This window comes from Nomascus leucogenys, chromosome 6 (genome assembly GCF_006542625.1).
Source record: "Nomascus leucogenys isolate Asia chromosome 6, Asia_NLE_v1, whole genome shotgun sequence".
NCBI classification, from domain to species: domain Eukaryota; kingdom Metazoa; phylum Chordata; class Mammalia; order Primates; family Hylobatidae; genus Nomascus; species Nomascus leucogenys.
The window spans coordinates 85988191-86130992 of NC_044386.1; the positions used below are offsets into that span (position 1 = coordinate 85988191).

The window sequence follows — 142802 nt, forward strand, 5'->3', positions numbered from 1 at the left end:
TATTAAGCCAGCTGGGCGCAGTGGCTCACACGCCACTTTTTTTTTTTTTTTTTTGAGACAGAGTCTCCCTCTGTCACCCAGGCTGGAGTGCAGCGGCGCGATCTTGGCTCACTGCAAGCTCCGCCTCCCGGGTTCATGCCATTCTCCTGCCTCAGCCTCCCGAGTAGCTGGGACTACAGGAGCCCGCCACCGCGCCCGGCTAATTTTTTGTATTTTTTTTTAGTAGTGACAGGGTTTCACCATGTTAGCCAGGATGGTCTCGATCTCCTGACCTCGTGATCCGCCCACCTCGGCCTCCCAAAGTGCTGGGATTACAGGCGTGAGCCACTGCGCCCAACCGGCTTAATACCTTTCTAGTACTCAGTGTCAGTTACGATTCATCTTTGGGCTTATGTTGGCTTTTTTTTTTTTTAAGTGAAACTAAGAGGAGAAAGAATTATTTCCTATTCTTATGTCTCTGTTAAAAATCAAAAGAGCAAAGGATATACCAAGACAGTCATATATTTCAGGAAAAGCAAAAAAGGAAGCATATTTCTTTGGGGAAGGGAAACATATTCCTAGCTGTGTATCATACAAACAAGGTGCGTTGAAAATATGCAACTTATCATATTATCACGAAACGGCTGACTTGCTTTACTGACCACTCTGTCCTGGCAGGCACTTTACTGGGTGGGTAGCTCCCTGGAAATACAGGGGGCTTCAGCCTCCCTGGCTCTGCACAGTGCATCCCTCTTCCTGGGAGGAGGACAGCCTTGTTTTGTCTAACCCCTCTTACCCCTCATTTGGAATTATCTCACCCTTCTTTGTATTCAGGGCTTATTTTGAGCAAGTTCAAAACTGCCTTGCAAAGTTCAAGATCATTATGGCAGGCAAAAATGCAGTGAAATAGCACACCACTGTCAGTTAATTACTAAAAATCCTTTAATAGCTGACATTATTATAAATTATATACCCATGATGACAGGGACAATTGGGCTCTCTGTTTTTCTTGCCCTGCATTGGAACCCCAAACAATGCTGTCTTGTTGGGGAGAATGACCTGGATGCACTTGCAGGCAAGTTGGGAGTTTACATGGGCTACCTTTGCTGACCACACAGGCCCTGGTCCTCTGAGGACACCCTGCTCCTGGGTGGGGATGAGGCAGCTGCCTGACAAGGCCTCAGAACCAACCCTCCCTCCATTTCCACCCCCCTTCTCCACTGCTATTGCTACAAGAGTCTCTTCTTCTTGGACCTCCCAACTCCCTCTGTTCTGCTCCCTGCTTTTCTGCCCATCGAGGCCCAGCTCAAAGAGCCCCTCTTCCAGGCAGCCTCCCCTGATTCTCCTTCCCAAAGCTGCAGACTCATGGTAGGTAGATTCTCTTTTGTCTTTTGAGTCAGGTGTGTAAAGCATACATCTTAAGTGTAAACCTTGATGTTTTTTTATGTATGTATATACCATTTAGCCTTTTTCCAGATCAAAATATACATCCTCTCTTAACTAAAAAATGTTACTGTGTGGAGAGGATGTGGAGAAATACGAACACTTTTACACCATTGGTGGGACTGTAAACTAGTTCAACCATTGTGGAAGACAGTGTGGCGATTCCTCAAGGATCTAGAACTAGAAATACCATTTGACCCAGCCATCCCATTACTGGGTATATACCCAAAGGATTATAAATCATGCTGCTATAAAGACACATGCACACGTATGTTTACTGCGGCACTATTCACAATAGCAAAGACTTGGAACCAACCCAAATGTCCATCAATGATAGACTGGATTAAGAAAATGTGGCACAAATACACCATGGAATACTATACAGCCATAAAAAAGGATGAGTTCATGTCCTTTGTAGGGACATGGATGAAGCTGGAAACCATCATTCACAGCAAACTATCACAAGGACAAAAATCCAAACACTGCATGTTCTCACTGATAGGTGGGAATTGAACAATGAGAACACTTGGACACAGGAAGGGGAACATCACACACCAGGGCCTGCCGTGGGGTCGGGGGAGGGGGGAGGGATAAGCATTAGGAGATATACCTAATGTAAATGACGAGTTAATGGGTGCAGCACACCAACATGGCGCGTGTATACATATGCAACAAACCTGCACGTTGTGCACATGTACCCTAGAATTTAAAGTATAAATAACAACAAAAAAAAGTTTAAGAAAATACATAATAAAGGCTCAAGTAAGCAAATAGAAAAAAAAAAAATGTTACTGTGTGTAAGAATCCCCTCAGGAGCAGGTAAAAAATGCAGCCTCTGGCCTAACTCAGAGATGCTGATTCAGTGGGCCTGGGATGGCCTAGGAATCTACAGGTTAGCTACACCCAGGCCTTCAGGTAGAGGGGCCTCTGGTCCACCCTTGCAGAAACCCACCCAATGCTTCCTGGGATAAGTCCTGTGTCTTCTTAGTTACTCCCCTGTTGCGGGGTGGGGCATGCTCTGGTCTCTTTTATCTGGGGTACCAGAAAGGTTTTGGGTTGAAAGCAGCACCCACAGGGGTGGATCCAGGCTGGATGCAGCCTGAAGCTGCAATTTGGGAAGCTGTCTTTAAGAAAAGAATACTTTGTTGGGTACAGGGTCTTGTAAGGGCTTCCTACAACTGATGTTTGCCCACTTTCAATCCACCCAGGCAGCCACCAAGAATTCACGGTCTTAGAAGTTGTTGAGGTGAGAAGTTGTTTGCTAGACAAGACAGATCACTCCCCAGCTGACCCCTTCCATCCACAGGTATAGCCATGGAGATCTTGGGCCCTGCCCCATACTAGAATCACCTCGGGGAGCTAAAAAAGCAAAAATAACCAACACACTTGGGCCCCACACCAAATATTCTGATTAAATTGGTTTGGGGTGGGGATTGGGCTTTGGTGGTTTTTTAAAACTCCCAGGTGATTCTAATACACAGCCAAAGCTGAGACCCGCTGAGCAGAGACTTGATTCTGAATTTTAATCTTTCCTTATCTGCTCCAGACTTATACTAAGAGAATGCCAAGTGAATGCACCTCCCACCACTACCTTCCGCCTCTGCCTCTGAAGGGGCTGGGACTCCTGGCTGTGGTCAGTGTTCTCAATGCCAACCATGTACCTGGCCCACCTCCAGTGCACCCCTTCCATTTTGGGGACAAATCAACCAGTAGTAATGGGCGTTTATTAAGCATCATACATTATTTCTAATCCTCAGGGCAGCCCTGCGTTTTAGCAGGGAGGAAACTGAGCTCAAGAAGCCTTAGTGATTGCTTTACAGTGGTCTAGTGGGTAAGTGCTGGAGCTGGGATCAAATCCAGGTCTTCACGGCTCCAAAGCCAATGTGTCTTTCCCTCAGCTAGGCTGCTCCTAGAAGCATTGCCTGTTTACTGAATAGCAATCATGCCCAAGGTACAGGCCCAGAGCTGACTTATCCATTAGGTATAGCAGGTCCAGGGCCTAGGGCCCATGATATTTTAGGTGGCCTACAAAATGTTTTAATTTTAATTTTCTTTAAAGCGATAATAATAATAGTAATAATAAATATATAATGACAAATCCAGCCTGGATTTCATTTGTCTTGATGCCAATACACTTGTAAAAAATATTTTTTAAAAATGGTATGGGAGAAGGGGACTGTGAAGACAATGTCTAAGACCCTTGGAAGTCATAATACCCTGGAGAGCACTGGTGACTGTGTCCTTCAGCCCCTTCCAGAGCATGGCTCAGGCTAGTAGGAATTAAGCAAGGAATGTTTATTACACACTTTCTGTACGCCTCACTCTGGGAAGTAAATAAGAGCATAAAGCCTGTCCTGGTCTGCCTAGGAAGAGGAGATGTACACACAGGAAACTAAAAGCAAGACAAGACAGGATGCACGCTCTGACTGTCGGCAGTTCTTACTTAGATCTCTTCTTGTTTTTGTCGTTTCATTTGTCATTTAGTCAGTGTTCTGCTTTGCAGGTTACTGAACTGTTTCATGTACTTAATGATTTAATCAACAATTCTTTTGTTGATTTCTTCCTTCCTTCAACAAATATTTACTATTTTAATAATATATTTATTATTTTAACATACTTGAGAGTGTGTGTGTGTGTGTGTGTGTGTGTGTGTTTTGAGACAGAGTCTCACTATATTGCCAGGCTGGAGTGCAGTGGTTATTCACAGGCATGATCAGAGCACATTTTGGCCTCAAACTCCTGGCTTTAAGAAATCCTCATGCCTCAGCCTCCCAAGTAGCAGGGATGACCACTGTACCTGGCCCTGATTTTATAGTTTTTGAATGGGTAATTGAGCTCATGGTGCAAAAATTCAGGAGGTACTGTAGGATATACACAAAGAAGGCTGAGGGCAGGAGAGAGAGAGAGGCCTCTTTTGTACTGAATCTTTGGTACCGCTTATATTTTGTACCAAGTTCAAGTATTACCTATTTATTATAATAAAAATAAGCAAGCAAACAAAAAACCAGATGGGTTTGGGTTGAAGAGTTTATTCACCCAGCTTTCCAGCCTTCTGGTTTCCTTCCCCAGAAGGAACATTTATACCAGCTTATCATGTATCTTTCCAACATTTATGTGTCTACAAGCATATATGCTTTTAAAAATTTCATGCAAATTTTAGCACACTGTACACATCGTTGTTAGTTAATGCCTTGATCTTTTTTTTTTTTTTCAGATGGAGTTTCGCTCGTCACCCAGGATGGAGTGCAATGGTGTGATCTCGGCTCACTGCAACCTCCACCTCCTGGGTTCAAGCAATTCTCCTGCCTTGGCCTCCCGAGTAGCTGGGATTACAGGTATGCGCCACCACGCCCGGCTAATTTTTGTATTTTTGGTAGAGATGGGGTTTCCCCATGTTGGCCAGGCTGGTCTCGAACCCCTGATCTCAGGTGATCTGCCAGCCTCGGCCTCCTGCAGTGCTGGGATTACAGGCGTGAGCCACCGCGCCTGGCCTGTGTTGATCTTTTTATACAGGAAGCCCCCTCCTTCATCTTCAACAGCTAGATGATATACCTTAATTTCTTTAACTACTGCTAATTTCTTTATCTTGTATTGATAAAGTTAAGGTTGTTTCCAATCTCTTTCTTTTTGCTATAAAGTAACCTTATGGAGCCTAACTCCCCCCTTTCAGTTATACAATACATGACCATATACATGTATCGTTTCACTCATATGCAAGTACATCTGTATGGTATATGTATAAACTGGAATTGCAGGGTCAACGTATGGGCATTGCTGCAGGGAGGGAAAATTGGTACAATTTCTCTGGGGTACCCAGTTGGGCTATATCTATCAATAGTTAAGATCTGTCTCCTCTCCCTAAAAGAGAGCACCTCCTGGCTGCTGGGTTAGGAGTGCAGGGATGAGGAGGACTCAGGCTTTGCTCTTGATGGTCTCTCCAATGTGGACAAATCATCTCCAGCCCTAGGAAGTAGGAATGTAAGATGCCAGGGCAGTGCAAGGAAGATAGCCCTGGGCTAGTGGCTGGGGAGAAAGGGGGAAAAATATTTGCCCAGAGGAAAAGGAGGAAGGACATTCCAGGCAGATGGACCAGGAAGTGCAAAATTTGGGATATTAGAGAGCAGGTGGGGCACTTTGGGGTGTTCCAGAGAGCAGCCCTCTCTTGTTCAGGATTCATGTAGTGGAGCAGTGGGGAGATGAAGTGGGACCTGCTCCTAACAGGGCTGGGAGATTACTCTTTAGCTTGTTAGCCACGGGGATCCACTAAAGTGTTCTCAATCAGGAAGTCTGATAGTCAGAGAGGACTACTAGGAGGCTTTCTCTGGCCACGTTATAAAAGATTGATTGAATGCAGACATTTCTTTAAATAAACTCCTAGTACCTGAAGGGCAGGGCTCCCTGCACTAAATGCCTTTGGCCCATAGTAAGTGCCCAGTAGAAATGCTCTGTTGAATTTTAGCCAGGCACCAAAATGTGACATATCTCTGGTTATCATTTCTCAACTGAGGGCTTCTACAATCCCCTAAAGGTTAGAAGAGTGAACCTCCTCCAGGAGGGCCGAGGTCAGATCTGTGATCAGTCTGGGGTCAGGGTCTGATGCTGCTCACAGTGACCGTGACATGCTTTAGAAGTCTCCCATCTCGGTTCAGAACTCATGAGAATTGTGCATTCTATTCCCTGATATATCTGGGTTAGCTTGAATATTAAAGATCAAATATCCACAAATGTAATATAAAAATAAATTTCCGGGTGGGGCCTGGTGGCTCACGCCTGTAACCCCAGCACTTTGGAAGGCCGAGGCCAGTGGTTCACCTGATGTCAGGAGTTCGAGACCAGCCTGGCCAACATGGTAAAACGCCGTATCTACTAAAAATACAAAAAATTAGCTGGGCATGGTGGGGGCACCTGTAATCCCAGCTACTCGAGAGGCTGAGGCAGGAGAATCGCTTGAACCCAGGAGGCGGATGCTGCAGTGAGCCGAGATCACGCCATTGCACTCCAGCCTGGGCGACGAGAGCGAAACTCCGTCTCAAAAATAAAATAATAAAATAAAATAAAATAAGATAAAATAAAACAATAAAATAAAATAAAATAAAATATAAATTTCCCCAACATCTGTGAATGAAATAACCTCTCCAGAAAAATCCCTTGATTCCAAAAGGCCCCACATTAGCCCAGTTTGAGGAGGATGGATTTAGGTAATGCAGGCTCACAGTCCTCACCCTGGCCTCCATACAACTGCCTCCATCCCTTTTAACAACCATGAAACTCACTGCACTTTGCTCATTCATGCTTCCATTCATTCATTCATTCATTCATGCAATATTTTTGAAGGCTGATAATGTCCAGGGCATTGCCCTCCCCTATGGGTACACAAGGGGCAGAATAACAGTGGCAGCTCTAAATGCTTTGCACATTTTATCTCAGTCAACTCTCACAATGACCATATGAGATAGGTACCTATGCTTAGTAACTTTATTAATCAGATTATTGAGCTGCTGAGTCCTACAGTGTGCCAGAACTTTATTCATTTAACTCCCACCTTGGTCAAGTTGGTCCACTTTACAGGCGAGGGAAGTGAGGGTCACAGAGGTTAAATAGTTTGCAGGGTTGCTATTAGTTCAGTGGCTTAACTTGATAATGACTGACTCCAAGCTCATTTCACTAATAAAAACTACTTTTGATTGAGCCCTTACTAGATGCCAGACACTGCGCTAAGCATTTTGATCTTCAAAACAACCTCCTAATATTATTATTACTATTACCAGCAAAAGATTAAGCATCAATGACATGAGTATACTGTTCAGATGTTCTTTTATACTTTCAAAGATGTGACAGCAAATCATGCTGACTCTATCTTTAGAATATATAAAATGTCCAGGATCCAACTTCTGCTCCCCCACGTCCACTGCTCTCACCCTGGTCCAAGCCACCATGGCCTCTGGCCTGGACCACTGCCACAGCCTCCTACCAGGTCCTGCTCCCACCCCACCCTTGCAGTCAGTTCACAAGGCAGTTCAAGGGAGCCTCTTGAAACAGAAGGGAGATCCTGTTCCTTCTCTGCTCAGAACCTCCAGGGGCTCCCAAGTCACTCAAATGACAAGCCAAAGACCCAGCAATAGCCTATATGAACTTACAATCTGCCCCCAATATTACTCTGATCTCATCACTTTTTTGATGGTCCTGGAACGTGCCAGGTCTGCTCCTATTTCAGGGCCCTTGCACTTGCTATTCTCTGTGGCTGTGACATTCTTCCCCCAGATAGCATCATAGCTAATTTCCTCCCCACTCTACCCCCACCAGCAAGACCTAGCTCAAATGTCACCTTCTCAGGGAAGCCTTCCCTGACCACTTCCTTTAAACCACAACTTGCCATCTCCCAACATTCCTTTCTCTTATTCTCTGCTTTATTTTTGACCTTGGCACCTTTACCTTCAATACACTGGCTACCAGGTTATTTTGTTATGATCTTCCCCTTAGACTCCTTGAGCTAGGAATTTTTGTGTTTTGCTTACTGCAGGATGGCTAGCATCTATAGGAGGGCCTGGCACCCAGTAGGAGCTCAGTAATTTGTGCTAAATGAATGAACACAAAGTTCCATTCATTCACATATGCATTTTCCAAGGTAGAGAGGGTCTAGAGCATTCATCAGAGCTTCAAAAGGGTTGTTTACCACTGCCCAAGGGTGCCCAACTCTCCCATTCGGGGCAGTGTTGACCAAGCAGATTTACCCTCCAAAGGGGGAGACAATACCACTTAGCCACTTGGGCCTATAGTTAGTCTAAAAAATTTGGGCCATTAGAGTTAATAAGTGGGACCCTGGTTTATCCATCAGTCTCTTATGAAGTGGGTCATGATGACTCAGTCTCCCTGACAATCCACCTGCCTATAGCGAGAGGTGGCCCAGATCCCCTCTGTGATGTCTCTGTTCATAAGCGGTAGCCCCTAAATACTGCCCCTTTGCCACCACCCAGAAGTAACTTTTCCCTTGCATGATTTCTGCTGTTTCATGCCTTGTGCCTTTCCAGTAGCATGGGACATTTCCCAAGGACAAGGGACTGGTTTTCTTTTCTAGGACTAGGTATTAAGAAGATGCACACACGTCTCAGGCAGCTCTGGGTTCAAGTCTCAACTCTGCTACCTACTCGGTGTGTGATCTGTAACAAATTACTTAACCTCTCTGTTTCCTCCTCTAAAAATATGGGTCTAGGAAGAATAAAACCTTCTTCACTGTCCTGTTGCGGGGATATGATGAAATACTGATGTGCTTGGCACAGGGATAAGTATGGAGTTCAGTTGAGTGGGGGATTTTATTTCAACCCCCCTACAAATATTTATTGAGTGCCCACTACGTGACAGGCATTGAACTAGGGACCAGGAAGAAGAAATGGGGCAAGCGCTGTCTTATGTGATTTAGCTTTTCAATGGCACAGGCAGAATGGCATCAAATGGCCTGTTTCTGACTCCACTGCCTCCACGCTGCTGTGGGTGGCCTGGGCCTGCTACTTTCACCATCTCATCCCTTGTGGAGCTTACATCCCAAAGGTAGAGGAGAACAGATAAAAGATGGTACGGTTTTGAATTGGGACAAGCCCAGTAAAGAGGAAGCATAGAGTGCTTTGGGGAAAATACTGGAATAAGAGAGTGGGGGCACATTTGAATCTGAGGAGGTCAGAGTTACCTGTGAGTTACTTTGTGAGTAACTACTGTGGATAAGCATCAGGGACCCCACCTTCTTCCTTTCCTCTCTTTTCCCTACATCCCTAGGGATTTGGAGCTTGCTCTCCAGTCTGGCAGCCTCGAGGGAGGGTGTTCTTAGGTCGTAGCACAGCCCTGCCCTGCTGGGTCCCGCCATACACACCCTCTAGTGGCCACAACGCATGCCAGGCACTAGGCTGGATGGGCCCTAGGAATCCAAGGATAGCAGGACTGTCACTGCTCTTCCCATCCTGACATTATCTCAACTCAGATGCAGTGGCCCTGTAAGGAGGGCTGCTTCTAGGTCCTCTTGTCACTTAATTTTGTCAACCACCTCCAGCATGATTCTTATTTCCACTGCACAGATGAGAATCCCAAGGCTCATAAAGTTGAGGGAGGTAAGTAGGGTCAGTACTGAATTTAGGCCCACCGGACTCTGGTTTCAGTGAGCTTCAGGTGACATCGTTCCTGAGCACATCAGGAACGATGCCACATCTCCCAGTGAGCAAGAGATGATGCCAGATTTTGCCATTACTACCCAGCAAAGAAGGCAGATCTCCCCAGAAAGGTCACTGCTTCAATCTCTCCTTGGTCTGAGGCTGTTGGGGCATCTCTCAGGGCACTCCCCCAGGAACTCTGCAGATTGGGATGCCATGGTACCTCAGAGAGGCATGGGGGTGGAAGTGGGGAGAAGGGAGCCCCTGGGGGTATGTGCTGAGCATCTGTAGAAGCACACACGTCCCTGCCCTCAGGAGGTCCTGCAGGTTACCTGCTGGTAATCCTTCCTGCTCGGCCCATTTCCTTTGCTTCCCATTACACAAGCATACCCCTTCTTCAGCCAAACTGGCTGGGTTTTAATCCGGCATCGGCCACTAACTACAAGCTTGTGCAAGTTACTTTTGGCAAGCCTTTGTGCCTCAGTGTCTTTATCTATAAAATGGTGGTAATAGGCCGGACATGGTGGCTCATGCCTATAATCCCAACACTTTGGGAGGCCAGGGCCGGCAGATCTCTTCAGGCAGGTCAGGAGTTCGAGACCAGCCTGGCCAACATGGTAGAACCCTGTCTCTACTAAAAATACAAAAATTAGGTGGGCATGGTGGTGCATGCCTACAGTTCCAGCTACTTGGGAGGCTGAGGCATGAGAATCACTTGAGTGCAGAGCTGAGATCCCACCACTGCACTCCAGTCTGGGGACAAAGCAAGGCTCTGTCTCAAAAAAATAAATACATTAAATAAAAAATAAAAATAAAATGGTGGTAACAACTATAGCTATCCCCAAAACGTTGTATTCTGGGGCCTCAACCCCTGCCACTTTGATTCAGTAGGTGGGCCTTTGAACCACATTTTGGAAATCCCTGCCTGAAGAGTATAGTCTGGCAACACAGACCTACACACCACTTCCAGCCAGGGGATGAGCAGGCGTGCTGGTTCATGCCTCTCTTGGTTTAGCATGTTAGCATTGTCAATGCCATCCTCGTTTTAGTGGCAAGTTACATGAGTGAGCTCCTGTGCCTCAGTTTTCCTCATCTGTAACTGGAGATAATAATAGTAACTATGTTAAGTCCTTATATATTAATAATAATAGTACCTATGTTAAGTGTTGTGAGCATTAACTAAGTCCTGGAACATGGTCAATACGCACGAACTATTACTATTGTAATCCACAGTCAAAGATAATCTACCAAGAGCATACACGGGGATAAAAGAAAATACATTGAGTTTCTCTTTGTATTTTAAGATGTATTAATTTCCCCATGGGCGAGAAGTGACTGAAAGGGGCCACAAGACAGGCTTCTGGGGTGCAGGTCACGTTGCTTTTTGGGTGCTGGTGACATCATGTTTGTTCACGTGTGAAAATTCATCCTGCTGTTCGCTTGCGATTTGTGCATTTAACGTGCACTATCTCCAGGGACCTTCGTGGTTCTGTGAAGCACGAAGGGCAAGCATCCTCATCCGCGGTTTCAAACAAGAAACAGGCTAGGACCGCTACTTTAATTTGGCCAAAGTAGTAGGGGATGGGTGTGAGGAAGTGTCTCAGTCCGATCTTTCGTTCGGGGAGCAACCGCCACTCTCAGAGGCGCAGTGCGAACAGTACCTGGTTCCAGGTAAAGCTCAGCAAAGGGTTCTGAATCCTCCTTGCAAATGCCACCCTTCCCCCAGCGCACACCGACTCTGGGCACGGCCGGGGGTTCGCACCGCCGCGCACTCCCCAGGCCAGCCCCACGCGTGGCCACCCTCCATGGAGACCCGCCCGCCGGCGCCCCGCGGCCACCGCGGGGGAATGGCGCCCAGCCCCGGGCCAATGAGAGTAGCGGAATTTCTTTCATTCAGCGCGGGGCCAGGCTCCTGCCCGGAAAGGGGCGGGGCGCCGCGCCGGGGGTGGGGCCGCCGCTCGCGGGGGGAGAGGGCGGGGCCGGCCCCGCTGCCTGGCCAATCGGCGCCGCGCCCGGGGGGGGAGGGGGGCCCAGGCCTTTTTTTCCCCTCCGCGCGGGACCAATCCCGACTTTACAAGCTTGAACTTTTGCCACCCTCGGACGAGCGAGCGCGCCCGAGGAGGTACCCCGCCGCGCCGGCTCCAGGGGCAGGAGCGGCCTTAACCCTTCCCGCGCCGGGCGTCAGGCTGCCGCCGCCGCGCCTGCGATTCCGCCCCCAACCCACCCCCATTTTCGCGTGGAAACCTCGCTAGGGAAAGCGTGATCCCTCACCTACAGCCCTCTCCGAGGTGCGGAGAGTAAACTGGAGAAGGGAGAGGAAGCACCCGTCCTGGAGGGGGCCCGGCCGGCCGGCGGCCCGCCTCGCTCCGAGGGAGGGCCGTGGCGACCGAGAGGAGCCAGCGAGTAGACACTCCCCGCCTCTACCCCACCCTCTCCATCTCCCCACTCCGGGCGAGACTGCAGCCACCGTACGCAAAGCGTCCTGAGCTCCCTGTTTGGCCCAGCAGAGCGACCCCCGACTTTGTGCAAGGAGCGTAAAGTCCCTCGTGCAGTCACGGAAGATCCGCTACCCCAACATATCCGCCGCCCCCTGCTCCTCAGAGGCTCAACCCATGAAGGCACACACGCACACCCATTTTTATTAGCCTGCCCTGGGATGGGGGTTTGGAACAACTTTAAAGTGCAAAGTGTGTTTGTAAGTTTGTGCACAAGCCAGGGAGAGGCAAAGCGCCCCGTTTGCGTCCGAGTCTCATTGGGTCCGCCGAGCCTCGCGCGCCTGGCCGTGGCTCGTGTAACCCTGTGCGTGTGTGTGTGTGTCCGCGCGCGCGTGTGTGTGCTCGCTCGCATCCGTGCTCTGGGCGCAACGCGAGGCAGAAAGCGGGCCGCGGGCGCTGTCAGGCGCCCGGCGGGGGTGCCGGGGTGGTGTGGGGCGGGGGCCCGAGCTCGGCCCGCCCCGGGAGCCGGCCCCTTGGAGCCTCCGGCCCTGCAATGGGACGTGTTCTCCTTTAAGAGTTAAGAAACTTGAAACCTTGTTTGCGCAACAATCAGCGCCGCGGAGCCGCCAAAGTGTCTAGACTGGCATATGATGGGAGGCAGCCAATGACTCCGCGGCGCTCCTCCGGGGGCCCTCAGTGTGCGTTTGAGGAGAACAAAAAAGAGAGAGAGAGCCGAGCGGGGGAGCGATCGAGGGAGCTGAGCCGAGAGAAAGAGCCGCCGGGCGCTGCCTTGCCAGACCTCGCTGGGACCCCGGGGCCACCGGGAGGCACTTTTGTGGAGGGGGGAGGGGGGGCGGCCTCGGCGCACGAAGCGTCCGAGGGCAGCGTGGGGCGGGCTGCGACCTCTGCCTCGGTGGACTGCGTTTTTAATTAAGGATTCCCAGCAGCTCTTTGGGATTTTTACAGCTTCCACTCATGTGTTGACACCCGCGTCCAGGAGAAACTCGCTCCAAGTGCATCTAGCGCCTGGGACCTGAGACGGCGTTGGCCTTTCGTGCATGCAAATCCAGGGATTTAGGTTTTGTTTGGGATTTCCTTTTCTTTCTTTCCTTTTGTTATTTTTTTCCTTTTTGCAGGGAGTAAGTAAGAAGGGAGCTGGGGGTATCAACAAGCCTGCCTTTCGGATCCTGCAGGAAAAGCCCATGTAGTTAAGCGCTTTGGTTTAAAAAAAGGCAGGGTAAAGGCAGGGCTTTCCAGACACGTTTGGGGGTTCGCGCGAGCGCTTTGTGCTCATGGACCAGCCGCGCAACTTTTGAAGGCTCGCCGGCCCATGTGGGGTCTTTCTGGCGGCGCGCCGCCTGCAGCCCCCCTAAAGCGTGGGGGCTGGAGTTGTTGAGCAGCCCCGCCGCTGCGGTCCATGTAGCCGCTGGCCGCGCGCGGACTGCGGCTCGGCGTGCGCGTGTTCCCGGCCGTCCCGCCTCGGCGAGCTCCCTCATGTTGTCGCCCTGCGGCGCCCCTTCGACGACAGGCTGTGCGCGGTCTGCACGGCGCTCCGCGGCGGAGCTTCATGTGGGGCTGCGACCCGCGCAGCCGGCGCCTCGCTGAGGGAACGGACCCCCGGTAACTGGAGACCGTCTCCCCCCCACCCCTGGCGCCAAAGGATATCGTATGTTCAGGTCCAAACGCTCGGGGCTGGTGCGGCGACTTTGGCGAAGTCGTGTGGTCCCCGACCGGGAGGAAGGCGGCAGCGGCGGCGGCGGTGGCGGCGGCGGCGACGAGGATGGGAGCTTGGGCAGCCGAGCTGAGCCGGCCCCGCGGGCAAGAGAGGGCGGAGGCTGCGGCCGCTCCGAAGTCCGCCCGGTAGCCCCGCGGCGGCCCCGGGACGCAGTGGGACAGCGAGGCGCCCAGGGCGCGGGGAGGCGCCGGCGCGCAGGGGGCCCCCCGAGGCCCATGTCGGAGCCAGGGGCCGGCGCTGGGAGCTCCCTGCTGGACGTGGCGGAGCCGGGAGGCCCGGGCTGGCTGCCCGAGAGTGACTGCGAGACGGTGACCTGCTGTCTCTTTTCGGAGCGGGACGCCCCCGGCGCGCCCCGGGACGCCAGCGACCCCCTGGCCGGGGCAGCCCTGGAGCCGGCGGGCGGCGGGCGGAGTCGCGAAGCGCGCTCGCGGCTGCTGCTGCTGGAGCAGGAACTCAAAACGGTCACGTACTCGCTGCTGAAGCGGCTCAAGGAGCGCTCGCTGGACACGCTGCTGGAGGCGGTGGAGTCTCGCGGCGGCGTGCCGGGCGGCTGCGTGCTGGTGCCGCGCGCCGACCTCCGCCTGGGCGGCCAGCCCGCGCCGCCGCAGCTGCTGCTCGGCCGCCTCTTCCGCTGGCCCGACCTGCAGCATGCAGTGGAGCTGAAGCCCCTGTGCGGCTGCCACAGCTTCGCCGCCGCCGCCGACGGCCCCACCGTGTGCTGCAACCCCTACCACTTCAGCCGGCTCTGCGGGCCAGGTGAGCGCGTTGCGCCGGCCGGGGGGGCCCTGGCTCCCCGTCCCCGTCCTCTTCCGTGCCCTTCTCTCTGTGACACTGCGGGTCGGTGCAGCTGCGGGTGCTTCCCCGGGTGCCCTTGGAGCGTGGGAGCCACCAGGGGAGGCGCCTCAGACCGGCCGAGGGGAGTGGGTGTCCCAGCACACACATCAAGTGGCAACTTTATCTCAAGGCTCCGGTAAACTTAAAAGGGGACATGTCGTAGTTTTCTCTGTGCAGTTTCAGGGACATGATGTAGGCTCCAACTTCATAGGCAGTGAAAGGGGAGGGCAGGCCAAGGAGAGACCAAAGAAGTAGGTGCTATTTCCTCCTACCTCAATTCCGGAATCTACCCCAGTCTGTGCCCAGGCTTCTAGCGTTTGTATGCACGTGCCCTTACCCATACTGTGCTTTTCTATGTCCAAGTAGCTGTAAGTTGTGAAATTGGGTGTACACAAATCATAGCTAGAATCAAAAGTGTTCATCAAATGTCCAATTTGTGCCTTTGTATACTTTCGACAAAGCTTTGCAGGGTAACCGCTCTCTGGAGTAAAGAGCACCCTCATAAATTTATTCCCCACATATTATCATTCTCCACATCCCTTGGGTGTCAAGTGCCAGGGTCTTCCATAGTCCTTTTCAAGTTTTGTGTTCAGCTTTTGTATAGAGTTTAGGGTCTTGGAGGCATCGGTGAGTAGGTGAAGAAGCCAGATACTGGATTACCTCTGAGAACTGCCCCCCTTCTTTGTTCTCCTCTTAGGATTTCCTGCACACACCCCACCCTCAGCCTTGCTTACCTGGCCAGGCCGTCGTGCTCAGGTGCAGACAGGCGGAGGCCCCAGCAGGTCAGGAGGCTCCAGCAGGCCAGGAGCTTGCACTTGCCTTGCTCTGACCTCTGTCTTGCGGGGAACACACATTTAAGCCTGTAGCTAGTCTCTGAGGGATGTATGGGAATCCATTAGGTGGCACTGGGGTTTTGCAGGGGTGGGACTGGCAGGGAGTCACAGGCTCTTGAGCCTGGAAGGGCTCTGAATCCCTCTATTCTGGCTTCCATGGGGAGAGTCAGCACCCAGGCTGGGAGCACAGAGAGGGTCAGATTGTAGGTCTCCTGACTCTCTGTGTGGAAGGGGAAAGTGGGCCTAGGACGGTGCATTTGTCCTAGGTGTCTTGTTTGCGTGTGGAATAGTGTCTGGAGAGGAAAAGAAGTTTCCCCTCAGTGATGATTCCTGCATAGAGGGCATTGATGGGGGCGGGTGGGGAGGGGCAGTGTTGATCAGGCACCCTACTCCCCTCATGGTCACTCCAGTCCCAATTTAGGAGCTATGAGCAGTCCCTGATCTGTGGCCCATGCCAGTCTTTCTATATATTCTTTTCCCCTTCCTGACAGCTTTCCCTGGAAGTGACTTTCTCTCCTCTGCCAACTATGTCTCCTCCCTGCCTCTGGGGAAGGAGACCCCTATTTATGGTTGTCTTGCTCCTGGTCTTTTTTTTTTTTTTTTAAGTAGGTCCATTCCACTCTTGGTAGAAGCCCCTGGCAGGTGTATTCTCTCTCGCCACTTCAGTGTGCAGCAAATGTTTGTTAAGCAATTACTCTGGGCCAGGCACTGTGCTGGGTTCTGTGGCTAACAGAGTGGAAATATGAGTAGGATCTGTGCCCTCAAGAAACATAATCTCACGAGGGATTTATGGGGGAGAGATGGGGGAAGAAGGGAAGTGTGCAGGGCCAGGTCATTGGATGTGAACTACCAGAAGGCTATGGGTGTGTATGTAATAGGATGGCATGCAGGAGCTCCACAGCTCCAACCTGGAGCAGGACCTTGGAGGATGGGTCAGAGGAGAGGGAGCCAGCCAGCTCAGAGTCAAGGTGTCAGGCACGTTCAGGTGGGTGGGCAGGGAGGGGGAGGAGTGAAGAAGTTGGAGACGATGGACAGGACCACTCCTGCTACTACTCCTGGGACTAGGAGTTGGCTTGGGTGTTGATTTGCATTTGGTGGTTTTGGAGAGGTACAGGTCAAGAGATATCTGGCAAGCTGCAGTAGAACCGTTCTTGACCTAGTCCTAGGCTCTGCCCAGCTAGTAACCTGCAGCTTGACTTTGAATGAGTTACCTCCCCTCTCAGCCACCGTGCTGGTCAGTGGTGGTGGCTCTAGGAATATTCTCCCCATCTAAATCTGGACTAAGCCTTGGGACTTGATTCCCCTCCTCCTCCCAGAAGGAGGCGCTGTTGTCAGGGCTGCAGCACCCCAAGTCTCCTCCCGTTTCTTTGCTAGCTGCTAGCCTGTGGGGCCCCCATTCAGCCACCCTGGGGACAGCTGGGAGGACCGATGGTCAGGGAAGAGTTTCCAGTATGTGCCAGGTTGACCCTCTTGCCCCTGGCCTGAGAGCTGGGGGAGCCCTGGGCTGCCCACCCCGCCTCCACCGCCTGGCCGCCAGCCTGGCTCCCGTAACTGGGCGGGCGCATAGCTGGGGCTCAGCGGTGCGCGTCCTGATAAGGAGACTGCGCCTTCCAGGGCTCTGGGGAGAGGGCCGGGGCTCCGGGCAGACAGATACGCGCACACACACAGCGCAGGCACACCGCTAGCCAGCAAAGTACACTGGAACACCGGCGCTGAGGGACTCCCACCTGGCAGCAGTCACCTCCGCACCTTCACCGACCACCGCAGGCAGCCCCGGTGACAGGAGACCCCTTCCTGGGCAGTGTGGACCCCTGCTGTTCAGAGCCCACTCTCCATCAACTTGAGTTGTGGCCTTGGGGCTAGTTTCCCCTTTGGGCCTCTTTTCCCATATCTAAAGTAAGGGGTTGGAGGGAATCCCTGAGGGCTGATGTGCGGATTCCAGGCCACACAGGCCTCCGTCCCCTCCCCCACTCTGCCCCAGGCTTGTCTCGGAAACTGGGGTCCTCAGGAGGGGACCCACCTCTGCTGGGCATGGGCTGGGGGCCTCCTGGCCTCCCAACCCGTGGGAGTCAGGCCCAGCTCTGCCTCCCCCTTGGGTGTCTTTCTGTCCCAGGAAAAGCCAGTTCGCTGAGCTCGGTGGGTGCCTATGTGGACGGAAATGTGGAGAAATACTTTAATCACAGCTCTAACCTGTGTTTATAGAGCTCCTTTCTCCTGAAAGTATCCATTAACTTCGGAATAAATCTCCTGCTCTTTGCTTCCCCACTTTTTTTTTCTGTAATTATATTCAGTAAATTACTATTATCCAAATTGCGCCCGGGGAAAAGAGACAGAGCGAGAGAAAGAACTTTTAAACGACTGGAGGAGGCCGCCTAGGAAAACACAGGGTTCCCAGGCCAGGACTATAGGAATTAGAATGGGCTAGAAAGTTTTCCTTTTATTTGGCCTGGCATTATCCCTTTGAAATGAGATCAATTTCAAGTTGGGCTTCCAAGCCCCCGCCCTGCCCGGCTCAGCGGCCCCTAGCCCTGCTTGTCTGCTCCTCCTAGCTCCTCCTGGAGGTGAGGAAGGGGTGATAATGTGCAGTTTGCCTCTTGCTGGCGCCAGCCGGCCGCGCTGTTTATCTGGCTGCCAGGGGAATCTGGGCAATTAGGCTCAGCCGGCCTTAAAGTGCCAGGAGCTCCTTTTCTGCGTCTCCCATCATGGGGCTTAGGGTTGAGTCTTCAGGTTCTGGGGGCAGGAAGGACGGGCACTCAGGAGGCCCCTCCCCACCCACAGCTCCTCTTTGGGAGGGGGGAAACTTGGCAACCCGGGAGGCATGTGGATCTTTTCCTAAGCAAGATGCTGAGCTGCAAAGATGGGGTGGAAGGTAATGTCCCATACTGAAACTTTGCCAGGCACTGGGAGAGGCTGTGAACTCTTTTCTGGCTTTAGAATTTAGGTCTAGATCCCAAAAGGCTAAGTACCCCCTGGGGGCTAACCAGAGGCATGCCTGGGCTGAGCTGAACCTTCTGGTGCACTGGCCCCTGGCTGACTGCTCTTGCTTCTGCAGGAAGTTGGAGGAGATTCCTGAAGTAGATGCCTCAGGCTGGATGTCCAAGGGGGTTGGAGTTTCTGATGTCTTGCTGTCTCCCTCTCTTTTCTTTTTCTCCCTACTAGGTCCATTTTTTTCAGAGGGGCCTGCAGTGCTCTAAAAGTTCTGTTGAAGTTTAGAGCATATTGGTTATTATTTTAAAATCAATACAACTTTTAAGAATACTAAGACAACTTCTAAGAGGGGAGTAGACAGAGGGCCTGGTGGCAGCTCACAGTTTCTTTTCTGACCTTTAGTCTCACCCACCAAGTGTCCCACCTGAGTGCCCACCTTGCCCACCTGAGGTAATGCCCTGGGGCTCCACCAGTCCAGATCCACAGGGTGCAGCCATGTGGGAGTGGCGGCTGATTGTTACCCAGTAGTGTTGATAGCACATTATTCATGACAGCCAAAGAGAGGAAGCAACCCAAATGTCCGTTAGCTGATAAATGGATAAATGAAATATGGTACATCGAAGAATGGAATATCATTCACCCATGAAAAAGAACGAAGTCCAGCACCAAAATGTGCTACAACATGGATGAACCTCGACGACTTTGTGCCACGTGAAAGAAGAAGCCAGCCACAAAAGGCCATATATTGTATGAAATGAAATGTCCAGAATGGGCAAACCCATAGAGACACAAAGTAGGTTAGTGGTTGCCCAGAGTTTTGGGGTTGGGGTCTAGGAAGTGACTGCCAATGGGGATGGTGTTTCTTTTTGTGATGAAAAAAATGTCTTGTGTTTAGATGGTGGTTGATGGTTGCACAACACTATGAATATACTAAAAAACCACTGAATGGTATATTTTAAAAAAGGATGAATCTTAGGTTATGTGAATTATATCTCAATTTTTGGAAAGGGTTACCTGATATTGGTCTCTAGCTGGCCTCCCCGATAACACCTGCAGCTACCTTCATGTGTGGCCTCGGGCAGGTCCTTCAGCAAGCGGAACCTTAGTTTTCATATCAGTGAAAAGAAGGAATTGAGTTGGGTGAACCCCAAGGCCTCTTCTGTCTCTGACACTCTAAATACTTGTGTTGTGGGGTGGAGTCTAAAGCCTTCATACTTTTTTAGTTGCCTACAATGGAATCTAGTGATTAGCTTTCAGTCCCTGCAGTTGTTAAACAGTTGTGTGCATACCATTTTGCCAGAGCTAATGGGAGCCTGGTGAGGTCCCTCCTGAACGCTTTGTAGTGCTCCACTAGCTGGCATGTCTCATGGTTCAGGTTCATAGATTTTCTTTCTATCTCACGACATTGGAACTCCCAGCTCAGCTATGGCCATGTGTAGCAGGTGTCACAACTCAAGGCCCAGGTAGTTCTTCCAGGTGGGACTTCATGAGCCTTTCCTGCCTTCCACCTTTTGAGTCCCAGGTAAGCAGCCCCTGGAAGAGATGCTGGCATTGGTTACAGAGGCTTGACTCCAGCCACTACTGCCCATAGTTGTCAAGATTCACCTTTGGGGACAAATCCTGGGGGCAGATGTCCAGAGCTCCATGCCATGTGTGGCCTAGACCTCAGCCAGTCAGATTTTTGCAAAAGTAACCCTAAGGAATTGCAGGCTTTCTGATAAGCTCATGGGGGTAGTGGAAGGGCATGGAGTTCAGAGACCTGGCTTTGGTTCTGGCTCCATACCTAGGTCCTGAGGGAGTCACTTCCACTCACCAGTCTCCTTCTCTGTACAGTGGAAGCACTGGCCTCAATTCTCTTTTCCTGTGGAACACCAACCCTTCCTATGCCCTGTCTCTTATCCTGAGAGGCTGGTCCTCACTCAAGGCTGGCCTCTAGGCCTGAGAGCCCCCTGGATCCTCTTTTTGCACATCTTTGTCCACAGGTGCATTCAACTTTACCATTATCCTTATCCCAGTTGTCTGTGTCCACATTTAGTGAGCACATTCTGTGCAGGTGGTGTCCCAGACCCAGCGGGGATGAAGGGGTGTAAGTCAGGGCATCTCTTGATTCCACCTCATTGGGTGGCAGAGCAGAGTCAGGCCTGGACTGGAATCCCAGCTCCACCATGACTGGCTCAGGGCACATGCGCAAGTCAGTTTTCTCATCTGTAAAATGGGGATGATGTCATCTCATTTATTTTTTGTATTTTGAGAAAGGATTAAATAAAAATAGGTGCCTGATGAGCATAATTAACTACTCTGTACCTGAGGTCTAAAATAATAAAATTGAAAGTGATTGGCATGGAGTGAGACAAGGTAGACACCGAGCAAATGTTCACGTCTCTCTCAGTGGCTACTCTGATTCACTTTTCCTTCTCCCTAATTTCTGTCCACAGAAAGTCTCTGTTTCTAAACCTCAGAGCTTTGACTTTGTTGGAAGTAACTTTGAGCTGGAAAAGCCAGGGTGGGGAAGAGGTGAGGCCTCATTGGGTGTATGGAGCAAAACAAATGCTCCTATAACTAATTGTGCCTTATTACAATTGTGAAAAACACTTATTACCCCTTGTGTCATTACTGATACCCGCCTAATAATAGTTATTACCACTTTATTACCACTGAGAGTTTGTTTTAGTTTGCGATTTGATTGTGTTTAGTTTCATTTACCGAAAATGAAGGGTCATTTCATTCATGCAAATTGTTACTTAGTTTAGCAAATTGTTACTTCCCATAAAGCAAGAAGCTAAGGAATTCTTCTGAAGGCAAAGTATATGTTTTTAAGGAGGAGTATTTTAGGCAAATGGAAGGAAACCCAAAGAAAAATATCATAGACAATAAGGAATCATAGCGTCTGAGCTGTAGAGAGCTTGTGTTCCTCCCCTGTCCTTTACAAAAGGGGAGACTGAGGCCAACAGCTGGAAGTGACTGGCTTAAGGCCTCCTATTGAGACAGCTGGGTTTGGCCTTTTGGGTCCTAACCCTTTCTACTGTCCTCCCCTGCACCTAGGAATGCTAGCCCTAATGCAGCTTGTTTGGACACGAGTTTCTGCGTCTGGGCCTTTGCACTCACGCTAGGCTTGCCAAATTTAGCAAATAAAATGCAGGATGCCCAGTTAAATTCAAATATCAGATAAATAACGCACCATATTTTAGTATAAGTACACCCCCAATATTGAAAGGAACACACTTATACTACAAAATGGTGCCATGTTTATCCAAAACTCAAATGTAACTGAGCACCCGGTATTTTGTCCAGCAAACCCTGGCTCTGACTTTCCCTGCACTCACGTTTCTCTTGTTAAAGTAGTAACAGTTACTGTTTATGGAGGTGTTTTTCAACAGTTACAAGAGCTGCACTAAGCATTTTACATACATTATCCCAGCAAACCTGGGAGGTCTAGATGATTATTATCCTCATTTTAGAGCTGAGGAAACAGGCTCAGAGAAGTGAAGTAAGTTGCTTGAGGCCACACAGCCAAAGGTGGCAGGGCTGGGATTGAGCCCATATCTGTTTGAGCCCCAAGCCTGTGGCTTTAATTGTTGAGGGGATTTGGGCAGCAGAGGAGGTGGGACAAAGGGAGGGCTTCCTGAAGGCTGAGTTTATTATTTGAGGAAACCAGTAATTAAAAGCATGTAGAACCTGAGGTGTGAGCTCCCCCACCCTGGCAGTGACATGCTGTCTCCTGTCTTCCAGAATCTCCGCCACCTCCCTACTCTCGGCTGTCTCCTCGCGACGAGTACAAGCCACTGGGTAAGTATGCCCTCCTTCCTACCCTTGCAGAGGTGTGTCCCAAACTGGGTACCCCTCAGCCCAGTGTCTGTCCAGCCTCAGGGCTAGAGGGCTGGAGGGGAGGGGTGAAAGCCAGACTGGTTGCTGTGAAATGGGGTGAAGTTGCACAAACACTCCCACAGTTGGGCCAAAGCAGACCCAGCTTCTGCAGCAGGCTATTTACATCTCGAAATTCCACGGCTCATCATTAACCTCTCTGTGACCTTTAAACATGGGCCTGTCGAAGATGAATGGGTTTTGACTTACGCATCTCACTGGAGGTGGGTTGGTATTTCTGTGTCTCTTTCCTCTCTCTTGGGCCCCCCAGCCTTGGGTTATTCTCCTTTAGAGTGTATTAATTAGTAGTATAACAAATAGGTTGGGCATGAAGTCTTTGTTGAGAGGAGCTGTGTATTTTCCCCCTTTTTAAGCCAAGATGTTCACTTGAGCAGAAACAACAATTGGAGTGTTAAAAAGGAATGTATATTGGTACACAAAGTCCCTGGCATGGACTGTCCCCTAGGTGAGCTTAGTGGAGTTGGTAATTTTAGACAACTCCCATTCAGAGGCAGAACATATTTTCTGTAAAATCTTGAGCCTAGATGATCAGCCCATATTCTGGGGTAGATGTAAGTGGTTTCAAAAATAGAGATTGTTGGCTCACGCCTGTAATCCCAGCACTTTGGGAGGCCAAGGAGGGCAGATCACTTGAGGTTAGGAGGTTGAGATCAACCTAGCCAACATGGGGAAACCCCGTCTCTACTAAAAATACAAAAATTAGCCGGGTGTGGTGGTGCACATGCTCCCGAGTAGCTATAATCCCAGCTGCTCGGGAGGCTGAGGCAGGAGAATTGCTTGAACCTGGAAGGTTGCAGTGAGCTGAGGTCACGCCACTGCACTCCAGCCTGGGCGACCGAGTGAGTGAAATTGTGTCTCAAAAAAAAAAAAAAAAAAAAGAGTAGAGATTGTGGCTGGGAACGATGGCTCATGCCTGTAATCCCAGCATTTTAGGAGGCTAAGGTGGGAGGATTGCTTGAAGCCAGAAGTTCCAGACCAGCCTGGGCAACATAGCAAGACCCTATCTCTATAACAAATATGAAAATTAGCTGGGCGTGGTGGCTCAGGCCTGTAATCCTAGCTACTTAGGAGGCTGAGGTGGGAGGATCACTTAAGCCCAGGAGTTAGAGGCTGCAGTGAGGTATGATTGTGCCACTACACTCCAGTCTGGGGGACAGAACAAGACCTCATCTCTAAAATAAAATAAAAATGGAGATTGCTTGGCTCTCTGTTTCCTCTAGTGGGGTTTCAGAGCATGGGTTCTAAGGCAGAGAAGTGATGGAATCTGTAGGATCCTGATTGTGGTGCAAGTTAGTTTGGCCCTGACAGTACCAGGAGAGCAACTTTGTGACCCAAGCAGTTCCCGTGGGACTCAAGCTTTAAAAGTCAGATGGCGTGGCAACAATGCTGCAACATTCCACCAAGTGACCGCAAAAAGTGGGTTTTGTTTGGTTTTCAGTAAAGGCCTCCTCCCAGTAGTGTGTGTCAGCATCATCTGGGAGGTCACTTCTTTTTCTCTTTGTTTGAGTTGGAGTCTCGCTCTGTCACCCAGGCTGGAGTACAGTGGCGTGAACTCGGCCCACTGCAACCTCCGCCTCCCGGGTTCAAGCGATCTTCTGCCTCAGCCTCCCAAGTAGCTGGGACTGAAGGCACGCACCACCACGCCTGGCTAATTTTTCTATTTTTAGTAGAGACGGAGTTTTACCATATTGGCCAGGCTGGTCTCGATCTCCTGACCTTGTGATCTGCCCGCCTTGGCCTCCCAAAGTGCGGGGATTACAGGCATGAGCCACTGCGCCTGGCTGGGGAAGTCACTTCTTAGTGTCGTAGACACTCAGGCATATCCACCCCAGTTTTCCTTCCAGACCCCTCACCTGCTGTGAAGTCAGAAGTGCCCACCAGGTCCCTTCAGGAGTATGACCTTCTCAGGCTGGGTGGGCAGAGGCTGTTCCACGAGGGTGTGGGAGTCAGCCACCAAACCATGGTGGCCACCCTATTGTTCCAGAAGTAGGATTGTCCCATGAATGGGGGAGCCTTAGTTCTCTTGGGAACTGGAGAGATGATCTGGTGGAAGCTTGTCACTTAAGAGATGAAGAATCAAACTGAGTGAGGGGGAGGAGCTGCCCGGCTAATGAGCTGCAGGGTTGAGGCACAAACTCAGAGCAGCCCCCACTCAGGTGGGTGGCTCACTGTCCTTCCCTCGGAGGCCTGTCTCAGCATTTCCTAAGTCAGCATAATTGCACTAGTTGCTTGTACGATCCCCAGTTCCATTAGAGAAAAAAAACCCTCAAAAGTTCTTAGTGAAAGTTCTTAGCACCTCAGTTTGAATGTCAAGGATCATCGCCCTGAGGGTTTGTCAGTTAGCCTGTGATAAAGCAGCAAAAATGAAGACACTGCCCAGCCCTGCAGAGTGACCATGTGGAAACCAACAGTTGTCCCCATGGTTTTACAAATGAGACGACTGAGGCCCAGAAAGAGGAAGTGACACTTGCTGGTGGTCAAATAGCTCAGCCCACCACCTGTTTTTATACGGTTTGCAAGCTAAGAATGGCCTTTATTTTTGAAGTGGTTAAAAAAAATCCAAAGGAGCATCATATTTTGTGGCACCTGAAAATTACGTGAAATTCAGATTTTGGTGTCCGGAAGTGGAGTTTTACTGGAACACAGCCAGGCTTGTCCATTTCCATTTTGTCCATGGCTGAGGCAGAGTTGAGTAGTTACAGCAGAGACTGTATAGTTTACAAAGCTGAAAATATTAACCTCTGGCCCTTTATAGAAAAAGCTGGTGAGCCCTGATGTTGCTTGACTCATAGTGGAGGCGGGACCTGAACCTGGAGCTCCAACTTGCAGATGGAGTTCTTCCCCCTTGAGGCTTGAGCAGTGATAGAGGCTGTGAACATTCTTTTGCACAGCAGCCATTGAGACACTGTCCAGGGCCTCACTAGAAACACTAGATGTGAGGGTTTGGCAAGGGCGTGATAGGGACTTACTAGCTGTGAAAGGTGGAAACCGCTTGTCGTTTCCACTCTTCTGGAAACCTCACAATGCTGTCTGTGTTGGCTGTAAGGCAGTTCACTAAGAAATAGGACTCGGCTTGTGATGTTGCTACTTCAGATGAGAAGTGGCAGCAGGGCTGTGGGCACTGAGCACTTTGGGAACATTAGGTGTTAAAAGCAAAACTCTTTTAAGAACTTCCCACTTGAGCATTGAGCTTTTTTTTTTTTTTTTTTTAAAGATTTTTCTGTGTGTCCTTATTTTTCTCCTAACATATTTTTCCAGCAGATAACTTTTTCGTTCCCTGATAAATAGTCCTGCGTTATTTTTTGGTATTATTTTCTCTTCCTTGCATTGTTGCTTTTTCATAAACAAAAAGCTAGTTCACTTCTAAGCCTCTGTGATCACATGAGACCAAAAAACAAAATAAAACCCAGAACACCCAGTCAGCATCTGGCAAGTGGGAAACGAGAGAGGAAAAAAAAAAAAAAAGGCCAAATTGGTTAATGTTTTATCTTCCCGCTCCCCAAGCCATGTGGTAAAAGGAAAAAAATTCCTGCAGGATCAAATGGAATTCTAGCTAGTGAGGGCCTGGGCAAACAGTTTTATCCCAGGAATCTTTTGCCTGGAGTAGCTGTGCTGGGCCGGTGGGGGCCAGGTGGGACCACCCGAACCAGTCCTGGATTGGGCCAGGTGAGAAGATGTGTGTGCTGCAGGCCTTCCAACTCCTGGACAGGCCTGTCCCTTAACGGGGACAACACCCATTGGTGGTAGCAGAGGCACAGGCCCAGGAAAAATTTTCCAAGTCTGCCTGTCCCAAAAGGCGTCGGCTTGTCAAGCTAGCAGCTCAGTGTTCTATAGAAAATGTGCAAAAGAATTTCTCTTTCTCATCTAACTGCTCTGCAGACAGAGGAAAACCAATAATGTACATATGAAGTACTTAAAACTACTTAAAAAAAAAAAAAAACAACGCCTTAAAAAGAACAGTCCAGACATTAAAAGTTGCTCTTGTGAGCAGGTTTGGATGTTAGGGAGTGGGGGAGGGAAGAGAAAAAACAAAGTTAATCTGGGAGCAAATGCTTGAGCCCTTAATTAGAGGAGTGTAAGCGGGACAGAGCGAGGACGGCTGGTGACTTGTTAAAACAGTTTCCCCAGCTCTAGCGGGAGGGAGGAAGGAAGGAAGGAAGAAAGGAAGGAAGGAAGCAAGAAGGAACAACTTCAAGAATTTTAATGGTTGTAATTAAGTACAGCAACTATGAATTGTTTAGGGGCTTAATTTAACCTTACCCACGGAGGCTCCAAGTTGCTACTTGCTCGGTCCCCTGAACTTGGGTTATTTCCGTGGTCAGGGCAATTGCAACGTTTTCAGGTACCAGCTTCACCACAGTCAGCACTTTCCAGAAGAGTTCCTGGGCAGGCTGGTCTGGTCTGGGGTGATCCTGAGATGGGGTTACACGGTGACAGCAGAAAGTTGGGAGGGACATGCTGCCCTTTGCAAGCACACACATCCACACACGTGCACACATACACAGATGCATGAGAAAGAAGAAAAAAGAGAGTGCTGCCCCACGGCCAACTAAGTCCTCTTTTTCTTTCCTCCCACAGATCTGTCCGATTCCACATTGTCTTACACTGAAACGGAGGCTACCAACTCCCTCATCACTGCTCCGGGTGAATTCTCAGGTCAGCATTTTTTCTCATTGTGCATTGCTGTTGTGTTGAAATTTATCGAAGGGGACAGCTGCGGAGGGGGCTTGGTGGAAGACTTTTTGACTTCCCCTCTTCTTTTTGTTTCCCTTTTCCTCCAATCCTTGGATGGGAAGGTTGCCAATGTTTCAGTCGCTGGTGTTCTTGGGGTTAAGAACAGTCTGTATGAGTGAAACCTGAAGATAACTTTTAAAGCACCTGTCTACCACGTTTTAACCAGTTGTCTCTCTCTTGTCTCGCTTGGAAATGATAAAAGCTCAGCACAGCTCTCCGTCTCTTGTTTAGAAAGAGATCCTCTTCCCCCAGCTGCAAAGTGGATGTGGTACACATTTGTCTTCCTCGTGTCCCCACTCTGGGGGAGGGACCAATGTGAAGGGTCAGAAGATTGGGGGAATTGGAGCCGGCTGAATGAGCTTGCAGGGAGGATCTGGCAAGTGAGGAGTTTGGCAAAGGCCAGTGGTTTCTGTGTTTCTCCCTGAGCAGCAGATGCTGGGATAGGAAGCCGAGGGAACCGTGGTTTGGAGTCCTCTGTCCCCTGCAGTTAGAAGCTGGTCATAGGGACCCCCACATCTGGAAGAATACCCGAATCAAACTTTCCTTGAGAAATGAGAGGTTGGTGTTGGACTGGGGACATCGAGGGCCAGGGGCAAGGTCTGTGGGGCCCTTTGGGAGCATGGCTGGTGGCATGGTGGCCTGTCGGCGTGCTGGCTGGGACTGACAGCCCCCAGGCTGGGGCTGCATACCTAGTGGGCATGGCTGGACGGCTGTGTGTCTCCATCTGAGCCATTCTTCCCTCACCCCACATCCATGCCATGGTAGCAGTCGCCAAAATCATAGCCATTTATTGAGTGTATGCTATGGCCAGCACTCCACTTGGCCGCCTTTATGTGCATTCTCTTGGAACAGCCATGGGCTGTTTGTCTCCAGGGTCTGTGCTCTTCATCACTGTTTTGTCCCCCACTTTTCTGCAAGGGCCAAATGTACCTTCAATAAATATATTTCCCCTAAAGTCCTGTCATTCTTGATGTAGTCTCCCTGCAACTCTAAGGATAATGCAGCACTGGCTGCTCATGGCTGCCTGGCCATTTCCCCAGCCCAGAGCTTTCGCCCATCCATTCCCTTCTCACCAAGGCATGGGAGCTCACAAAAGTATGGCTGTTGCAGAGATGGGGAGGCTGGAAGCAGAAGCAGGAATGTGACTTGCCACACAGGGTCCCACAATGGGCAACCTGGTCCTGGGCTCTAGTGGTCCTGGGGTCCAGGTCTTCTGGGTCCTATTCCTGAGTGCCTTCTGGTCTCTGGTGGCTCCCCTCATTAGGGTACTTCCTTCTCTAATAATTTCTTTCCCTCAAAGGCCCAACCAGATGAACACAAGTTAAAATTTCAATCCTTTCTTTTTCCTCTTCACCAACATGAGTGAAAGCCACATATAATTTTGAAGCAAGGGGCTTAAAAGTATTTCTGAATTTATGATTTTGTGTCATTGCCAGCCCTCAGATGGATTCCACTGGCGTTGGTTGTCTGGACAGATGGGTAATTTTTTGGCATCCTCTTTCTCCCTGTTGTTAATGGTGGAAAGTCCGTGTGTGTGTGTGTGTGTGTGTGTGGTGTGTGTGTGTCTGTGCATGTGCATACCTTACAGTTTTAAGGTGTTTGCAGATATAGTCTCATTAGATCCCAGCCATTCCAGAGGAGGCCTGGTATGGCTCAGGCTGGAAGGACCAGACCCCCAAGCACTGTCAGGAGACCTCTCCCTCAATCCAGAGGCTGGGACGTCTCAGGAGACCCCAAGGCCATTAGTTTTGTTGCCTTTGGGCCTCATTGGGCCTGTGTCTGAGATTTCCGCCCGGATATCCCAGAGCAGTCTTTGGTACCGGGTGGTGAGAAGGTCCCTGCTACTTGTGACTCTGCAAAAGGACTGTGTTGGAAAATGTGTCCAATGCCTTAGAATTCTAAGGAGCCGAAGGATTTGGGGAGGAAATTGGGGATTTCCTATGCCAAGGACATTGAGTGAGGTCTTGAAGGACTTTGGTCTGAGTTCTGGGTGGCCTCAGTAGGTGAATGGAGTGTTTCCCTTTGTGTCATCCTGGTCCCTTCCAGGGATGCCATGCGTGGAATGTTCCCCCCTGAGGGCCCACTGTTAGCTTTTCCAGCTTGGATCTGAGGTCCTGTGGGTTAAGCTGCCCACCTGCCTATTGGGAGCCCAAAGACATGGGGCTGTGCTGGCTGTCACACTGGAGGACATATTCAGGGAGGGAAATGGCCTAGGGCGCGACAGGTCCTGGTGGATGGTGAAGGCACGAGTCATTCTGCAAGATGGAATACAAGGTTGTGTGGGAGGGCAGGACCGGAGGTGAAGTCAGAAAGGTGAGGGGCAGAGGTGGGCACAATGTGTTGGGCCAGGCCAGGGCATTTGATGTCTAAGGACAAATAATGATGATGGTGCTGATGATGACAGCAGTTGACATTTATCGACACTCACTACATGTCAGGCACTTTGCTAAGCGCCAGCATTCTCCATTTCATTGACTCCTTACCACAACCCAGTGAGACAGATGTGATTCTCCCCATTTCATAGAGGAGGAAACTGAGGCTCATTGCTGGGCCAACTGCCCATAATGTAAGTGGCAGGCTTGGAACATGAGCCTGGACAGTGTGACTGCTCAGCTCCCACCCTGAGGGCCCTGCCCAGTGTCCTACAACAAGCATCCCTGTTCCCTTCTGCAAGCCAGACCCTGGCAGGAGCAAAGTAAAATGATCAAAAGGAGCCTGGTGGGCACCTGTCCTGATTTAAGTACTGGAGAAGGGGATGAGGGGCTAGCAAGGGTGCAGGGCGGCTCCGTGCCCTTCCAGGCCACTACTGGACAAACCTTGGGGACCACCCAGAGATCACACCACTCGCTGGCCTGGCCTTCCATCTCCCGGAGTTCTGGGGGTCTGCCGATCCTGAGAGCCTTGTCACCCTCAGTGTCCTGGGATGCACGTCATCCCCAAACAGGGTGTCTGCAGCCCCGGGATGGAGACTGCCCTAGTTTGTCTCGCACAATGACGATCCCAGCGCTGGGCCTGGTACTCTGTCTATTTTATCCAGCTCCATGGTCTCTGCTTTGCTTCCCTGTCCTGTTGTTGAGGCCACTTGGGGGAAGGATGGGCCTCTTGAGGCTTAGTCCCAGGCCCAGGCAGGCAAGGAGGCATGAGTGGGCAGGGCGAGGGGCTGCAGGAAAGGAGACGCACTTGCTTCAGCTCTCTGCTGAGTAGTTGATGGAAAACCTTCATTTGATCTCTACATCAGCTCCCAATTTGGATATGTGATTCCCACTAAACAGTGTAGAGGGGGCAAGTGGCTTCACCAAGGTCACTGGGGAGGGGGGTGGTGGAGGGAGGCTAGAATGCAGAGCTTTAACCAAATCTGGAGACCTTACACCTGGAGTCTTTGATGGGATTTGGGAAGAATGGAAAGCCTAGAACTTTTGGGGTACCTTCAGAACTTTGGCACTCTGGTTTCCTCGCCTAATTCAGGGCCTGGGGTGCTGTCACCTGACTGTCCAAGGCCCCTGTCAGGCTGTCCTCTTCTCTGCTGTATTTCCTTTCCTCTTCCATTTGCTTGATTTCAGTTTAGTTTGGGGAGGAAAGGAAGAGAAGCTAGTTAAATAAATTCATACTAAGGTGTGAGTGGCTGGTAGGCAAACTTGTTTTTTTTCCAACTTTAAAGTAGAACATGCCATAATTCTCAGAATTGCAGGATGAAGAAATGGCAGTTCCGAGAAAGGCTGGTGGCAGAGGGCAGGGTTCTCTCAGCATCTCTGACTCCAGCCTAGAAAAACAATGAACATGTCATAAGGAGCTTTAAGCCCTGGGTGAGGGAAGGAGCCCTGGCCAGGCCGGGCTGGGTGAGCTCTGAGTCAGTTAGCGGGAGCCTGAAGTGGCAGGGCTACTTAAGCACCCGGGCCTGCCTGACTCCATGCTGTGGGGCTGGAGGCGGTGCACTGGGCAAGCTTCTTTAGGACCAGTGGCTCCCCTCTGCTGTCTTATTCTAGTGCCTGTAAGATAACCATTCAAGTGCTTTATTAAGCACCCTGTCCCTCCGTTTTCTCACTTGTAAAATGAGGATGATAATAACAACATGTCCTTAATGGTGAGGGTTAAATGAGATATTTTACCCCTGCCAGGGTCTGGCGCTGAGAAGGGGATGGGGATGCTTGTTATGGAACACTGGGCAGGGCCCTCACGGTGGGAGCTGGGCAGTCACTGTCCAGCTATATGCAAGGCATGGTCTAAGCTGCCCATCACTGGGATCGGGCAGTTCTTGCTGGAACCTTGGCCCTCTGTGCCTGGTATCTCAGTCCTCACAGCATGTGGGTTTCTTCAGAGCTGTGTTAGTGAGAGCAGGCCCTTCAGTTTAGAAAGGAGGATGCCAGGGGAAGGAAGGGAGCCACAGTAGGCTACATGGAGAGTTGGGGGCTGAGCTGGATGTGGGTATCTTTCCTCCACCAACCAGACTGTAAGCTCCTTGAGGGCACAGATCATTTTGTAGATTGTTGCATTGTGTAAGTTGGCAGAGTTTGGGAACAGAGGCCCAGGGAGGTTGGGAGACTGACTCAGAGCCATACAGCAAGCAGAGCAGTGTGGACCCACCTAGGGTTGCAACCCAAGGTGGGTCCACACTGCTTACCCACCTGCCACTTGGTAGCAACTGTGCCTGCCGTTTGCCCATTTCCGGGTTCCCTTGGGGTTGGTGCTGTCTGGTGTTACCGTCAGTGCCTACTGAAGCTGGGAGAGGAGTGTGTGTGTGCGGTGTCATTTCCTGCTGTTTTCTTGATTACAGGGACCAAGTGTGTTCTCGTCCAACACCCTCATCTAACAGACTCTAAGAGTTCTGTGTTCCAGGGTGTGCGGTTCAGTCCATTCAGTGTGTTCTGAGTCCCTATAGCTGTAGTGGGCTGACGAGCATGGGCTCTGCACCAGTGGGCCCTGCGATCAAGCCCCAAGTCAGCCATCTATTGGTTGTGTGACCTTGGGAGAGTCACTCAGCTGCTTTGTCCCTCAGTTTTCTCACTGGTAAAATGGGGATGATAATAACAACAAATCCCTAGTGGTGAGGGTTAAATGAGATGATGCCTGTGAGTCAGCCAAGGCCTGTCACACTGCACGGGGTGGGCGTGGCCATCACAGTGTTCCAGGCACTGTGCACAGGGCTAGGGGCACAGAGATAAAAGTTACATTATTTCTGCCCTCAAGGTATTCACAGATAGGTAAAGACACAAACAATAACAAGAGGCAGTCCAGAGGAAGAAGGGATTAGTGATCAACTCTTGGCGTGGTAGGGAGGTAGCTGGGGAAGGCTTCCTGGAAGAGGCGATATCTTTTTAAGAATGAATGGAAGTCAGGAAGACAGGATTTGGAGCATTCCAGGTATAGCAGATGCAAAGACCTGGAGGTGTGAAAAGAGCTTTATGTTGAGAAACCAAAGGAGTTTCGAGGGACTGGGAAGCAAAGCTCCAGATGTTGGTGGGAGACGAGATGGGCAGAGGCCAGGACCTGGGAAAGATTTTTTTAAAAAACTTCTATCCAAACATGCAGAGTGGACATATAAGTGCCAGCTCCATGAATTTTCACAGACTGATCACACCTGACCGATAGGCAGGGCCTGCGGAATGTTGCTATCACATGACGATGCTCAAGCCTGTCACATGAGAGTACTCATTGCCTGTGGGTCTGGGGTGCTGTATGCAGAGTGGTTTCAAACGGAAAGCAGGAGGGCAGGGGATACGTTTTAGCTGAAAAGAACATTTCATTAAGTTTTGGAGAGCAGGAAGGGCATTTCATCTGGGTGAATGGTGCCCTGAAACAATCAGACTTGAACCTAGCCCGGTACCCTTGGGTTTAAGAGGTGGCCCTCGGGCATGACCCATGCCCACTCTGCCTATACCCAGGGGTCAGACTCCAGCCTAGAGGCAGTGGACAGGTTGCCAGACTGATACCAATTCTGGCCAGTACCACCCTGCCATTTCCAACTCAGAAATGGGTAGGGGAGAAGGAGCATTCAGCTCCAGTTCCAAATGGATGGTATTTACTACTCACATCAAGCCCTTGCCATGTGTCTTTTTAGCTTTGACCAACCAAAGGAAAAAAAAAATGCCTTCCCTTCCTAACACCTCCTGAGTATCTCACAGAAGAATCCATTCTTCCTGGGCTGGGGTAGAGGTGTGAGGGGTGGTCGGCAGGAGTGATGGGGGTGACTAGAGCAGTCCTGGGGGAACAGGCAGCTGAAGGAGGGCCCAGCCAACCCGTGTCTGCCAAGAAGCAATGCGGGATGGTGGGCAGTGTGCCAGAGTGGTTTCTAGGCTCAGCTGTGCCCTTTTCCTGCCATGTGACCTCAGGCAAATTCCTCACCTGTCTAGTCTCAGTTTGCTCAGCTGTATATTGGGTCCAATGGGTCACTGATCTCAGGGGCTCCTTGGTGCTGATGTGTTCCAGGCTGTACGTACCAGCTCCCAGGCCTTGGGGTGGGGAGTAGTCAAAGAGCTAGAGCTTCTGTCCTGGGGCATCTTAGCTTCTCCTGTCGTTGGCCAAAAGCAAAACTGTGGCATGGAACAAAGTCATGAGGAGGGAGGGGATCGGTGTCTTGGACTTCCACCCCTCTATCCCGAGGCACTAAACTTGGGGGCCGCAGTGGGGGTATACTTGCAAAGTCCAGAGAGGGCAACTGACTCAGCAGAGGTAACAGAGCTTTTAGACTCCTCATGGCCTCAGACAAAGGACTTCAGGGCTATTGTGTTTCCTGAGTGTGGGCTTTTGAATGACAAGTCAATGTATTGAACATTTATTATTCAGAACTTACTGCAGCCGGGTGTGGTGGCTTGTGCCTGTAATCCCAGGCTGAGGCAGGAGGATCGCTTGAGCCTGGGAGTTTGAGACCAGCTGGGGGCAACATAGCAAGATCCCTACCTCTTAAAAAAATTTAACAATTAGCTGGCCATGGTGGCACACACCTGTAGTCCCAGCCGCTGAGGTAGGAGGATCACTTGAGCTTAGGAGTTGGAGGCTGTAGTGAGCCGTGATTGCACCACTGCGCTCTGATCCAACCTGAGCGACAGAACAAGACCCTGTCTCTAAAAAAATAGGAAAAATAAAAATTAAAAACAAAGAAGAATTTATTATAAAAAGGGGGAAAAAAGAATCTACTACATGCACATGGCAGATGATACAAAATGGAGAAAGGCTGGACCTTCCCCTCTAGGAGCTGTTGGTCTAGAGGAGAGGCAGACAGCAAACAGACAGTGGTGACTGATCATGCTGAGTGCTGCCCTAGAGATGTGCTCAAAGCAGGGGACTCTGTTGGGGTGGGGATGGGAGTAGTCAGGGAGCATTCACCTTCACAGAGAAGGTGATTCTGAGTTGGGTTTTGTAGGATGACTAAGAGTTCACCAAGCGGCCAACAGGCTATAGATAACCTTTCAAGTAGGAGGAACAGCTTGTGCAAAAGCAAGGAGGCATGCAGTTAATACCATATGTTCTAAGAGTTTGTGGCTAGAAAGTAAATAAGCGAGAGATGGAGAAATGGGGAAAGATGAATCCAGAGAGGTTGTCCTGAACACTAAAGGAATGAGCTGAAACAGCTGATCATGGTCATGGATACCAGGGAACCCTGGGATATACTTGGTCCTGAAGGACCTCATCTGGCTTCTAATACTGGGCCTAGCTCACAGCCAGGGAGTCATTGTGGAATAAATGAATGAATGAATGAATGAATTTTTGCCTGGGGTAAAGAGATCCAGAGAGAGCCCTTAAAGACAGAAAGATCATCACACATATTTAATAATCACAGCTAACACAGAGCTCTGTGCCAGGTACTCTCTAAGTGCCATAAATATATTTATTCATGGACTACTCCCAACAACTCTCTGAGGTAGCCACTTTTATTAGCCAAATTAAAGGAAGAAGTAACAGGCTCGGAGAGGTTAAGTAACTTGCCCAGGGTCATCCAGCAAGAAAGCAATAGAGCTGGGATTGGAACCCAGGCAGTCTGGCACTTGTTGGGTTCCTCAGTGTCTGATGAGGTGCCCTTGCCGGCCCTGGAAGACTCAGGACACAAACATGGTTCTTGAGCTTCTGGGGCTTCTGTGTCCCTGGGTACCTGAGATTCAGCATGAACAGTGATCACCTCGAGCCCCCCAGTGGCTCTGCTCATTGGATGGTTGCTGAGTGGATAAATGAATGACCAGTGAGATGGCAGGTGGGTGGGATTCTGAGGGGAGGCTGCTGGCGAGGCAGGGTGTCGGGTGCCTGTCCAGGGCTGGCTGCAGATGGCCCCTATCCCTCACTATACATTGGCGGCCTGCATCATCAGGGGAACCGGCAGGTTGTCTGAGGAGACCTGAAATTCCAGAAAATGTACTTGGTTGCGTCCAGCCTAATCACAACCATCTGCCTGCCGGGCTCTAGGGTCCCCCTCCTCCTATCCCCACTGGCATGCTTTCCCCGGGCGTCTGTAACAATCGGGAACTGCGCTCCAAAGTTTCCTTGTCAGGGTAGAGTGGCTGTTGCCAAGAGCTACTTCTTTGATGCAGAAAATATATCCTGAAGGCACTTTGTCAGATGTTTTTATATTAAACATTTTTCCTCCATGGCCCTTGGCTGCCAAGGGAAGCAGAGATGCATTGCTTTCCCAGTTGTCCTTTGTGGAAGGAATTCCTGATATTCATGGCCCATTTCCCCATGCCCCCCAGTCAGGGCCTGGCACCCCCTGCCAGAGAGGGTAGGACCTTGGGGCTGGCATCTCTGCAAAGTAGGGGCTCCTTTGGCCCCAGGGAGGGACCCTACCCTCACCATTTGGTAGCAGTTTCTAGATTTGGAAAAACAGAGGTCTCATGTCTGGAGCGGACATCAAAGCCACCATCCCAGACTGCAAGGTGAATCATTGCCAAGACTTTAATTGATCTTTAAAAGAGATGGGAGCTCACAGATAGGGGTCTGGAAGTCATTTTGATCTCTTTGAGTTGTCCAGGATAGTGCCAGTGCTGGACAGAGCAGGGAGAAGCTGGGCTGGGAGGCCTTCCATGCCAGGTGGGGAAGAAGGAGGGGAGGCCAGCTCTGTCACATGGGTGGAAATTGGGAGGGGCAGGGCACCATTTGGCTCCTCAGCAGCCATGGGAGGCAGCTAAGGTGAGGGGCTTTGCTGGGCAGATGTGGTCAGTGGGGAGCATTGGGAGAGGGGTTGGAGTGGGTACAGCTGTCTGTCTCCAGCTTCCTTGGAGAAATGAGGTGAAATGGGGCATCCAGCAGGCACCGCTGCAGACAGGTGGCCATGCCAGCCCCTCAGGGCCTGTGTCCTCCGGGTGTCCCAGGACTGGTTCTCCCCCACCTGCCACCCCTTCACTCACCTTCTTTAGTCCTCCTGCCCACTGCCTTATGTATGACATTCAGGGGAAATGTCCCTGGCCCTGCCACCCAGTGGCTGTGTGGTCTGCAAACCACACATCCACTCTGGACCTCAGGTTTGGCCCCTAAGGAGGCTACTGGGCCCGAGGGATGTGCAGGGTCACTCCCAGGCCCCTTCCCTGCACCCGCCCCCTACCCCGGGATCACTGGGGAGGAGGAGACACTGTTTCCAAAGCGAGGACTCTAGGCTGCTCCCCGAGGGTGGATGTTGGGAATGAGGCTTGGGGGACTTGGCTCTGAGGGCAGAGCCTGGTGTGTAGTAGGCGTTGAGGTTATGTTCGTGATTCACAGAGGGGTCCACTGCCCCTTCCCTCTGAGGGTTCAGAATAAAACAGGACAGATCGCACAGAGAGGCCAAGGCGTCTCCACACCACCAGACTCTCTCAGCTGGGATTGTCTGTCTCAGGCCCAAGGAGACTCTGACTGGGGTTGGGGGGCTAGGTGATCTCTGGGGCTTCCTGTGCTGTTTGACTGAGAGGGAAGCCAAGGAGGGTGGAGAGAGGGCCCAGGCTCTTAAGTAGGCAGACCCTGTCTCCTGCTACCTGGCTGCCCAGCTGTCTTAGCTGCATTCTCCCTCACAGGGCGAAGGCCAGAGAGAGCTCAGAGGTTTCCTCTGAGTCTAAAGGTAGCACCACCCCTACCTGGGGCCAGGAGGCCCAGCTCCTAGTCCTGACTCTGTTCCCTGTTTCTTGGTGGCCTCAAACTACTTCCACTTGGGCTCGTTCGTGTATAAATGGGTCAGTTGGTCCAAATCATTGGTTCTCCACCCTCTTTGCACATCAATCCTGTGAAGAGTTTTGGAAAAGCTCAGACCCCATTCCAAAAATGGTTGGGGCTAGACTGGGCATTGGGATTTTTTTTTTTTAATTCCCCAGGTGACTCTAATGCGCAGCCTGGGGCTAAGAACCCAAATCTAGATGGACCTGGAAGGATCGCAGAGCCCCCAGACTGTCTCCCCTTCAAGGCAGGAGTCCTTTCTGTATCAGAGCCCCTGGCCGGTGCCTGATTACTTCTGGGCATAAGCATACATGGGATAAACAGCCTGTTCTTTTGTGAGCTGTGCTGGCTCTAGTCTCTGTAGCTGTGATTTGTGTTCTGGGGGTTAGCTGTGCAAGGAGGTTACATCTGACCATCCCTCTGAGGGTCACTGGGGGCTTACATATTAGATTCTCACCACAACCTGGTGAGGCAGGTGTTGTAACTTCCAGTTTTTAGATGAGCAAACTGAGTCTGGCAGTGGTTTGACCACTCCTCCAAATGGATGTTGTCATCCTATCCAGGTAGATTCTCTGTGATTGTTCAGGAAAGCCGGAGCTAGCCCCACCTGAGCCCTGATATGCCCTTGCCCTGATGCCTCCCTTGGGTCTGAACAGTTTTACTAAAAAATAAAGAGCCATACAGCCCTCCCAAGTCCTGCTTCCAGACCTTGCAGTGGGGTGTGGAGTGAGGGGCAGGGATGGCCGGCAGAGGCTGAAAGCCCAGGCTTTGGGGCCAGGCAGACCTGCCGTCAACAACACTTTGCTTCCCGCATTTCCTCTCCTGAAAGGTGGGCTCGGCAACAGCTTGTAGTAGGCCATGGAGATCACAGTGACAATATGTAGCACGGTGTGCCTGGCACACGTGTAATTTTCAGTGAATGGTAATTTAGTGAATTGGTAATCAAGTGTTAGCTTGAGGGATGGGATTGTGAGAAGGAGAAAATACCCAGGAGACTGGGCAGTCTCAGCAAACTTAGAATCTAATAGAAAAGACTGGGGGAAAAGCGCTTCCTAGGGAGGCAAGGCGAATGCTGTTTCTTTTTTCTTTTTCTATTTTCTTCTTTTTTTTTTTTTTTTGAGACAGGGTCTCACTCACCGTGTCACCCAGGCTGGAGTGCAGTGGCATGATCTCGGCTCACTGCAACCTCTGCCTGCCAGGTTCAAGTGATTCTCCTCTCTCAGCCTCCCGAGTAGCTGGGACTACAGGTGTGCGCCACCATGCCCGGCTAATTTTTGTATTTTTAGTAGAGATGGGGTTTCACCATGTTGGCCAGGCTGGTCTCTAACTCCTGGCCTCAAGTGATCCGCCTGGCTTGGCCTCCCAAAATGCTGAGATTACAGGTGTGAGCCACTGTGCCCAGCCATAAATGCTGTTTCTCCAATAAGTAGTGTGCCAGGGCGGCTGCCAGGGAGGCTGGGGTCAGAGTTGGGTTGGAAGGTGCAAGGTTTCACCAGGCTTAAGCAGGGAAAGGGCGTCCCAGCCTAGGAAACTGTTGGGCAAAGGCAGGAAGATGTGAGGACACTTGTTCTGGGAATGGGGAGTAATTCTGGCAGGGCAGTAAGGAATGAGGCCCACAGGGAGAGGGCCTTGAATGCCACTTCAGGGAGGGCTGGACTTCTATCTGTGGTAGGTCAGGGATGGGCATCCCAGAAATCCTTTTAATTGATACACGGATGACTGTGGGCTTAGCGAATAGATTTATGTGGCCCCAAAGTGTAGAGTTTTTTTGTTTGTTTAATGTAAACTTTTTACCAATGCATAATACATGCAGAAAAGTGCAGATGTCACATGTGAACAATTTTCACAAAGTGAGCATTCTTTTTTTTTTTGAGATAGAGTGTTGCTCTTGTTGCCCAGGCTGGAGTGCAATGGTGCAATCTCCGCTCACGGTAACCTCCGCCTCCTGGATTCAAGCAATTCTCCTGTCTCAGCCTCCCCAAGTAGCTGGAATTACAGTCCTGCACCACCACGCCCAGCTAATTTTGTATTTTTAGTAGAGATGGGGTTTCTCCATGTTGGTCAGGCTGATCTTAAACTCCCGAACTCAGGTGATCCGCCCGCCTTGGCCTCCCAAAGTGCTGGGATTACTGGCGTGAGCCACACCACGCCTGGCCAAAGTGAGCTTTCTTGTGTCACTGTAGCCCAGATGAAGCAACAGACCATGACCTCAAAAGCCCCCTCTCATGTCCCCTTTCAGCCACTCCCCACTCCCCAAGTGTACCTCAGCTCTATCCTGACTTCTAACCCCATTGTCTAGTTTTCTGGTTTTTGAATCCGATGCACACAGAGGCATACCCTATTGGCTTTTTGGAATATAGCTTCTTTAACTCAACAGAATATTCATGGGATTCATCCTTTTGTTTTTTTTTGTTTGTTTTGTTTTTTTTTTTGAGGCGGAGTCTCGTTCTGTCGCCCAGGCTGGAATGTGTGGCGTGATCTCGGCTCACTGCAACCTCCACCTCCCAGGTTCAAGCGATTCTCCTGCCTCAGCCTCCTGAGTAGCTGAGATTACAGGAGCACGCCACCACGCCCAGCTAATTTTTCTATTTTTAGTAGAGATGGGGTTTCCCTATGTTGGTCAGGCTGGTCTCAAACTCCTGACCTCATGATCCGCCCGCCTCGGCCTCCCAAAGTGCTGGGATTACAGGTGTGAGCCACTGCACCCGGCCTCATCCATATTGTTGTTGTGTATTGCCGATTGCTCACTCCCATTGCCGGATAATATTCTGTGGGAATGGACCGTGATTCTACTAGTCTAACATATCCATTCTATTACTGATGGTTTCCAGTTATTGATAGTGCCCAGCTTTTGATTTCTACCCACGATGTTACAATCGGTACCTTATACCAGCCTTTTTGAGGACACAAGGTCATACTTCTCTTGGGTACATACCTGGGAGTGGAATTGCTGAGCTCTACATTATATGTGTGGTCAGCCTTATTAGATATTGTGCCAGACTGTTTTCCAAGACCACAGCGTTTTAGTCAGGAGCCCCTCTAGAGGGGATTTGGTTCATTGACCCTCTTACAGATGGGGCCCTGAGAGGGGCAGCGCCTGTGCTTGGTCCCCAGTTCCCAAGTGGCAGAGCTCGGCCTAGAGCAGGGTCTCCCCTCTCTGCGTCCAGGACCTCTGCCCACACGGAGGTGGTGGCCATCCTGCTACTCAGACAAAACTGAGTCCTGTCCCCCTGCATCTCCCTGCATCCCCCAGCACCCCTGAGGCTGGATTTTAAGCTCCATGATGTCCTTTCCTAAGGCCCTGGGCAGTGCACTCTGGGAAAAACAAAAAAGAGAAAAGAGTGAAAGGAAACTAAATATTGGAAAAGAAGTGTGTTTCCAATAAACTGGGCCTTTCACCGGTAGCCAAAACATTACATTCCTGTACCCCGGGAGCAGCCGGCTGGGTCTGCCTCTTTGGGCTGTAAATCTTGCTGGGAGTTGGGTCAGGATTGTCCCCAGGACACACAGACGGGCAGTGTCCTTTGGGGCTTTGGATCCTTGGATTTCAGGGTGACAGCGTGGTGTTTTCAGCCGGCTGGCTGGGCCCCAGGCGAGGGGGCGCTGGGCCCCTCTGACATCGTGGACTCCCAGGCCCTTCTGAGGGAGCACTGTGTGAGTTACCGTAAGGGATTTTCTTCTCTGGCCCGCCCCCTCCCTTTCTTGGGTGCTTTGATGGGTTTGAGGTGTTTATAGGCTTGATTCACGACCGAGTTACCAGGGTTTTCCACGGAAATAACTTATTAAAGGGGCCGTGCACACAGCGACATTGAAGTCTGGAGAGTGGTGTGCATCAAAGGCGGCACCGCGGCCGGGCCAGTCAGCATTTCGCTGGGCTCTCTGCTCCAGACGAGGGCCTGGGCCCGCAGAAGGGGCGGGGAGGGGGTGGGCCTGGGCTGCAGGAAAAACACTTGGGCTTAAGAAAACACTCCCCAGACAAACTCAAATTCAGGTCTATGGAAAAAAAAGGTGGGGAGGGAGTTGAAGCCCGAGATCCCAGACCAGCCCTCCATCAGACCCTCCTGCCCAGATGCGGGGACACATGTGGGTGCCCCGCTGACGCATGGTGTCCGGATTCTCTGTTTTCGTGCCCGCACCTCTCCTTGGTGCAGGGCTGTTCCTTGGAAGGAAATGCCAAGGATGCGGACTGCCCACTGTCTTTTGACAGGGATGGATGGAGGGATTGGCTGGGTCATGGGGGAGAAGTTGGGGTAGAGGGATTTTCTGGTTCCTCTCTGACAGCTTCTTTCCTTTGATTTTGTTACATCTGATTTGTCCGTAAGGTTCATGAAAAGCCTTCCTTTTCCAGGAAGCCTTCAGGGATTGCACAGCCCACAGGGGCCTCTCTCTTCTGAACCTTCAGTGGCTTTCATCTCTGTACTGCTCCCTTGTAGTGCATTGAATTTGCATTGAGTTTATCTGCTGTCCCAGTCAGACTGTGAGTGACTTTTGGGCAGGACCTTGGTCTGCATTTGTGTCTTGGGGTTGTAACCAGGAAACTGGTGGCCCTGGCGCCTGGCATGGCCCATCTCATCCAGGAGGACACGGTGTGGAGTCATTACCCACGAGTCAGTGCTGGCTCTTTCATAGTAATAATGACAACAGCAGTAGGAGTAGTAATAACAGTGGCTAAAAGATGAGTACAAAACAGATGGCAGACACTGTGCTGTTTCCTGTTCCTTAAGCTTATTTAGTCCTACCAACAAGACGAGTTCTATTATAACTTATGTCCACTTGATAGATGAAAAAATTGAGGCTCAGAGGGGAGAGGTAATTTGCCCAGTGGCACCAAGCTGGTAAATAGCAGAGCTGGGGTTTGAACCCAGGCCTGCCTGCCTCCAGAGCTTGTGTCCTTGGATGAGTCACTTTATTTTCTGGGCCAGAATGGTTGTCACATTCTATCAGTGAGCTCAGAGACTGGGTGGAGAAATGAGAAGCCCTCATGAGGCCGTGTAGAGTTTGTTGTTTTTGTTTTGGTTTATTAAGGTATAATCAACATACGGTAAAATTTTGTGGAAGTGTATTATTGTATGAATTTTTATAATTATGTAACCATTACTGCAAAATCAAGATAGAGAACGTTTGCATTACCCTTAAAGTACCTTGGTGAGCCTTTGTAGTCAGCCCAAGCCCAACCCCAACCCTGAGCTGCTGGCATTCAGCCATCTGATTTCTGTCTCTATAGTTTTGCATTTTCCAGACCATCTTCCAAATGTAATTATATAGCAAATAGCCTTTTGTACCTTTTTTAAAACTAGTATACTGCTTTGAGATTCATCCATGTTGTTGCTTGGATGGACATTTGGGTTATTTCCAGTTTTTTTGGCTACCAACATTTGTGTTCAGGTTTTTGTGTGAAGGTGGATTTCAGTTCACTTGAGTAAACGCCTAGGAGTAGGATTGCAGGGTATATGGTTGAAAGTACATATAACTTTACAACAGGCACTGTTTTCCAAAGTGGTTGTACCATTTTGCAATCCCAACAACAGTATATGAGAATTCTAGTTACCCCGTATCCTCCCCAGCGCTTGATATGATCAGTTTGTTTTTATTTGAGTTATTCTAATAGATAAGTGGTGGTATCTCATTGTGTCTTTTTTTTTTTTTTTTTTTTTTTTTTGAGACAGAGTCTCGTGCCATCACCCAGGCTAGAGTGCAGTGGTGTGATCTTGGCTCACTGTAACCTCTGCCTCCCGGGTTCAAGTGATTCTTGTGTCTCAGCCTCTCGAGTAGCTGGGACTGCAGGCATGCGCCACCACACCCAGCTGATTTTTTGTATTTTTTGTAGAGGTGGGGTTTTACCATGTTGGCCAGGCTGGTCTTGAACTCCTGGTTTCAAGCGATCTGCCCACCTCAGCCAAAGTGCTGGGATTACAGACATGAGCCACCACGCCTGGCCTTGTGGTTTTAAATCACATTCCTAATGATGAATGATGTCGAACATCTTTTCATGCGCTAACTTGCCATCTGTATATCTTCTTTGGTGAAGTGTCTGTTCAAATCTTTGCACTTCCCCCCCTCCCCCAAAGAAACAGGGTCTCACTCTGTCACCCAGGCTGGAGTACAGTGGTGCAGCCATGGCTCCCTGTAACCCTGAACTCCTGGCTCAAGTGATCCTCATGTCTCAGCCTTCCAAGTAGATGCGACTACAGCTGTGTCCCACTGTATCTGGCTAAGTTTTATTTTATTTTATATATTTTTCTAGAGACAGAGTCTTGCTATGTTGCCGAGGCTGGTCTCGAACTCCTGGCCTCAGATGATCCTCCTGTCTCGGCCTCCCACAATGCTGGGATTGCAGGTGTGAGCCATCTCACCTGGCCAATTTTTAAATATTGGGTTGTTTGTTTTCTTATATTGAATTTTGAGGGTTCTTTACATATTCTAGTTAGCAGCCATTTAAAATATATGTGTTTTGCAAGTGTTTCCTCTCAGTCTGTGGCTTGTCTTTTTTTAAATGAAGTCTTCTGAAGCTTTTAATTTTGCTGAAACTCAAGTTATCAGTTGTTTCTTTTTATGCTTTTTATGTCAGTTATATGAATAATTCTGCCAAACCCAAGGACAGAAATTTTTTTTATGTTTTCTTCTAGAAGTTTTGTAGTTTTAGGTTTTACATTTAGGTTTATAATCTATGTTGAGTTAATTTTTGTATAAGGTATAAATATGAGTCTAGGTTCTTCTTTTTCATATAGAGGTTGTTCTGTTGTATCATTTGTTGAAATGACTACTCTTTTCTTTTTGAATTAACTTTGTCTAAAATAGTTGATATATATGTGTGGTTCTCTTTCTGGATTCTTAACTTTGTCCCATTGTCTATGTGTCTATCCTTTTACCAATACTGCAGTGTCTTGGTTGCTGTAGCTTATTATAGTAAGTTTTGAAATCAGGTCATGTGAGTCTTTTGTCTTTTTCAAAGTTGTTTTGGCTATTCTAGGCATTTGCATGTTTATATAAATTTTAGAATTAGCTGTTGATTTCTACAAAAAAGGCCTGCTAGGGCTTTGATTGGGATTGCATTGAATCTATTGATGAATTTGGACATCATTGTCATTTTGACAATATTGGTTCTTACAGTCAATGAACATAATATGTCTCTCCATATATTTAGGTCTTTGATTTTTCTCGTCAATGATTTGTAGTTTTCAACATACAGATCTTGCACATTATTGTTAAACTTGTACTTAGGTAGTTCATGTTTCTTGGTGTTACTGTAAATGTTACTTTTAAACATTCTCCAGTTATTTATTGCTAGTGTATAGAAATATAATTGATTTTTATATCCTGACCATATATGCATAGGACTTTCATGGCTTGGATGCTTGGTGTTGAGTGTGTTTTTTCAGGGGAAGAGTTGTAAAGTGAAGAATTTATTTCTTCTGGATTCCCAGAAACAAATGTGACACTTTGGGCAAGTTGCCTCAGCCTTTGGGTGTGAGTTTCGTGTCTGTAAAATGGAAGGCAATGGAGAAAACTGGATTCAAAGACCTGGTGAGGTCCCATCCCGCTTGGGCACTGGTGTTCACATAAACTGCAGAATGGGAGATTTGGAGGAGAGCCGAGTCCTTGTCATGGGGAATCCTTTCCTCATTTTTCAGAACTGAAAGGGCAGGGCACTTGGCCTGCGGTTGCACAGTGGCTGATGAAAGGACAGGTCTCCTGTGCCCGAGCTGGGGTCCTGCACTCCTGATTTGGACTGGGAAAGGCAACCTAGCATGGTGACTGGGAGGCGACTCCACAGCCAGGAGGGAGGGAGAGGCTGGAGAGGCGGCCATCAGTGCTTGCAGCCAGGAGGCCCAAGGCTCTTCCGGGAGCTCTGACCCTCAGGAGTGGCCAGTTCACATTTGGCTGTTCTCAGAGTAGAAAAGCACTGTGCTTGGAAATGCAGGTTTTGGCTGACCTCACCCCGAGGTACTGAGTGTGGAGTTTAAAGGCCTTTGTAACTCTTTGGTTTGGAACTGGGTTCTGGGCATGGCAAGGGGAAAACACTGGAACGCATTAGTGCTCATTCCATTCGCCCTGCCTCTGGGAGAGGGAAGCAACCTCCTCTCCCTTGGTCACTGCAGACAGCTCGGGAAACTGAAGGGGGAACAGAGCAGGGAGCGGAGGTCGAGGGAGGGGAAGAGCCTTTTTAGTTGGAGAGGCCCTAGCCTGGTATTTATTTAATAGTGCCAGGAGCGGCTCTAAGTACTTGGCACTACCCTTTAGCTTTGACTTTTATGACACCCTATAAGTTAGTTCATTTTACAGATAAAGAAACTGAGGCTCAGAGAGGTTTCACTTACTTACCAGAGTCACACAGATAGCAAGTGAAAGAGCTGCGATGAGAACCCAATTTTTCCCTGAACTCAAAAGCTGGTGTGACGGGAAGTGACTGTTTATTAGGTAGACGGCTTCCATTTAGGATGATGAAAAAGCTCTGGAACTAGATAGGGTGATAATTGTACAACATTGTGAATGTACTTAATGCCACTGAACTATGCACGTTAAAACTATGTATGTTAAGTTGGTAAGTTTTATGTTATGTGTATTTTACCGTATTTTTAAATAAAAGCTGTTGTGCCTTCCATGCTGCCTCCTGCCATAGCAGGCTCCATGGCATGGTAGAGTGTGGACCCTCGTGGCTGTGTCTCCCAGTGGGTAGGACCGCCCAGGGTCCCAGCAGAAGGGTGTGTGGGGGCTGTGGCCAGCAGAATAGCCACAGCCAGCTCAGCCTTTTCATGCCATCCCCTGCTTTTAGGATAGAGAGATACTCAGGCCTTGGCAGCATCATCATGAGGATGCCAGGACACCATCCCAGAGCTCTTGGTCCACACAAAAGAGGTGGGACCTGAGGTGACCATGGCCTGCTGGCCACCAAAGCCACACCATAGTCCAGGGCTGGTTGGGAGCCAGAGTGGATGGCTGGGTGCCTGCCTCTTTGGCCTCTGGTCTCTGTCCCTTGGCACTGTTGGGAGTTATGACTCTTTCCCCAACAAGAGCCTTCTCCTTTGGGAGGGCAATCAGGGAAGGAAGTCAAAACTTAACTGCCTATATTTTTTTAGAGATGCATCATGAAGGATGTAGGGGGAAATGATATGAGGTACTTCAGCCAAAACAAACAAACCAAACACCAAATAAAAGGGGCTAGATGAAACAAGTGTGGCAAAAATCTTGATAACTGTTGAATCTGGGTGAGAGGTAGTTTAGGTTGGGTTCTTAGAAGCACAGCCTGAGATGGGATTCAGATGCACATAGTTTATTGGGGAGCGTGTTCTCAGAAGAAAGGAGTGAGGGGGAGCATGATGGGGCAGCAAGAATGTGGTCTCTGCTGGAGTCCAGCTCAGCCTGATCCCTGGGGACGTGGAAAGGGAACTACTCCTCTGAATGGTCACACTTTGAGGTGTGAGGCCCAGCCCTTTGTTCCATGTCAGTTGGTCATTGGCTGCAGGCAGACAAGCAGGCACGTGTGCATGCACACACACACACACACACCCCCACATTGGAGGGGGGAATCATTGCCTGACCCAGGACAATTCTCCCAATAAAGGGACATCTGTGAGCCATTGCCCCAAAACTCCCAGTAGCTAGAGGTAAAGAAGACCTGGTCAGGGTGTGTCACAGCATCCGCAACATGGGTGAATGGGGGTTTATTGTTACTATTCTTTCACTTTTGGTGATGCTTGAAATTTTTCCTAAAAAATAAAAAACCTCTACTAGAACAAAGTTTCCTGAGGAGGATGGAGGCAAAGCCACCCACCGCGTGCTGGCTGTATGCCAAGCATCTTGCTGCCTTCTTCCATCTCGGTGATTTCACCGATACCAGTGGGGAAATTAAACCCAGCAAAGTTAAAGGACCAGCTCTAGGTGTAGGGTTGCCAGATTTAGCAAAAACAAACAAAAAACAGGATGCCCATTTATATTTTAATTTCAGAATACAATGAAAAAAGTTTTGCATGAGTTGTAGTGTGATGTGTCCCATCCAATATTGGGGACATACGCATACTAAAAAGTGATTTGCTGTTTATCGGAAACTCAGATTTTAACTGGGTGTCCTGTATTTTGTCTGATAACACTACCTAGGTTGCACATCTTGTAAGTGGTGGAGCTAAGATTCGTAGTGAGGTGGGGCTGACCCCGAACCTTAATGTTTTTCACCCCTGATGGGTACAGCACTAACAAAAGGTTTTTGGAGGCATTCTCTCACCAGGGCCTCATGAGGGTGCTGCCTGACAGCAGAGCCTATTAGGATCATTCGTACAGCTTTGAAAAAATATTGATGCCTGGGCTCCACCCCAGACCAGTTACATCAGAGTCCCTGTTAGACACTCTCCTCTTCCCCCTAGTTCCTTCTTTTTTTTTTTTTTTGAGATGGAATCTCGCTCTGGCGCCAGACTGGAGTGTAGTGGCTTGATCTTGGCGCACTGCAACTTCCGCCCCACCCTGGGTTCAAGTGATTCTCCTGCCTCAGCCTCCCGAGTAGCTGGGATTACAGGTATTCACCACCACGCCCAGCTAATTTTTGTATTTTTAGTAGAGACAGAGTTTCACCATGTTGGCCAGGATGCTCTCAATCTCTCGACCTCGTGATCCACCCACCTCGGCCTCCCAAAGTGCTGGGATTACAGGCATGAGCCACTGCACCTGGCTCCCTCAGTTCCTTTTTAAAGCTCTGCACGTGAATCTAACATGCACCCAGGGCCAAGGATCATCGGCCTGGGCCGCCGGCTCTCATTGTTCATGAATTTGGGAAGGAATAAACCAAGGAGGAAGGCAGGGAGCACAGGCCTCCAGAGGAGCTGGCATCACTTCTCCTTTCAGCATCCTCCCCGGGTCCCTGCCTCCAGCAGGCCCAGGTTCAGCCTGGCACACAGGCTCTGCCCCAAACTGCCTGCATGCTAGGCTCCTTCACAGCCTTTGCCAGTCCCTCTACTTGGAATGCTCTGCCAGACTGGTTTTGCCCATCTGGCTGGCTCCTCCTGTTCCTTCTGAAGGTCCCACACATACCACCTCTCTCTGGAGCCTGACCCCACAGCAGAGCTGGCCACCCCATCCTTCATTGACTCATGGCACAGGCTTCAGGAGTAGCACTCTGCTAGCAGAAGTGAGCGCGGGTCGGCTCACCCACTTCGCTGCTAGCTCAGTACTTCTCCACGTCCGACGGCAGTGCCTGGCATGGTGTAGGCACTTGGCACATGGGTGTTGAATTGGAGGAAGGAGGAAGGTTTTGTTGGGCAAGTGGGGTCCCGACTTTCCTCCTCACCCCATTGGCCCTGGAGAGATCCCCCTTTCCCACCACTCCTCTTCCTGCTTGGCACATAAGTTCTGTTTGCCTGGAGCCTAGGCCCTTTGCAGCCCAAAGGTAAACAGGTTTATAACGACTTAAGAGAAAAAGGAAAAAAAAAAAAGCAAGTGAGCCAGGAAGTCATGCAGTTCCAGCTTCAGGCCTGGGGAGGTGGAAAAAGGCCCGTGTGGCAAACCCAGAGCCTGGGACCCAAGCCCCAGTGACGCGGAGCTGAGCCTCCACTTCCCAGAACTTCACGCTGGATAAACATGGAAGTGAGGAGTGCCACCTCCTCCCTTCTGAAATAGGGCTAGGGCTGGGAGGACCCTGGTTAGGAGAGGGAACCCTGGGGTACCTGCTCTATGGTAATAATAAAAAGGCTGATACAATTGACTGGACTATTGTTGAGTGTTCAGTTCAGTGGCGTCAAGGATATTTACATTGCTGTGCTACCATCACCACCATCTATCCACAGAACTCTTTGAATCTTGCAAAAGGAGAATGGCTTTGTAAAGCCTCATATTTTATCCTGTGGAAAATGTATACCGAGAGGCTATTTTTATACCAATAGCTGGGGACACAGATGAAGAAAACAGCCCCCTGCCCGTGGGAAGCTTCCACGCTTGTGGGCCAGGCAATCCCGGGACAGACAGGCCCATGGAGCCAGGGAAAGCTGCTCGAGGGAGGATGGTGAGGCACAGCTGGAGGTGTGCAGCGGGTGCACACTCTAGGCTCAGCTCTGAACAGGACACTGGGGCTGGGCACACGTGCTGCTCTCATACACGGATCTGTTCGTGTCACCGTGGACATTGCAGGGGGTTGTGAGAGGAGTGTCACGATCCTCCAGGAAGTTTGGAAAATAGAAAAATATTGCCTGTTCCACAACTGCCATGCCCAGTTTCCTTTCTGTCCTTCAATTTCTTGTCTCATGCATATATTTCCACTTGATCACAGCCCAGTGGCAGAGAAGATAACATTTTCCTCTCTGCCCTCCTCACCTTACGTCACATTAAATACTTTTCCATGTTGCACCCAGGCTTCCAAATGTCTACAAATAACCCTGCTTTGTCCAGGGAGCGTGTCCACCATGAATTCCCCTCCAAGCAGCAGGGTGGGTGTGGGAGTGGCTGCATCTGGGGCCAGAGAGCGGGTTCTGATGGGTGGGCTGAAATGGAGGAGGAGTGAGGAGGGACGCTTTGGCAGTTTGAGGGCATCTATCTGGAGCAAGATCATGGACGGTGGAGGCCGAGACTGTGTAGGTGGCATCTTTGAATCACTGCAGTGCATTCACAGGCATCCTTCTCTGGGTCCTGTATCACCTGAGAGTAGCTAAGGCCCTCATCTGGTTGCACATGGGACCCGGGTGTGGATTGTGCTATCCTGCAGCCTTCTGGACACTAGAGGTGACCAGTGAATGTTTAGCATTATGTGTCCATCTTCCCAGGGCTCTAAGAGAGGAATCTTACCCAGGCCTTCTTCTTCTTTTTTTTTTAATTGAGATGGAGTCTTGCCCTGTCACCCAGGCTGGAGTGCAATGGTGCAGTCTCGGCTCACTGTAACCTCTGCCTCCTGGGTTCAAGTCATTCTGCCTCAGCCTCCTAAGTAGCTAGGATTACAGGAGCGTGCCACCACGCCCAGCTAATTTTTGTATTTTTAGTAGAGACGGGGTTTTACCATGTTGGCCAGGCTGGTCTAGAACTCCTGACCTCGTGATCCGCCCACCTCGACCTCCCAAAGTGCTGGGATTACAGATGTGAGCCACCGTACCCGGCCTTACCCAGGCCTTCTAACCGCCAACACAGAGCCCCTTCTGTCCCACATGGAGCATGGGTGGGCAGGCAGGCTGGCAAGAGCCACTCAGGGGCTGCAGGTGTGCATTGTTAAGAGCCCTTGGTGAGAGGGGTGCAGAAGGTGTTGGTGGCGGGGCTGGCAGTGGCATCTTTGTGGTTTGCTTTAAATATACCTATTTGCTTTTGTTTTGCAAATAAGCATGTGGCATGTTAGGGAAAACTTGGAAAGCCGAGAAAAGTGCAAAGAGATGCAAGGAGGGAACTCCCATAATCTGACTGTCCAGAGATAACCACTGTTAACATTTTGCTGTATTCTGTTTAAATTAAAAGAAAAATTTTAATTAGTTTTTTAAGAGATGGGCCTCGCTTTGTTGCCTAGGGTAGCCTCGAACTATGAGGCTCCAGCGCTCCTCCCACCTCAGCCTTCCGAGTAGCTGGGACCACAGGAACGCACCACTGCACCTGGCTGTTCTGTTAAAAAAATACAGTTTTGCGTCCTGCCTTTTCTCTTCAGCATTACATAAATATTTTCCTGTGTCATTAACATTCTTCATAAACATTGTTTTTGATGGCTGCATTCTATTCTGGCCTATGGATCTACTGGGGCTGAGTTCTTAGCTTGTGAGTTGGACACCTGGTCTCCCAGGTGGGAGAAAGAGCCCCGGCTGGGAGGTGGGGTCTGCCCACATGGCAGGCCGTGGCACTCACCCTGGCAGTCCTCCCCTGTGTATTCCTGGCTGTGCTACATCCTGCCCAGTCCTGTGGACATCCAGCATTATCCATTCCCCTCTTTGAGCTTCTGGCAGCCCTGGGCATGAATTGAAGGCTCTTTCAGGAAGCCTTCTCTAGTCACCCAGCTTGGGGTGGCCAGTGAGTATTTGCTATCCTTTCTGAACTCCCGAGAAGGAGACACATCTGATCCTTAGTACATGCTGCCGAGATGGCATGGTGGGATCGATCCTGCCATGTTTGGCCTCTTTTTCTTGATTTCTTTGCAGAGCCTGGCTTTAGAGTAACACTTTGCCGTTCACTAGCTGTGTGACCTTGGGCAAATTCTTCAACCTCTCTGAGTCTTGGTGTTTCTTCTGTAAAATAAGGGTTATAATAATGGACTGTTTGCCTGGTTCTTGTGAAAACCAAAAGAGATTATATGCCAGGTGCTGAGTTCTGTGCCAGGGACATGTTGGGTGCTTGATAAGGGATGGGAGTTATTCTGAGTGTCAGCAGTGGGACTGTTTTATCCTGCCATCTCTCCTTTCACCCACAGGAATGAGCAGCCCAGTGAGTAAAGGTTGGCCAGAACTATAGTTGACTCAACTATAGTTGAGTGAATGATCTTTGCTCCCTTTTCTTCCTCCCACACTTTGGTTGGGGAAACTGAGGCCACCCTGAAGTTCCCACCTACACCTCATGACTTTCTCAGATCTCTGGAGGGTGGCTTAGGAAATGTCTTTGGAGATTTGGGAACACACTGGATGCATCAGTTGGTGAGCCAGGGAAATTAGCAGGAACGAGCTCATTTCGATAGCAATGAGCTGAGTCTCCCTCCAGCTGCCAGACATTTACGAGGCTGGCTGGGTGCCGGCGGCCGGAGGCCTCCAATGGCCCTCATCCCTCTGCCTTCCGGCTGGAAATAATTCGTGTTTAAAAAATAACAATAATAAAAAAAAAAACTCCATCTCCTCTGGCCTTCTGGTTTCTTCGGGCCCAGGTGGGGAGATGGTGGATGCCTTTGCCATGTAAGCAGCTCTCTGTTCAGGGCAACTGGACAAGAAAGGCCATCCCTGGCCCTCCCCGACCCTCCCTTATCTGCCAGAAGATTGGGCCACTGTACCCCATTTGAGGTGGATTGCCTCAAACCCCACCCTCAAATCCACCACGTTTGAGGTGGATTGCCGAGGGGCTTTGCCTCTGTAGCAGACCCTGCTCTTAGGTGGGGAAGGTTTGTGTTTCGTTGGCTCATACAGAACTTTGGGTCGTTTTCCTGCTTCTGGCCTCAGTTTCTCCATCTGTAAAATGAGGAGGAGGTTGGGTGGGAGGACATATAACTTGTAGACCCAATGTTATATGGAAACTAGGGTCCTGGGGTTGAGAGTATTTAACCCTGACTGGGAACCATCATCCCTTGCAGCATGTGTTAAATGCAGGTTCCTGGGCTCAGGCTCACTAATCAGAGAGAGAATCTCTAGGGTAGGGCCTCTGAGTGTACATTTTTGGGGTAATTTAGAAAATGGAGATCAAATGCACAGAACTCCATTTTGAAGTACACAGTTCAGTGGTTTTTAGTATACTTGCAACATTCTGCAGCTGTCACCACTCCCCCACTCAAATGCCCCGAGAGATTCCAATTGCCGCCAGTCCCTCCGGGCAGCTCTACAAGTGTGTGTCGTGAGGCATTGACTCGGACCCTTACGTACTGAGGCTGCAAGGCTGCTCTCCTGGTTGGGGTTCCCTGCTGACAGAATCAGGTTTTCAGGCCCTTTATGAGTGAAGATGAGAAGTTTCTGAGAGGAGGAAGCCAGACTGGGGGAGAGATTGCCCTGTTTCCCTACAACTTTCCAGGGCAGCGGAGGTCTTGCTGCCTTTCCCTGTCCCCAGTGCCCCACACACTGTGAGCAGGGGGGTAGTCACTTACTCAGAGCTAGTGACCCTTTAAGCCTCAGCATATGGCATTCTTGTGGCAATTTGAGCATCTCACAGCCATGACACAGGTACAGTGGTGGTCCCGCACCCTGGAGAAGGCCCTCTCCCCTTTCTCAGCCTGCCTCTCACAGGAGTCAGCATCCCCTCACCGCCCTGAGCGCGTGCCCTTCCTCTGGCCACTAGGGGCTGAGGCTCTGGTCCTCATAATCCCACCAATGTCTGGTTTCCCTCAGAGCAACTTGGGGTACCTGGAAGCTTCACCACTAACAGACTAACAGACCCTTTGTGAGGGTCACAGTCTTAGGGTGGGGGGACAAGTTACTTTCATTCCACCTTGCCCGTGAAAGGGATGGGCTTCTTCCCAGTGCGCCTGCCCTGGCTGAGGGTATGTCTGGTGGTCTTGGCCAGGACACTCACCCTTGGGTCTCCCCGGCAGTGAGACCCTATACAAGATCCTCTGCAGCCTCAATATTTGTGGTCTTGAGGCCCCATGGCGTCTAGCCAGCCCCTCTGGACAGTAATTGGTAGCTCTGAAAATGGGATTCAGCCACAGTTGACCCCGTTTTTGGGAAGGAGTAGCTGATTGGCTATGCACCCCCTCATAATGAAGCTCGTGGCTCTCAGGGTCACCACCAGCATTTCTGACCCTGTCGACAATCAGCACCCATTCCCAGGACCCCAGCTGTCCTTAAGGAAGCCAGGGGGGTTGGTGGACGTTGCCTTTGCTTGGACTGCCCGCTGCACTCCCTGGCCTGAGGCTTGGCTTTGTTTCTGGGCTTGAGTGCGCTTACTGGGTTCTTCCCTTAATCTTCAGCCCCGAAATCTTCTTCCTAGAGTCCCCCACCTGGAGTCCGGTATTCCAAAACAGCTGCCCTTCCACGGTTAGCATGTGGTGGCGGTCCATGCCCTGACCGTGTGACCATTCCCTCTGTGGGCGTCAGTTTCCCCCTCTGTCAAATAACAGGTCCTTTATAGCCCTGCCCTGCCATGTGTCACCCTGCCCTTGATGTGGCAGCTGCCCAGGGAAGGTGTAGTGAATGGATGGATGCTCCCACCAGCCAGAGACCCCTCCAGTACCTTATTCCTCGTGGGATCCTGAGAGCTCCCTGCGGTTTGCAGTGAGAGTGGCAGCTGAGTTTTCTTTCTAAGAAGGAGGGTGGCTCTGGGCTGGGTAGTTATCTCCCAGGGCACCCCCAGTAAGCCAATCTCACAAGGCTGACTTGGACTGCATTCTCTTGGAGTAGCTGAGCTTGAGCAGGGGCCTCTGGGCGGGCATGGAGTTGGTTTCTGCGTCTGTAAAATGGGTACATACCTGAAAAAGCTTTTGTGAGTGTAAAATGAGATCACGTATGCCCATACATGTGCAAGTATAATTCTCCTAGCTATCATTGTCACTGATGCCCTCATTATATAGAAAAGAGGCTCTCAGAGATATTAAATGGCTTGTTCATCCAGCCAGTTAGTGAAGGAACTGGGCCCAAGCCCTACCTCAATAGCATTTCCTCTTTCTTTTTTTTGTTTTAAAAGCAATACATGATTCATGCAGATCATTTAGAAAACAAGAAAAGCCCAAAGGAAAAACAAATTATCCCTAATGCTACCGCCCTAAAAGAAAATAATTATATTATTCTTCTTAAAATTATTTAGACGTTATTTTTCCTGTCATTCTCTTTCTTAGCAAAATATGGGAAGTAGAAGTGGTCTCTATGCAGCCAAATGAAAGAGTTCATATAGGTGTTTTGTAGCTCTTTTCTCTTAGCAATACTGAAAACATTGTCCTCAGTTCAACACATAGTCTGTGATTTTTCATGGCTGCTTAGTATTCCATGCCATATTTACTTAACCAATCCCCCAGGGCTGGATATTTAGGTTGTTGCAGTGACTTTTTTTTTTTTAAAGAAACTATCATAAAACATTGCTGCTTGGTGAGCATCTTATATCTTTGTGCACATCATTGGTGACTTCCTTAGGGTATGTTCCTAGAAGTGGGATTGCCAGGTCAAAGGCCACACACATTTAAGGTCAGAGTGCCCTCCGGAAAGGCTGTATCCGTTTTCTCTCTCAGCAGCCCTGGAGGAGAGGGCCCGGATCCTGTAACTCACAACCCTTTGCTATTTCCAAACCACGAGCCCAGAAAGAGTCGAAAAAAACAAAAACCACGGCTCTGGGAGCGACTTCCTGCCAGAGGAAGGGAGGCATTTGGTAAATAGTCCACTCCCAGTTTTTGAGTGAATGCTGTGTGGCCTGCCTCGGTCCAGGCCATTTGGGAACGTACTACAGAGTAGAGACCAGGTCTGTGTCCTCAGGCGGCTTCCATGTGCCTCAAGGGGGAAGACAACACGTGTCAGGACACCTGGCAAACACCTGGAAGGCCACTGGATCCCAAGTCCAGGCTGAGGGTGGGGCCATGGCCACCACGTCCCCTCCATCCACTCCATCCACCTCCATCTCTGGCACCTGCTCAGGGCCACGTGGACTTGATGTGCAGTGAATATTTGTTGAACAACAAAAAGCAGTGTGTTACCCACAGAAGCTGATTGTGAACTCCTTAAAGTAAGGTTTGAGTCTTGTTCATGGCTGGCTACACCCCCTAAGCCTAGAACCTTGTTGTCATAAGTACTGGCCAAGTGAACAAAGGCTCTGGGACCATTGAATCCAAGAAGGTTGGTAGAGTGGTCTAGATCCCAGCAGGAAAGTGGGATAAGCCAGTGTGCTGCCCACAGCCCTCATCGCCAGTCCCTCTAGTGAGTGCTAGGAAGCACTGGGTAGGGAGTCTGGGCTGATTTCCTGTCCCCAGCTCCTATGGGACCTGGGCAGTTGCCTGACTGAGCCTCAGTTTTCTTAAGGGACTAGACTTTGTTCTTGGGGGCTCCTTTCTGGTTCTTGCCAAGAATCTGGGTGCCTGTGGTCAAGATGGGGGCTGGGAGAGGGTCAGTTGCCAAGAATTTAGCCCTATGGGTCCAGCAAGCCTGCCCCCTACCAGGTGACCTCCGGCCAGAGGGTGGCTGCTTTCCAGCCCAGGACCCTGCCCTCCCCAAAACCTCTTAGCAGGACCCTCCAAGGTGGCTGGTGGCACCCCCAGGGGGTATGGAAATAAGGTGATCCAACTCTTCCCTGGCTGCCCTCTGTTTTGAATAAGGTTGTGGATTGTTTATTTGAAAGAAGAGAGGCCCCAGCCACACATCCTGCTTTTAAAATCCGGAGCTCTAGCTGAGCCCTCTAGGCCTTGAGCCCCCTACCCGCACTCCTACCTCAGGTCCCTCTTTCACAGCACCCCCATCCCAGCTGGCATACCTTCTGCCTGGTAGCTCCAGACGCCCCTCCCCCGAGAGAGTACTCTCCGCACCCCACCCGGCTTCCTGGGCCCCACTTTTAAACAGCTCTCAGTGGTCTTCTCCCTCCTGTTCTCTTCTACTCCTTTACCTAAAAGCCCCTTCCCCATGGGCCAAGGGGAAAAGGGCTTCCTACTCCAGGAGGACACTTTTACATTGGCAAAAACACCCATCTTAGATTTTCCTGGTATTTTGGTGATCTGACTACTGAATCTATTTTGTTGATGAGGACACCAAGTGTTAGAAAAGTGATGCTGCTTGTGCAGGGTACGTGGCACAGCAGTGGCCTGGCATAAGACCCAGAGTCAGGCTCCACCCCAGGCTCTGCCTCTGGCTTGCTGTGTGACCTTGGACAAGTCCCTATCCCTCTCCGGGCCTAAGCTTGCTCACCCACAGAGTGAATGAGTGGGTGGTAGATGCTCTTTGAGTTCTTTTCACCTCTGTTTCTCTGTCTAGATAAGAACCACATGGTGTGAAGTGAGGAGGCCCCTTTCAATTCCTCTGTTTTCCCCCGAAGTCCGGTGGTACCCCCCACTCCTTTGTCCCCACTTCCCACAGCCAGTTCAGAGCCAGAGACAAAGGCCTGTTGCAGGCAGGTGTGGCCAGTAGGGATGTGTAGGGATGTGTACTAGTGCCTGGCTGGCAGGCCCGGATAAGAGGCCGAGGCTCCCCAAGCATCAGCCAGAGGGTGCTGGGGGTGGGGGAGATGGAGCAGGCTGGCACTGGGCTCACCAGCCTCTGCCCACCCCTTCTGGAGCCTCCCCAAGCCCTCCAATACAGGTGAGGGAAGTTTCATGATAAATGCTAGACTTGCTGAAAGGGACACGGCAGCTGTGCAACTTCGGTGACTCCTGTCCTATTAATCCTTTGCGAAATGGGGGTTTTCTGGCCCCAGCAAAGCTGGAACCCTCAAAAGGCTGCATGACCCATAGGCTCTCCTCCTCCCTCCCGTGGAGCATGTGGGACGTGTGGGCTGGGACGTGTGGTTTAAAGGTCTGGAAGTTAAAGGTCTCCCTCCCTGGCGAGCCAGCTCTTTGTTCCACATCCTCAAGGACCCTGACTTCAGCCTATTGTTCCCCCTGCTGACACAGAGGCTCCAAGTTCCTCTCTGGATTTGCACTAGGAGGGTGGGGGGTCCTGGTTTTGGCCGTGGGGGCTGGGGATCTGTGCATACCTGCTTATTAAAAGTCACTCACTCATTCAGAGAAAAATGCTGTTTTGAAACACCCTCTTGCATGTGGGAGGCTGAGACAGTGACTGCTGAGGTTTTTGTATCCTGAGTTTTGTCAAGCTGAGGCCTGGACACTTTTGGCTGTGGCTGATTTTGTGTCCTTGGTGGGCATGATAATCAAACTGCTCAGGTGACCAGGCAGGGTGAGGTTTGATTTGACAGCAGCTGGCGGAAGTAGTGCAGAGGGCTCGCTTCTGGACTTGAAGTTACAGTGACCCACAAGTGAATCCAGCAAGTCTCCTGGCTCCATGTGATTCACAGACCCTTCAAATCAGAGTCGACCATGGGGGAAGAATTGAATTCCCCAGAGTTGGGGGCATGATCCAGGGCTCCAAAGGGTTAATCTTGTTTTGAAGTATTAATAAGGGAAGAGTATGTTTGAGTGACTTTCTGGGATATCATGCTTTTGGACATTTAGTATGTCAGTTCTTGCTAGAATAGCACTAATACGTAAAATTTCTTCTGGCTTGATTTTCGTTTTACAAAAATAATCCAACTAATCTAATTGATCCAATTGATCTTCCCTGAGAGGATCCCGCCAGGAGGACAGAAATTCTTATCTCCACGTGGCAAGTGGGGAAAATGAGGCTTGGCCAGAGGTTGTGTGGTTTGCCGTGTTTGCATGGCAAGGCCAGCAGGATATGGATGGGCCATGGGCCTCTTGCTGCCAAGGCCTGGCCTTCCCACCACACCTGCCCTTCCCCATGAGCGCCTTACCTGCCGGTGCTAAGGAGCCTGGCTTTGATTTGGACTCCCTCCATCAGCAGGAGGCTCTGGCCAGACTCTGCTTCCCCGTGGGGAACTAAGCCTGCTCCTCCCAGCTGGTCTTTGTGGGCCCTGGCCCCCTTCTCTTCTGGGTGTTCCCTCGGGGGGTTCAGGGGCTTCATGGTCAGGAGGCTGGGAGATGCTGATTGCAGAGCCTGCCTGGCATTGGCACCACCCCATCTGCCTACTGGCATTGCTGCTTCTCACCTGAAGCTAATTCACAGGTAGTTTTTAAGACTAGGTTAGCCTTCCTCGGACACTGACTCCACAGTTTCCCACTTAGTCATACCTACCTAGGATAATTGGAAAACGAGGAGCATAAATTTGATAGAGGTTGAACGAAACACCTGCCTTAGAATGCAGGGCCAATGCAAATGACTTGGGGATCACTGGACATTAGGGATTGTCTGTGGTGATTACTTATGCTCTGGCCACCATTTCCTCAGGACTGACAGCAGCCATCTGTCCCACGTAGGAACCCTTAATCCTTCCCATTCTCACCCCTGCAGAGATGGCCTAAAGTCTTCCCTGAGAGCGCTTTGCACCCCACTTCTCTTTCTCCAGCACGAGGCAGTGGCTGGGGGTGCACACAGCCACCCCCACGCCCTAACTTGCCCCATTGTAGCCAGACCACTCCTTCCAATCATGAGCCTCCCTGGGCTCCATAAATCATCCTAAGAGCACATTCCTTGGGGGATTTGTAAAATAATCAAAATATTTGGGGAAAAGACCTTAAGATTACTTATGGCTATTAGTGGGATCCATATATTTTGGCACCAAGCATGGCTTAATTGAAAAAATATGTGTGCTTGGTGATTTCTTTCTTCCCAATTTTTTTTTTTTTTAATAAGAAGTAGGCCCAGAGAGAAGAGTGGTTAGGCAAAAAAATAGGGAGGAATTAAATATCAAAAGAGTTTGTGTGGAGGAGCTGTTTACAGAATTGTGGAAAATATAATGCTAAATGGAAAGTAAGCCGTGCCTATATAGTCCGGGATTATTAATAGAGCCTGGTTACCACGCACATAATGAACCTTTTAAGAGACCTGGGACAACTTTCCCCTTTGCAAAACAAGTTTCCTTCAAATAGCACCATTCACGCAGCTAAGGGCATTGGGTTACAACAATAAATAAAAATGAACAGTGCCCCAAGAAATTCAAGGAATGCACAAACGTTTCAGTGATTTAGTATGAGAAAACACTATTTAAACATTTAATTGAATTGCATACTTTCATCTTTAAAACGTTAGCGTTTGAACTGCCACCTGAATCTCCCTCTCTTCACTTCATTAGATTGCAAGGCCCTTTCAGGGGAGGGAGTTCCTACTCTCCTGCCCTTCCCCAGGCTTTTCCCCTTCCCTGCTGTTCCCTAACTTGCTTTCGCCCAAGACTATCAGGAAAAGGAGACTCGACGGGAGTTTCCTTTTAAAGCTATAGGGAGAGACTTGGATGAGATGTGCTTTTCCAAATATTTTATTTGCCAGGACTTGATATGAGCTGTGGATTCCTGGATCAGTCACCAGCCCTGGGGACTCAGTTTCTCCTCTATTAAATCAGGAATTCAGATTAGAGAACTTTGTCGTAATACACATGCCCGGTGCCCAGTCTAATTCAATTGGTTCCCCAGGTGCTTCTGTTGTGCCTTCTTGGTTCAAAATTACCAGAGTGGGCTGGGTGTGGTGGCTCATGCCTGTAATCTCAGCACTTTGGGGAAACTGAGATGGGCAGATTGCTTGAGCACAGGAGTTCAAGACCAGCCTGGGCAACATGGCAAAACCCCATCTCTACAAAAAATACAAAAATTGGCCAGGTGCAGTGGCTCAGGCCTGTAATCCTAGCACTTTTGGAGACCAAGGCAGGCGGATCACGAGGTCAGAGGTTTGAGACCAGCCTGGCCAACATGGTGAAACCCCGTCTCTACTAAAAATACAAAAATTAGCTGGGCATGGTGGTGGGTGTCTGTAATCCTAGCTACTTGGGAGGGTAAGGCAGGAGAATCGATTGAACCTTGGTGGCAGAGGTTGCAGTGAGCCGAGATCACGCCATTGCACTCCAGCCTGGACAACAAGAGCAAAACTCCATCTCAAAACAAACAAAAATTAGCCAGGCGTCGTGGCATGCACCTACCCAGGAAGCTGAGATGGGAGCAAAGTTGAGCCTGGAAGGTTGGAGGCTGTAGTGAGACATGATAGCTCCACTGTACTCCAGCCTGGGTAACAGAGATCCTATCTCAAAAAAACAAAAAAAAATTAACGGAGTGGAAGCTCCAGAAGGCCCTTGCAGGTCTAGGAAACTAGGGGCCAGAGACACAGCGATCATTGGGCACTTCCTGTGTCCAGTGAGCTCAATGCATGGTGGAAGGTGCCTGGTTGAATCCTCCTGGGTCCAGGGACTCTGTGATTCTAATCTCGGCTGATACCTACTCAAGGAGGACTGACCCCAGGTGGCACCCCCTTTTGTGTGCTGGAATAGAGTCTTTGTGCATGGACAGTTGTTCAAAGTTGCCGGGACAGTGGAGCCTGCTGCAGATTGGATTTGGCTCTGAAGAGAGAAAGGGAAAATCATGTGTCCTCAGCACGTTTTCCAGCCCTGGCGAGGTTTTGACCTTCGAGGTTAATGTGTACACATGGGAAGCACACACAGCCCTCACACACGTGTTCTTTCCTCAGAGATTAACCAGTGGCCCTGTATCGATTGCCAGCTTACCCTGTGGACTGCTGTGGGGGACATAGGGGGGCTTCTTTGCAATCCTGCCCTGGAATGGCTTGAAATCTGTTTTTACAGATAGACAGCAAAGCAATGTGACCTTGGGCCAGTCACCGCTGAGTAAGACAGAGACATCAAATCTAGACGCATAAGAAAACCCCCTTGGTACCAAACCCCTCTTTCTTTCTTTTTTTTCTTTTTCTTTTTTTTTTTTTTTTGAGACAGAGTCTCGCTGTCGCCCAGGCTGGAGTGCAGTGGTGCGATCTCGGCTCACTGCAGGCTCCGCCCCCCGGAGTTCACGCCATTCTCCTGCCTCAGCCTCCTGAGTAGCTGGGACTATAGGCGCCCACCACCTCGCCCGGCTAATTTTTTGTATTTTTAGTAGAGACAGGGTTCCACTGTGTTAGCTAGGATGGTCTCGATCTCCTGACCTCGTGATCCGCCCACCTCGGCCTCCCAAAGTGCTGGGATTACAGGCGTGAGCCACTGCGCCCGGCCACCCCTCTTTCTTTGTGGGTATCTTCATAAACTGTTGCATATCTTAGCTCCGAGTTAGACTGGGGGTGCCTTGAGGACAAGGACAAGTATCCTTCTGTATGTTCTGTATGCTCAGAAGATTGGGACATTCCACGTGGCCAGTGAATGCTCATTGAATGACTCATCCGAATTTCATTTTGCTCCATTTAAGGGAACATCCTCTGAGCCCAGTCCTGTACCTAGTGTGAGGTACAAAGCAGTTAGGACCCAAGCCTTGTTCTCACAGTGCTTCCCATCTTTTGAGGGACTTGGACTTGGCTATGGTCTGATTTATTTGGTGCCAAGGGGCGGTTTTCCCAGGAGCAGACCTCGTACCATAAATTGGAGTGCGCAGTTTATCGAGGCAGGGGGGTTGACCCAGGAAACAGCAGTTAGGAGAGCGCTGGGAAGGGAAGAGAAGGGGCCAGTGCAGGTGGCATTATCAAGCCAGCTACTTCTGTCGGCAGTCGGAGCCAAATCCTGCCGGGAACTTAGGGAAGCAATAGAGAACTCACCCCAGCTATCCTCCTCGAGGGGTGATTGAGCTGGGGTATTAATCCCCCACTCCTAGTGCATCTGTTCCTGGCACTTCCCAGCACTCAGGCAGAACAAGCCCCTAGCAGGCAGGGCGAGTCCTAGGACAAAAGCAGGTTTTGGTGTTTGCATGGAATTGGTGGGGGCTGAGGGGATCTGCGCAGAGCACCAGCAGAGGTGTTTGCTGGGCCTCCACGTGCCAGGCCATGAGTAACCCAGAGACACCTCCACCCCCTGCACTGGTCTCCTAGAGCAGTAGTTCTAAGGAAAGGAGAGCCCAGCAAGCCCCTGCCTTTTGGAGAACAAATACCAAGAAGGCCCCGTGCCTGAGATTCTCTGAGTAAAAGTACTTTGCAAAATGTTGAGCCTTATTCTGCAGGAAGTCAGAGGGTGGTGGTGGTGGTGATCATCTTTGCTCTGCATAGAGGGCTCAGACCTGCAGGCTTTACCTCCTACTCCAGAATCCGAAGGTGGGGCCAGTCCCAGCTTGGCCTCTTGGTAGCCCGTGGCCGTGGTGAAGCTGCTGAACCTACTTGCCCACCAATTGTGAGCCTTGAATGGTAGTCCATGAACAGTGCCTGGTGCTTAGCGCATAGTGGATGTTCAGGACTATTCATTCCCACTCCCTTCCCTTCCAGGCTGATAGTGCATGCCCTCCCATGGCCCTCCCATCAGGCTGTGAGGTGGCAGGCTGGGTGGGTCTATTGCTGCCTCTTCCACAATGGGAAACCGAGGCCCATAGGAACTAAGACCCAAAGCCCTGGCCTCCTGAGCCCCTAGTCTACACTGCTTTCCTGACGTGGCAGGCCTGTGTCAAGGTTAATGCAAAGGGTGAAGCCAGTGGTGGGGAGGAGGTGACTGGCCATGCTCTGGCTGTGGCCCTCACCCTGTCTTCAGTGGGTGATTGTGCCAGATGTTAGACTCACCAGAGCTTGGGTGCTTGAGTTGTCCATTCTACCCCCCACACCTGCACGGTGCCAGGCACAGAGCAGGATGTCAGAGCTGGAGGGACTTGGGCGATCGGCCAGACCAAACCTTTGTTTTGTTGAGAAGAGGAAACAGTCTCAGAGACACCAATGACTTCTCCGAGTCACACGGTGACTTAGTGACAGCCAGAATTGGAGTCGGGCCCTGGAGGGCCAGCCTGCCTTTCCTCCTACTCCTTCCGTAGGAAGCTGCTATGTAAGGTATGTTTTATTATAGTTACTTATAAACATAATAAAAACCCCTTCATTTAATGGCACCTCTTTTTTTTTTTTTTCAGGCAGTTAATAATCCAGCTTTTCAGTTGCTCCTCAGGGAAACCATTGAGGGAGATGGAATGAGAATTGCCCACTTTCAAGCTGGAGTCATTGAGGCCTAGGAAGCTTTTCTGGGTCTCGGGACTCCCAGGACTCTGGGATTCTTGTAGGTCAGGACAGCGGAGGCCAGTGCTGGCAGCTTTGCCTCTGTGAGGGGCCCTCCCCACTTTCTGACAGACCACAGATCTTGCTGGAGGAGATCCTCCGGGGAGAGCCCCAGGCTCATGCTCAGAAGATTCAGGTTCAAGGCCAGGTCTGGCGTTGGCTGTCTGTGTAACTTTGGAGGGTGTTTTGAGTTCTTCCACTAGGATAGATGGTCTTGTGTCACTCTACCAGCTCTTGCCCCTGCTTTCAAAATGCTCACAGTTGAATGGAAGCAGACTCATGATTTAAAAATACATAAATAGGGCTGGGTGCAGTAGCTTATACCTTTAATCCTAGCACTTTGGGAGGCTGAGGCAGGAGGATTACTGAGGCTGGGAGTTCGAGACCAGACTGGGCAACATAGTGAGACCCTGTCTCTACAAAATAATTAAAAATTAGCTGGGCGTGGTGACACATGCCTGTAGTCCCAGCTACTTAGGAGGCTGAGGTGGGAGGATTGCTTGAGCCCAGGAGTTCGAGGCTACAGTGAGCTATGACTGCATCATTCGCTCCAGCCTGGGCAGCAGAGTGAGTCCCCATCTCTTTAAAAAAATAATAAAAAAAATAACCATACGGAAAGCTTTTATAAAAATCTGAATATTTTGCTGTGGGAACTCAACAGAATTGCCTAGGTAAGTGTGGGAAGACTTCACGGAGGAGGTGATGTTTGGCACAGGGGACAGCAAGGGGCATCCAGGGAGAAGGTACAGGGGGACAGGGGTAACGTTTGCTAAAGGCATACATGTGCTGCATGCTTTCAGTGTGCTGTCTTACTGAATTCTCATGACATACAACTCTTGGAAGGTTGTTTCGTTATTGCCATTTTGCAGGTGAAGTTGAAGGGCCCCAGAGAGGGGAGAAGGCTTGTTTGGGGTCTTGCAGCCCAGGTTTTAAAGTCCTTTGTCTTCCTTCCTCTTCTCCACAGCCTCCCATGCATTTCCCACAAAGGTCCCTGAGGCCTGATCAGACCCTCCCAGTACTTTTAGGATCTGGGATGTGGGAAAGGTGATGGGTCCTGTAAGAGAGTGTGCCCAGGGAGGGGTGGGGACATCCCAGTGCCCATCCCAGCCTGCCCTCCTGTCACCCCAGTCGCAGGGATCTGGGCAGATGTGGGTCCTTGTGCGTTGGGTCGTCTCCAAGGAGCCCTAGTGGCACCTCCTTGTTCCTGTAACGCTCAGCACTGCTGCTCTAGGCACCATCTCTTCTGTTCCCTCCTCCTGCCTCGGCTCCCTTGGGTGGCCTTTTGTAAGGGTCTTATTTCTGGGCCTTAGTCCATTCCACAGATGGAGAAACCAAGGCTTGGAGAAGGGAAGCGACTTACTCAAAGTCGTACCATACTAGGAACTGAGCAGAACTAGGAGTGAGCCTTGTGGCTCCTCTAGCCTTCTGCCATGGTAGGAGGACCAACGAGATCTAATACTTGCCCCCCACCTTGCACACCTCAGGCCTCCCTTCCTCAAAGACCCTCACTGAACTTGAAGAGGAAATTTACATTTTTTTTTCTTCCTCTTCTTGCCAGACTTCATCACTCTTTTGGAGATTTAGGTCTGAGGGAAACAGCCCCAGACAGGGAGCCAGGACTCCTCGGTCCTGGCTCAGGGGTGCCCCAGCTGGATGACTCGGGTTTCATTTCCTTGCCAGCTTCCTGGCACCGCCTGCCCTCGGAGGCCCCAAGGGGCAGTGTGCAGGGTGCCTGGGAGCTCAAGTTCAGATGTCACCTCTACATGAGTGACATGTAGGTGGGTGGTCATGGGCTCATCTGCCCTGCTTTGTAAAAGTAAAAATCCCATCTCAGGATTGAGTTAAGAATATACACAGTAAGTGCTCCATAAATGGGTGCTATGGCTACCTGGTCTTCAAAAACAAGGGCATATTTCTCATTCCTCTGGTCTCTCCATCTGACTCTGTTGTATTCTCTGGACTCCTTCAACCTCTGCCACTCTCAGTAAGTGGGCCAACTTCTTGCTTGTGCTCTCAAATTAAAGGCAGGGGTCAAGCTGAAACTTATCCTTGCAGAAAGGTCAGACCTTTACCTGGCTCTGGGTGTCACTGCCTGGGGAATGGGCAGGCTCTTCCTGTGCTGCAGAAAGACTGGACTGAGCTTTGCAGCATTCAAGGGTTCATACTTGCATCTTCGAAACAGCCTCCTCTGACCACCTTCCACTTGCACGTGGACATACACTGTTCACCCAGGTCCCTTGTGTGAATTACATCCAGTGGTACCGGGCAGGAGCTCAGTGAATGCATGTGCCCATTTTATTTTCTGTCCCTCAGCATTGATACTATGAGGTGGATAGGATTCATTTATTCTCATTTTCATACCATTTAGTGATTTCTCTGAGTGCCTTCTATGCTGGGCCTTGTAGGGTTATGCAGAATGAGTGCCTACTAGCTGTTCAGCACAGAGTTGGGCATTTTACGTAGAGTGCCTCCCAGAATCCTTATAACCGTCCTGAGGATGGGATGTGATTAATTATAGTCCCCATTTTACAGATGGATTCACTGAGGCTCAGAGGAAAGGCACTCCAACAGGGTGGGAGCTAAAAGTCCATTTAAGGCAACAGTGAAAAGGACAGAATGAGGCTTTGTGGCTCCTAGCAGAGGGGTGCTGGCTAAGGGGAGGCTGTGTGGGCTGGGGGTGCTATGTGTCTCACCTCACCAAGGAGATAAGATTCCAGTAGGGGCTGAGGGACAGGCTGCTTTATTCTTATCTGTAATCCCCTCCTCTACTGCTTATTTGCTGTGTGACCTTAGGCAAACACCTTACCTTCTCTGGGCCTGTAAATTACTGCACACTCTCATATGGTCCATTTTTGTTTTTTTCTAGAAACTAGCAGCAGATCAGTTGTGTGCAGAAAAAAAGCTGTTTATTGGTTCCAGTGCTGTCTTTACCCTTCAAAGCCTTCCTAAGGGTATGGGGGTGATGGGGAGGAGTCATGGCCCACTACAAAGGGCCACTGCCATGTTGAAGAATCACCACCAGTTTGAGGATCCAGCAGAAATTTCTGTTTGTTCGCAGGATGGTGCCAGACAGATTCTCATGGACTCACAGCCCCAGCCAGTGTGATAGGCTGGGTTTACACTGATCTTTTTTAGATATGGGGGTTAACAGTAAGATTCTTTATGGGAGGAGAGAAGTGACTGTGTGTTCCGTTGCCAAATAAGAAAACAGATTTTTTAACAGCCAAGTAGATGATCCCTTCTGCTCAAGTTTTTTTTATGAGAAGCACATTCCAGGTATTGAACCATCCTTGAATGACACCACAGGGACTGGTGCAGGGAACCCTGGGTTTTAGCTATGAAGGGAGAGGTTGCGGTGCTCAGGGGCAGGATCTTGAGTGTTGAAGGCTGTGTCTGCAATTGCTTACAGGTTCATGAAATTGCCATTGCAGCCATCTGCTTACCTGGGCTCCAGGTGGAAGAGCCCGTAGCTTGTCCCTGGACTTTCAGGTGCTCTGGGTTTTACAGAGGGCTTTCCTGTCCTCCTCTCCACTGCTCTGCTGGTACTCCAGGGTCTGGGCAGTGGCTGCTGTTGTCACCTCATTCCAGGGTTGAGGACCTGAGGCTCAGGGAGGGAGGAGCCTGCCCGAGGTGAGCAGCAGGGTCATCCCAGCAAGTGAGGGGGCAATCTCCTCCTCTCTGGGCTGAGCTGGGTTTGGCCCCCACCACTGTGTGGGGCTTCATGCCAGGGGAACCCACAGTGGGGTTAAACAGAAAGGCCTCCTGGAGGAAGGAAAAGATTCCCAGAGTTCTATGCTTCAAGCCATTTTGGTTTAAAAAAAAAAAAAAAACTAATTAGAGGTGACAATGGTGACTTTGTCTGTGTGTTCACTTTTTCCTCCTTCTTCCCCACACCTCCCCCTTCTCCCTGTCCCTCATTTGTTGTATCCATGGGAAAACTAGGTAACATTATAATTACTGAAAATATTGTGGGTATGTGGAAGCTAGGAGTGGGGGGTGCCTGGGAGTGCAGGAGGCCCTTTAAAAAAAAATTTTTTTTTTTAGATTTTATTTTATTTTTTTTCCTTTCGTTTGGAAACGGAGCCCTTTGCAGTCATGCTGTCACAGTTAAAATAAGGTTTAAATTACAGGCCAGCCCGTGGCTTTTCCCCTTTCTTTCAGAATTTTTGCCAACTTGCAATTTACTTAATGAAATCCTGCTATTCCGTTTAACAGGGATATTTTTTGCAGATGTTGATTTAACTTAGCTTTGCAAAATATGTGAACTGTACCGTTTCTTTTCCTATTTTTAACGGTTTCAGGATTCTAGTTCAGCAGCTCCACTGGCGCTGCCATGCCAACAGTGGTGTTTACTCCCATCCCTTGAAAATATTTGTTTTCCATCGTTCTGTCTGCCCTCCCCTCCATCCCACATACCCACAAAGGGGAGGGTCCCATACACATGGCAGAATCTGCCAGTGGAGATTGGACCGGTGGGGCCAGAAGGGACACCAGAGTTTCCGATAGTCCATCCTCTTAGGTTTGAGGAAACCAAAGCCCAGGGCTTAACTTGCCTAAAATCACAAAGCGAATTCAGGCAGAGTGGTTTGCAGCATGAGCTGTGTCCTCTGGACAGAGGTGAGGGTGGAGGATGGGAGGGAGATGCTACCCTTGTGTCTGTTTTGGCTGTTTCTCCTCCCTGGGAAGATTCCTTCCTCCTCCCCTACAGGGAGCTTTGGGCCCGATACTCATATGTTGGGAGGGAAGTTCTGCCTCATGTCTACCTGAGAGGGTTGTGGTGTAGTGGAAAAATCCCTGACTGGGAGTCCTTAGACTTTGGGTTAGCGATGGGGAGCTTCTGCTGCTGACTAGCTCTGGTGACCTGAGGACATAGCTTAATCTCCCTGAGCCTCAGTTTCCCCATCTGTAGTGTACGTGATAGTCCTCGTCTCCCAGCCACGCCATAAGGATCTAATAGAGGGGGCTGGTGCGAGACACAAGAAACACAGCAGACGTCCAGGGAACACTTTTTAAAATTCCTCACCAACTGCCAACTCTGATACGCAGGGTACGGAAGGAGGCGTGGTGTGCAGCCCCGGCCTCTGCCTCTGAAGGAGTGAACCTGGTGTCTAGGGGTATCAGACATAGCAAGAAGTGCTGCTTTCCTTTCGGCTTGGGGACCCCCTCCAGCCACCCTTTCCTTAAGGAGTAGTCTCCCAGAATGACAGAGGTTCATGTGGACTCAGGAGACAGTGGACACGTTATTTAGCCCAGGGGAGTGAGCAGAGGCCCAGAGATGGTGTGGGGCTGGCTGGAGGCAGAGCTGAACCCAGGCTCACTCCTGAGGGGTGTCCAGCAGGACCCTCAGGCTGGGTCTCCCTGCTTCTTAGGCCGGGGGCTGGTCTGCCTTGATGCCGGCCCCTTCTGGCCCTCGTCCCACAGTCTCTTGGAGGTCCTGCTAGGCTCTGACACTCTGGGGAGGGCTGAAGAGAATTCTGAAGGTGGGGCCCCCTGGCAGAGGCACGAGGGCAGCAGTTCATACCTGGAGGGGGTCTGGCCAGGGCTGCCCTGGGCGCCGCATTCTGCTCATACAGCCTGGACGCCAGAATGTCCACTGAGCCGTGAAGGAAGTGCTGGCAGGACAACAGAGTGGCATGGAATGCGCTGGATATCCTGGGCACCGGGGTAGGCTTTGCAGACGTGGTGGTGGTGCCCTGACTAGGGGCAGTAGGGACAGCTCTCAGGCATGTGTGCCTACCTCAGACAGCACTTTCCCGTGGCAACCAGCAGAGCCTAGGGGGGCCAGCTTCTTGTTAGTCTGATGGAGTGGGCATGGGACCCTCCTTGAAGTGAATTCCACATTTACTCCATGGATAGAAAGTTGTTGTCATTGTGTGTCTGCGGGTGGACACAGTGGCAGGAAAGTGTGATTGGAACTTTTGCTGACCTGAGAATTAATCACAGAGATCCCTGTACATTCACAACTCTTGGTTCTTGGAAACTTTTTTATTATTAATAGTGAAGTAATACATGATTATGCAAGAAATATAGTGACATTCTCTCTCTATAGAATTTAAACATACTGCTAAAGCAGAATCCTCTCTTTCTTCCCCATCCCACTCTTCTTCTGAGAGGGAGTTCCAAAGCTTGGCAGGATGGAAACAACAACAAAACATGATAAATTTCAAAAAAGAGAATAGCACGGCAGGTCCAAACACTCATAACAATAAATATGAATGTGTTAAAATAATCTATTAAAAAATAAACACTCTCAGGGCCAGTGTGGTGGCTTACACCTGTAATACCAGCACTTTGGGAGGCCGAGGTGGATGGATCACCTGAGGTCAGGAGTTCGAGGCCAGCCTGACCAACATGGTGAAACCCCGTCTCTACTAAAAATACAAAAATTACCCTGGCATGGTCGCAGGTGCGTATAGTCCCAGGTACTTGGGAGGCTGGGGCAGGAAAATCACTTGAACCCGGGAGGAAGAGGTTGCAGTGAGCTGAGATTGTGCCATTGAACTCCAGCCTGGGTGACAGAGTGAGACTCTGTCTCCAGAAAAAAAAAAAAAAAGATAAATGCTCTCAGATTTTGTCTTTATACATCCAGCTATATGCTAACCTAGAAGAGACCCACCTTAACAAAATTATGGATAAAGGTTGAAACTAAAGGGAATGGGGAAAAGACAATGCTAAAGAAAAAGAAAGCAAGAGGAGTAATATATATGAAGTAATAAAATTCCAGGCAAAAAAGCAGGAACCAAGAGGTTCAGAGCAAGCTTTTTCTGTAAAAAGGATGGTAAACACTTTAGGCTTTGCAGGGCACACAGTGTCTGTTGCAACAATTCAACTCTGTCACTGTAGCCTAAGAACATCTATAGATAATACATAAAACAATGAGTATGCCTACGTTCCAATAAAACTCGGTAAAAACAGCTGGCAGGCTAAATTTCTCTTTTGTTGATTCTTTATTTATATCGAAGCCAAAACGATTTGTAAGGTATAATAATCAAGAATCTTTGTACACCTGACATGTCTTTGAAATACCTAAATCAAAAATAGACAGAAATAAGAGAATTTGATAAATCCCCAGAAAAGTGGGGCTTTATTATCATGCTTTCAGAAGTGCACAGACCTAGTGGACAGAGAGGAAGGGAGAGAGAGAGAGAAATATTCATGAACAACACAGCAAACTTATTTTGTTTCAATGGCTTTTGGGGTGCAACTAGTTTTTGGTTACATGGATGAATTCTATAGCTGTGAATTCTGAGATTTTAGTACACCTGTCACCTGAGCAGTGTACACTGTACCCAATATGTATAGGCACTTAGGTCAGTTCCATATCTTTGTGACTATGGATTGCAGCACAGTAAACTTGATGATCTACATATGTATATGTTTATAGATGCTCATCCCACTGTACTTTGCTGGATCTTCGTTCACTCCTTTTATTTTTTAAACTAGAGTGATCTGTCCTACCTCTAAATAGGCTTCACAAATAAAGACTAGGAACAAAAGCTCTGAATCTTCACTGCTTTGTACCGTCCTAGAGTTTGCACTTGTAGAATCCACTTGTCTTCTAGTATTATTCACATTCACTTGTTGGCACCAGGTTGGATCCTGAGATCCAGAGGTAGTGTGAGCAGGGTCCCTGCCCTCTGTTGGGGTGTGCATACCTGAGACTGGGAACTGGTTGGGTCCTGGCTCTCCTTGCCCAACACAGGTGCTTACTCCTGACCAGATAGTCAGGGCCCTGCATGGTCCGGTCCCCAGGCGGCCTCTGCAGACTCTTCACTAGCTCTTCTGCAATCTGGTCAAACAAGACCTTTCTGGCCTTGTCTACTGCCTGTGTGCCTCTGCCCATGCCGTTCCCCACACCTGGAATGCCGCTTTTCCTACCCATCCCTCCCACCCTCCCCGCCACTGCACTCAGCCTTCAAATCCTTGATTGTTAACCTTCCTTTTCTAGATGGATGTGATGTCTCTCTGTTCCTTGCCTCGCTGCCCCTCATTTATAATGCTCTTTTGCGGTCACACCCTTTCTTCCTGTTGGACATGGAGCTTTGCAGGCAGAGATGTGTCTCAGTCTCCTGGTGCCCCATGCAGAGCAGTGCCCATCATGGGTGCTAGACAGTGCCTGTGGAATCCAGAGAAGGGAAGGAAGGCAGCATGGGGGGAAGGCTCCCTGCATGCCAGAGCAGGACAGTCAGAATCGCATACCACCAGTGACTTTGAAAATTGAGACCATCTACGTTGTAGGGTTGTTGTGAGAACTAGGTGTGCCTGGCACATGGCGGGCTCGAAGGACTCGTCAGTGATTAGTACTTTAGTCCCTTTCCAGTGACTCATCCTCATGGCTGCTCCTGATCTCATGTCACAGCTGGGGAACCTGAGGCCCAGAGAGGCTGAGGCATTCATCCCAGACGCACAGCTAGGAAGTGGCAGAGCTAGGATTTGAACTGAGGTCCTTGATTCCAAATCCCACAGGGAGGTGCACACTGTCCCAAGGGCCTGTCCTCAAACACACCCAGACACACTAGTCAGGGCCGTCTGCGACGGCTCCAGTGTGTCGCCTTCCCGGCCAGTCTCCCAGGCCTGGCGCTGGGACCAACCACGTCCGTCTCATGCTAGGAAGTTGACTTGGTTTGGTCTCCTTCCTGCCCTTGTCATCCCTCCCTGGAGGAAGCTAACTCCCTCCCCACCATGCCAGGCTGTTGAACCCTCCTCTCGAGGGATCATGACATATCAGAGTCAGAAAAGGGGCCTCCTAAATCTTGTTAAAAACATAGATTCCCGGGCTCCACCCAGGACCCATGAATCAGAAGCTCCAGGGGTGGGGCCTGGGAATCTGGACACCAGGGCAGGAGAAACACTGCCTCTTTTAACCCTTTTATTTTTTAGTTGAGGAAGCTGGAACTCAGAGGGGCGTCTGCATTGCCACGAGGTCCAGTGAGCCTGAGAGCCGGGAAAACCCCTCTCTGGGCTCTTACCTGGTCTGTGGCTTCTGTCACTTCCTAGCACTGTCCCTGTCCCTCCTGCCCCACCCCCAAGCCTCAGAATCTCCAGCAGCCCCGTACAATGGAAGGGGTTGCGAACGGGTGTGCGGAGGCTTTCTGGAAACCAAGCTCTGCTCTCAGACTTCCTGTGTCTTACAATGTTATCTTCAGAATAGGAAACTTTGCCCCATTTTTGCAACGCACATCCTTTGCCTGAGAGTTGGTGGTGGTGCTGGCCAGCCAGGGCGGGTCACTTCGAAGGCACAGGCAGGGAGTTGTTCCGACAGCGATGCGAGGAAGGACTCTCTCCCTTCTACCCACAAGAACAAATAAACAGACCATTTTGCAAAAATAATTCATGTTGGCTGGACTCACCAGGATTATTTGTCTCTGTTCCTTGGGCCTGGTGGTATCTAGGATGGGGGCTCTTCCTCTGAGGCAGCAACCCTAGCTGTAAGGCCCTGCCCTCCTAGATGACCTTGGATGAGTGATCTCTGCTCTCTGGGCCTTAGTTCTCTCTTCTGTAAAGGGAGGAGGTCAGGCTGAATGATCTCTAGCCCAGACATTCCCAAGGAATCCTTTAGATTCCCCTGGCTTCCTCCACGTTTCTTTGAAATACACACGCCCTTGCTGCTAGACAGTACATTCCACAGCACCCTGTACTTTTCAGAGCTTTTACCAACCCAAGAGTGGCATGTCCACCTCACCCCATGACATTCACATGGCCCACTGGGGTGGTGTGCAGATTCCCCAGACACCAGAGTCCATTTTGAATTGGGAGCAAGGAAGTGATGCTCAGAACTCCCAGGCTGGGGCGTCTTCAGGCTTGCAGTCAGCTTAGCCCTAGGCAACTGCTCACCTCCTGCAGGCCAGCAGCAAAGAATGTTTGTGTTCCTCTTCCAGTCTGAGGGAGGGCTATTTTGATGTGTGAGAAAAAAAATAATGCGTGTATAGCCCACTAAAGAACTTGGAACTGACCAGAAGGAAGGAATGATGTTTACAAAAACAAGAGTCTCCCTGATTTCCTTGGACTCCCCCGTTATTTTCTCCACTCTTCCACCTCCATTGCCTCCCTCGCCGTATCATCAATCATTCCTCCGATATGCCTGCGTGGGTGCATCCTTGCACACAGTAGGCGCTTAGCAAGTGGGTGAGAGGGGCCCTGTCTCCCAAGGAAACGCCTCCTTGGCATCTCAGTGGCACTTCTGCTGGCTGAAACCCAAACCCACAATGAGTGGTTCTTGAAAACATCCTACCCACTCTTCCCCCTCAGGGAATTTGCTTCCAGGGTTTCTGGGTGGAGCTCCCTGTGTTCAAGGCCTGGGCAGCCCTCCATGGTGGGGTAGGAGCACTGTCTGGAGGGGGCACTTTGGAGGAGGTAGAGGTGGTCAGACTGCAGCAAGAAGGACCTGCTGGGAAGTGGTTCTTGGTGGGTCTTCACAAGTAAGTGGGTTGGTCTGCCTGTTGTAGAGTAAACGCCATGAGGGGAAAGAGGGCTGAACTCAGTGGATGCTCAGATTCCAGACATATAAAGAATCCCTCCCATCAAACTGTACCGTTGATTAAGGGTCAGCTTCAGAACCCATGGTGTCTGTGGCAGAATGTCCATCTGGTGGTAGGATGCTTGCACAGCGCCAAGCCCCAACTGTGGTGTTTTTGTTGGTCTTACAATAGCAATTTTTGAAGCCCAAGGGGAAGATGCAGAGGAGTTGGTAGAGGGAGAGAGAAAAAGGAGTTCACCAGTTTACCTGGCTTCCCTGTCCCAAAGGAGAAGTTGTCCCCAAAGTACACAGCAGAGAGGTCCCTGCCAGTCTTGGGATCCCCTTCTGAGGCTGCTTCCTTCACCCAGTGGGTACAGTCAGGGTCTTGCTGAACCAGAAGATGTCCAAAGTGCCCTCAAGGCAAGCAGCAGCAGGGACCCCTTGCACAGTGGGCTCAGTGAGATCTGCTGAGCACCTCCAGAACCAGGAGATGGAAGGTGGAGGGGAAAAGAGCAATCTTCCAGTCTGGTGGCCAGGCCTGACTCCCTGCCCAAGGTCAGCATGCCACTTGGAGGGGCTCTGAATTCCTCAGGGGTCCTCAGGCTGGTGGGCTGCAGGGTAGCGCCAGGACAGGGGCACCCTGGGGAGACTGGCGGCTCTGGGTCTCCCTGGCATGGCTCCAGCCCCCACGTGCCCAGAGACAGAGGCAGTTGCTCCTGACTTGGTGCCCTTGGGGACTGGCCCAGCCGGAACCTGCCATTCTCTCGTCAGTGCCGCCTCCCCGACTTGGCAGGGCCGTCTCCTTGAGCTGGAGCAGCCCTCGGTATTTCCAGCTTGGCCCCCTGCCCACCTCTCTGGGGCCTTGCAGTCTGTCCCTCTCAGGCCAGGACCGACGCACCCTCTCCACGCGATGGCTTCACAGCCTTGCCCGGGGCCTCTTCCTGCCACTCCACACTCCCCAGCTTATCTGGGGCCCCTCACCTCTGTCCTCCCCAGGGTTGAAAATGCTGCTTCCTCCCAGGGAGAGAACCTGGGGCCCAGCTAACATGTAAATCACCAAGGAAGCCACAAACAGGCTGTCCTTGGTTTACCTACTGCAGTTGACGCAGGGGTTTCCACACAGGGGTGGGGCCCCACCCTGTCCGTTTGGAAAAGCCCGAGTTGGCAGAGCCCCCTGGCCAAATGCCCTAGGCAACACTGCTTCTCGAAGATGGGCATGGAGATAACTGGGTGGCATGTTGGCATGCCAGAGCCAAGAGCTGCCACTCCTTCCTGGGCAGCCACTGACTACCAGAGCAGGGCTGAGGCGCCTCGGCCATCCACGGGACTTCCTTTCCAGATACACAGAGAAAGAACACTGACAGCTCAGGGGCTCCTCACCAGTTCAGGCTGATTGGGTGGTGGGTGATTGGAAAGGATACTGTCTAAGAAACCAGGTTTTGTGATTTCCAAATACTGTAGACTGTGATACTAACTGGATAATGTTTCCTGTTAGAGGTCATGCAGAGATCTGCTTTCGAGAGCAGATAAGAGCGATTTGTAATTGGTATGCCAGTTGTTTATACAGTGCTAATAGGATAAACAGTTCTCCTGAACCTTATTTATATTTTGCATTTGTTTATCAAAACTTTTTTTTTTTTACTTCGACCCAGCTGCTTTCGGAATTATTACAAACTCTGGATTTATGAGTCCTAATTAATGGTACTTTATTGTATGTGCACAATAATTTATCTTGGTGGGATGCGTGCTTTATCCAAAAGCCTCAGTATTTAGGGAAGGGAAGCCAAGAGACAAAAGCGTCCCTTCCTCCCTAGAGTATATGAAGATATGGGGCCAAGTCATCTGTCTTGTCACATCAAAAGCAGATATAACATGGAATGCAGAAAGCATGAGATTTAAAGATCTTTCCTAGACTATATATCCTAAGGTGCTGAGTCCTTGGAACTCACAGTTGACAGCTCGGTGGATACTGTGGGTAAGGCTGACATACTGTAAGCTGTGTATGGGCCCAGAGGAGGGAGATGACCAAAAGGATACTAGGATACTTGATGGCATTTACCACGTAAGTGTTTGTCCTTGCTATGATAGGTTGCTTCCATCATTTTTGTCCTTCTTTGATCTCACGGCTTCATTTTGTCTTCCATCCAGCTAGCAGCAAAGGTTCAGCATTGTTGCTGACATCAAGTACCTATTCTAACTTGTAACTTAAAAGGAGGGAAAGACCTTTATTATTTTAGGAATTAAAGACACTGCTCAGATTCCACCCCTGGGTTTCACCGCCACAGGGCGCCATTTCACACCAAGGCTGGTCCCCTTGTTTCTCGGGATGTTTGTCCATGCAAAGGCCTCCCGAAAACTTGACCTAGCAAAGAGGGATCACACTCTCATCCTCTCCCTCACCACCCCTTAAGATGCTTGAATGACTTTAATAAGGCTGAGTTGCAGCCCTCACCCCTGCTATCCCCACTACCCCAGTCACCTGGCACTTTCCTTCAGCCAGCGAGGAGAAAGCGAGTGGATGAGGTGAGAAGCAGCACCTGCTCTGGCTCAGGCTCAGGACTTCTTTTTTTTTTTTGAGACAGAGTCTGGCTCTGTCGCCCAGGCTGGAGTGCAGTGGCGTGATCTGGCTCACTGCAACCTTCGCCTCCTAGGTTCAAGTGATTCTCCTGCCTCAGCCTCCCGAGCAGCTGGGCCTACAGGTGCCCGCCGCCACGCCTGGCTAGTTTTTTGTATTTTTAATAGAGACGGGGTTTCACCATGTTAGCCAGGATGGTCTCTGTCTCCTAACCTCGTGATCTGCCTGCCTTGGCCTCCCAAAATGTTGGCATTGCAGGCGTGAGCCACCATGCCCGGCCAGGACTGCTTCTTAACTTTAAGTCTTGGTGTATCCCTTTCCAGCTAGTAAGAATTACCAGAGGGGAGAGCTCGTTGATTTCACTGATTACTCCCTTCCTACACAAACACACAGACCACTGCCTTACTTGATGGGAGAACATCTCCCCATTTCACAGACAAGAGAAACCGAGTCGCATTGTGGCTTTATGATGATGGGGGCATGCAGGTTGGGTTGGGGCTATGGGATAAAGTTGGGAAAGGCGACTTCTGGGTATTCGGGTTTTCTGCTGTTATTTTTAACTCTGGTGTTAGACGTCCTTTCTTGCAGCAGTAGCCACAAGACAGGGCTGGGATGTTGTGTGACACTTGATGTAACTCAAAAGTCCCGGCCTGCAAGTTCCCCACCGAGGAGGAAGTGGTTAGGTAGCCAGGAATGCAACCTGCGCCTCCCAGATTAATTAATAATTGAGAGCTGGCCCCCAGCCAGACGGAGCTGAGAGAGATACAGTGAACAAAGAGTGGTTAACTACAGTGGGGGAAGGAAAAGTTTGACTTTGCCTGTGGCTAAAAGGGAAATTCACAATGGCCATGATTTATGGGCTGAATACTCAGGATCCTCCTTAGTGGGCATGTGCTCTAGGAATGCAGACACTGGCGGCCTGCAGGGCCATTTGTGCCCATGGGGAAGGGAGGTGGAAGGGATGGGGGGCAGGGGGCAGGCGCCAGCCTCGTGGAGGAGGCGCGAGTCACACCCGTGGGAGATGTCAGGGAGAGGGACTGTGCTGACTGCTTGTTGGAACTAGGTACAGACTAGAAGTTGAGCACCGTCCAGGACACACTCTGTGAAGAGAAATGGCAGGAAGAGTGGCTGAGGGTCTGGCTGCCCCGGGTTCGGATTGGGGCTTGTCGGCTGTGTGACTTAGGCTGGGGGTTTAACCTCCCTGAGCCTTCATTTTCTCCTCTGTAAAATGATACCTGCCTCCTAGGATTGTTCTCAGCATTAAATGAGATGGGATATGTGGACATAGATTCTCGGTAGCCACTGGATTCCCATAGGAGACCCAGTGAGAATAGAGGGTGTCTGCAGCAACCTAAACAGGGTCCCTATTAGTGAATCTCTGCCAATGTTTGCTGGGCCCGTGCATGTAAGTTGCCTGCTGGGTAGACCCCAGCAAGGCTTCCGTGTGATTCAGGAAAGGCACCCCCGCCTCCCACTTATCACACAGGTCCCTGTAGCTGTAAACAGCCCTCCAGAGGGGGAAACAGTTCTAGAAGGCACTTGGGCATTGCCACGATGGAGTTCAGCCGAGATGTCTCCCTGGGACTCTTGTCTTTTCTAGAAGAAATCCAGAATTATGAACTGGATCATGGAAAACATGGCATGCCCATCTTCACTGAAAAGTTAACCTTGGCAATAGAAGACCAAATAGAAGCTGGTTGACAGTTGTGATCACTGCCCTCATGTTATTGCTGTGTTGGTGGTAGTCACACAGCGTGTGCTCTTAGCCAGACACAGGCTAAAGAATTACTCTGAGAAATATGAAACTCTTACTAAGATAATGACTCAACTTCTTCAAGATGCTGGGCGGGAGGCAGTGGCATTGGAAGGAGCATCTGATCCTGCTTCGTCATTAACCTTGTGGGCCGTGGGGTAGTCACCAAACCTCTGTGAGTTTTGTATTCCATAAGCTAAAACAAGGTCATTTATGAATGGGCTTGTAGAATTGGGAAACCTTCCACAGTTCAAAAGAACATCCCACCATCACCATCAATGAGGATAGAACTGCCTTCTTGGCATGGGCTGTGGGAAACAAGCTTGGCCTCCTTCTACCTTGGAAACCAGTCTTGGACTTGGGATAGAGGTGTGGGTCCTGGGGTCTCTGTGGGGCTGTGTCTGCCTATTAGCCTGGTGGGATGGATATACTGGTTGGCTCCCTCCCTCCTTTGCACCCTTCACCCCTGATCATTGTAACAAGCCAGCTCTTTCCTGGCAGCTTGGGAGCTTGGGCATGGATGCATCAAGCAGCTTCAACTTGCCTGCACAGTAGCACAGCCACAGAGAACAGATGGGTGGCCATGGCAGAGCCATGTACTTCTGCCAAGCCAGTAGGGCATTTTGTGATATTTTTGTTGGGAACGCTTAAGTCTCATGTTACTGCATTCTCTACAGCAAATATTAGTATTTAATTGTGGATTAATAATCTTTCTAGTCAATATTAGCTTTTTGTTAATTATAAAGCATGTCTGTTTGTTCCAGAAACACATAAGAATGATTGAGGCAATCCTCACTTTAAGAAAATTCAGTATATAGGCCTCTGCATTCACCAGAGAGGTGTGGATCATGTATTTTTGTATAACAAAAGGCTATTTTAAAGGAAAGGATTTAACGCAGGAATTATTATCTAATGTCCCACGTTTGTACCTTTAATTCTGGAGTGATTATCCCAAGCTGCATCTTTTTTTTTTTTTTTTTTTTTTTTTTTTTTTTGGAGACAGGGTCTTGTTCTGTTGCCCAGGCTGGAGCACAGTGGTGCAACCATGGTTCACTGCAGCCTCGGCTTCTGGGGCTCAAGCAATCCTCTGAGCTGAACCTCCAGAGTAGCTGGGACTACAGGTGCATGCCATCATGCCTGGATAATTTTTTATTTTTTTGTAGAGATGGGGACTTGCTATGTTGCCAGGGCACATCTCGAACTCCTGGGCGCAAGTGAACCTCTCACCTTGGCCTCCCAGAGTGCTGGGATTGTAGGCATGAGCCACCATATCCAGCCTACATCTTTAGTGTCAATCGAGGCAGGTATATTTGATTTGCAAAGGTCACCTGATTCTGTCTAGTTGGTAAATAAGCACAAACTGGAGTTAGATATGAAGCTTACGTTTGAGAGCTTTGCAAATAAGAAAACCAGCTTCTCCACCCATTCTTTGGCTCTTCCATTCAAAGCTATGTTCCCTGTTCCATTTACTTTCATAGATTTAGCAAGCCAGAGAAATTAAATCCACTCCCATGGCCAGGTAAGATGACTTGTAGGCTTTAGGTGATGTTATTTTATTTCATTTTATTTCGAGCCACTGAAACAAGCCTCACACATAGTAAGCTCATTTGCCATTCTGTTAACCAGGCTGCATCAGGAGGATCAGCAAATGGGGACAATGGTTCTCCTCGCCTACCTAACATCCTAACCTCTGAGCATCAGTAGTACCATCTGTTAAATGGGAACAATATTGCCACAATGCCTTTTTCAAACCTGGGGCTGGGTTTGAAAGGAGGCAGATGACTTTTCAAAAGCCCTTCCAGCCTTTGAGTTTTTATATTCAGCTCCGCATTCCCAAGAGCACCTCTGTTAGGCCACATAGTACCAGGTCCTTGGGGAGGGGAGGGGAGATCAAGCCAGCTGAATCCCAGGCCAGCCTGCTGGTGGATGAATTGGATGGAGACACGTACCCTTCTGCTGACAGCATAAATTTGAGTGTCACAGAAGAGGGCTGTGTGATTCAGACCCAGGGGCTGAGGAAGGCTTTCCAAAGGAAGTGACAGTGGTGTCTGGATGGTTAAGCAAGTTTCTGACAAGTATTAGGGAATGGGGAAAGAAACTTATGGTCACCGAGTGCCAGGTTCTGTTGTCAAGCCCTTCTCAAAAACCCCTTAACCTGTGAGTTAGGTAATCACCTAGAGGAAACCAGCCCCTGGCAGGGCCGGCTCCATGAGTGTTGGATGTGTGGGGTAACTCAGGGCTGTTGCTCGGAAGAGGTCTCTGCTTAACTTAATGCTCTGCTTTCACCATCTTGAAAATCTTCCTATTTTTGGAACAAGGGGCCCTGCGTTTTCATTTTTCACTGGCCCTCAAAAGTAGGTAGCAGATCCTGGTTCTCAGAGATGTGGTCACCTGCCCATGGTAACATAGCTGTGAAGATTTGCACCAGTTCACCTCTCCATCATCTGTGGTCTCAGGAAGCATTCCAGATCAAGAGAGTGGATGGATGAAATTCACACTGGGTGGGGTGTTCAAAACCCAGGGAGCTAAGTGGCCTGGTGGCAGGAGATGGTGAGGCCAAGGATTTGAGGGAGCTGGGCTGTGGGTACCTTACCTGGTTACCCACTGGGACATTTCTACACCAGTGTGGGTGCCTGTTCCTGAGAGCTGAGACAGGCTAACTGAGGGCAATTTTTAGGTACTTTGCTTTTATGGCTTTATATTAGGTCCAAGAAGAAGTCTAAGGCAGGAGGTTTGCCAATAAAACACATTGTATTTGGGAAATAAAAGACAATTAGAGGTGCCTCAAGTTCTCTCAGCTCTGGGAACCTGCAAGATGGAGAATGTGCCCAGAGAAGGGCTTTTTTTTTTTTTTTTTTTGAGACGGAGTCTTGCTCTGTCACCCAGGGTGCAGTGGCACAATCTTGGCTCACTACAACCTCTACCTCCCGGGTTCAAGCGATTCTCCTGCCTCAGCCTCCCAAGTAGCTGAGATTACAGGCACCTGCCACCATGCCCAGCTAATTTTTGTATTTTTAGTAGAGACAGGGTTTCACCATGTTGGCCAGGCTGGTCTCGAACTCCTGACCTCAGGCAATCCACCTGCCTTGGCCTCCCAAAGTGCTGGGATTACAGCCATGAGCCACTGCGCCCGGCCGAGAAGGGCTTTCTTGAAGCCTACCATCATCTGCTATAAACTAGCATCCCTGCACCTCTGATGCACGCCCAGGCTGTCCCTATCTGAACCCCCAAAGGGCCAATTTTGTCTCTGTGGTCTCAGATTAACCAGGGACTTCAGAGTTGGGTTCAGTTGGTGAACTTGGGCATTTAATGCCTGAGATGAGCACTCAGGCCCAGCCTGATGTAAGAACCAGTGCGGCCTGATGTAAGGCCGGTGCGGGCCCTGGTTTATATGTGATCCCAGGAGTTTGGCCATAAGCAGTGCAGACCCATGGAGCTGGGAGGATTTGGGGGCCCCCTCCCATCTCACAACTGCCACCTGGGGACCGAGGTACCCAGCTTCATTGTCTTGCACACTGTTATTTTAGAACCTTTCCAGGGGCAATAATGAAAGCAAGGCTTTCCCACCTCAGGTGGTCTCTGAGTAAGAAAACAAACAAACACACTCCAGAGTCTGACTTTATGATAAAACAAAAGAGGACTTGGAATGGGAGCAAAGTTCAGAGGCTTTGTTACAGAAACTGGTTCCTTCTCAAAACGTGGGCTGATTTTATAATCTGCTTATCTTGCCCTGGCTCTCCCTTTCCACCCTCCTTCCCTCCAGGACACAGGGAACCAGAGTTCCCCCACCTGGGCTCCTTTCCTCCCCAAGGGCCTGAGGGGGTTCCCTGCCTTGCTTGTCAGGTGGGTCTTCTCCTTTTCAGGCTTAAGTAGTTGCAGTTTCTTTTAAGAGGGCAGCACCACTGTTTCTGGCACAAAGTCTGATGGGTGAGTCCTCTGATGGAGGAGATAGCTCTACCACCAGCCTCCGTGTGGCTCTTCGAAGCGATAGCTGCCTGCGGAGAGTGTAGTGAAGGGAGCTTGTACCACAGAGCCCCGGGACCTGGAGAGAAAAGCCATGCTGTCTGGGCCCAGGGAACCTGGAACAGTCTTAGCGGGTGGGAGACGATCTCTTCGGCATGGCCAGACGGGTGAGCTGCAGGTGGAGCGCAGGTAGAGGCATGCTGATGGGAGTGGGGCCTCCGGTTTCATCCTCTGGTGGGTCCCCTTGCCCGCTGGAGTGGTAAGGCCTAATAGCTCCTGGGGAAACGGTCTATGGAGGAGACACTGAGCAGGCCTGTGTAGCAGGAGGACCTGGGTGAAAAAAAAAAGCTTGTTTTGTGTCTGGGTTGCAAGATGAGTTCATCTGTTCAGGATTTGTTTGAATACTGCAAGAGATAAAAGAATGGAAACCTTACCCATCACAGCCCAGGCTGCCACTTTGTTCTGCCAGAGAGGTGGGGCCAACCAGGCTGCAGTCAGGGCGCTGAGGCTGAAAGAAAGGCCTTTCTGCAGAGAAAAGCCTGCAGAAAACCCTTGGCCTCCAGAAAGCTGGGTACAGCCCAGCTAGGTGGCCACTGACTGTCAGGATACCCCAGATCACTCCTAAACCCCTCCTGCAACTGGGGGACTCTGAGGACCACCCAAGAGAGCTAAAGGAGCATATGAGGCAGCACCAAGGTGGGCTCAGGGTCGGGATTCCTGCGCTGCACTCTGACTTTGGGTCTGTCCTGAGGATGGGGATGATTCTGCCTCCTGGACTTGCACAGTTCAAAAAGGATCATGAATGAAGCGTGTAGAGCGCCTCCCACTCCCCTGGGACTAGCCAGGGCTAGCAGCCCTTTCCCAAGATCAATTATTATGATTGTAGCCCATCTACAAAATACTCATTTTTGTATTTTAGGGGGTAGAATGTTTGAGTGTGGGGGAGAAACTACACTTAAAAGCCAGAAAGTGTGTTTCCAGGGCTGCATAGGGGACCAGAAATAGCTGTTAGGGTGTGATATTTGAAAAGCCCACCGCCCTCCTAGGAAGGTGGGCAGCATGTCGTGGGGCAGTGTCGTTAGCACTGTCACCTCCGAGGATCCGTCTTCACTTCCAGTGTTTGCAGAACCCCCACATGATGGCTTGGAGTGGACGTGGCTAGCTTCTTATAGCATGGTCTCTGTGCCATTGCCCTGAAGTCCTCTGGGATTTTGCAGCCCACAGGTTGCAGTCACAGGAGTAATGCAAAGAGTCCACATCTCTAAGCCTAGATAGATGGAAGCTCAAATCCCAATTCTCCAGCTTCCTGGCTGAGAAGTTGGGGTATGTTTCCGGACTTTCAGGCCTCAGCTCCCTCATCTTAAGATGGGAGAATTAACCTATGTTGAGGTAGTGCATTTAAAGGGTTTCAGACACTGCCTGGTATTTGGTAAAGGTTTCTTAAATGTGAGCTAGTTTATTATATTATTATCATGACTATTATTATTTCCCCTTGATTCTCAACTCCACTGGCACATATTATGTTCACAGGTGTTACTACTGAATACGAATACCCTTATGAACTATACAGGCTGAGTCAATCTATCATATAATTTATATACATGTGTAGATAAGGCTGCATGGTAGTAATAATATTAGTAATCATAATAGCTGTTAACTTATGCAATACCTATTTTGAGCCAGGCATTATTTGACACACTTGAAATTAATCCCAGCACCCTGATGAAGTAGCCACTGATTGCATCCCTGTGTTACAGGTTAGGAAACTGAGGCCTAGAAGGGTGAAGTCACTCGCCCAAGATTTCACAGCTGCTGAGTGGCAGAGCTGGGATTCACATGCAGGCACCTTTGCTCCCTAGTCCATGCTTTTAACCCTATGCAGGAGACATCCTGGTCCCAGCTGTGTCGCTCATTTCCACTGTGACCTTGGCAAGTCACTTTACCTCTCTGAGCCTGTTTTTGTGCCTTGGCCATGTGGACGGCTTGTTCCTCAGTCTCCCTCCTCCTGGTTCTGTCATGCTGCCCTCCTGTTCCCATCACACTCCCTGTCTTGGGGCACCCCTCCACCCCCCAGCCGACTAGCTGAGCGGCTGTCTGGAGGGTGGTGGCCAGTGTAGAGACCAGGCGCCAAAAGAGCCCCTGAGGTGGGCCCTGTGCAGGCAGGCTGCGGTGGTGGCCAGACCGCCCGTGATGTAATGACCGATTAGGAACTTCCCCTTGGAAGCCCGGCTTCCTCTAGGAGCCAAAGGTGCTGGAGCTGAGGTGGGGGGTGGGGAGGGGTGGGGAGGGGTGGGTGGGAGCGAGTAAGAGGAAACTCCTGTCAGCTGGGCCCAGCTTTTGGAAAGAGTTCAGCAGAGAGGCTCGTTCTAAGCTGTTGACCATTAACATGGCCCTGTGCACATTCCTTCTCTGCTTTTACTGCCGGAGCCCGGTGGATAAAGAACTGGTCTTCCCCTCCCTTCACAAAGAAAAGAGAAAGAGCCTCTAATTAATGCTGCATCTCTAGACTTGCTGCAAAACCTGAAGCCATTTCTGCAGCTTAAAACGACAAAGGAGAGTTAAGTGGAAACTCCTTTTTCCCTCTAAGTTTGATAACAAAAACTACTTATCTAATGGGCAAACAAGGCTTTAAAAGGGGTGTTAGGTTAACCAGATGCAGGGCCACGTAATTACTCCCAGGCCTGGGAGCCACAGATGAAAAGCTGCCGGTTGGACTGGAACTTGAAGCCACAGGCATGACACGGGACAGAAGAAAGGAGTTTTCCAGGAGGGCAGGAGGCCTCAGTGCAGCCCTGTGCAAAGGGGATTGGAAAAGCCAGCCCTGGGCCCCTCTTCAGCTCTGCCACCAACTTGCAGGGTGACCCTGGGCACGTCACTTAACTTCTCTGGGCTTCTGAGACTTTGAGTATCTCTTCTTCGCTTTCGGTAGGGTCTGGGCCTGTCTGCCCTTGTTTCAGGCCCATCTACGAGGGGCTGAGCAGGCCTTTTCGGTCCAGCCCTGGGAGAGCCAGGGAGGTTGCTATGGCCCAGGTGGGTGTGAAGCAGCAGCAAAGACTTGGAAGGTGAAGGAGTAGGGACCGCCTGCTCCCCTGATGACCCAGACCCCTGAAGACCCAGAGGACTCGGACTGAGCCTCCCACGAATGCCCTGAATCTTTGAGTCTAAGCTGGGCACAACGCTGCTTCCTTCAGGAGTGGCTGAGTCCAAGGCAGTCTGGCCAAAAGGAAAGGGGGAAGCCGGAAGAAAGCAGGCTGCAGTTTATGCTCAGGCTCTTGGAGCATGCAGCCCACGGGGGAGCACGCGGGAACGTTCTTGCCCTTTGTTTTGACAGAAAACTGCTGATTTGAAGAAGCAAAAGGCTTTTCTTAGGATTTCAGCACTCCCCGCCTCCCTCAGACTGCAGTCAGCTCCCTTGGTGCCCCTGCACCCCGACAAAATTACATGTTGGGCTCGCAGCACCCTCCCTGGGCAGAGAGGGAAAAGAATGCCAGCCATCGGAGGGGCCGATTTCTGTGCAGGGGAGAAGGCCTATTGTTGGGACCAGTCACCACCTCTTCCTCGGCGCAGACAGCCACCACCCTCTGGTGGCAGGAATGTGGGTGCCACCGGAGGGAACAGGGCTTGTCCCCTGGGCCACTGTGGAGCCCTGCTGGGGCCACTCTAAGACAGCCACAGGACATTGCCACTTTCTTCTTTTTAATTTTTTTCAAGGTATCATACCTAAAATGAAATCCACCGTTCTTTAAGTATGCAGGGTGTGGCTTTTTACAGCACAGATGCCTAAGTTCCCATGGTTCCAGTCAAGAAATAAGACATTTCCATCATGCTGGAAAGTTCTCCTGTGCCTCTTCCCAGCTGTCTCTGTCTCCCCAGGGGTAACCACTATTCTGATTTGTTTTTATTTTATTTTATTTTATTTTTTGAGACAGAGTTTTGCTCTTGTTGCCCAGGCTGGAGTGCAGTGGTGCAATCTTGGCTCACTGCAGCATCTGCCTCCTGGGTTCCAGCGATTCTCTGCCTCAGCCTCCCAAATAGTTGGGATTAAGGTGCCCGCCACTACACCCGGGTGATTTTTTTGTATTTTTAATAGAAATGGTGTTTTGCCATGTTGGCCAAGCTGGTCTCGAACTTCTGACCTCAGGTGATCCACCCACCTCAGCCTCCCAAAGTGCGGAGATTACAGGCGTGAGCCACCACGCCTGGCCACTGTTCTGATTTACATCGCCGTAGATTAGTTTGCCTTCTCAAGAGTTTTGTCTCGGTGGAAACACACCACGAACCCTGTGTCTGGCCTCTCGTGCTCAATGGGATGCCCTTCAGATTCGTGCACCTTGTTGCAGGTTTCGGTAGCTTGTTCCTTTTTCTTGGTGAGTAGCGTTCCTTTGGCTGGATGTGCCTAGTTTTTGTTTATTGGTTTTCTGTTGATAGATATCTGAGCTGGTTTCTGGGTTCGGGTGGTTAGGACTAGAGCTACTAGTCCTAGGAACATTAACTAAATCACGGAAATTTAGAGCTGGGGAGAGTAATGATCTCATTGTTCGGATGGGAAGACTGAGGCCAGAGGAGAGAGATGACTTGCTGGATCAGGGCCAGGAGGCAGGACTCCTCCCAGGCTAGTGCCACTCTGCCAGATCCACCCCAGACACAGCTCCCCTCCTCCTCCCCCCGGAACCCTCCCAGCAGGACCCAGAGTCTGGCTGGGAACTAGGCCAGGCCCTGAGCAGGGGGTAGTGAGCGGGAGTTTCGGTCAGAGCTCGGTCATCTTTGATGTTGTTCACTCGGGTCTGACTCCCTGGTATTTATTTGCAATTAAAGAGCTGGTTCCTAATTAGGCTGATGGCCGTGGGAGATGGTGGTACCACAGCCTAGGAGCCACGAGGAGAAAAAGATCCTTCTGTAACAGACTGTCCCCTCACCTGAGTGGCAGCCCAGGCTTGTGACTGAGAGGCACAGGGAGAGGGGGCTGTGCAGCTATGGGAAGAACAGAGTAGGGACCATGGGTTAGGGGGGCGCCCACCTTCTCACTCATGGTGTCACAGAGAGCATGTCAGCTTGTGTTGGACACACTGCATGAAATCTGAATGCACATATGTGTGTGAGAGAATGGAGCCTAACCAGGGCGCATTCTACACATTCAGACATTCGTTGCTTCATTCTTCCATTCCTTCACTCACGGGGCACATCTTTCACCGCAGGTGACAGGCTAGGGGCTAACCCCTAACATTTGTAAAGTGCTTTGCGGTTTGCAAAGGGCCTTGTCATCCATGGTCCTGTTGAGACCTTCCATGGCGGTGACCCTGGGCCATGACCCCCAACCCCATTAAAGATCCCTGGCCTCTGAAGGGTAAGGCCAACCCTGGAGCCCGTAAACAAGGCAGCTCCTTCCTTCTGCACCCACTTGATTTTGCCGGAATTTCCAGAAAATTCAGAGAGGGACTGTGTGTGAGTGGGGTACTTAATTATTGAATCAATCCTTTTACAAATACAGAGACTGAGGCTTGGAGACATTTGGCAGTATATCAATGGCCACATATCCAGTCAGTGGTGGCAGCCTTAGGTCAGTCTCACTGTGAAACCTTTTGGACCATGTGGCATGGATTAGAGTAGAATTCTGGGCTCTCAAGTTCTGGCCCTAGGTTTGCCACCCGCTGCTGTGTGACCTTGGGCAAGTCCCTCGACGCCCCCCAGGATGCTGTCTTTGGGGCACCAAATTATTAGACTCCATTAGTGGTCCCAACGGGCTAGTCTCAGGACTAAGTTTTCATTGGTCCATAGTGAAAGAAATAAAAATAAGTTAGAAAATAAGTATGTACATGGCAAAATAAAGCAGCGGTAGTCCGGGTGCAATGGCTCATGCCTGTAATTCCAACACTTTGGGAGACCAAGACGGGCAGATTGCTTGAGCCCAGGAGTTTGAGACCAGCCTGGGTAACATGGCAAAACCCGGTGGTGTGTGCCTATAATGCCAGCTACTTGAGAAGCTGAGGCGGGAGAATTGCTTGAGCCTGGGAGGTTGAGGCTACAAGGAGCTGAGACTGCGCCACTGTACTCCTGCCTAAGTGACAGAGTGAGACCATTTCTCAAACAAAAACAAAAGCGAAGCAGTGGTCGCCTTGTGTCATTCCCAACTCCCCTGTTAAAAAAATGTGTTGGTTTGTGGAAGCCCGAAGTGTTGGGTCTCACTGGATAAGATAATGTCAGCAGATACGCAAGCTCTGACGCCCTGGGACTGAGAGTTGAGTAGGGACAGGGAGGCTGAGTGGGTGGCTTACCCTCTGGATCAGACAAGAGACCCCAGTTTTTGCCCACCACCCTTCTGTGCCCTAGGGCCTGAGCCCAGCAGCCCACCTGTTAGGCAGGATTCCCCGTGGGGTGTGGGGTGGGGGCAATGTCTAGGCACTGGGACATATTTTATTTCCTGCCCCCTTCCCTTTTATTAGGTTGGTGCAAAAGTAATTAAGGCAGGAGGGTCACCTGAGCCCAGGAGTTTAAGCTCAGCATGGGCAACAAAGCAAGACCTCATCTCTACAAAAAAGCTTTTGAAAATTAGCTGGGCATGATGGTGTACATCTGTAGTCCCAGCTATTCGGGAAGCTGAGATAGGAGTATTGCTTGAGCCCAAGGAATATATCCAGCCCTGGGATAGATGGAGGCCCACCCCACCCCTTACCAGTCAGAGAGTGTAGACCAACTGGGGGGCACTGACCAGGAGCACAGACACCTGTTAAGGCCAAGGGAGGGGCTGCAGTTCAGGTGCCCCAGGAAGGAGAGGTCAGAGAGGGTTTCCCAGAGGCAGCAGTCTCCCTGAATTTGGGAGACATGGCCAGGAGCACAGGCCTGATGAGGTGTAACCCAGTCTGTTCAACCAAGGAAGCCGCAGGGGATGGGGCCTGGCTCAAGCCCTGGGTGTCCCTTAGCTGGATCGCTGGGGCAGGCCAGGCCTGAGGGCGGCTCTGTGGGTCCATCCCCAGTCATAGAGTACCATAAGGCACGCTGGGGCTAGGCTGGGGACATGGGTTTTGAGTGGGGGGATGGAAGGAGTTTGGCCTGGCTGGGGTGGGGGGAACTGAGAGGAGGGGGATAGGAAGTCCCACCTGTCCTTGAATTGAAAAACTTTTCTTTTCTTTTTTTTTTTCGAGACAAGGTCTCACTCTGTCACCCAGACTGGAATGCAGTAGCACAATGACAGTTCCCGGTAGCTTCAAACTTGGGCTCAAGCAATCCTCCTGTCTCAGCTTCCCAAGTAGCTGGGACTACAGATGTACACCATCATGCCCAGCTAATTTTTAAAAGTTTTTTTAGAGATGAGGTCTTGCTTTGTCGCCCAGGCTGGGTTTAATTAAACTCCTGGGCTCAAATGAGCCTCCTGCCTCAGCCTCCCAGAGTTCCCAGCCAGAAACCTTTTGGAAGCTGGGAAAGAGAAAGTCGCTCCCCCCGCCCCCTGTGCCCCTGTCCTTCCCCAGCTAGACTCTCCCTTTTTCCATGGGTGGGGTAGAGCTGTCACTCTGTGGCTGGGCAGCTGTCTCAGAGCCTCGTCTGTGAAGAGGTGCAGCAGTGACCCCTCCCTCAGTGAGACAGTAAAGTGAGTCCTCCAAGAGTGGGGACAGTGACACCTTAGCTTGTAAACAATAACCTCTAGGGCTCATGGACCATGAGAGCAGTCATGCTTACAGATAGGGAAACTGAGGCTTAGGGAGGGAGAGGGACTTGCTCAGTGTGCAGGTTTTAGGAAGGAGCCAGGACAGAACTCTCTCTAGAGTGTGGAGAAGAGCTCCCCTCTAGAGTGTGGCCTGGCACCGAGGCGGCCCCAGCATTCACTGGTGTATACCCTGGGCCTCAGTTTCCTCACCTGTGGAATGGGCTGCTAGCAGAGGTGAAACAAGGCTGTTGTGAAGAAGGGGCCCACCTCGTAGAAGGCACTCATGGATGCTGTTGCCTGTCCTGTCTCCCAGCATACTCCAGGCGTTGCTTCTTTGCATCCCCACCTTGCTGTGCCTGACACACTCGTGGAACTCTTGTTGGTTGGTGGGCAGTGTGGGTGCTGCAGTTTCATGGCCAGGCTGGCATGGTGCTGCTTTTCTGGCCCTTGGGGACTCCCAGACCTGTGCCAGATAGATGGCTGGGGAGAGGGGCACTGGAGTGGGGTGGCTGGAGCTCAGGAGAGTCTGGCTGTTCCCAGCTGCCCACCTGCTGGGACTGGCCTGATGCCTGCAGCCTGGTGAGCTCCCAAGGGTTTGAGCTGTCTCTGTCACTATTGCCCAGTGGCTAAGGGGCAGTTCTGTCGAGAGCAGGATGCAGGACCTCTTCCTCCTCTTCTGACCATCAGCTGGAAGCATCAGAGGCCTCGCTGGAGACTCTGAGGCAAAATGATCCAAGCTGTGGGCTGGTGTGAGGACTTGGATTACCCCCCAGCAGACTTGGGGACCTGTGTCTGGGACCTCAGTGCCAGGCACAGGGCAAAGGGCACACTCATGAAGGGTGTGCCCCGCCCAAAGCCACAGCAGAGCAGTCAGCCTCCAGGAGGCCCCTGAGGCAGACAGCCTCCTGCCGGGTGGCTGGGCAGGCCTCCCAGTGTGTAAGGGGATGTCAGGGGCCCTGCCATCCTGTTCTTCTGGGGCTTCTAGGCAGGGGCAGGACCAAGGCAAAGGCAGCCAGAGCTGGCCTCACTCAGGCTCCCAGGTGAAGCTGTTAGAAGTGTTGTCCTCTGGGATTTGGTTGGACTTTGATCAGTTTTCCTCAGAAAAACAGCCATGAAGCGCTTTGCTTTGCTCTGTCAAGCCTCCAGCAGAACACCTCCCTCTGCAGAGGCCCAGGCCAGGGACCTGTGTGGAAGCAGGCATGGCAGGCAAATCATGTCACCTCACTGGGCAGTTATAGGTGCCTGCCTGCTTCTCAGAGCTGTGAGCTCAGAGAGGCCAGATGTCAGAATCTGAGAAGCTGGCCACATGAGAGCAGGGAGCACCCTGGCCTGTGTTGGTCTGAACTTTGGTCTCAGAAAATTGTTAAACTCCTCCAGACACACAGACAGCCCGAGTCAGAGTGACAAGCGATTTCAGTAACGTCTTAGCTACCCCTTTGCTCTACAGTGGGGAAACTGAGGCCCAGAGAGGAGCAGCACACACCTTCGATTGCTGGGCAGCTCCAGAGCCCTTAAGGAGCCATTTTCTTTGTCATTTAGGGACCGTCAGCTCCTCTGCCATGCAGAAGTGGCTGCAGTTTGGTACAAACCTGCATTTCCTGCCAAGAAAGCCAACTCAGGTGGGTGGTACTGGGAGGCTAAGACTGAGGCAGGGAGCAGTCAGGCAGTCATATTTATAACAAGGCTACCACAGGAATCCCACTGCTCCAGGCTGGAAGGGATCCTGGGGGCAACTCCTCCCACCCCCAGCCCACCTCCCTGTGCTTGAGTCCTCTAATGGGATTTCAACCCCCCCCCCCATCCCCCAATAGCCTAACCCTACTCTTTCAGGTTGAGACTTGGACTAGTGGGTTCAAATTCTGGCGGGGTGCCTTCCTCTGTAGAACGAGGAGAAGGTGGCGTCCTTGCAGAGTGATCGTGAGGACCAAGTGAGTCCTGTGTGCTGTGAAGAGTGAGAAGTACGGTGCTCCACGCCTGGTCCGTGGTGGTTCCTCCACAGTCAGCCCCTCCTTTGGGGGCGTGCAGGCAGTTGTCTGTCTCTCCTGCCAGCATGAAGAGGCAGGGGCAGGGTGTGCAGGGTTCATGTCTGCGTCCACAGCACCTAGCACACAACAGGCGCTCTCTGGCTTGCACTCTGTGGCTCATAACCTTTGTTTTCTCCTTGTGTGAATTTGTGTGTGTGAAAGAGATGTCCCGTTGTGGGCTATATTTCCTGAGGGCAACCTGGCACACAGTCGGTGCCCACATGACTGCTGACTGCTGGAAACCTTACCCAGCTCCCACTGTGCAGACAGCAGTGCCCACCTCCGCTCCCCGGTGCCTCCCACCTCCCCACCCAGAATAACGCGGCAGTCCCTGTGCTTGTCCCGCAGACGCCAGCATGTCTCCGGACGCCACCAAGCCGAGCCACTGGTGCAGCGTGGCGTACTGGGAGCACCGGACGCGCGTGGGCCGCCTCTACGCGGTGTACGACCAGGCCGTCAGCATCTTCTACGACCTACCTCAGGGCAGCGGCTTCTGCCTGGGCCAGCTCAACCTGGAGCAGCGCAGCGAGTCGGTGCGGCGAACGCGCAGCAAGATCGGCTTCGGCATCCTGCTCAGCAAGGAGCCCGACGGCGTGTGGGCCTACAACCGCGGCGAGCACCCCATCTTCGTCAACTCCCCGACGCTGGACGCGCCCGGCGGCCGCGCCCTGGTCGTGCGCAAGGTGCCGCCCGGCTACTCCATCAAGGTGTTCGACTTTGAGCGCTCGGGCCTGCAGCACGCGCCCGAGCCCGACGCCGCCGACGGCCCCTATGACCCCAACAGCGTCCGCATCAGCTTCGCCAAGGGCTGGGGGCCCTGCTACTCCCGGCAGTTCATCACCTCCTGCCCCTGCTGGCTGGAGATCCTCCTCAACAACCCTAGATAGTGGCGGCCCCGGCGGAAGGGCAGGTGGGAGGCCGCGGCCACCGCCACCTGCCGGCCTCGAGAGGGGCCGATGCCCAGAGACACAGCCCCCACGGACAAAACCCCCCAGATATCATCTACCTAGATTTAATATAAAGTTTTATATATTATATGGAAATATATATTATACTTGTAATTATGGAGTCATTTTTACAATGTAATTATTTATGTATGGTGCAATGTGTGTATATGGACAAAACAAGAAAGACGCACTTTGGCTTATAATTCTTTCAATACAGATATATTTTCTTTCTCTTCCTCCTTCCTCTTCTTTACTTTTTTTATATATATATATAAAGAAAATGATACAGCAGAGCTAGGTGGAAAAGCCTGGGTTTGGTGTATGGTTTTTGAGATATTAATGCCCAGACAAAAAGCTAATACCAGTCACTCGATAATAAAGTATTCGCATTATAGTTTTTTTTAAACTGTCTTCTTTTTTACGAAGGGGGCAGGTAGGGCTTCAGCGGATTTCTGACCCATCATGTACCTTGGAACTTGACCTCAGTTTTCAAGTTTTACTTTTATTGGATAAAGATAGAACAAATTGAAAAGGGAGGAAAGTCACATTTACTCTTCAGTAAACTAGAGAAAGTTTTGTTGTTCCTTCCTGCCCATGGCTATGGGGTGTCCATTGGATGGGGATGGCGGTGGGGAAAGGGAGAATACACTGACCATTTGTCCTGGACAAGCTCTTCCAGTCTGATGGAGGAGGTTCATGCCCTAGCCTAGAAGGGCCCAGGTCCATGCCCCCCATCTTTGAGCTATGAGCAAGCTAAAAGAAGACACTGTTTTTCACCATTTTGTGGAAATGGCCTGGGGAACAAAGATTGAAATGGGCCTTGAGCCCACCTGCTACCTTGCAGAACCATCTCGAGCCCCATGGTGAGTAGATCTTTTTAGGACCTCGACAGGCTATTTCCCACCCCCCAGGCCAAAATAGCTCAGAATCTGCCCATCCAGGGCTGTATTAATGATTTATGTAAAGGCAGATGGTTTATTTCTACTTTGTAAAAGGGAAAAGTTGAGGTTCTGGAAGGATAAATGATTTGCTCATGAGACAAAATCAAGGTTAGAAGTTACATGGAATTGTAGGACCAGAGCCATATCATTAGATCAGCTTTCTGAAGAATATTCTCAAAAAAAGAAAGTCTCCTTGGCCAGATAACTAAGAGGAATGTTGCATTGTATATCTTTTTTCTTGGAGATTTATATTAACATATTAAGTGCTCTGAGAAGTCCTGTGTATTATCTCTTGCTGCATAATAAATTATCCCCAAACTTAGCAGCTTAAAATAACTAACGTTTATTATCTCCCACAGTTTCTGCAGGTCAGGAATCTGGGAGCAGCTTAGCCAAGTGGTTCTGGCTCGGGGTCTCTGGTGAGGTTGCCATCAAGCTGTCGGCCAGGGCTGCAGTCATCGGAGTCTTGACTGGGTCTGGGGGACCTGCTCCAAGCTCGCTCATGTAGCTGCTGGCAAGAGCCCTCAGTTCCCTGCCATGTGGGCGTCTCCACTGGGCTACTTGCAACATGGCTTCCCCAGAGCAAGTGATGCAAAAGAGCAAGGGTGAAGCTGCTGGTTTTTTTGTTTTTGTTTTTGTTTTTTTGAGATAGGGTCTTACTGTGTCACCCAGGTTGGAATGCAGTGGCCCCATCATGACTCACTGCAGCCTCAAACTCTTGGGGCTCAGGTGATCCTCCTGCATCAGCCCCCTGAGTAGCTGGGACTACAGGTGCACACCATCGTGTCTGGCTAATTTTTGTATTTTTGGTAGAGATGGGATTTCACCATGTTGCCTAGGCTGGTCTTGAAATCCTGAGCTCAAATGATCCTCCCACTTCGGCCCCACAGAGTGTTGCGATTATAGACGTGAGCTACCATGCCCAACCTAAGCTGCTTTCTTCTGTAACTAGATCTCAGAAGTGACATACCATCGCTTCTTCATACAAACCATCTCTGTTACAATGTGGGAGGGACTACACAAGGACATGAATACCAGGAGACAGGAATCATGGCCATCACATCCTCCAAGAAGAAAAACCGTTTAACTTTGTTTCCCAAAGTTATTTACGAATAGACTGTCCCCACCCCTATAATTCTGTCCTCATACTGAGGCATGCTGGTGCTTCTGGGCTGACCACAGCTGGCCATGCCAGGGTGCTCTGCACTGAGGCCCTGGCCTGAAGACACTCAGCAGAGATGGCTGTCTCACTGGAGTATTCAGAGAGCTCTTGGTGTAGGGGCAGGACGGGAGGCACCTCAGGCTCACAGGCAGTTGTGGGTGCACAGTTAAAAGGAATAAGCAACCACTCCATGGGAGTGCCAAGGAGGAAGAATCGGGAGGCCTCCTAGGAGGCTCAGTGCCTCGACCTCCGGTTCTCACAGGACAAATGAGCAGGAAGCTGGCAGGCTAAGGGTGGCAGAGGGTGCAGGAGCAAAGAGTTTGGGGGTGGCAGAGACCACGAAGCAGGAGGGGAGTTTCCAGACACTCGTGCTCTGGAGCCAGGCTGCCTGAGTTCAAATCCCAGTTCTGCCACTCAGAGTGACTTCAGTGACTTCATAACTTTTTAATGTGCTTTGGTGTTCCCATCTGTAAGATGGGAATAAGATTGTCCCCACCTCAGAAGTAGGTATGAATTGGGAGAGTGAAGCACGCCACGTACTACCTGGTCTGTCACCAGGACACAGCTGCCATTATTCACACAGGGCCAGGGCTGGAAAGGGCTGGGCCACCCTCAAACACCAAGATGAGGAGCTAGGGTGATCTTCAGGGGGCAGTGGAGAAGGTAGGCTGCTTCTCAGTGGGCCAGGGAGATGAGCAGACCTGGGCAGCTTAAGGATCATTGCTGGGTCCCCTGAGCCCTGAACCCATCCTGGCTCCCCTTGAGCCTGGTGCCTACCAATGCTAGTCTCCTAAGAGGGGCTTCTTGCCATTAGAGGAAGCAGCCAGTCACCTTGCAATGCCTGGATGTGGAAGTGATCATTATAATCTGCCATCATCATGGGTTGACAGCCCCATTTTATTGGTGAGGAAACAGGCCCGGAGCAGGGAGGTGCTCGTCTCAAGCCTGTAGTCAAGGAATGCTGGAGTGTGACCCAGGTTTCCTGCCCCCTACCCTGGAGACTATTGCATGCAGATAGAAAGTTGACATCCTCTCCCTGTCTCCCAGATTCTCAGAGGGTGACCAGCCAGGCACATGACATTGCTTTTTGTTTTTTGTTTTTTCTTTTGAGACGGAGTCACGCTCTGTCGCCCAGGCTGGAGTGCAATGGCATGATCTTGGCTCTCTGCAACCTCTGCCTCCCAGTTTCAAGCAATTCTCCTGCCTCAGCCTACTGAGTAGCTGGGATTACAGGCACTCACCACCATGCCTGGCTAATTTTTGTATTTTTAATAGAGACGGGGTTTTACCATGTTAGCCAGGCTGGTCTCAAACTCCTGACCTCAGGTGATCCGCCCACCTCGGCCTCCCAAAGTGCTGGGATTACAGGCATGAGCCACTGTGCCTGGCCAACATTTGCTTCTTAGGGCTAAGCCTCACTGGCCCCACCCTGGCCTTCAAGGAAAACTCTCCTGGTTCTGCTGCCAACCCAAACTCCTACACCCCTTCCCATTGCAACCCCCAGGCCCGAACTGAGCGTGGGAGTCCCCATGCCTCCCTACCCAGTCTGTTGCCCTGCACTGCTCAGGCCTTGGCCCTTCTGTCTGAACTCTGCAGGCTCATAGCAGGCTGCTTTGTGAGGATGTGCTTGGAGCAATGACTAGTGACACTAACTCACTGCCTGGGAGTCCTTACAGATAAAGAAGCAGATGCTTACATTAATGGTCATTTGTCCAAGCTCTCTGGAGGAAGCAACAAGCCCCCGTCTCAAATGCCAGTCTGGAGCTCTCCCCATGCCCTGGTTGTGATTGGCTTTGCTGGAGTGGGCTTGTCCCTTGGGGGACAATATGCATGCCTGAAAGACTGAATTCTGGGGACCCAGGGATCTCAACCTTGAAACTATCTCCTGTTCCGAAGCTGAGGACTTCCCTGAGGTCCTGGGGTGGCCTCAAGTGTCAAGGAGAGGCCCTGTGGCTGCCTTCTCGGGGGTCTGAGAGTCCAGTTCCAACTCCTCAATTTACAAATGGGGAAACCAAGTTCTGGGAGTTGGCCTGGCTGCTGAGTTCAGTGGTGGCAGGACCTGCCGTCCTCACTCCTCTCCTAGTCTTGTTGCTTCACAGTAACTTTGTGGTTTCCCCTAGACCACCCAGGGATCTGGTGACTCAGGCTCCAATGGAGACACTTTCTAAACAAGCCCTGGGTCTCTGCAGAGTGCTGAGGGGAGCCCGGTCCCAGCAGGCCCTGGGAGGCAAGATTGGTAGGACTTACTGCCCCCCAAATCCAAGGTGATGCCCCAGGGGGATTTCTGCAATTGACTAGGTTTTTGGGGAAGGGTTAGTCCCCATGTTCTCCTCTCCCCTCTATTCCACACCCCACTCCGATCTCCAGCACCTCCCCTGCTTTAGTCTCTGGCTGTGTATGTTGAGGGTAGGAATGGAAGGGTTGACCTAAGGAATGAGAGGAATAGATGGGAAGAGAGAAGGGAACCTGGAGATTTTGAGTTCTTGTCTCAGATGAGAAAACCTGAGGCCTAGAGAGGGGTTGTGAGTGGCCCAAGGTCACATAGCATGCACACACATTATTAATCTCTGGGGACTTCCTGGTGCTCCAAACTTCCATAATCCACTTCCTGCCCATCTGTCCCCTCCGGCAAACTCCCATCCCACACATTGCAAGAGGCATAAAAGCCCCAGCTGCCTATGGCTGCAGCTGCCTTGTTCTAATCCCGACCCTGCCGCTTAGCAGCTGTGTGACCTTGGGCAATTTACTTGAGTTCTCTGTCTCAGTTTCCTCATCTGTAAAAGTGAGGAATAATAATATAAGAGTATCTACCTCCTAGGGTTGTTGGGAGGATTAGATGAACTCGTGCCTGTCAGGCACTCAGACCTGGCCTGCATTAAGCTCTAATCAGGTGTTCACAGGTATGACTTGGGGGCCTGGAAAGCAGCTCAGGGAGGCGAGTAAAGGTTTGGTGTGGGGCTCCTCAAGTGTGAGGACTCAGATCCAGATTCCTGAACTTGCTGGTGGCCTTGGGCAGTCACCCGACCTGTGTGAATCCCTGTTTCCTCAGCTGGGGAGTAGAATCAATGATCCATGGTCACGTCCCTCCCCTAACAGCTGCTGCCGCTCTCCTGCCACCTCCAATCCATCCTCCACCCGCAGGGATGATCTGCACCCAAATCTGACCCGGTCCTCCTCCAAGTGCCAGCATGACTCCCTGTACCCTCAGGATGTAGACCTGCCTCTGAGAGTGACCTGTGAGGCCCTGATGTGATGTGGTTCTGCCCCATCTCAACCCCAGACAACCCTCTTCAAACACCGCACTCCAGACTTCTCTCTGTCTGTCTCTGTCTTCCAAGCCTTTGCCCAAGTTGTCCCCTCCTCTCAATCATCTCCCAGCCTACCCCATCCAGGCTCTGACCACACCGCTGTCTACTCTTTCTTCCCCTGGAGACTCCTGAGAGCCAGAGATATCTCATATCCCACCGGCCTCCGTGGCCATGGGCCAGCCCAGTGGCGGATACAAAGGATGGACTCCCTGGATGTTTGTGGAATGAAAAGACCATGGAGGTAGTGGATGTGGGCGAGTTATATAAACTCTAAAGGACCAAGCAGCCATGTAGAGGGGGTTATGTTTATTAGCATCATGTGTCTCCATGACAACCCCCAGCTGGCTTCTCCCTACAGGCCCGTAAGATCACTCACCCCTCCCCCACCTTCAGGCCCAGGCTCTGGGGGCTCATGGCCTGCAGTCTTATTCTACCCTCTTGAGAGTGTGGTGGCAAGAATTGCTGTTTGCATCTGTTAAAGTACAGGAGAAAAAAAAGAATTCCTGGTTTGTGGTGGGAGGTGGGCGGGGTGGGGGGGGCAGTCCATTGGATGAATTAGAACCACAGACTCAGGGACCATCTGAACTGGGAAAGGCCTCAGAGTGTGTCTAGTGCCATGGCTATCCCTGAACTGAGGCCCAGAGAGGGCAGGGTGCTAACTAGGATCACACAGCAAGGCAGTAGCAAAGGGAGGCCAATACATGACTTGAAGCTCCTTCCAGAGCCAGCCTCAGCAATGCAGCAAAGGCTTCTGGGAAGCCAGCATTGGCCTGAGCAAAGCAGTTGAGAGGCAAGAAGAGTTGGGGTGCAGATCATGTGTTTCATTTTGTTTTAATTGTGGTGAAACATAGATAGATATATATATATCATAAAATGTCCCATTTCAACCATTTTTAAGTGAACAGTTCGGCAGCATTAAATACATTTATATTGCTGTGCAGTCATCACCTCCATCCATCTCCAGAACTTTTTCTATCTTCCCCATGTTTTTTACATTTTACTGTGGTAAAATATATATACCATAAAATTTGCCGTTTTAACCATTTTTAAGTGCACAGTCCTGTGGCATGAAGCACATTCTCATTGTTGCATTCCCTATGCTTTTTAATGAAGGGCAAATGAAGAGAAGGTTTTTAAATCCTTCACCCTGGGATTTTGAGCCCTTGATGACTTCCAGCAGCCCTGAGAACCTAGAGGAGGGTGCGTGTCACCCTGGCCCATTTGGGGGTTTGGAGGAGGCTGTTGGGGGGTTGGGGAGGGGGTGTTCAGGCTAGGCTGATCACCACTAGCGACATAGAACAGCCTTGTAGCCTGTCTAACCTTTTTATTTATTTATTTATTTTGAGACGGAGTTTCGCTCTTGTTGCCCAGGCTGGAGTGCAATGGCGCGATCTCGGCTCACCGCAACCTCTGCCTCCCGGGTTCAAGCGATTCTCCTGCCTCAGCCTCCCGAGTAGCTGGGACTACAGGCATGCATCACAATGCCCAGCTAATTCTGTATTTTTAGTAGAAACAGGGTTTCTCCATGTTGGTCAAGCTGGTCCCGAACTCCTGACCTCAGGTGACCCGACTGCCTTGGTCTCCCAAAGTGCTGGGTTTACATGCATGAACCATGGCGCCCAGCCCTCTCTAACCATTTTTAAACAACTATCAATGGGGCTAGTGGAGTGTAGATAAAGTACCCAGGATTTCTGAGCCTGAGACTGGGTGTCCATAATCTGAGCAAAGGAGAGATGGTTTTCAACTTGACCTCCTTGGACTCTCTGTGGTACCACGGGAGACCTGGGTAAGTGATGCTGGGAGAGATCCCCCTCTTCCCAGGCCTCAAGTGCCCTTCAAATGAAAAGTCTTAGCCAGATGGCTTCTGGGGGAATTCAGGGGCTCAAGAGAACCCCTGCCCCTCACCCAAAAGTCTTATGCTCCAAGAGAGGCAGATAAGGTGGACTTTCACGTTGAACCTGCCAAGAGAAGCTGGAACCATTGCTAGTAACAGAACTCTTACTTTGCTTAGTGATAATAATAGCAGTTATCATTTACTGAGGGGCTTGTTATGTACTTGTTATGTTTATATTATGTCATGTAATCCTTATCCCATTTTATAGATGAGTCTCAGAGAAGTTAAACAAGTTTGCCAAGGTCACACAGCTGGTAAGTATCAGAGCTGGGTCTCACACTCAGATCTCTCTTTCCAGAGCTGGTGTTCCTATCCCCACACCCCTGCTGGTGGCAGCACTTCTGAACCTGACTTTCCACAGCTGCTGAGCACACAGGCTTTGCAGCCAACTTCTGGGGCTCCAGGCCCAGCTCTTCCTCGAGCTAAGAGATGTTACTTATAGTCTCTGAGCCTCAGTTTTCTCATCTGTTAAAATGGGCATAGTTAGTAGTTAGGGAAATTAAATTAAATGAGTTAATATTTGTGAAGTAGTTAAGCAGGGCCTGGCCCATCGTGAGTGACATTTAGTATTTGCTGAATTTTTTTAAATAATCATGTTTGGGCCAGGCATGGTGATGTGCGCCTATAGTCCCAGCTACTTAGGAGGCTGAGGTGGGAGGGTGACTTGGGCCTAGGAGTTTGAGTCCAGCCTGGGCCACATAGTGAGACTCTGTCTCTATAATTAAAAAAAAATAAAAATTAAATACATAAAATATTATGTCTGTTGCCAGTTTTTTGGGTCAGTTCTGCTTGAACCAGCAAATTGGAAATGTTTATTTTTAAAATAGTTTTGCTTTCTATTTCTCATCATTGAGCAATGAACAAAATGGAGTTTTTGGAACGCCTAGGAAAACATGCACATAAACACCCCTGCATATATGCGCTCAGTCCAAAATGCATTTTCGTGAACATTTTAACAGAAACACAACTATTCATGAGTCTTTGTAGAGGAGAAAAAAAAAATCTCTTCCAAAATAGGCCATTCAATGTTGGCCAAGTTCCTTAAATTGCCTAAAATGGGCAGCATTTTGGCGTTTTCCAAGTACAGTGTGTGCATTAGAAGCTGATCTTTTGGTAGTGGTGACTCCCTACTGGCCCCTTATTTCCTTTCCTTCTCTACCAATGGGGCAAGGATGTTTGCCATTCCTGGCCCTGATGACCACTATTTTGACCCTTTAAAAATTCTCTGCTTTGTGCTGCCCCAAATATAACATCAATGAATGTCAAAAGCCACATCAGGTCCCCAGAAAGCTGAGTGGCACTGGGTCTGTCCTGGTGGCTCCTGAACCCTCTTCACTCTAGCACCCAGGGGCTCTGAGGTCTAGCTCCTAGGGCCCCTTGGCACCATCTGGGCCCACATCTAGGATCTCTGCTCCACCCTGGCCATGATGAGAGGTGTCCTTGTCACAGCTTGCAGAAAAGAGCCAGACTTGAGCCATGCAGATTTTTAAATTGAGGAATTGTCAGTCCGTATGTCTAGGAAGCTTTGTTCTGTCTGAGTCTGAGCCTGAGTGCTCTGTTAGGTGAGGGCTGGCCTGGGCCTAGAGGAAGCAGGAGATGTCATCAAACATCTTCTGTGACAGTTTCTAAGCCTTGGGGGTGGACTCCCAAGTGACCAGGAGAAACCAAAGGCCTCTGAGGTAAGTTTGTTCTTGAATTTTCCATGGTTGGGGAAAGAGGAGGCACTAGGTACCTGAAGTCCACAAAGCCAATGAAAACCATCCTTGAGCAGAGAGATTTCTCTACCTTCTTCATCAAGCCTTATGCCTGGGCTACTGATGATGATGGAGGGGCCAGCTTCAGAGAGATGTGAAAGCGGACACAGGTTTGAATCCTGGCTCCATCATTTTCCAGTTTGTGTGAATTTGGGCATTTCACGTTTCCCCTGAGCCTTGGTTTTCTCATATGTAAAATGGGGATGATATCTTCTACCATGTAGGAATCAAATGAGAAAGCATATCGCATTTAGAGACAATTCTCCATGGGTCTCTCTGCAAATATTGCAAGCAGAAGCACTGATGGCCTTTGTTCTGGACTATATTTTCAAGGATATATGAGAGCCACAAGCATTAGAAGATACAGTATCTCCCTTTGGTGCAACAGGCAGGCATGTTTACTGCCCATTATAAAAGATCTGGGTTCCCTAAGTCCAGGGTTCATCTCCTATAAGGCACCTCCACTGAGTGTGTGGTATCACCTGTCTCTCTTGGCATCACAAGGGAAACTATGATGATACTCATTCTGTGTCATGAGAAACAGAAAGAAGTCCTTTGTCTCTGACTCAGGAGCCTTGTGTCTTCTCATGTCTTTCATGAAACAGTGACAAGCTAACTTCTTATCTTATTTAAAAAATAGATAAAATCTCAGATTCTTCACAGTTCTTGACAGTTTTGGTGATCAGGATGAGGCACTGACAGAGAAATAGCTTTCTTGAAGAGGAAAGATAAGGGTCTCACAAGGCAATTCATGCAATTTGAGGGAAGTCCATGGAAACCAGCACCAAACATATTGATCAAATTGTATGGTCACATGGACAATAAGTGGCCCTCTATTTTATTTTCATGCTTGTTAATGAGAAGGAATTGGAGAGATGGTTGCAGGCTGAGTACTGGGAATAGATTCAAAGACAGCTGCCAAAACAGTGCCTTGGTGCTTGTTAACTCTTCTCTGGGCTTCCTTGCCAATCTAATGGCCAGCCTCAATCCCTCCCCCACTGAAACAAAGAAGCACTAAGCTTTTTGTCCTAGGTGGGCAGAAGATGGCACTGCCTTTCAGATAGCAATTACAGACATGGCCACATGCACAGAGGGTGAAGGGAGGGAAACTCACTCTTGCTGTGGGCAGAGACGAGAAGGGTTGTTACAACTTAGGCAGGTTCACTGGAGAGATGAGGGGGTGGGCACATGACGCTTGTGAAGGAAGAAGGACAACACTCAGCCCCCCCTGCCTTCTACCATGCCAACTGGAGATGCCATCCAGTTGGAGATGACAGCAATAGGTCTCAGTTTTTTTGTTGTTTATTTGTTGTTGTTGTTGTTTTTATAATGGGCCCTGGCTGCTCTGAGGGAATATATGGGAGTTTTGGCCTGCTTGGGGGGATTTCTCTGAGACAGACAAACACCTGGAGGAAACCACAGATGAAGAATTGGTTGGTATTAGTTTTTTTTGTGTGTGTGTGTGTGTGGTTTTTTTTTTTTTTTTTTGACAGTCTCGCTCTGTTGCCTAGGCTGGAGGGCAGTGGCGCGATCTCGGCTCACTGCAACCTCTGCCTCCGGGGTTCAAGCGATTCCTCAGCCTCCTGAGTAGCTGGGATTACAGGCATGTGGCACCGCATCTGGCTAATTTCTGTATTTTTAGCAGAGACGAGGTTTCACCATGTTGGCCAGGCTGGTCTCAAACTCCTGACCTCAGACGATCTGCCTGCGTCAGCCTCCCAAAATGCTAAGATTACAGGTGTGAGCCACCATGCCTGGCCGGTATTAGAGCTCTTAATCCTTCATGTTGGGTTTGCAATACCAATGGTGACCCACTAGAGAATGAGAAATTGACCCAAATAAATCTAGATAAATTTTTGCTATCAACCCCACCACCCTGGAAAACTCCCCTAGTCCTTATTTTGAAACCACAAAAGAAGTTGAAAGATCTTATATTTGGGGTAGCAGATGCCCTGGGTTCAGGTGATCTCCTTTAACAAGTTGCTGCACTGTCTGCAGGTCAGGCCCAACTTAGTCTTTGGGCATAAATCCTGTGGCCCCAGCCAGAAAATAATGTGGCTGCAGCCGCTGAGTCAAGGTAGCACTAAAACTAAGCTAGAGGTGTCAACAATGATGACTGTATAATATAGTTTGGACATTTGCCCCTGCCCAAATCTCATGTTGAATTGTAATCTCCAGTCCTGGAGATGCGGCCTGGTGGGAGGTCTTTGGATCGTGATGGCGGATCCCTCATGGCTTGGTGCTGTCTTTGTGAGACTGGGTGAGACCTAGTTGTTTAAAAGTGTGTGGCACCTCTCTCTTACTCTTTCCTCCTGCTTTCACCATGTGACAGGCTTGCTCCCACTTTGCCTTCTGCCATGAGTAGAAGCTTCCTGAGGACTCCCCAGAGGCAGATGCAGGCCCCATGTTTTCCTGTCCAGCCTGCAGAACCATGAGCCAATTAAACATCTTTTCTCATAAATTACCTGGTCTTACATATTCAAGTATTTCTTTAAAACAATGCAAGAATGTCCTAATACATTAACATTAGAATGTCCCAATATAGGGCTTTGAGTGGACTGCTTAGCTGGGCCATAAGCAACCACCATGCTGGTTGAAGCCAAAAGTGAATGCACCTTGCTTACTGGCACTGAAGCACTCTCTCCCTTCACACCTCTGATTGCCCCTCCTCTGCTACCCCAACCTCAACTGATCTAAGGAGTAAGATGATTGGGGTGGGGCCGGGCGTGGTGGCTCACATCTAATCCCAGCACTTTGGGAGGCCGAGGTGGGCGGATCACGAGGTCAAGAGATCAAGACCATCCTGGCCAACATGGTGAAACCCTGTCTCTATTAAAAATAAAAAAATTAGCTGGGTGTGGTGGTGTGTGCCTGTAGTCCCAGCTACTCAGGAGGCTGAGGCAGGAGAATTGCTTGAACCTGGGAGGTGGAGGTTGCAGTGAGCCGAGATCACACCCCTGCACTCCAGCCTGGCAACAGAGCGAGACTCTGTCTCAAAAAAAACAAAAAAACAAAAAAAAGATTGGGGTGGGGCTAAAGTCTTCTTGTTCCTAAGGGGGCTAAAGTTGCTCTCATTCAAGCACACCGAGGGACTTTAGAGAGGAGAAGAACTCAAACCTTTATGGGTTTGCAGGAGACAGGCAGCCAAATCAACATCCTACCCATGGCGGGAGGGGAGCCTGGATTCAGCTAATGTACTTGAGTAGGGCTCATTGACGGGAAGGGAAACTAACATAATACTTTGGGCCATGTCAATATACTGCTGTTGTGGCTTCTACATCTAAATGGCTGGCAGGAATTGGTGATTCAATGCTCGTGCTTCCCTGTCCCATAAGGGCCATTGAGATTCTCTCAATGGGGAAAGTTCATACACAGAGAAGTGCTGATACCTTTGGGGCCCCACAATCCTAATGACCCCTTTGAGCTATAAGAGCAAAAAGTGACAGATGATTTTGCTGATTGAAGCTTCTGGCTAAAGGGAGAAGCTTTGTGTGATTTATACTCCTTTATAAATTGTCTGTTAGCTTGCTACTGGGCTTAGTGAAATTGAACACCTAACCAAACAGGGGCCTTGTGACTGCATGGTCTGATATTCCCAGTTGGGGTAGGTCAACTCAGATTCAATGAATAACAAGGTGGCAAGGGCCCAACAAGTTCTATTCATCCAATGGGAATGGTAGACTCAACAACATAGTTCACCTGGCCCCAGCAGTAGCTCAGCTTTACATCCCTGTCCATCTCAAAAAAAAAAAAAAAAAAAAGAGTGTACGTTTGATTGCAGAAAGCACCCAACAATGGGCAGACCATCAAGGTATTTGATGACCTTCCGTGCTTCCTGCCATCCACTGGCATCCAATACTGCTGAGTGATGGAACAACCTCCTCAAAACTTGGGTCGAGGTTTCCAACTCTGTCTCACCATCTCCTAGTCTACACACTTGAGTAAGGCAGTTTGGTCATTGATTCTGGCTGTCCAGAAAGGGAGCATTTACTCTTGGCCACTTTCTGGGTAATGACCAGGATGAAAGAGGTGGGGGGTTTATAAAGACCAATTTTGAGATTGGGCATGGTGGCTCATGCCTGCAATCCCAGCATTTTGGGAGGCCAAGGTGGGTGGTTCGCTTGAGCACGGAAGTTCGAGACCAGCCTGGGCAACACAGCAAAACTCCATCTCTACAAAAATACAAAAATTAGCCAGGCACAATGGTACTTGCCTATGTTCCCAGCTACTCGGGAGAGCCTGGGAGGTTGAGGCTGCAGTGAGCTAAGATTGCACCACTGCATTCTAGCCTGGGCACCAAAGTGACAACCTTGGCTCAAAAAAAAAAAAAAAAAAAGAAAGAAAAAATCAATTTTGAAAATTTGAGATTCTGCTCAAAAAATTCCTGGGCCTTGTACTTCTTACTTCTCCTGAATGGCCAGCCTAGTTGATACAACCTACAGTTGATAGTTTGGCCAAGAGGTTCACTGCAGCCTTGACCTCCCAGGCTCAAGCTATCCTCCCGCCTCCACCCTCCTGAGTAGCTGGGACCACACGTACATACCACTACACCCGGCTGATTTTTGTATTTTTGTAGAGATGGAGTTTTGCCATGTTGCCCATGCTGGTCTCTTGGGGATTCAAACTGAATTCTGGTTAAATTTTATAAAAATATCCTGTTGCTCTTGTACTTGACCCTTCTGGAAGAAAAGTCTGGATACAAGTAAGGCACAATTGGAAAAAAGGTGAAGTTAACAGCTACTGCAATGGAACACACTGCTTTCGAGTTAGGGGAAGGAAAGCAACACCCCAGCACCTGGGAAGGGGTGGACACTTTAGATCTCGGGAGCCTTTCTCACAATGGAAGATGCCCTGGTGCAGCTCTCCCAAACTGTTGCAAGGGCCTTAAATTTAATAGACTGCTGGGTTGATCATCCTCCACCAGACGGCTCTAACCATTGTCTGATTGCCATTTCCCTTAACCTTACTGAAAAACTAAGAAGTTTTAGGAAATAGCATGAGATAGCCCAGCTCCTGCACCTCCCATGCAAAACACCTGTCAGCACTTATGGATGTCTGCCCCGCCCCACACACATTGTTTGTCGGATGCCTTAGAAGGCGGGGCGGGGTGGGGCATGCATCATTCCATGGAGTGCTGAATGGTACCCGACTGGTGGTGTAGACAAACAGGACAGATTGGACCGACTCCTTAGGCATTCTCTTCAAAGACACATAATTTGTTACACAGGTAAGAGATAACTCTTGCACCATCAGGCGTCTGGTTTTATGCTCACAGTAATGCTTCAGTTTCTGTGGGATAGTGCCTGCTTTGCAGGGGAGAAGCGAAAGATCAGAGAAGTCATGTGATTGCTTAAGGTCACACGGCCAAGTGTTGGCACTGGGTTGTGACCAGGTCTGCCTGACTTCAGTTCCAGTGCTCCCTAAATTCGGCCTCAGTAGTTTTTTCCCTCATCCAACGTGCTGGGATTCTTTCATGTGCCCCACAGACCCTGGCCTGTGGCATTTCATGTCTCTTGGTTCTGGATACCACCAGATCTAAGCCTTGAGAGGCTTAGAAGGCTGGGGGAGCATGGAGCAGCCAGTGGGCTCCCTGGTGCCCCCTACTCATAGGGGAATCTCCGTTGCCTCATCTGTGAAATGGGTCTAAGACATGCTTAGATCTTGTGGTGAGGACAAAATGAGCTCAGGAGCAGGAAAGTGCTTTGGAAATCGGGAGGTACTTATGTGGACAGTGATGTGGTCTGAGACATGGCCCAGGAGAGAATGAAAGGCTTGCCAGAGGGCCTGGGATGGACAGAGCAGGGTGGAAAGGGCTAATCAGAGTATGGGCTGGGGTTTTCTCATGAGCTGCCTTTTTGTGCCTGAAATTCCAGATATGGCTTTGAGTTAAGCAGTGCGTCTTCTAGACTCTCCTTTTTTTTTTTTTTTTTGAGACGGAGTCTCGCTCTGTCACCCAGGCTGGAGTGCAGTGGCGCGATCTTGGCTCACTGCAAGCTCCGCCTGCCGGGTTCACGCCATTCTCCTGCCTCAGCCTCCCGAGTAGCTGGGACTACAGGCGCCCGCCACCACGCCCGGCTAATTTTTTTTGTATTTTTAGTAGAGATGGGGTTTCACCATGTTAGCCAGGATTTTCTCGATCTCCTGACCTTGTGATCCACCCGCCTCAGCCTCCCAAAGTGCTGGGATTACAGGCGTGAGCCACCACACCCAGCTTTTTTTTTTTTTTTTTAGATGAAGTTTCGCTCTTGTTTTCCAGGCTGGAGTGCAGTGATGCGACCTTGGCTCACTGCAACCTCCACCTCCCGGGTTCAAGTAATTCTCATGCCTCAGCCTCCCGAGTAGCTGGGATTACAGGCGTGTGTCACCACATCCAGCTAATTTTTTGTATTTTTAGTAGAGACAGGGTTTCGCCATGTTGGCCAAGCTAGTCTCAAACTCCTGACCTCAGGTGCTCCACCCACCTCGGCCTCCCAAAGTGCCGGGATCACAGGCGTGAGCCACCATGCCTGGCCTAGACTCTCCTTTTAAAGCACTCCCCCTCTTTAGAGCAGTGGTATTATACTTTACATATAACATAACGGGAGCCCATGCACATGCAACCTTACATACACTCTCTAATGGGATACTTACCACTGGGTACTCGCACTAACTCCTTTGTCCTGTTGTGCAGATATAGAAAAATGAGGATGGCAGGATCTCAGTAATTTAATTTCTCATGAGAAATAAGAGACAGAGTCAGAGTTTGGACCGAGATCTTTCTTGCTACAGAGACTAGTTGTTTTGGGGCTCCTCAGCTTTTCTAGCCCCCTGACTCTCACCCCCAGAGAAGCCAAGCACACTGAGGCTGGGGCCGGGGCAGAGCAGACCCAGAATCCTCCCCCATGGCAGGATCCCAAAGTGACTAAATGCCAGGTGTCCACATGTTCACCTTCTTCCAGGCTGGAAGAGGCAGCCCCAGACCACCATGGCTCTGAGTACGTGATCATCTCTCTGTGACATCACCATAGCTGTCTCATGCTGGGTCCCTTCGCTTATCCTAGGAGTGACTTTTGTTCCTCTTTCTGTGATGCAGCCAGATGGATCTTTCTAAAATGCAGCCTTGGCCAAGTCAATGCTTGTGCAAAGCCTTCCATGGCTGCCCATCCAAGCCCGAGCTCTTCCCAGGGAATAGAAGGCCCTTCCTAGTCTGCAGCTTCTCACCCTCCCTAGGCTGAGCTGTCATGCCTTCCTGGTTTGTGACTCCAAGCCTTTGCTTATGCTCTTCCTAGAAGGCCCGTCACCCACTCCACTGCTGAATTGCGGAACAGAAATTCTTTTCTGTTCGTTTAAAATGGTGATTCTTGTGAACATTTAATGTTTTTATTAGGAGACACATGCACGAGGACCAAATGGCATATAGTGACAATTGGCTCCTCCCACCTAGGTCCAGCCACTGTGATCCCCTGGAGCTACCTGTTGGTTGTGTGCCTTGGAGTCTTTTACTATTTTGGCTTCTCAATGCTCCTGCTTACCTGTCCCTTCCTCAGGGATGCATCCCCTTACGGCTCTCCCCTCACTTGGCACAGGTAAACCCTGAGTCCTCTCTGAGGGCTCGCACAGCCCCCAGACACCCGTCGTTGTTCCAGACTTTGGCACATGCTATTGTGACTGTCTGTTTACAGGCCTACTGTCTCCCTAGGCTAGGAGCTGCCTGAGATTGGCAACTGTGTTGTGTTGGGGTCTGTGTCCCCAGGAGGCGGCGAGGGCCGTGGCACATGGTGGGCAAATGTAGGTGATGCTGGAGGACTGAGGGGTCTTCAGATGGTGACAGCACAGTGCCTGGAGCTGCTGCATTGCACAGAACTCCCCTGGAAAGGGAGCTTTGCTTAAGAAGTGGAGCTAGGGAAACCCAGGAGATGGTGGAGGGAAGTGGGGAGGGGAGCAAATAGCTCCATGTTCACCTCACACTACAGAGCAGAATAAATTCCAGATGGATGAGACTGCAAAATGTGAAAACAATGAAATCATAAAATAGCTAACATAAAATGTTCATGATTTTGATCTCTGGATGGAAAGGGCTTCTCTAAGCACAGCAGTAATGGAAGGAATTATAAACGAAAAGATGCATATATTTGAATACTTAAAATTGGAAACTTCTGTACATCAAAACACATCATAAATAAAATTAAAATAAAAAGAAATATGTAAAGAGCACTTACAAATCAAAAAGAAAAAAATGTCTAAAACCCAGAATGAGAAAAAATGGGCAATGGATATAAAAAACAAAATCAAAAGGGAAAATTTCAGTGGCTAAGTATTTGGAAAAATGCTTAATCTCAGTAGAAAACAAAAGATTCTATTAAAATAGGGAGATGTTGTTTTTCACTGATCACTTTGGCCAAAGTATTTTTTTTTTAAGTCACGCTCAGTGGGGCTGAGATAAAATGATGAGATGGGCAAAAGGCATGTTCTCCTTCCATGCGGATGAGGCTATAATGGCAGCTGCTTTCAGGAAATCAGTTTCTCAATCTGGATCAAAAGCCTTAAAAATATTTGTGCCCTTTGTTCCAGCAATGCTGCCTCTGGGGATCTTTTCTGAGAAATATTCATTTTTCTATAACAGAAAAAATTCTGAAGCAGTCTAAATGTCCCATAATAGGAAATTACAGAAATGATGGCACATCTATGTGTCAAAATATTATACAGGTTTTAAAAATTATGCTTAATTGTTAATGGCACTTGCATCTGGGGAATTGGGGCGGGAGATGCAGATACAACTGGCTTTTTTTCTTTCTACTTCCTGTTTTTCTGGACTAGTTACCTTACCATACACATGTATTATTGTTATAAAGAAAAGTATCATGTTTTAGAATATTTTTTATTATATAGAAAAATTATCATTAAATAATGCTGAATGGAAAAAAGCAGGTGATAAGCATACATATATATAATGTGATACTTCATTTATACATACATACATAGATAATGTAGTAAGCACTGAATTCAGTCCCTAGCAGAATAAAATGGTATATATATGCATACAAATTTACAATAATGATATTAATGATATAAATGCATGCATATATGAACATGAAATAATAACCAGTGACTATATCTGGGTTTTGGAGTTAGGAATGATTTCTGTATCCTTTTTCTTTTATAGTTTCCCACATTTTTGAAATTTCCTACACAGATCATATATCATTTTCATTCTATTAAACTTCATTATGAATTATAATTTTAAAAAGTTTCTCCACAATAAATGTTGAACAAAAAGGATTTGCCATTAAATCTCAATTAAACATCTCTGGCTGCCAGTGCTTTGCTTAATTGAAGTTTGACTCTATTAAAAGACAATAAATAAATCCTCAGGCCAGGCAAGGTGACTCATGCCTGTAATCACAGCACTTTGGGAGGCTGATGCAGGCAGATCACAAGGTCAAGAGATCTAGACCATCCTGGCTAACGCAGTGAAGCCCCGTGTCTACTAAAAATACAAAAAATTAGCCGGGCGTGGTGGCACGTGCCTGTAGTCCCAGCTACTTGGGAGGCTGAGGCAGGAGAATCGCTTGAACCCAGAAGGCAGAGGTTGCAGTGAGCCGAGACTGCATCACTGCACTCCAGCCTGGGCAACAGAGTGAGACTCTGTCTAAAAAATAAATAAATAAATAAATAAATAAATCCCCACATTTGTATCATTTAATAGTGGACTTCCACACATGACCGCCTCCCTTGATCTCTGTAGCATCCCTGTGAGGTACTGAGATGAAGGGGGATCACACGACATATGGAAATAGCAGACACACACTCACACACACACACACACACACAAATGTGCTGTGGCCTTGGGTGAATCACAGTCTTCAAGGGCTTCAATCTCATACAGGCCCCATGGTACAGCTTTTGATGAACAAGCCGTTGCACAGCTTTCTAACTGGGCCTCTGGCCTCCCTGTGGTCCAGTGGGCACTGGTGGGATTTGGCAAGGCAGCAGGGGAGGAGAGGAGCACCCCAGGGTCCTTGTGAGGGGATGGGGGGCATCTCCTCTCTCATTTGGCTTTCAGAGAAGGCTTCCTGCTGCTGTCCCTGACTAATTTCTCCCCCTCTTGTTGCCCCATAAACACGCCCTTCTCAGCCCAACAGTGGGTTTGGCAGTGCGGCGGCATTTCCTTGGAAGAACAAAAGAGAAGACTGTGTCCTGCAAATGCTTCCAGGGTAGCTGCCTTCAGTTCCTTCAGTCATTGAATTCATGTGTGATTTGTTTCTGGGGCAGAGAGGACACAGAGCGTTCTCTCAGCCTCAGGGCAGAAACCCCAGCTCACAGACAGACTGAAAAATTCTCGCGAAAGGAGCCAACACGACCAAGATTAAGGGGGGAAGCATCACACTAGACATGTTGGTCATACGCACTGGAGGCCAGCCCACCGAAAAGCATTTAGGAAGCAATAATAATGATGAAATAACAACTATTGTTTATTGAACACCTTTTATATGCCATCCATTATCTCATTTAATTGTCCCATCATCCCTGTGATGGGTAATGTTATGCCCATTTTACAGATGATGAAACTGAGACTCAGAAAGGTAAGATGAGAACCTGTTCCAATACTATGTGAGTATATGGCAGAGTTGGAATTCAAATCCCGGTTATTCTCCCTCCCAAATTAATGTCCAGAACTTAACCTAGCATATGGTGTTCTCAATGGGGGTTGTTAGAAGTAGATGGATTTAATGAGTACCTGTGAGTACCTACTGAATGCCAAGCCCTGGCTAAGGTGCTTTTCATGTGGCATCTCATTTAATCTTTAGAATAGCCCCTGTGAGATGCATGCAGTTCTCATTTTACAAATCACAAAACTGAGGCTCAGAAGTTTGTCTAAGGTTACACTGAGCCAAATAACGGCCTTTTAAAGAAAAGCACCCAACAGGAAGAATGAATGAGGAATAACCTGGATGTAGGGATCAGAGTTCCAGAACCCAGAAGGATGGGAGGATGGGGTAGATACTGTCTCCACTCACAAGATGGATTGGGGTTGAGGGGTAACTGATTTTTGGACAAGCCACCACCCCGGCCTCAATTTCCTCAGCTGAAAAATGAGGCCACCAATACCTAGCATACTGGGTTGTCATGAGGATTAAATGAGATGATGCACATGACATGCTTAGAGCAATACCTGCTTTCCCTTCCCCTGCTGCTCTCTGTCAGTTGCTTAGCACTCTTGGGGTTGGGTCCTGTAAAACCAGCCTGGCATCCCACCCTGCCCCCATCCTGATCTAGCACCAGTGTGTACTAAGAATTTATGGAATGAGGACCAGCTGAGCTTGTGCAACTCACTTATCCTCTCTGGGCCTCAGTCTGGACCACCAGGGTGGCGGGGGGCAGGGGGATGCTGGAGGGGACCATCTCTGGGAGCCTCACCAGACCCAACTAAGCCCCATTCCTGTCTTTCTCCTACCCCTGGCTTCTATTACCTTTGCTCTGAGTCCGAGCACAGGCGGCACGCACAGGCTCTGGGGGCTGAAGCAGCTGCCCACTGCCCCAGGAACTGTCCCTGAAGCCTTCTTCAAAGGGATCCCCTCAACATACTCTAAGTGACAGATTCAGCCTTCTTTCTCCCACAGCCCCTAGCAGAGGCCCTCCCATTCCAGCAGTGGACAGGAAAGTGACTCAGCCCCCACGGCCCCCTCCTCAGACTCATGCACCCGCAGCCTTGCTTTGGTAAAACGGCGGTTTTCGTTTCTTTCCTTTTTTTCCCCTTCAAGCACTCTTACTTGTTCTGTCCCTGAGCTGTCTCTCCCACGAGCCTCTGTGGTCTGGGCCAGAGGTCTATGGCAGCCCTTCTCTGTCCTCTCCTGGTGGAGGGTCCCAACATTGGAGTGGGCTGTGTGGCCCTACTGTGAGTAGGGGAAGAGGTGGGCCTCTGGAGGCCCCCACTGGCCCCCTATTATATTGGCTTCTATTAAATTGAAACACATAGCACATCTATTACACAATAAACCACAGCTATTTCATGGATCAAATTAAGTTTTATTTGGGCAAATTACAACCTTTCCTACAGTTGTGCCTTTGTGAGGCCGTTCCTTTTTAATAAAAGCAAGCATTTCTGGGGCTGGCCCTCCTGGACCAAAGCACCATGGTGGGTTGGGGGCTCAGGCCGGGGCTGGCAATAAAGTGGGGGTGTGTGTGCGTGTGTGAGAGAGATGGGAATTCTTGGGGCCCCTCTTGGGAATAGATTTGGCCTCCTCCTCCCGCTGCCTCCCCATCCTGAGTTTGCCATGGAAGTCTGCAGAGAACTTCTCATTAAACAAGAAAAAAGCAGCAGCAGCAGGAAGGCATTTCCCGGAATCTGGGAGGAAGCATGAGTCACCGGCCTGCTAAGTGAGCCCTGCGTGGCGACTGCGGCCCCAGCCCAGGAGGCCTGGAGTGCGGGGCCAGCCATCAGAGCTGCACCAGGCCAGCCCGCATGGACACACCCGCTGCCCAGGCTGATGCAGCCTCCAGGAATGCAAACAAAGCTGGGCGGAGGGGCCTTCCGAGGGCCAGGGCACTGGGCCAGGAAGGAGGCAGAAGCCTGCAGGAGAGGCCTGTGGAGGGGCTTCGGGCCTCAGACAAGCCCCTCTCTGGTGTTCTTGGAGCCCAAGATACCTGGCTGGTAAGGCTTCTATCTCTGGGTGTGACCTGGCCTAGCACTGCTAGCTCTGGCCTTCAGGCTCCTTGTGGGGCAGGGACAGGAGTTGCTCCTAGATCAGAGGTTCTCAAAGTTGGTCCCTGGACCAGCAGCATCAGCAGCACCTGGGAACTTGAGGGAAGTGCAGATCCTCGGCTCCCCACTACAGACCTACTACATCGGAAACCTTGGGGTGCAGCCCAGCGATCCACGTTTAACAAACCCTCCAGGCAATTCTGATGCATGCTCAAGTTTGAGGACCACTGCATGCAATAATCTGTGGGCCAATATCAAACCCACATCTGCTATAAAGAGTCATTCAACAAAGTGAGATCTAAGGCTTAAGTAGTGCTCACTGTGTGCCAGGTACTGAGCTGACTGCTTTGCGTATGCTAACTCATTTAATCCTCAAGCCAACCCATTGAGGTCAGGTTCTATGATCATTTCTCCATTCTACAGGTGATATAAATGCTGTGTTTTCACCAGAAGCCACAGTTCTGGGATCTCAGAAGTGATGGATGATCCCAGGCCCAATTCATAGATTGACCCATGCTGGCTAACTAGTATGGTAGCTGGCTGGCCATTCCCTGGGTAATTTTCTTAAAATGCCCTTCAGAAGCTGTCCTGCCACCTAAGAGGTGGAGCAGTGGGGAGAACCCTCACTCCAGAACTGGAGAATCAGGCAAGTGGAGTGAGAGAAGCAAGAAGAGGCCTGAAGGAAGTGAGGCCTGAAGGAAGTGAGGCCTGAGAGGAATGCACAGTCCCATAGGGAACTGTTTCTCCGAATGTGGTCCCTGGACCAGCAGCATCAACAATGCCTGGGAGCCTATTAGAAATGCAGAACCGTGGACCCTACTCAAGACTTGCTAAATCTGAATCTGCATGTTAATAAGATCCCCAGGGATTTGTGAGCACATTCAAGTTCAAGAAGTCCTGGATGAGGCACACCAGCAGATCCCTGACCCCTTCCCACTACAGGGTAATGGGGATCTGGGATCTGCACCATGCTCAGTCCAGCTCTATGGGGGCTCTGGCTCTCTCATTGGCACAAGCATCCCCTCAGTTAACCCTGGAACCTGAGGTCACTGGAGGAAGCCTCCAGTCCTTAAAACCCCACAGCCAAACTAGTATAATGAGTGAGATGCTCTCACCCTGCTGAGTCGCCACTTCCCAAGGTGGAGGATCTTCACTTCCTTTATTTCTTTTCCTAGAATGTGGGCTCTGGGTTCTAACCCAGGCTCCGCCACTTACTGACTGTGATCCTGGAAGTTGCTAAACGTCTCTGCACCTTGGTTTTCCTTTTCTGTAATATAGAGGTAACACATTTTCTAGATCATACCTTTTTTTGGAGCATATATCTAAGCAAATATATACATCATGCTTAGAAGAGTGGTTGGCACATACCGCCATTAACATTCGTCACTTGCTATCAGCCTTCCATCTTTCCCTCCTCTGGGTGGCCCTTGGGCTGGGGTGGGATGAAGGGAAGGTGGTGCTGACCTGTGAGGAGTCAGGGAAAGCAGTGCAAAGGCAGGGATACTGGACTGGAGGTGACTCTTCTAGGGGGAAGAAGGAAATGTGCTTGTGTAACACTGGGGTATGCCAGGCTCAGTGCCAGGCACTTTCTTCTCTTCCAAAGTTACACCAGAATAGTGCTGTTATTTTATAATCCTACAGATGGGGACGGAAGCCCCAGAAGGGCAGTGACCAGGCCAAGGTATTGCAGTTAGTGAGGGGTGGAGCTAGTGCTTGATGGGTCTGCCTGGCCAGCTTAACCTTAGCCACCCTCATGTGCCCCATGCTTCCTCCTCCACTGCAACCCAACTCAAGCCCTAGAGGGGGATCCAGAAGGCCAGGGCTGGCAGAAGAATAGGGAGTCTGAGAGCTCTTGGGCATGAAGCTTGTGGCTCCTTCCCTAGGGCCTTGGTTTCCCCTGGTTGGGTCTCCTTTTTGCAGGGCAGCAGGACAGGTCTACTGAATGGACCTATCATGGGTTTGGCTCCTCCTGGCTTTGCTTCCCCTGCACAGTTTTCTGTCCCCCTGTCCCATGACTGGGAGGCAGGCCTTTGGCAGATATGTTAAAATGCCAGCAGGGGGTACTTCTGGTTTCAGCTCTGATGTATAAAGAGTTTGGAAGTTGTCACACCCATCCTCACACCATGAAATAAGTTGAACAAACTGAAAGTCAACAATGTTTCTTAATTCTCTTCAGAGAATTAAGGTCACAGGGCAAACTGCCACTCTGAAATCTGGGGAGATGAGTGAATACAGCCAAGATCAGCTTACTTGAAGCAGAAACCACTGGAGCCAGGAACTGTTGGGAACACTTGAATTGTAATTTTGATGAATTTCTGGAAATTAAGAATGAATTTGCTTGAAAATTAAAAACTTCTGGGGGCCTAGTTGTAGGTCTCCCTTCAATACGTAAGTGGGTTTTACCTCCAGGAACCCCACCAGACTGACGTTGGGAAGATCAGAGGAAAAAAACCATTATTCCAGACAGAAAGAGTGGATAAATAACCATTTGAAATACCCCTACAGCTTTCTCAGTAACAAAGGCCAACCCTCCTGAGAAACTACTTTATCAGAGCCTTGTCTGACTGGAGCAATTAGACAACTCAACCCCCTCCATCCTTCCTGTCTGTCTTACTTCAAGAGAAGGGAAAAAAATAATGGAGACAAAAAATGCTTCTGAGGGTCACAGCCCAGGGACTCAGGCCAACCAAAAAAACTAAGATTTAATAATAAGAGTATAGAATGCCTCCTCTCCCCAACATTTTGTTTCCACCACCACAACAGGTCTTCAGTATAATAACAATGAATTACAAATGAAACAGCTGTAAGACACAGACTCTTTAAGAAGGAGTTCTTACGGAAGCCCAAAGTTAACCATGGAGAAAAAACAAACCAAGGAAATTAGAGGAAACCAAAGCCTTTGGCATCTATAGCTATAGCAAACCTTAAACACAGCTCAGCTATAGTAAGATTAAAATAAAAACTCAGGCTAAACATGGTGGCTCACGCCTGTAATCCCAGCACTTTGGGAGGCCGAGGTGGGCGAATCACTTGAGGTCAGGAGTTCGAGACCAGCTTGGCCAACACAGCAAAACCTCATCTCTACTAAATATACAAAAATTAGCCAGCTATAGTGGTGGGTGCCTGTAATCCCAGCTACTCAGGAGGCTGAGGCAGCAGGATCACTGGAACCCGGGAGGCAGAGGTTGCAGTGAGATGAGATTGCAACCCTGCACTCCAGCCTAGGTGACAAGAGTGAGACTCTGTCTAAAAACAAAAACAAAAACAAAAAAACAAACAAAAAAACACCAACACACACACACACACACACACACACAAACACAGAATTAGCTGGGCATGGTGGTGCGTGCCTGTAATCCCAGCTACTTGGGAGGCTGAGGCAGAAGAATTGTTTGAACCTGGGAGACGGAGTTTGCAGTGAGCCGAGATTGCACCATGGCACACCAGCCTGGGCAACAAGAGTGAAACTCCATCTCAAAATAAATAAACAAATAAGATACAAGTGCAGTGAATAGAAAACAATTACAAACACAATACTTAATAATCCAACTATATCAATAATCACTTTAAATACGAATGCGTTAAATGTACCAATTAAAAATAGGCTGTCAGAGGAATAAAAAAAGCTCTCTGTTGTCTACAGGAAGCCACTTTAACTATAAAGGTTAAAAGCAAAGAGACAAAATCTAACACTTGTTCATGACAAAACTCTCAAGAAAGTAGGAACAAAGGAGAATTTCCTCAACATGGTAAAGAATATTTGCAAAACCTTAGAGCTAACATCATGCTTAATAGTGAGAAATTAGATACTTTCCAGCGAAGGTCAGAAACAAGCCAAAGATGTCCCCTCTCACCAGTCCTATTCAACATCGTACTGAAATTTCTAGCTAATGCAGTAAGATAAGAAAAGGAAAGAAAAGGTCTATAGATTAGGAAGGAAGAAATAAAACTGTCTTTGTTCACAGATAACATGATAGTTTATGGAGAAAATCTCAAATAACTTCAAAAAAACGACTAGAACAAATAGCAAAGTTGCAAGACACAAAGTTAATATACAGGGCTGGGCGTGGTGGCCCATGCCAGTAATCCCAGCACTTTGGGAGGCTGAGGTGGGTGAATCACCTGAGGCCAGGAGTTCAAGACCAGCCTGACCAATATGGTGAAACCCCATCTCTACTAAAAATACAAAAATTAGCCAGGCGTGATGGCAGGTGCCTGTAGACCCAGCTACTCAGGAGGCTGAGACAGGATAATTGCTTGAACTCTTTTGGCAGAGGTTGCAGTGAGCCGAGATTGAGCCACTGCACTCCAGCCTGGGCAACAGAGCAAGACTCCGTCTCAAAAAAAAAAAAAAGTTAATATACAGAAGTCCATTGCTTTCATAGATACCAGCAATGAACAACTACAATTTGACATTAAAAATGCAGTAACACTTACCAAAAAAAAAAAGGAAAAAAAGAAAAAAATTATTTAGGTATAAGTATAACAAAATGTGTACAGGACCTACACAAGGAAATGATAAAACTAATGAAAGAGATCAACCATCTAAAGAAATGGAGTGTGCAGGAGTGGAAGTGCCCATTGGTGAAGGCAACCCCACCTCCCCTCCCCGTCCCTGCTCTGCCCACCTGGTCCCCGGAAGTCTGTGAGTGGCTTGGCTGCCTTTGATGCTGGGTCCTGGACCTGTTTGTTGGTCCACAGCCTTTGTCAGTCATCTTTGCGGGCCAGGTTGAGGTGCAACACAGGCCCAGGAGCCTCAGAGGAGGAAGAGGAGGAGGAGGAAGCTGTTGCAGGAGGCCCCTGTCATCCATCTTACTGAGGAGCTGTCAGGGCCGGGTGACCTCCCGCTCCCACCATCCCACGTCGCTGCCCTGAGGGGTGACCTGGGGGATTGTGCTGGTCTCCGTTGGACGAACATCGCAGGGCTGACAAGCTGCGCGAATGTTCCATTTAGCTGCTGCACCCCCGCCTACCCGGTGTATCTTCCTTCAGAGGCCATCACCTCATTGGTTGGCCTGTGAGGCCAGAGCACTGGCACACAGTGGCTATGGTGGTGCCATGTTTGGTGGTCACGGGACCTCAGGACCTTCCTGCGTGCTGCTGGCACTCATCTCCCCACCTTGGCGACTACTCCGTAGTCATGTCCCCCGAGGACAAGGACAAGAAGCTGGAGGAAGGCAGCCCCGGGTACAGCCCCACTGAAGAGGTGCCAGTGAAGTCTGTGGGGTAGAGGGTCCTGGACGGGCTGAAGCACTATTACCACGGCTTCTGCCTTCTCTGGATCGACACCAAGATAGCCACACACATGCTCTGGAGGATTCTCAGTGGCCACGTGCTGACCCGGAAGCAAAGGGAGTTTGTCCATGTCTGTGCTGACTTCTTTTGCCTGGTCCCTCTCCTCATCTTTGCGGTGGTGCTTTTCATGGAGTTGCTGTTGCCCATCATAGTGAAAATCTTTCCCAACATGTTGCTGTCCACATTTGAGACCCAGTCCATCAAGGAGGAGAGACCGAAGAAGCAGCTATGGGGGAGCTGGAACTGGCTAAATTTCTCCAGGACACCATCGAGGAGATGGCCGTGAAGAACAAAGAAGCCAAGGGGAGGACTGCCAAAGACTTCTCCATGTTTTTCCAGAAGATCCGAGAGACAGGAAAGACCTAACAACAAAGAAATCATGCGCTTTACCAAATTATTTGAGGATGAGCTGACCCTGGATAACCTCACCTGCCAGCAGCTGGTGGCATTGTGTGAGCTGCTGGGTCTCCAGGCCATAGGCACCAACAACTTCCTGTGCTTCCAGCTCACCATGAGGTTGAGGTCCATAAAGGCCGACAATGAGTTGATTGCTGAGGAAGGGGTGGACAGCCTGAATATCAAGGAATTGCTGTCGACATGTAGAACTCAAGGGATGTGGGCCCTTGGGGTCTCAGAAAACCACCTGAGGAGCCTGCTGAAGCAGTGGCTGGACCTGCATTTGCATCAAGAGATCCCCATATCACTGCTCTTGTTGTCCTGAGCTATGTATCTCCCAGACACCCTCTCTCCTACTGACCAGCTCAAATCCACCTTGCAGACTCTTCCAGAGATAGTGGTGAAGGGAGCCCAGGTGAAAGTGGACAAGGTGGAGGGTGAGCAGGTGGACAACAAAGTGAAAATGGAGGCCACAGTACAGGAGGAGATGGCCATCCAGCTGGAGCACAGGGAGAATGAGCTGCAGAAGCTATCTCAAAAAACGAAGTGGAAGAAGCCACCCCTGAGAGGCCAGTGGCTGACCAGCAGCCAGAAGTGCCTGATGTGATCCTGCCCTCAGAGGCCCTGAAGGACACTGCCCCTGTGCTGGAGATCTTGAAGGAAGAGAAAATAACTAAAGAAGAAATGGGTGTACTTAGCGACACGTGTTCTAAACTGAAGGAGCAAAATAAGTCCCTAACCAAGGAGGAGGAGCTGGAGCTGCTGAAGGAGGATGTCCAGGACTATAGTGATGACTTGCAGGAGATCAAGAAGGAAGTTTCAAAGACCAGCAAAGAAAAATGTGTGGAAAAATCTAAAGCCAGCAAGACACTGACAAAGAGAGTTCAGCAGGTGATCTGGCGGATAGACAGCTTGATCGCACAGCTGGAGATGGATCAGAGGCCTGGCAAGCTGGGCCAGGCAGAGGGCTCAGGGGGAGTAGGAGAGAGAAAGTCATCAGTATCACTGAGCTCATCAGCACCATGAAGTAAATCAAAAACATTCCAGAAAACAAGCTGATCAGCTTGGCCTCAACACTGGATAAAAATAAGAATGGCAAGGTCAACATTGACAACCTCATTAAGGTGATTGAGCTTGTGGACAAAGATGTTCATGTCTCTACCAGTCAGGTGGCTGAGATTGTAGCAATGCTGGAGAAGGAGGAGAGATGGAGGAGAAGAAGAAGGCTAAGGGAAAGGCTGAGGAGGAGGCTGCAGAAGTGAAGAATTAGGGCTGGTCTTGGCTCTCAGGCATGTTGGTAGCCCTGCAGGTGTCTGCCTCCATCCTGCTTCACTAGCTGTTGTAGTAATGACCATAATAGTGGTGGCTTTGAGGTGATTCTTTCTTTTTTTTTTTCAGTACTAGAAGAAATAAATTTTATTTTATTTTATTTATTTTTTTATTATACTTTAAGTTCTAGGGTACATGTGCACAACATGCAGGTTTGTTACATATGTATACATGTGCTGTGTTGGTTTGCTGCACCCATTAACTGTCATTTACATTAGGTATTTCTCCTAATACTATCCCTCCCCCATCCCCCCACCCCATGACGGGCCCTGGTGTGTGATGTTCCCCGCCCTGTGTCCAAGTGTTCTCATTGTTCAATTCCCACCTATGAGTGAGAACATGCAGTGTTTGGTTTTCTGTCCTTGCGATAGTTTGCTCAGAATGATGGTTTCCAGCTTCATCCATGTCACTACAAAGGACACGAACTCATCCTTTTTTATGGCTGCATAGTATTCCATTGTGTATATGTGCCACATTTTCTTAATCCAGTCTATCATTTATGGACATTTGGGTTGGTTCCAAGTCTTTGCTATTGTGAATAGTGCCGCAATAAACATACGTGTGCATGTGTCTTTATAGTAGCATGATATATAATCCTTTGGATATATACTCATTAATGGGATTGCTGAGTCAAACGGTATTTCTAGTTTTAGATCCTTGAGGAATCGCCACACTGTCTTCCACAATGGTTGAACTAGTTTACACTCCCACTAACAGCGTAAAAGCGTTCCTATTTCTCCACATCCTCTCCAGCACCTGTTGTTTCCTGACTTTTTAATGCTTTACTTCCAACTATGTGGTCAATTTTGGAATAAATGTGATGAGATGCTGAGAAGAATGTATATTCTGTTGATTTGGGGTGGAGAGTTCTGTAGATGTCTATTAGGTCTGCCTGGTGCTGAGTTCAAGTCCTGGATATCCTTGTTAACCTTCTGTCTCGTTGATCTGCCTAATATTGACACTGGGATGTTAAAGTCTCCCATTATTATTGTGTGGGAGTCTAAGTCTCTTTTAGGTCTCTCAGGACTTGCTTTATGAATCTGGGTGCTCCTGTATTGGGTACATATATATTTAGGATAGTTAGTTCTTCTTGTTGAATTGATCCCTTTACCATTATGTAATGGCCTTCTTTGTCTCTTTTGATCTTTGTTGGTTTAAAGTCTGTTTTATCAGAGACTAGGATTGCAACGCCTGCTTTTTTTTTTTTGCTTTCCATTTGCTTGGTAGATCTTCCTCCATCCCTTTATTTTGAGCCTATGTGTGTCTCTGCATGTGAGATGGGTCTCCTGAATACAGCACACTGATGGGTCTTGACTCTATCCAATTTGCCAGTCTGTGTCTTTTAACTGGGACACTTAACCCATTTACATTTAAGGTTAATATTGTTATGTGTGAATTTGATCCTGTCATTATGATGTTAGCTGGTTATTTTGCCTGTTAGTTGATGCGGTTTCTTCCTAGCATTGATGGTCTTTACAATTTGGCATGTTTTTGCAGTGGCTGGTACCGGTTGTTCCTTTCCATGTTTAGTGCTTCCTTCAGGAGCTCTTGTAAGGCAGGCCTGGTGGTGACAAAATCTCTTAGCATTTGCCTGTCTGTAAAGGATTTTATTTCTCCTTCACTTATGAAGCTTAGTTTGGCTAGATATGAAATTCTGGGTTGAAAATTCTTTTCTTTAAGAATGTTGAATATTGGCCCCCACTCTCTTCTGGCTTGTAGAGTTTCTGCTGAGAGATCAGCTGTTAGTCTGATAGGCTTCCCTTTGTGGGTAACCTGACCTTTCTCTCTGGCTGCCCTTAGCATTTTTTCCTTCATTTCAATCTTGGTGAATCTGACAATTACATGTCTTGGGGTTGCTCTTCTCGAGGAGTATCTTTGTGGTGTTGTCTGTATTTCCTGAATTTGAATGTTGGCCTGCCTTGCTAGGTTGGGGAAGTTCTCCTGGATAATATCCTGAAGAGTGTTTTCCAGCTTGATTCCATTCTCCCTGTCACTTTCAGGTACACCAATCAAATGTCTATTTGGTCTTTTCACATAGTCCTATATTTCTTGGAGGCTTTGTTCATTTCTTTTTACTCTTTTTTCTCTAAACTTCTCTTCTCGCTTCATTTCATTTATTTGATCTTCAATCACTGACACCCTTTCTTCCACTTGATCAAGTTGGCTACTAAAGTTTGTGCATGCATCATGTAGTTCTTATGCCATGGTTTTCAGCTCCATCAGGTCATTTAAGGTCTTCTTTACACTGTTTATTCTAGTTAGCCATTCGTCTAATCTTTTTTCAAGGTTTTTAGCTTCCTTGCGATAGGCTCGAACATCCTCCTTCAGCTTGGAGAAGTTTGTTATTACCAACTTTCTGAAGCCTACTTCTGTCAGCTCGTCAAAGTCATTCTCCATCCTGCTTTGTTCCATTGCTGGCAAGGAGCTGCGATCCCTTGGAGGAGAAGGGGCGCTCTGGTTTTTATAATTTTCAGCTTTTCTGCTCTGGTTTCTCCCCATTGTGGTTTTATCTACCTTTAGTCTTGGATGATGGTGACCTACAGATGGGGTTTTGGTGTGGATGTCCTTTTTGTTGATGTTGTTGCTATTCCTTCCTGTCTGTTAGTTTTCCTTCTAACAGGTCCCTCAGCTGCAGGTCTGTTGGAGTTTGCTAGAGGTCCACTCCAGACCCTGTTTGCCTGGGTATCACCAGCAGAGGCTGTAGAACAGCAAATATTGCAGAACAGCAAATATTGCTACCTGATCCTTCATCTGGAAGCTTCATCCCAGAGGGGCACCTGGCTGTATGAGGTGTCAGTCAGCCCCTACTGGGAGGTGTCTCCAAGTTAGGCTACACAAGGGTCAGGGACCCACTTTAGGAGGCAGTCTGTCCGTTCTCAGAACTCAAACACTGTGCTGGGAGAACCACTGCTCTCTTCAGAGCTGTCAGACAGGGACATTTAAGTCTGCAGAAGTTTCTGCTGCCTTTTGTTCAGCTATGCCCTGCCCCCAGAGATGGAGTCTACAGAGGCAGGCGGGCCTCATTGAGCTGTGGTGGGCTCCACCCAGTTCGAGCTTCCCGGCCACTTCGTTTACCTACTCAAGCCTCAGCAATGGCGGACGGCCCTCCCCCAGCCAGGGTTGCCACCTCACAGTTCGATCTTGGACTAGCAGTAAGCAAAGCTCCGTGGGCGTGGGACCTGCTGAGCCAGGCATGGGATATAATCTCCTGGTGTGCCGTTTGCTAAGAGTGTTGGAAAAACACAGTGTTTAGGTGGCAGTGTCCCAGTTTTCCCAGTACAGTCTGTCATGGCTTCCCTTGGGTAGGAAAGGGAAATCCCCCAACCCCTTGTGCTTCCCAGGTGAGGCAATGCCCCACCCTGCTTCAGCTTGCCCTCTGTGGGCTGCATCCACTTTCCGACCAGTCCCAATTAGATGAACCAGATACCTCAGTAGAGAAATGCAGAAATCACCGTCTTCTGTGTCAGTCACGCTGGGAGCTGCAGACCGGAGCTGTTCTTATTTGGCCATCTTGGAATGCCCCTCGAGGTGATTCTTAATGGCAAGTCTAATACTTTGTCTGAAATAAGTCAGAAGCTTCCATTTAAAAAAAAAAAGAAAGAAAATGGAGAGATATTCCAGGTTCATGGGTAGGAAAATTCCCTATCATTAAGATGGCTCTTCCCAACTTGTTCTATAGATTCAATGCAACCCCAATTAAAATCTCAGTGAATTATTTTTGATATTAACAGAACAGTCAACATAATTACTGAAAAAGAAGTCAGTTGACTGACATTACTTGACTTCAAAGCTTACTATAAACCTACAGTAATGAAGACAGTGTGATATTCATGAAAGAATAGACAAACAGGTCAATGGAACAGAATAGAGGGCCCAGAAATAGACCCATGTAAATATAGTCAACTGATCTTCGACAAGGGACCAAAGGTAATTCAATGGAGAAAAGATAGTCTTTTCAACAAATGGTGCTAGAATAACTGGGCATCCATATGAAAAAGAAAAAAAAAGGAGTCTAGACACAGACTTTTACACCTTTCATAAAAGTTAACTCAAAATAGATCATAGACCTAAATGGAAAACATAAAACTATAAAATTTCCGTAAGATAAGAGAAAATCTAGGTAACTCTGGGTTGGCAATGAATTTTCAGGAAAAAATGCCAAAACTATGAACCATGAAAGAAAAAATATTTAAATCGGACTTCATTAAAATTAAAAACTTTTGTTATGCAAAAGACACTGTTAAGAGAATGAAAAGACAAGCCACAGACTGGGAGAAAATATTTGCAAGACACATAGCTGATAAAAGACTTGTATTCAAAAGCCAACCTGGGCAGCATGGTGAAACCCCATCTCTACAAAAAATACAAAAATTAGCTGGGCATTGTGGTGCATGCCTGTAGTCTCAGCTACTCTAGGAGGCTAAGGCAGGAGGATTGCTTGAGCCCAGGAGGTGGAGGCTGCATTGAGCTGTGATCACTGCCACTGCACTCCAGCCCAGGTGACAGAGTGAGACCCTGTCTCAAAATATATATATGAAGAACTCTTAAAATGTAACAATAAGCAGACAGTCCAATTTTTAAATGGCAGAAGATCTGAATAGGCACCTCACCAAAGAAGATATACAGATGACATATGTATAAAAAGATGATCAACCTAAGTTATCAGTAAGGAATTGCTAATTGAAATAACAATGAGATACCACTACAGATTTATTAGAATGGCCAAAATCCAAACTGACAATACCACATGCTAGCCAGGATGTGGAACAACAGGAACTCTCTTCATTGCTGGTGGTAATGCAAAATGATTCAGCCACTCTGGAAGACAATTTGGCAGTGTCTCACAAAGCTAAACATGCTCTTACTACACAATCCAGCAGTCACACTCCTGGGTACTTATCTGGTTGAGTTGAAAACGTATGTCCACGTAAAAACCTTCACACATGAGTGCTTATAGAGCAGCTTTGTCCATAATTACCAAAAAGTGGAAGCAATCAAGATGTCCTTCAATAAGGGAGTGGATAAACTGTGGTACACCTCTGCAATGGAACATTATTCAGCGGTAAACAGAAATGAAGTATTAAGCCATGAACAGACATGGAGGAAGCTCAAATGCATGTTATTGCACTTCATCTTAGCCAAAGGCCAAGAAGCCATTCACATGCCTATTACGAAGGGAAAGAAGCCAGTCTGAAAAGGCTACATACTGTATGATTCTAACTGTTCCATAAAAGACAAAACTATAGGCTAAAAAATTTAATGATGTCCCGAGGTTTAGGGGTAGGGATGATTGGTGAAGCAAAAGGATTTTTGGGGCAATGAAACTATTCTGTTTCTAACAATATTCCGTAGAACTGAACCCAACACAAAGGGAACCCTGATGTAAACTATGGATTTCAGTTAATATGTATCAATATTGGTTCATTAGTTGCAAAAAATGTACCACACTCATGCAATATGTTAATATTGGAACTTTGTATTCTCTGCTTAATTATTCTCTAAAATTGTTACTAAAGAATAAAGCCTATTAATTAAAACAAAAAAAAAACCCAGCAAGGCAGCTCTTCAGAGTTCCATGGCCTTAGACAGTGACCACTGGCTAGGTGTACTTGGCATCCAGGCAACATCTGGAGGTTTTAGTATGTGACAGAGATCAAGTCATTGTTTAGGGAACAGGGCCTCTGGAGCCTGACAGACATGGGATATAATCCTGACTCTATCAGTCACCTGCTGTGTGACCTTGGTTCAGTCACATAACCTCTCTGAGCCTCAGGTCTAGGTCTCTCATCTGTAAAGTAGGGACAATAATCATAACTATCTTGTGGGTAGGGTGTTACAAAGATGAAATAAGACATTCCATGGAAAGTGCTTCAAATACTCCCTGGCTAGAGGTAAGGCCTCAATAAATATTACCTACTCACATTATTAGTAAGAAAAAATGAACACAATACTGAGCTCTTGCCATATATCACTTCCTGCTGGTCACTGGAGACTCAGAAGTTCAAACACTGGTCCTCCTCCAGGGCTCACTGTCTATGAGACTTACACTTACCAACCTCCTGGGGCAGAAACCACTGACTCCCTGCAGGAGGAGTGCAATGTGAAGCAGGCTTAGCTGAGGGGTAAGGCTGGGAAGAGACTCTGAGATGGGACATTTGAGATAAGCCCCAAAAGATTAGGTTTATTCCAAGGTGAGAACTGAGCAACTTGCTCAGATGGCCTTAGCAAGGCTTGGAGGATGGCTAAAGCATGGTGTATTCCAGGACTGGCAAGCAGTTTAGTGCACATCATGGACCCTAGAGAGAATCAGGACTGGAAAGGGCAGGATGCAGAGGTCACCTGGCCCAACCACCTCACTTTAGAGATGAGAAAACTGACAAGCAGAGGGAGGGGAAGAGACCTCTTAATTGTCACATTGCAAGATTTGTTTTCATCTTCGGACTTAATGAACTTAGAGAATGAGAGTTTTGATAAGGGAGAAGGGTAGTGTAATGATGGTGATAGTGATGATAACATATTTAATAATGGATTAATATGTGCTAAGCACTATTCTCCGGGCTTTACAAAGGTTATTTTATCCACAACATAACCCTCCGAGGTGGGTACTATTTATTCCCATTTTGTAGTTGGGGAAATGGAGGCACAGATAAGTAATGACTCCCCATTGCTTTCAGGATATTAGCAGACATTGCTCACTGCCCCTTCCTCATGCACTCCCGAATTTCTGCCTTACTGGCAGAGCAGTAGCATTGTTCCTTTATCCCCCTTATCCCACAACTGGAGCTTTAGGAGGGGCCAGCTCCAGGGTAGACGCTTTGTTGGTTTCAGTCAATCATGACAGTTCACTCTTCTTGCCAGAGATTGGTTCAAGTACAGACCTTCCTGGCCTGTTAGAAGTTGAGGGAATTGGGAGGCTGAGGCGGGCGGATCATGAGGTCAGGAAATCGAGACCACGGTGAAACCCCGTCTCTACTGAAAATACAAAAAATTTAGCCGGGCGTAGTGGCGGGCGCCTGAAGTCCCAGCTACTCGGAGAGACTGAGGCAGGAGAATGGTGTGAACCCGGGAGGCAGAGCTTGCAGTGAGCAGAGATCGCGCCAATGCACTCCAGCCTGGGTGACACAGCGAGACTCCATCTCAAAAAAAAAAAAAAAAAAAAAAAAAGCGGAGGGAAGTTGGGAGAATTATGGAAGTAGGTTTGTTTGTTTTTGAGGTAGGGTCTCACTCTGTCACCCAGGCTGGAGTGCAGTGGCCTATCTTGACTCATTCCAGCCCGTACCTCCTAGGTTCGAGTGAGCCTCCTGAGTAGCTGGGACTATAAGTGCATGCCACCACACCTGGTTAATTTTTGTATTTTTAGTAGAGATGGGGTTTTGCCATGTTGCCCAGGCTGGTCTTGAACTCCTGAGCTCAAGTGATCTGCCTACCTGGGCCTCCCAAAATGCTGGGATTACAGGTGTGTGCCACTACGCCTGGCTGGAAGTAGTTTTTTTTTTTCTTTTTTTTTTTTTTTTGAGATGGAGTCTCGCTTTGTTGCCCATACTAGAGTGCAGTGGTGCAATCTTGGCTCACTGCCAGCTCCACCTCCCAGGTTCACCCCATTCTCCTGCCTCAGCCTCCTGAGTAGCTGGGACTACAGGCGCCTGCCACCACACTCAGTTCATTTTTTGTATTTTTAGTAGAGACGGGGTTTCACCATGTTAGCCAGGATGGTCTCGATCTCCTGACCTCATGATCCGCCCACCTCGGCCTCCCAAAGTGCTGGGATTACAGGTGTGAGCCACCACACCCAGCCCGGAAATAGTTTTTTTAATTGTAAAAGAGAGCTGGAGGAGGAAGGGAAAGCCCCCAAGAACAGGCTATAGCCCTTCCTCCACCTCTGGACATTGCATGTGTCTGTATATGTCAGAGCTATGACAGCCACCTTAGGTTCACGAGGGGACAAGTCTGAGAATAGTCTGACACACTGAAGATGGTGGGGTGGAGGCAGGGAATTAACTGAGTCCTTGAAGATGTGGTTGAATTTTGAATTAACCTGCTGAATTAACCAATTCTTGATGCCTCCTCTCATCTCCTTGACATATGAGATCTTGTATCACTTACTTGCTTTGCCAGTTGTATCAGGGTTTTCTGTTCCTTGCAGCTGAAAGCATTCTTGTTGGTGTGAAGATGAACCCCAAAGCCACATATCATTCAAGCCTAAGCCCTGCAGCCCTGTGTCTTGTCAACATCATTTGCTGTAGCCAGAGTCGAGGACTTGCTCTTCCCAGGAAGGGCCTCTGGGCCTCTGGGCATTGCCATTTGCTCCTCCGTCTATTCAAAGTGTCCTTCCATGTAGTGGTTTTACACATCTCCTCCTCCTCCTCTTCTCTGAGCTGGTTGCTCCATCACCTTCTCTGCAGAGTCTGAGTGGATTCCTAACTAAGGAGTCCCACAACACCCACCTATGTGACCACCATCACTCTTGTCACCCAAGATTGTCAGATTGTCACTTATTTGTTTATGTGTCTGCCTTATTTCCTGCACTGAGGGCAAGACCTGGTCATGCTCATCTCTGTGCCTTTGCCACCCAGTGCAGGGCTTGGCCCAGAGCACACACCCTCTGAGTGGCTATGGAATGAATGAGTGTAGAGGTCATCTTAGTCCCCTGGGGCTCACAAGGTGTACTAGAGAGGCAGTGTCTAGGATGACAGCATTAATAACTGCAAGCATTAATGAACCACTTCCTCACTATGGGTCAGGCACTTCCCACACATTATCTCACATACTCTTTATGGCATGATTGTTATCCCCATTTTATAGATGAGGAAACAGGCACAGAGGCACAGAGCAACTTGCCTGAAGTTGGGGTTTAAACAGAAGTCTGTCGGTCTGTCGCTAAGTGAAAAAAGAAATATACTCAATGTATTATGTGTGTGTGTATGTGTGTTTGATTGCAATAATGGTAGGAATATTGGCAATTTACATTTCCAAAGTTTTCAGTATTTCCAATTTTGTTTCAGAAGCATAATGGGGAAAAATAAAAAATCATATAGCCAAAGGTTTAGAGAATTAATGTCGGGCTGGGCCATGTGCCCTGAGGATGTCGCTTTTTTTTTTTTCCTAGGAGACGGAGTCTCGCTCTGTCCCCAGGCTGGAGTGCAGTGGCACGATCTTGGTTCACTGCAAGCTCCGCCTCCTGGGTTCACGCCATTCTCCTGCCTCAGCCTCCAGAGTAGCGGGGACCACAGGCACCTGCCACCATGTCTGGCTAACTTTCTGTATCTTTAGTAGAGACGGGGTTTCACCCTGTTAGCCAGGATGGTCTCTATCTCCTGACCTCATGATCCGCCCGCCTCAGCCTCCTAAAGTGCTGGGATTACAGGTGTGAGCCACCGCGCCCGGCCAGGATGTGACATTTTTAAAGGATCATATAGTAGAGCAGGGAGCCCAAATAATTCTGCACTCCCAAGACGCAATCTGAACAGGACAGTATCAGCGTTGCCTGATGTTCTCATTCTCTATTCTGTGCTCCCATGAGTTTTGGGAGGTTTTCATTTGGTTTTTATTTCCTTTCTTCCTTTTTCTTCCTCTCTCTCTTTCTTTTTTCTTTCTTCCTTTCTTTCTCTCTATTTCTTTGCCAGACATTGAGGATAACGGATGAGCACTGCTTAAATTTTTCCAGCACTGCTTAAAGTTTTTGTGCTTAAAAAGGTTAAATCATTAGGTTGTTGGGTGTGGATAGGGAGGTAGAAAACTCATCTCCGAAAATACACCCTCTTTCTTTCTTGTTTATATAAAATGTTGTCCTGAAGCCTTCGCAGGACAGGAGAGCAAGCACACAAGCAAAATTAGGTCATAACCATTCTGCTGTCTGCTCCTCTTCCCACTGGGCCCTGGGTGGAGCCCCAGGACAAAGGTCTGGGGGGCACCAGGAAGCAAGGCCAGAAAACCCCAGGAGGGGACTTTTGCATGCCTTGGCTCAGGCTCAGAAGTGCAGGGAAGAAACTGAAATAAGTGGCTAGATCCTCACAACCCAGGCCAGTGATGCTGGCTCCCCAACCCAGCACAGGGTCCCTGCTCAGAGAGAGGAGGCCTCAGTTCTCTCATCTGTGAAATGGAGCTGTTGTGAAAACCCACCAGGATGACCCATGGGACTGGTGGGAGGGAAGACCAGGCTTGGGGCAGGAGCTCAGGAAGTGTGGGTTGAGCCCTGTCTGTGAAGATGGGCTTGGGTTAGGGAGGAGCTTCTGCAGGTGAAAAAGCATGAGTTTTTAAGAAACTCTTTTCGTTCCTAGCTTAGGAAGCACACGTCTTCTGTGAATCATTTCTTCTTCTTGCAGGATGGGGGTATTTTTTTCCCCACTTCATCTTGAAGTCATGTAAACCTCTAATGCCAATTTCTGCTTCCACAAGGCTGGTCGCCAGCAGCTGCCTGCCTGTGCCATCTTGAGGCAGCGTGACTGGTGAGGAGGCTGCAGGGCCGTGTCCCCCTCCAGAGAGAAGGCCCTGCCCTGCACTTGCCATGTTTTAAGCATCTGGCATGGGGCAGTGGAAAGAACTCTTGATTAGTATCAGAAGCCCTGAGTGCCTCATGGTCCTGCCACAAAGCTGCCTCTGCCACCTCAGACTTCAGCTTCCACCCTGGGAAACGGGGCATCTGGTCGAAATATGCACAGAGGGCCTCCTCAGCTTTGTGGTCCCATGGAAAGGGCTGGCACAGCTGGAGGAAGGCTAGCAGGGAGCTGAGACCTCTCCTTCCAGGTCCTCCCTCCAGGTCCCCCCTCGATCTGGGCCTCCATTCCCTGACAGGGTTCAAGGCAGCAGCAGCTACTGGATAACGCAGACCAGATGCAGCCCTTTCCCCAGACATGCTCAGGGGCCTTCCTCCTCGGGGGCCTTGGGGATATTTGAAACTCCTCGGAGTTTGGCTTCAGAGGCTGGAGTGGAAACCTCAGCTCCATTATGCGAGCACATATGGTCTCCCTGGGAGGAAAGGAATGGGCTGGCCTCAGAAAATGAGAGACAAGTTCGAGGCCACTGGGTCTAAGGAGAACATGTTTTCATCTCTGAGTAGGACAGTGTCTGGGAACCTCAAGGAGGGCAGGTCCCACATGCTCGGCCACAATGGAGGGCCTGCCCCCTGAAGTGGTGGGCTCTCTATGACCAGAGAATAGGAGCAAAGGCCAGGGGCTTTTACAGGGGAGACTTGAGCCTGATATAAAGGCTGGACATCCACCAAGGAACCATTTCACTTCACCCCCAATACCATCTCATATTTTGAAAGCTTCACATTTGCCAGACAAGTCCTTGAGGAAGAAAAATTCCATTAAAGGGGAATGACTCCCTCCCCTCCCCTATGGCAACCCAAGCAACTACATTTGCCCAAATAAGTGGAAAATGGTTCCAAAGCCACTGACAGTTAAGACACCCCAACTTCCATCACTGCCTAGTTGGGTAACTTTGGGCCAATAATTCAATATCTCCAGCCTCAGATTTCCCATTTGCCTAATGGAAATACTGAGCCTCACCTGACAGTGCTCTAAGGTGTGCAGAAAGGAGCCTAGCCAAGCCTCAGTGTAGACAAGTCAGTGCACTCCCGAATAACAGGGATGAAATCCTCATTCCCATTCCTAGGGATCCAAGACCGTCATAAGTTCCCATCAGCATTTGTGGTTGGCAAAAATAACCGAGACATCCCCAGGGGTGGCTGTGGTCCAGGCTGAGGCAGTCAGCCTGCTTGGTGAGTGTATAGGCCTGAGTGATGGTGGGGGTGGAGGACTTTGAACGCTGCAGAAGATGAGTCTCCATCATGGATACCCTTAAGGGCAGGAGTCAGGGCTGAACCCATCTCTGCTGACCCTTCCAGCCTGAGATTCTTTCTCCCGAACACTCGGGGTGAAGGCTCAGGCAGGCAGTGGATCCCCAAGCTTGGTACTGCCCAACATCCATTCACCTGGGGTGCTCTGGGCTAGTTTCTTGGGTATTTCTGTGAAATGTGGGACAGACTTGTTCGGTAACTTAAGAATCTCAGTTTCCTCCTGTATGAAATGGAAGCAGTAGCCGTTTTAGCCCCCTGGCAGGTTGTTGTGGGGGTTAGGGAGAATGGACAGTGAGCCCGATTGTGTGATCTTCCCTACGTGGTGGGGAGAGACCTCAGGCTTTAGGGCACCAAGGACTGGGGCTGCAGCCAGGGTGTCAACTCCTAGGAGAAGGGTGCATCCCCTGCACAGGGTCTAGGAGTGGGTGGGGCAGGTTCCTGTAAAATTTAAGATTTGCGGATAGAAAGAGATTAGACTTAGTGATGAACCTTGTAACAGTCAGGCCATGCTGGACAAAGATAATGAAGCCTTTTCTACTCCTGCCAGACCCCTGACTGGGTCTCTGTCTGTGCCCTCCCTGGCCACAGTCCATCCTTCCTCTCATCCACCATTCATTCATGCCATCATTCATTCCACAAACACTTTTCAAGCCCCTTCTCTGTTCCCAGCACTGGGGATACAGCTGCAGATGAGGGTGAGTCTTGCCCTCCTAGGGCTTACAGTCCACATGGGGGAGAAAGGCCTTAAACAAATAGCCACACACATCAATGCAAATAAATACAAAATTACAATTTTTTTTTAAAGACAGGGTCTCGTTCTGCCTCCCAGGCTGGAATGCAGTGGTGCGATCATAGCTCACTATAACCTCAAAATCCTGGGCTCAAGCAATTCTCCGGCCCAACTTGGGAGGCTCCTACTTGGGCAGCCTCCCGGGTAGCTAGGAGGACTACAGTCATGCATGCACCACTACACCTAGCTAAGTTTTTTATTTTTACTTTTGTAGAGACGGGGGTCTCACTATGTTGCCCTGGCTGGTCTTGAACTCCTGGCCTCAAGCAGTCCTCCCACCTCAGCTTCCCAAAGTGTTGGGATTCCAGGCATGAGCCACCACGCCTGACCAAAATTACAAAATTTAGCAAGTGAGTGGAGGGAAAAGAATGAGATGTTACAAGAGTGGATAATGAGAGCTGACTTTTCCTAAAGGCCAGGGCTTACTGTGAGGCTGCAGCATCCGAAGCACTCAATATTTGGTAAATGTATCCTCACCATGTTCCTGCAGGGTGGGTGCCTCTGCTCTCGCCATTTTCCAGGTAAGAAAACTGAGTCTTAATATGTGGAAAGCCTTGTTCAAGATCCACGGCTAGGAGAGTGGAGCCGTGGTGTGGCCTGGCTCTGGCCCAGAAGCTGCACTACCCCAGGAAATGGGAGACCAAGAGCGGCTGCTCCAGGACCGGCCTTCTGCTGAGATGGGACAGGTGAGCCGAGTTGGCTTGAGGATGAATAGGAAGGAGGACTTCTAGGAACAGCTTAGGCCTGTGTCCTATGGGCAGGAAAGAAAGGCAAGCAAGAGGGAATGAATGAAGAGAGAGAAGGAGAATGGAGGAATGGGGGCATTCAGGGCCTTGAGGGCCATGGGGTATCTGCCACATCCTGAGCGAATGGAAGGCTGATTTGGGGCGGGAGTCTGGAACCATGATGAATCACTAACTTGATGCAACAACACAGTTCCCAGGGCCAGGGCTGATCCCAGATCTCCGTCATTCCCTGTCATTCTGTGACGTTGGAGGGAAGGTTTCCATCTTCCTTTTTTTTTTTTTTACAAATGAGGAAACCAAGACTTGGAGCAAAAGTCAGATGTTTTTGCTCAAGGTCACAGAGATTGACATGGCAAGTTCCCTGCCTTTTATCCCCACACCCAAATCCAACCAACCGGAGCAGAAGTTTTAGTCCATTGAAGATCAGTCAGCCCTTCAGGAACAACTGCCTTGTCTAGTGGAGAAGATGGACATTGTGGCAGATCAGTTGCATGCAGGGCCCTGCAATTCTTCCCCACTGCCTGTAACCATGTCCTTTGCCAAGTAACTCCGCAATACCCTCCTGCCCTGGGTAAAATGTTCTGCCAAGCCTGGGCTCTGGGCTCAGCTCTGCACTTTGCTTGGACTGATAGGATGGTAGCTGACTTGGCACAGCAGAGGCTTGACAAAGCACCCGCACATTTCCCCTTTTGCTTATTCTCTTCTGCCATTGTCGTGAGACCATGCTGGGCTAGCTTGCTGAAGGACCAGACGTGGCCTCAAGCCAAGTGCCCTTTGTCATCCCAGCTGAGCCATCATAGATCAACAAGCTGACCTACATGTGAAAGACCCCAACCCAGATCAGCCAAACCCCACAAACTCTGTGCTAAATAAATGTTCAAATCTGCAATTTTGGGTTGTTATGCAGCATTATTATGGTGATTGAGGACAGGTACAGGCAGGTATGCAACCAATTTAACTACAGATTGCAGATGATAGGGGCTCTGCTGGTCACCTGCATGGGCAGGGGAGGAACAATTAATTCTGAACCCAGAGGTCAGGGAACGCATCATAGCGCAGTGAACACAAGAGCTGAATATTGAACAAAAAGGAAGAAGGCATCCCAGCCAGATGAGACAGACACAGGCCCTGATCCCTGGTTCCCATAGTTCCCAGTCAATTTGTAAGAGCTTGCCTTCTGTTTTGTTCTTTCCAGCAAAGCCCTGGGTAGCTGTGTGCTTCCCCCGCATCCCATTTGGTGGAACTCTTATGACATGTTAATGGAGTTCCTATGACAAGAATGACAAGCTTGGACTCTGGGCTCGCCGTACTGGGATTTCAGCCCCAGCTCTGCCCATTTCTAGCTGTGTGACCTTGGGCCGGTTACTTAAGCTCTCTGTTCTTCAGTTTCCTCATCAGTAAAATGAGGTTAATGCTCAGGCCTCAGGGGATCTTAGAGTGGGTAATGGAAAGCACAGCCTCCTCTCTCAGACCCCACTCTGGGCTTGGAGGCAGAAGAGTAGGAGAGGCGCCTGGAGCAAGGCCTTGGCACAGAACTCCAGCTCTGCTTCCAACATGCTGGGTGACTTGAAGCTCCAGTTTTCCCGTCTGTAAAGTGGCAATCTGCTTCTTCAGGACATAGTGAGGGTTCAAGATCTCAATGGGAAAGGCCTTTGTAAGAGCTCAGGTGCTGCACACATGCCTGTTACTGCAGAGACTTCTCTGAAAGAGAGCAGTGGAACAGGCCAACATCTCTTCAGCTCCTCACGGGCCTGGGCTCTCAACAAAGGTGCTCTTGCCTAGCCTACGAGGCCCAGCTGGGGCTCAGCTTCTCAGGGAGCCATCCTCGACATCTGTGCTTTCCCTCCTACACCTCCCAGTCTTTGATATCCCCTACTCTGGAAGGTGGCCCCAGTAGGCCCAGCCCTCCCAGAACCAACTCTAGCCAGCAAGAGGGCTGGGCCTGCCGGGGCCCACCTTGCAGGCAGATCTGACACTGCCCCTGCTACCAGGCCAGCACGCCATGAGCCTGGAAATGGACTGAGGGGACCTGGATGGTTAGCAAGCCCAAGTGCCACCGTGAATACTCACTCAGGCAGCCCCCACGGGGACCACACAGGGAATCAATGCATGATGTGGCCCAGGGAACGGCACCTCCCAGGGCGGGCAGCCTGTGCCAGACTAGAAAGTGTGTATCCCCCCATTCCAATGAAGTGTTTTAGTACAGTGCACTCAAAGCACCGGAACAAAGAGCAGAACTACAGGACAGAGGCATCTTCGTTTGCCAGTCACAAATGTCTGCTCTGTATATTTTTGGGGTGGTGTGGGGTAGGGGAAAAGACATGTTTTCCTTTTCTTTTCTTTTCTTTTTCTTCTTTTCTTTTCTTTTTTTCTTTTTTTTTTTACAAACAGATAAAATCAGCCAACCTGGAAGGGAAGAGAAGTACCTCTCTGCTTTGCTTCTGTGAAGGAGGGTGGGGTGGGAGTTCAGGGTCTAATTGGGTGGAGAACCTACTGTGTGCAAGAGCACAGGCCTTTGCTGGAGAGAATAAAACAGAAGGCAAGCTCTTGCCTACTGACTGGGAACCATGGGAAGCAGGGATCAGGGCCTGTGTCTGTCTCATCTGGCTGGGATGCCTTCTTCCTTCTCATTCAAGATTCAGCTCTTGTGTTCACTGCTCTTGTTTTGTCTGCCAAGCATTGCCCTTTGCAAGAACTGCTCTGCACCGTCATCAGCCACCAGTTTCCAGCAGGATTTGCCACATTTGTTCAAAGTGACCCTCCTCCCCAGGTGGCAAGCACCTGACTCAGGCTGAGCCAATCAGTGCCTTCTGCAGAGAATTCAGAATTGGAAGCAGAGGACCTCAGCTGCCTCATGTCGGGAGGCCACATCAACCCAAGTGCTGTTGACAGCCATGCTTACTACTGCTGACCGGAGGAGAGGGCAGAGCCAGGGGCTGGGAGAGGAGAGGGCAGAGACAGCAGGGAGAAGCCAGGTGAAAGAAGGACGGGGATCCCAGCTGGACCTTTGGTCAGGTATTCCAGGAGTTACCCCAGGCTCCTTTCTGTAATTTCCATATCCCTCCCCCTAACAGTTTTCTTTTTCTTGCTATAACAAGTTTAGGTGAGTTTTTGTTCCATAGAAATAAAACAATCCCACATGATATAAAGAAAAGCATGGTGAGATCTCGCCTCATATGGCTACCTCTCTTTGAACCAGCTGCTTTGTTCGCATTATTTCATTAGATTCTTTTGATGACTTCATAAGGTAGGGATTGTTACTGTCTCCATTGGACAGATGAGAAAATTTAGGCCCAGAGAGGTTAAGCAACTTGAGAAGAGTCCCACAGCTGAAAGGAACTTGAGTCTGGGCTGGCTGCTTCCAGTTGCCGTGTGTTGCACTCCTCCTATGCACTTACCTGGCCTTGTGGAGAGGTTTGCATGTGAAAGGCTGAGGGATCTGTTGGGCCTCCTGCGGAGCCCGTGATTCTCTGGAGTGTTTGACTGTGTTCTACTAAATAAGTTTGTACATGTGGAGAAGGAGCCAAGCTGGCTGGCCTTTAAGTTTTCAGTGCTGAGCTGGAGGTGGCCCCCTTGGGGAACCCAGCCAAGGTCTGGCCAAGACCCCAGACAAGGCCAGTTGGCCAAGGAGGCTGACATCACGTCCTGCCACAGCAATGAGGCCTGCTAGTGAGTTGTGGGCTCAGATGGGCCTGGGACAGATATGGCCCTCTCCCTGACCCTGAGCCTAAGCCACCCACTCAAGGAAGCATTTCAGGGCCCAGGTGGCTGTGACCTTCTTTCCTCTGTTCTCCTTGACACCCATTTTGCCGTGGTCACCTCTCAGGGCTCTGAAACCCTTGGCTGAGTTCTGCTGAAGAGCCATGCAGGACAAGACTGAGAACAAATGACGCTTGTCCCTCATCCCCTTCAGGCATGGCCGATTGTCCTTGGAAGGGCATATGGAGAGAAGACGCAATACTGGCTGGGCCATGGGAAGCCATGGGATCCCAGAGGAAATAACAGGGGACCCAGTAGCTCAGGGAAGACGCTCAGAGCCACAGCCGTCTACAGACAGGTGGCTTCTCCAGAGACAGAGGCCAGCCCACTCCTGTTCTTTAAAATATTTATTTAATATTTGCTCATTTGAATTCTATGAACATATGGTTTCAAAAGAAATGGAATGAGAAAAGAAAAGAGCTTTTATCTGAGGAATGTGAGCCCTTTATCAGGCCCAGAGAGACATTAAAATAAGACAGCAATCACATCCTAGTTCCTCCTTGAGTCATGTCTTCAACTCTTGAAACTGCTGCAATTGCCACAGGTGGTTATAAATTAACCTAACAACATGGCACAGGACACTATCACCCATACCCAACAGGTTAACAATGTATACCAATCACTAATCAATGTTATATCTGTAAACCAACAAGAATTCCTGACAAACAACTTTGTATCAGCCAACTCCCTGTCCCCCCTTTTTTGCCTTTAAAAATCCACTTGTAACTGCTGCTAATTGGAGTGTATATTCTGGGCCACTTAAATCTATGCTCCCGAGGTTGCAACCTCAAGCTTATTCCAGATAAACTTTCTATTTATATCTATTGTGCCTACCTTCTTCCTTTTAGGTCCTCAGGGACCATGCCATATGACATATATCTATATAATTTATGTATACTTATACATAAGTATAAATTATAGGCCAGGCGCGGTGGCTCACACCTGTAATCCTAGCACTTTGGGAGGCCAAGGCAGGCAGATCACAAGGTCAAGAGATCGAGACCATCCTGGCCAACATGGTGAAACCTTGTGTCTACTAAAAATACAAAAATTTGCTGGGTGTGGTGGCACATGCCTGTAATCCCAGCTACTCGGGAGGCTGAGGCAGGAGAATTGCTTGAACCAGGGAGTCAGAGGTTGCGGTGAGCTGAGATTGCGCCACTGCACTCCAGCCTGGCAACACAGCAAGACTCCGTGCCCACTCCCCAAAAAATTATCTATATGTATGCACATACAGTGCATACGTTATTTTTTCCATGAATTAGATTATGGGCCTCCTTCCAAACTGTCAGAGGTGTTCAAACCAGAGCGACTCCATCTTGAATAGGGGCTGGGTAAAATAAGGCTGAGACCTACTGGGCTGCATTCCCAGGAGGTTAGGCATTCTGTCACAGGATGGGATAGGAGATTGGCACAAGGGACAGGTCACAAAGACCCTGCTGATAAAACAGGCTGTGGAAAAGAAGCCGGCCAAAACCCACCCAGACCAAGATGGCGACGAAAGTGACCTCTGGTCATCTTCACTGTTCATTATACACTAATTATAATGCATTGGCATGCTAAAAGACACCCACCAGCGCCATGACAGTTTACAAATGCCATGGCAATGTCAGGAAGTTACCCTCTATGGTCTAAAAGGGGGAGGAACCCTCAGTTCCAAGAATTACCCACCCCTTTCCTGGAAAACTCATGAATAATCCACCGCTTGTTTAGCATATAATCAAGAAATAACTATTAAATATTCTTAGCCTAGCAGCCCAAGCCGCTGCTCTGCCTATGGAGTAGCCATTCTTTTATTCCTTTACTTTCCTAATAAACTGGCTTTCACTTTATGGATTTGCCTCAAATTCTTTCTTGTGCAAAATCCAAGAACCCTCTCTTGGAGTCTGGATTGGGACCCCTTTCCGGCAACAAAATGAACACACAGAGATCTATGTCATTCTTGTTAATAGTTGCCTAATAGTCCATAAAATGGACAGCCCAAAGAAAACTCAGGACAGGTTTCATTTTGAATCCAGATGCAAGAATACTGAGAAAAATATTAACAAAAGAAATCTACTACTGCACTAAATTAAAAGAATATTACCTCACAACCCAATAGGAGTTTATTTTAGGAATGTGAGGATGGTCAATATCAGGAACTCTGCCAACAGAGCTCATTAAATTGACAGATGGTGGAGGGAAACCATGCCATTCTCTCAATAGATAGTAAGAAGATTTATGTGCAGACTGGCAACCCTTCCTGATAAAGCAGTAGAAAGGAATCCCAAACATGGTCAGAAGTATTTACTAATACCCAACAGCAAACAGGGGGGAGATATATTAACCATATTCTCATTAAAGTCTGGAAGCAGACAAGGCTTCGGGGTCCAGCACCACCATTATTATTTCATGTTGTCCCAACTCAATGCCCAGGTAGAGTGAAGGTGAGTGGGGCCCAAGGGCACAGTGGTGTCATGGGAGGAGCTGGCACCCAGTGGTCTGTGGGGAAAATCCCCCCCCTCTATGGGGGTCCTTCCTGCTAGAGGTAAATTTACCCTGAAGCTAAAGACATTTAAGCCTCAGAATCTCTCATTTGCACCCACCCCTTTTCCAAGACCCTGTAACAAATTCTGCATTCATAATTTGGTATCCTTTTCTGTACAAATAGCCTTCCAATTGCATAGACTTCAGACCCACACACCCTGCACCCTCCCCTGACTCCAGCTCTGCACTTTCCCCTGGATTTTAATCACTGGGTTATTTGAATCCCCAGTGCCCTTACAGGGCCTGACTGTGGAGGGAATGAATGAGGAAGACAGAGGAACCTGACCTGTTCAACGTCTCTTCCCTGCCTTGGCAGAGCCTTACCCACCTCGCCAGGCAATAGTTTAGCCTGGTTTTTGCTCTCATGACACCCAGTAGGTGCTGGAAGCCCAAGGAGAGTTAATCGAGTTGTGACCTTGGGTAACAGGACGGAGTCCCAAATGAGAGGAAACCACCAGGCCGAAGTGCCTGGGGTTGTGTGGCTGCGGAGAGATAGAGGCTGCAGGGAGCTGGCACTGGTGTTTGTGACTCTCTATCCGCCTGCAGCCATGATGTCTGCAACCAACTCTCCAATGGTTCGGAGAAAAACTAAAAGTAGCAAAAATTAAATTAGATAGAATGCCCAGCAAGGGATGGTTCTCAGTAACCACGAGTTACTCCTCCATCTGCCTGGAGCCTCCGCTGCCCCGCCTCCTTCCTAGAGGGCCCCTTTTCCTCCCAACTCCTTTTGCTGAGCCACTTTCCTCATCTTGGAAGGGAAGACCCCTGGGTGAAGAGGAGGAATCAGGCCACACCCGTCTCCTTGGAATTCAAAGCCTCCCTAGACTCGGCTCCACACATTCTCCTCCCCATCCCTCCCCGACCTGGATCCTCACGTAGTACCTGAACTTGCCATTGGCAATTTCAGGTACCACTGAAATTTCACCACTCCAATTTGCTCACATGGCTCCCTTGGGCTGGAACGCCATCCTTCCCTTTTCCTTACCTTTCTCCCAAACCAAGGACCCTTCCCTGCCGTGACTCTTGTGCTGTTAGCCCACTCTGCCATCTACTAGTCACTCTGTTGCCTCCATAAGCCTGGGAGCTCCACTTTCCATGGACCAGGTTGCAATCATTTCTGTATCTTGGGGATCTCCCGAGTGCCTGAGCCATAGTACACACTCTACCCATGTTTACTGTCGACATTTTAGCTGCCAGTATGAATCTGCTGCCATTCTGGGGACTAGTTAAACACATGTTGGGACACTCATTCAATAGAATACTATGCAGCTGTCAAGAATGGCATGGATTGGTACGGAGTAATCCAAGATCTGATAACACATGAAAGAAGGAAGGTACACGCCTGTAAATGCAGCAAGCTATTATTTGTGTAAGGAAAAAAACCATACATACTTGCACTAGCAAAGGTTACCTTGAGAGAGGGGAACTGGGGATCTGGGGGAATGGGGAAGAAAGGAGGGCTTTTGAGTATGTGCCATGTGTATGTGAACTTAGCAAATTACCTCAAGAGTTGGGTGCTGAGGAACGTGAGGAGAAGCAAGCAGGCATCAGGCCTGAGTGGAGGAGAAGCCTGAATTGCCCGTGTGGCTCTTCCTGGAGGACCCCGACACAGCCACTGGCAGCGGAGGGGTGCAGCATCCCCCCAGAATCCTCAGCGCCGCAGACATCTCCCACCCAGTCAATGTCCCAGCCTCGGGGCCCTGCCACGCCTCATGCCACCTGCTGCCACACCTTTGCCGGGCTTGTGCCTTCACCGGAAGTGCTCTGCCTTTTTATTTCCACCCGCTCTGGTTTAGTTTTCAAGT

At 49.5% G+C, this 142802-nt stretch overlaps 1 protein-coding gene and 1 pseudogene across 1 annotated transcript; both read left to right on the top strand.

The window, feature by feature from the left end:
- The first annotated feature begins 12625 nt into the window (after positions 1-12625).
- SMAD6 (SMAD family member 6) lies at positions 12626-93009 on the top strand. The gene is made up of 4 exons (XM_012507571.2): positions 12626-14483; positions 22052-22108; positions 26783-26860; positions 92017-93009. The coding sequence occupies exons 1-4, from the start codon at positions 13661-13663 to the stop codon at positions 92553-92555; spliced, it is 1497 nt and encodes a 498-aa protein (XP_012363025.2). The 5' UTR covers positions 12626-13660; the 3' UTR covers positions 92556-93009.
- A 23386-nt stretch (positions 93010-116395) lies between these two features.
- On the top strand, positions 116396-121317 carry LOC100589507 (annotated as a pseudogene).
- Positions 121318-142802: the final 21485 nt, after the last annotated feature.

Bases quoted from the DNA above. Each gene is read 5' to 3' on its own strand.
- SMAD6 (XM_012507571.2), top strand. From the start codon at position 13,661: ATGTTCAGGTCCAAACGCTCGGGGCTGGTGCGGCGACTTTGGCGAAGT. The intron at 22,109-26,782 runs GTAAGTATGCCC...TTCCTCCCACAG, and splicing joins CGACGAGTACAAGCCACTGG to ATCTGTCCGATTCCACATTG. The intron at 26,861-92,016 runs GTCAGCATTTTT...CTTGTCCCGCAG, and splicing joins TGCTCCGGGTGAATTCTCAG to ACGCCAGCATGTCTCCGGAC.